The following is a 144,179-nucleotide window of genomic DNA, read 5'->3' on the forward strand; positions in this document are numbered from 1 at the left end:
TGTCTTACTCTGAAGTCACACTCTGGTTTTTGGAGTTACAGCTTCAATTTTTGATGGTGCCCCAGCCGTGTACTTAACAAACGGTGTCAATAGTATCGTTGTCTCAATTCAATCTTGGGATTGTCTTACTGAAAAATGGTCCTATATCATTGACGCTCTGGGGTCACAAACAGGAATACGAATTACTCTACCAACGCCTACTATTGAGCAGTATTCGGATTGCTGTTACAACCATTACTTTCGCGTAACGTCGACAGGCGGAGAGTTTAATTGGATTCTGCAACCATTTAGTCAAAAGTATTTGCTAGATGAAATGTGTTTAACTGGGAGTTTGACGCTTAGCGTACCCCAGGTAATTGTGAGTTGAATTTACAGGGTATTCCCCCAACGATATAAACGAATTAATTTTTCATTGTTTAAATGATGTCGCATACTTAAATTATGCCTTTTCACAATCAATGTAATTTAAATAAAGTTATTGAAAGATTGAAGCATTTTTTGTATACTTAGATGGAATCATATATTACCTACTTTATCAAGTCAAAGTTATTGAAGTTTAGTAAATTATACCCAGGATATAAGTTATCATGTTGACTTATAACCCTAACTTAATAATTTAAGCAATTCTTTTATCTCTCTCTTAAAGAAATCTTATTGTAATAAGCTTAAAAATTTAGGAATAAACTTATATTATAGGATGAAGAAAAGTCAATAGACATTTATTTCTAAATTATTCGCTATTTTATTAATTTATTTATTTATAAAACGAACTACAGTTCGGTCTCTGGGAGGCTTAGGGTAATGACAGCATCCCATGAAATCGAACGCTGAGCACTCCTCCCGTCGACGGCTTCTCTTCGACCCTCTTCTTCCACAGTACGTACAACGGAGATGGGGCGGGAACTCCTTTATCAGATGCCCGGGGATGTGTTTGGTATAGACATTACCATGTCGAAAAATTACACCCATTTGATAATGCGCGCACTCTCGACCCCAGCAAAAGAACAGTCCTCCACCTCTTACAGCCAATTCTTCCGTACATTCGCCGCAGTGAAAGCAAATCATAGATTCGGTTGTCGTACCGACGTACTCATTTCCCGAGGCCAAAGTTATGGAAATAGGATCCATTACTATAAAATTAGTAAGAATGAATGATTGAATATAATATATATACAAAGTTTAGAATTTACAATTGACGTATTTCTACGTACTTAGTCCCTCGAGCCGATTCCGAAACAATTCGAATTGGCTGTTTTCTTAATGCTATCTCTCAATTTTTCTGTTTACCCTTTTTATACTCGAAAAAAACAATTTACAACTGACATCATAATTATAAACTGGGGGCGGGGGGTGAGGGGGGTGGAAGAGAAAACCTTTCGAAAACCAATCAAATTTAGTTATATCAAAATCAAAACAGTAGTCCTCCAAATTGGTAGTCAACCCAAAAATAAGTAATTAAAAATTTAAACTATATTCAAATTTTCCTAATGAATCATTATCGAACATAGGGCTCTAGAAATCGTTATCACACTGGTATCTTAATAAACGGTACAGATATTTGTGAAAAAATTTTGGTCAGGGACACTTTACGTGTTTCACTTTATCGATTTAAAATCATAGTTTTAAGCAAAATCGTAAAACTAAGTACTTACTTTCTTAATTACAAGTACGCTAGGACGTCGCTCGTAAATTGCTTAGCTTAATCAACTAATCTTCACTATAACAAGATCTGTTTACAAGAATACTTCATAGATTATCTTAAGTAGCGTATCTAAAGAATTTTTTAAATCGAGTTAAACGCTATAAAAGGAATTTTTTCGTAAAACTTGTCATTTGTGTTTGAAACTTCTTTACTCGTTAGAATATTTTTTTAATATTTGTCTTTAATATTTATCCATAATGGAAATTCCTCAGCAAATTCTGAAATTCGTAAGCTTAACGAAATATGCATGCGCGCCTACTCGAGAAACACCTGGCTCTGCAGGTCTTGATTTATGTAGTGCATATAACCATGTTGTAGCCCCCATATATATATATATATATATATATATATATATATATATATATATATAAATATATATATTTAACGAATACCATGTTTTATATTTATTTATTTATTTCTACCCCCTCGTTCGGGTCTTTCCGTAAAACATGGTATTGATGTTTTAGCAGGTGTGATAGATAAAGATTACACTGGTACAATAGGGGTTGTCTTGATTAATCACGGGAAAAACGCATTTAAAATCTTCAGAGGCGAACGAATAGCTCATCTTATCTGCGAATGTATTTCGATGCCAGTTCCTATGGAATGCCTTGTGAGTTAAATTGATATGTTCCACCCTCCAAAATTATTATTATTATTATTTCAATTTTCCTGTTTTGGTTTGTATTAGCAAATTGAAGAAGATACAGAAAGGGGATCGAGAGGCTTCGGTTCTACAGATATTTGAAATAAATATTTAATGTGTGTTTTTTTTTCATCCATATTCCTAATAATAATAAAACATGAAAATGGTTCGCATTTTGTTTATTGTTTAGAAAATTACAGTATGTCTCCCAACAGTAATTGTAAATGTTTTATATCGTTCAAACAATAATTCATTAGAGAATATATTTCAAAGGGGCAATTCCCACAGAATTTTTCTAAAAAGAGGTTTTCCAAAGGCTTAGAATAGTCGTTTTAGAGACGGAATCCACTGTATAGTTCTAAAAAGTCACAGGGATTCTCTCTTTTGTTCGAGAACTTCATACATTGTGGTGATGGATGATTGATTTTGCCGAAGTACGGAAAGTTGCTCATCAATTCTGGGTTTGCACTGATCGAACGCAATTACCTGGGGTACGCTAAGCGTCAGACTCCCAGTTAAACACATTTCATCTAGCAAATACTTTTGACTAAATGGTTGCAGAATCCAATTAAACTCTCCGCCTGTCGACGTTACGCGAAAGTAATGGTTGTAACAGCAATCCGAATACTGCTCAATAGTAGGCGTTGGTAGAGTAATTCGTATTCCTGTTTGTGACCCCAGAGCGTCAATGACATAGGACCATTTTTCAGTAAGACAATCCCAAGATTGAATTGAGACAACGATACTATTGACACCGTTTGTTAAGTACACGGCTGGGTCACCATCAAAAATTGAAGCTGTAACTCCAAAACCAGAGTGTGACTTCAGAGTAAGACATACTTTTTTAAAAAATAAAAAAAATCATTAAATAATGAAACGAAATGTAAGAAATTAAATATAATACACACCTTTCGCGAACTTATAATCCATAAGGAATATATTTATTTATTTATTTGATTAAAGCTATATATATAAATATATATATATATATATATATATATGTTTGTTTTTTATCCCTTTGCAGATTTTCCTGTAGTGGATTTCAGGAATGGAATGGTTTTATAGTACAAAAATGACCCTCTTTTATACGAGATGAGAAGTATGTGGGCACTTAAAAAAATTAGATACCACTAATGATTATTTCGCTGTATACTTAAGTTATTTCTAAAAAAAATATTAAAATCAACTTAAGTACCCCTGTACTACCTTCTTTGTTTTCGAATTTCAGATAGCAAAACAACACTTAAGTTGAATTCCTTTTATTAAAATTGATACTTTAATATGGTTAGAAGTATATAAATTAAACAAGAAATGTACCCACTTAGCTTAATTTGAGCCCTTCCAATGCATCCATAAAGTTTACGAAGCAAACGATGGTAAAAATAGAGGTCACCATTGAGAATAGAGGATTGAAAAAGTAGAGTGCTAAGCTCAGTAAACATGTATTTGGGTTTTGTCCTATATGAATTTTCACGTTTTCAGAGGGATTAAACATTTTATACTAATTTTAAAAGTCGCATTACTTCATTTTCTTCGCAATTTATATTTTAAAGGTTATTTTTTATTGTCATGGTCTTTTATTTTGAATTGAATTTAACCCTGTATTTAGCGTTATTTCTAAGTAATATCTATAAAGAAGTTGAAGCCTTGGTTGTTAATGTGGAAGTTGAAACTAATTGATAGTCATCATGAAAATTGAGTCATATTTACACAAACTTCCAGAGAAAAATATATTTCACCAAACATATTGATTAAGTCTTCTTATTTTCAGCCTTTAACCGAACTTTAAACCGAAAGTCTACAGAAAATGTTGATTGGTCTAGGTCTGTAACTCTTGTAGAGGTCAACAAAGCATATGCGTATCTAAGCGAAGCGAAGCGTATAAATAGTCTTTGCTCTCCCTCTAACCTCTTAAACGCACCGTGTAATGTAGCGAAACGCAGTTTTTTCTAACACTCAAAACCTATAATCAAACTAACTTGCAAACCCTCAATTGGCAATATTTTATAAATTAGATTTATCTGTAAAAGTTTTATTTTAACATTTCTAATATCAAATGGTTGACAATATTTTATTAATTAGCTTTATCGGTTCGCTGTAGTCGCGTTACCATGTTATCTGCGTCCGTGCGAAACGGAAATCAAACGAAATTACCTGGCGAGCGAAAATAATAATTAGTGCACTTCTTGTATTATTTATATACTTTTGCTATGGTACATTTGATTATAAAAATTTATAAATTACCAAACCCCTCCTCCCACCTCTCCCCGTTTTTAAGTACCAAATGAAGTTATTATTTCAAGTGATTTCTGATTTGGCATAAATATAGGAGCGAGCATTCTACATTTTTACATTCTTCGTAATTACGAGCAAGTTTAAGGGCTAAATATTAGCTATGGAAAATAACGTGGATATGCGTGTAACTAAAGCAGTTCTTAGGTTTTCTTTTAAGCCGGATATGCCAACCGAAAAACAATTTTCGTTTAGAACGTTAGAAATAATGTTAAGAAAATATAAAAACTGGTATTTACATGAATTGAACCTGCAAGAGGACGAAGGTTACATCGACGTCCATCTAGCTACCCATGTCGTCATTGAGAAGATTTTTCAAAGATTGGGCCCTCACTCAAGGGAATACATTAACGTAAGCTTGAAATTTGTTTTGATCTAATTATTATTATTATTATTATTATTATTCGATTCAAAACTTTGATTATACAACATAAAAACTTGCGGAGACTAAAGCGTTAGTAAGTTAGTGGATATATGAGACAGTGATAAATTGAACTAGTGAATAGAAGGTATGGATTATCGTTTAGCTTATTATTTTGATTTCTTTACTTTATAGATCGAGAGACGTATTGTAGGGGTCTCGGACGAGGAGGAGGAAAAAGTTAATGCAATGCTAGATGTTTTTTTACACGGCGATTTACCCAACGCTGAATAAAACGAAGCATCTTCATCTTCGGTGAAACGGGTACCGACTCCCAAAATTGAAATTAAGGCAAAAAAAATTAAAACAAATCTGTATAAAAATAAAATAAATAAATTTATTTTGATCCGAATATAGTGAAATATTTATTCGTTGAAGGATCTAGCGACATCTGGCCTGTACAAAGATACACAGGGCAGCATGGATCTGATAACAAACGCCGGATTCATAAAACGTCAGGCTCTAGCAGCTGAATCAAAAGAAATTGAACTTTACGGAAACATTTTTGCGATATTTTTTTGATTAACGGTGTACAACTTAAAGTTTCTCTAACTAGAAAAAAACAATGATTTAACCCTATTTAGCGACACTCTTGACGCGTAAAGTTGAAATTATGCCTAAATTTTACTACCCCCTCAACAAGGTTTATTACATAGTAATTCCAAATATCCCTTTACCCGTACCGAGATTAAAATAACTTTTAGGACTTGAAGTTTCGATTATCTCAAGTGTTATTTAATCTCTAGATATACGACCCAGCGTTCTTTTAGTTCCTGGACCCCCTCGAGGAGAGACATGTAGCACGATTCTTTTATTTCCTATCCAACAATAATCATTTCAGTATATATCTGCAATTGCTAAAATAGTGTATTCTACCGAGTTAATAGTCTCTAAGATTTCCTCTAGTGGGAACCCCGAAACAGGATTAATTTTTATCAAAGCTGTATCAGAAGTAAGCGCAATGTATTTTCAGCTATTCTAATTTGCCTAATTTAACACGTGACGATTTTTTAGCGCCAACCAATGAGCAGTAACCAGGTAAATTAACGATAGGATGCGAACAGATTTGATATTCTCTAAGATAATCTCGTACCATTGTCATTTCTTTTAAACGTTCCAATTGCGAATCAGTTACTGTAGTTAAGGAAAGGGTAGGGTCTTGGGTATCAGTTAAATCTATTATTTCCATTTCTGGAGAATCGGGTAAAGTTACTATGGGTACTTCTGGGAGCTCGTTATCAGTTATATCAATCAATTAAGGGGAGTCGATTATAATCATTTCAGGGGTATTAACTAAATTAATTTCTGGGTATTGTACACCTTTCATTTCATTTTAATGCCAATTTACTTTGAAAATTGTCAACGTGGTATTTCCAAAACTCTCCGTCGAGTAGCAAAGGGTTTTTTTTCCAAATACTCAAGTGGGTTAATATCTGCCGTCAATCATTAGGGGCAGTTTAAACTGTCAGAGAGAGAGAGAGAGACAGCCAATAGAATTTGAGGGTTATTTGAAGTTTAGATCACGTGATGAATTATTCTCAACAAGATAGGAATAAATTAATCTTACACGCGTCATTTCTCTTCGGCACATTGACGAGTAAAGACCTGCTGACGGATCGCTCAGTCTTTTCTACAGCTCGACAAAGGATTTCTACCCGTAAAGTAAGTAACTATTTTTTCTTGGTAATAGACTATATTTTTAGACATATTTAAAACAATTTGCATATTGAAAAAAGCGTTTATATTGAGAATTTTAGCGTAGAAATTTAACCATATTGATAAAATTAGGTTTAGTAGACTTAGGGGTAAATGTAGACTTAGAGAATGTATCATTTGAAACTATAGAACGTATTTGGTCTAGATCAGCTATGGACATTGAAGTGTATCGACTTGAAACGTTTCGTCACTGGAAAAATCCGCACGTCACTAAGGAGCAACTAGCGAAGGCTGGATTCTACTATATTCAGCGGGGCGATGAAGTACGATGTTACAAATGCCATGGCGTATTAGAAGGATGGAAATCAGGAGACGTACCAGAACTTGAACATGCTAGATTCTTTCCAAACTGTCCGGCTAGGGATAATTCACCATCGGAAAAAAAGTACCTTTCGCTAGAATGGGACATTCCCCCGACGCCAAAAGCAACTACGGTCTCTGACAAAAGCTTCTCACCTGTACCTGAAGAAGAAGAAGACGTTTGTGACTGTCCCTCGGATGTCAGACGATACTGCTGCTAAACACTACAAATACGTGAGTTAGAACTTTTAATTAAATTAAGTTGCAGGAGATCGTTTCACCCCATTTAAATGCCTGTAAACTTAACTACTTTAATTTGTTTTAATAGTGTAATGTACAAGATAACCATCTAATGGAATATCTGATAGTACCTACTAACATGTAAAACAAAGTTCTAAAATAAAAAAATAAATGTAAATAACTTGTTTTTATTGCCTAGAGATTAGAAATTAAGGGGTTCGGAAGCGATAAGCAAACGGGTAAAAATCTAATCTCCAGCTATCTGCGCGAGGAAATCTAATTTTGGAGAATGGGGATGGGGGAAAGCAACCGGTGAACGAGAGTGAGAGAAAGTATCCAGTGAATGGGGGTGGGGGAAAGCAGCTGGTGAACGGGAGAGAGAATCTGGTGATTAGAAATTCTGGTGATTAAGGAAGGAACGCAATGGGGGAAAGGAGCGGGTGAACGAGAGAGAGAATCTCGTGATTAGAAATTCTGGTGATTAAGGGAGGAACGCAATGGGGGAAAGGAGCGGGTGAACGAGAGAGAGAATCTGGTGATTAGAAATTCTGGTGATTAAGGGAGGAACGGGAGAGGCGCGGGTGAACGGCGGGAGCCAAGCAACAGCTTTGTGTCCTTCTGGTGAATGAGAATGAAATTCTCATTCACCAGCGGGTCATTCCTTTCTCTTTTGTATTATAACAAGCGGCACCTTGATGTTGAATTGGAGATTGACTAGTTGGTCTTAAAGTGTACCCACTGCCTCTCGAACGCCGGGGTTCGTTTCTCCGCTAAGCTAGCTCCCCGTTTCGATTGCCGCTTTCAGGTTGCTGAAAAGCTTTCTAAACAAACCTATCGGCTTAAGCTGATCAAATTGGGTACTTTGCTTAAGGGTACATTCCATATACGGCATTTATAAGTGTTCCACAAACGAGGTAGTATATCTAATGACGACGAACATGATTTCGTTAATCCTGCTAGTAAGGTAACTGAGGTTAGTTCACAGACCCCGGTCGCGCGGTATGCCGATAGTGATTTAGTTAAAAAAACACACTTAGTCGAGCGGGATGCCGACAGTGCTTTCATTCCAGAGAAAATATTCGTCGAGCGTGCTGCCGACAATATATTTTCGAAGGGGTTTGATTCCAATGCTTCGCTACCTCTTCATGTGAGGCCTCATAGCGCGATTAGCCAGAATAGCGAGTTTTCGTCGCATAGTTTTCTTCTAGTGATACTATTTATCGTATCTACCACCTCTGCATTTGTGTTTCATTATGACTGGTTTATTGGTACCAATTTATACCAATATTGTGTACGTATTATATTTTGGTTGGTTGTATTTCCCCACTTACCAACTGTTTCGCGTGGACGCTCAAGCTTCAGTGGGGGAGAGAATGTAACGTGTTTATTCGTTTTTAGTTATTGGTGACATATTTTTAGGCCTACAGGAAGGTTTTTGTAGGGAATGTAAATTGTTGTAAATCAATAGGCAATGGCTGGTTTCCAAAAAACATGGTTTTTATTATGTGGACACCTGTGGTGTGCGCGAAAATGAGAACCGCGTTAGTGGGTTTGTCCCTCGACATTCCCGAAGGGATTAAAGGCCGAGTTCAGCGATGGAACTAGTTCAATCTAGCTGGCGTCAAAAAATGATTTGGCGGGAAAACTTGGAGGAGCAAGGATTTTCTGTAATGAGTACGTCGTTTAAGTTTAATCCTATTTTGGAAACGTCGTAAAGAAGCTTCGAAGATGGCAGAATCCGCCCTTGTCGCCGTGCCTGATCGCAACAGCGAACCTCTAAGTTTACGAAAGCGGAAGATAATTCCTAACAAGAGACTTAATCATAGTGTCATTACGTGCCCAACAGGGAGTCGAGAAATGGAAGCCAAAATCTTTATCGATTAGATGAGTACTACTTACTCCGAGTTAATTGATAAATTTATATCAGACATGAAATCTAGAATTTTTGAAAGCACTGGCCTTTTCAAAGGAATCATCGCGTCTGATCGTCAGTCGCATACCTTCCTTGACGAAAATGACGTTATATTTCATTGTAAAACATACTAGCGGTTCAATTTTGATATACATGTTTTAAAAGGGCATATCGGAATAGCCAGAAATTTGATTGAATCCCTAAACCTGAGCACCGTTACCGACTGCTTTCTGTATTTAATAACATTGGAAAATTTAGTCAAGTACTATAAAACTGTCCTGTACAGTCCCCGTGGCAAATACAATTCCAGAAAGAAGTTTTAGTTCTCTCAACAGAATTAAAACGCGTCTACGGACAACAATGGGGAAGGACAGACATTCAAATCTGGCCATAATTTCGATTAATCGCGACTTATCTAACTGCATAAAGAAAACTCTGTTAGTGGTCGACGAGTTTGTAATAATAATAATAATCAGCTAGGCTAATACCCAAGGCACCACCTTAGGCCTAAGTCATCATGCGACTTTTGAGCCCTTAATTCAGGTGGCCGGGTTACAATGCGTAGGAGGGTGGTGGAGAATATCGTTTTTTGCCCAAGAATCTTTTAATACAAAAACGTTATTTTACTCTTGCTAATAAGAGTATAAAGAATGAAGACATAATATTTTGTTAGAAGGTAAAAATGAGGGGAGGTTAATTTATATGACACAAAATTTTATTTCCATATATATCATAACATTTAAAACCAGAAGTAGTAAGTATCCTATAATGATATGCGATTGCAAGAAAATAAATAAGTTAGATGGGGCCTCCAAAGTTTGACGTGCTTACTGCCGAAAAAATCCTGGTGGCGCTACTGCGGGTGTATAATAGTAAACGTCACTTATACGTCCCTGGTGGGTATTTTATCGATTAACCAACTCACGAGTCCATACCAACTGCGCTCTGGTTGCTATCATTTAAACATTTTTTGGGTATTTCTGTAATTCCTACGTCAACCTCATTGTCCTCATCTAGTAACAGTGTTATTTGGCCTGTTCGTTTACCAGTTGATAAAGCCTCCTCTTGAAATATGCAGTATTTTAGCTGCTCTATGTGCCACTTCCTAGCGTTATTCCCGGTCCGGATTTCCTCTAATTCGTATGTCAATGGACTGTGCTTACGAAAAAATTGGCCATAACACCTGCAACTGCGCAAGCCAATTTGTGCGTACTTTTCCAGACTAACTGCTCTTTCTCCATTTCCGATCCAGAGTAGTTCATATCATAATAATGTTTTACTTGGGCTAGTCTGGCAATCTGCTGAGCATCCTCCAGAGCTCGATGAAGTTATTTTAATGAACTTTTCTCATATTCTTGAAGGGTTGTTGTGTCTAGGTCGTCTTTTACAGTGTGCCAGAGTTTATAGTCCGGTGAACCTAGTTACAGAGACCATACCATATCGTCTGTTGCAGTGCGTTTATCTTTCTCCCATGATATTTACGTTCGTAAGTGAGGTTGAAAGGCGAAGAGAACAGTCGTATGATGAACGCTATTAATAGTAAATTTATGCAACGCCAATCCCAAATCCCAATTTCATTCGTTCTCATTAGTTCTCTTAGATCTCGGTTCACCTGGGCTGGTCTGGAGATGATATAGCGTAGTGAATTTAGGTGATATTTTCATCATTTGGCACATCTCCTGCCAAACTGCTGCTGTGAATTGTGTTCCATTATCTCAGAGGACTCGTTCGGGACAACCATGACGTGTGACGTTCTTCACGAAGATATACGCAACTTTAAAAGCTGTTACATATTGGAAAAACTTCAACGTATTAAGTAAAATAATCTACAACAACAACAACAATATAGCGATTGTTTCATGCCGTTGTTAATAGAGGTTCCATCATCAATACGTACTAGTTGATTTGTTCCATTTCTTGAAGTATTAATAATCATTTAACCGGGGGGTATTACAATTTCTCGGTTCATTTTGTTGAGAGGTATTTCCCCTTTTCAGCTAATCGTATATTGTTTATCTGAACCCAGGATATTAATATTTCCCAGTAATCTTTCTTTCTGTGACTAGTCTTTCTCGATGTCCTGCGGTAGGGTGATTATGATATTAATAAAAAGTCGTTCGTGTAGAAACTGAGGTTTTTAGTCATTCCGTCTGATACGTCATATGACCCTTTAAGAAACCAAATTTTTGTTAGAATAGTGTTTTATTGTGTACGTATGTGATCAGAATGGGTCGGACGCTTCTGGAAATAATGATTATAATATAATATTTTATTTTACAATGATTGGAAGCCTTCAATATGTTTTTCGAAATTTAATATGTTAACTCTAGCAGGTTGCCCAGAGAGTTGAAATGTCTGGCTCAACCGTTTCAGCGTTTTTTTATAGTGAACTAGCTGGGCTTCTCAGCTAGTTGAGTAAATTGCGGTTTCGAAAACGGAAACAACATGCACTATACTTTAAATATGCAAATTAAATTATTTTGAAATAGTAAATAGGAATTTATTTAAATTTCGAACGTTTAATAGTGCAAAATATCATTAATATTAACATATATTTGTTTTCTATGATTGTTTTAAGATGTAATTATTTTAAACCGTTTTTGTAAATAATATTTGTAGTTTTTCCGTTCGCATGGGTTTTCTAAATTAATTCCCGCAGTTTTAAGTGACGCTCACAACTTCAGTTTTTTTTTTATTTTAGCCCACGTCGTATTGAAGTTTCGGGGACGAGTTAATTATATTCTAATGCATTAATCAGTATAGTTTTATAATACAATGGCAGTTGCCTGAGGCTTTGGGAGTTGGAATCATAATCCTCGAAAGATTGAAGCTTTTTTTATAAATTTAAATTTATCTAAATATTATAAATTCTGAAATCTCTCAGTGTCGCTTTTTGTAAGGTGGTAGAAAGGGCAGTACAGGCGTTTGAATGTAATTGGTCGGATCACGAGGTTCATTTATTAAATTTAAAATAAAGTATGTTGGATAATCAAACGATTTAAATAATAATTTTTTTCACCAGCGTGTAAATTATGTACAGAATTGCAATCAACCTATATATTGATTATAGTACCATAATCACCCATAAGTACAATATCACAACTTCCCTCTTTTTTAAGTAAAATACCTCAGCTATACCTCTATTTTAAGTACAATTTCTGAAATATACCTCTATATTAAGTAAACTTTCTCGAAAATACCTCTTTATTAAGTACAATTTCTCAAATATACCTCTTTATTAAGTACAATTTCGAGAAAATACCTCTTTATTAAGTATAATTTCTCAAATATACCTCTTTATTAAGTACAATGCCTCGAAAATACCTCTTTATTAAGTACAATTTCAAGAAAATACCTCTTTATTAAGTACAATTTCTCAAATATACCTCTATATTAAGTACAATTTCTCGAAAATACCTCTTTATTAAGTATAATTTCTCAAATATACCTCTTTATTAAGTACAATGCCTCGAAAATACCTCTTTATTAAATACAATTTCTCAAATATACCTCTTTATTAAATACAATTTCTCAAATATACCTCTTTATTAAATACAATTTCTCAAATATACCTCTTTATTAAATACAAATTCTCAAATATACCTCTTTATTAAGTACAATGCCTCGAAAATACCTCTTTATTAAGTACAATTTCTCAAATATACCTCTTTATTAAATACAATTTCTCAAATATACCTCTTTATTCAGTACAATGCCTCGAAAATACCTCTTTATTAAATACAATTTCTCAAATATACCTCTTTATTAAATACAATTTCTCAAATATACCTCTTTATTAAATACAATTTCTCAAATATACCTCTTTATTAAATACAAATTCTCAAATATACCTCTTTATTAAGTACAATGCCTCGAAAATACCTCTTTATTAAGTACAATTTCTCAAATATACCTCTTTATTAAATACAATTTCTCAAATATACCTCTTTATTCAGTACAATGCCTCGAAAATACCTCTTTATTAAGTACAATTTCTCAAATGTACCTCTATATTAAGTACAATTTCTCAAATATACCTCTTTATTAAGTACAATTTCTCAAATATACCTCTATATTAAGTACAATTTCTCAAATATACCTCTTTATTGAGTACAATTTCTCAAATATACCTCTTAATTGAGTACAATTTCTCAAAAATACCTCTTTATTAAGTACAATTTCTCAAATATACCTTTATATTAAGTACAATTTCTAAAATATACCTCTATATTAAGTACAATTTCTCAATTACCCTAACATTAAACCAATATCTCATTCTATATAGAGGATATTGAGTACTTCTCAATCACCATCTATAATTATGTAAAAAATCTCGATCACCTGTCCTTTTATTAATAAAGTTTACTAAGAATTAACAACCTAAGGGTTCCTTTAGTTCCCAATTCACTGGTCTTCAACATTTAGAAAATAGCTCTAATTATACTCACCGTCACGTCGTTGGGCTTGAGAAAGTCATTCGCTTGCGCCAAGCGAGTGCATACGCTAGCCATCATAAGCGCCACTGCCTTCGCGAAAGACACCAGACCAATTTTTGAGCTAGATTTCTTTCGCACATTTGATGGAACCACTTGAGTTGCATTTATTTGAAAAACGTTTGAGCCCCTAGCCAGAAAATTTAATTTTCCCAAAAATCGGTAATCATACGTCGTTTCTCATTGGCTCTTATGAACCGAGAATTTGTTAAATTTTATGAAAAATATAAGTCAGCTTAGCAAAAGTGAATACAAGTATTGTGATTGATATATTGGATGTAACGGATACGTCTGTCCCAAACTTTAATTAAAAAATATTATACTACACGCACCCTGTAATTCTTCTTCGTCTCGGTAAGATTGAAACGTCGGAGTGTCCCTTGAATGAGATTTTGATAAATGAACACGTCAAAAATCTGGATTTCGAAACACGCGTCTCCAATTAAAAAATATTATACTACACGCAGTCTGCGATTTTCTGGATAAGAACTTTGCATACCAATAATTAAATCTAACCTAAATTCACTACGTGATGGATAAGTCATGGTAAAATGTCATTTCATTCGACAAATATAATAATTTTAATTTATATGATTAATTCTGATGGTAAATTAATTGCTCCATTGCCCGACTTACGTACAGCGTTTACCTCAACTACTCCTATAAAAATCGTTTGAACATAGAGAAAGGATCCACGTATTGGTCCGTGTCTTCAGCTGCGCAACTTAAACGAACCATTGAAAACCTGAAAAGAATTGAAAAAAAGTAAGTTTTAAAAAATTAGGTAGCTTCTTTTGAACATAATTGATGATTTCGCTTTGAGTTTATTCTAATTTGAACCTTGCGTAGATGATTGTTTTTTTTATATTTCGAAAAAAAAAATAGTTTTTCAGAATCTCATATTTTATGTTCGATTGTTCTGGGCAAAATACATTTTATTTCTTTATTTTAAATGGTTTCTAATATATTAATAGGGTTTGCCCCTTTTTCAGGCCGAAACTGAATGTAATTATAAACTACTATTAACAGGGTGTGAGGCTAGGTAGATTGTACAATTTTTAATTGCATATTAAATTTTATTTCTTAAATACTAAACTTAAGTTCAATTAAGTGCTCCTTGGTTTCATTTATGTAGAAGTCCTAATATCAAGATGGTTTTTAGGGTAACAACAGATGTCACTATTGCTATTGATAAGAAGTATCTAATAGGGATAGGAAATGTAATCACTATTTAGATGTCAAATACAATGAAAAATGTAAAGAGAATGGAATTCGGTTTTTATAAAGGGGTTTGAATCTGCACTCAAAAGGGGTAATCCTATCTAACGTATTGTAGGGGGTATGGGCTTAATTAGATGTAATAAATATAAATATATAATAATAATTAAATTAAACCTCTTAGTTGGAAGGTAATTGTACTTTAATTATACTAATTAGATAACTGCCCCATCAGTAGATTATTGAGTATAGTAGTAGCCAAAATACATCCACGAAATGCCAGTATCAAGTTGAAGCTTCAAATCCAAAATGATGAAGACTTGAGAAATTAAGATTGTTACGGCGTATTAAGGAGTTAAGTAGTAGAGTCGATCCTACTATTACATGTAAGCCATGGAAACCTGTTGAGACAATATATTGTTCTGGGCAAAATAAAATTTCGGCCATTATTTGAAATGAGCAACTGTCTCAAATGCGCAAAACCAAATATTTAATAGGTTAGAAATAGCAACTAAAAGATTTAATATTAATCAGTCCGTCTAAGTTTCAACAAATGTAGTGATGACGGAAGAGCCTTTGAGGAATAATCACGGGCCTTTATTTTTTATTGTAATCTTACCTTGGGTCTCATTTTTCAAACGGTGCCTGGTCAATCAAAGGTGTTAGCTAATATTTTCCTCAATGTGGATAAGATAATTGAGAATTTATCGAATGTGCGACACGACCTTTCGGCCTATTTAATAAAAAATCTAAAAAAATCTATCCACTTCAGAGTACAAAGTTTTAAACCGCAAGCATACCTCACAGTTTTAAAACATAAACGATACTTAAATTTTTATATTCTTAAACATCTAATTCCAGTTTCACGATTATTTTCGGTATATATTTTACTTGTTGTGGCATAATGACAAGCTGTGAATAAACGAAATTCATCATAACAAACCAAAAAGCGTTTATGAAATGGTGTCTAGAAAATGGGCATTTTTCTTATTTAGAAATATATTTGACATATTTCCTTTAATTATGAACACTTTATGTATTTCATTTAATGTACGGAATTAAAAGAGACTACGGCTCAACATTATGGCTAAATTTTTTGATTTTGATATATCAAACTAAGTTTGTTCAAAGACCGTTTATTACTTCAAAAACAAGACGTATATTTTGAGAGCCCATATCACCGAAACGAAACACTCAAGGACCTATGTCCATTAGACATTTTCACGTCCCTGAGTTTTTGAAATACGTATTCGTTACATTCAATATATCAATCACAATTAGTTAGCTGACTTCCCTTTTTCATTAAGTTTAACTAATTCTTGTTTTGTAAGAGCCAATGAGAAACGACGAATGAATACCGAGTTTTAGGAAAATATTTTTTCTGGCTGAGAGCTTAAAGGTTTTTAATATTAATGCAACTCAAATGGTTTCATCGAAGGTTCGAAAGAAATTTGTTTCGACAGCAGCGATGAAAATTGGTCTGGTGTATTTCACGATGGCCGTGGCGCTGATGATGGCCAGCGTGGGCACTCGCTTGGCGCGAGCGAATGACTTTCTCAAACCCAACGACGGTGAGTATAATTAGAGTTATTTCCTAATGTTGAAGACCAGTGAATTGGAACCTAAAGAAATTCGCAAGTTGTAAATTCTTAGTGTGCTTATTTAGGATAATTATTTAAATCGTTTAATTTTACGACAAACATAATTTTTAATTTAATAAATGTAACTCTTGATTTGACCAATCATATTCCAATTCCGGTACTGCCCGTACTACCACATCACAATAAGCGACACAGAGAATTTTCAAAAATTACAATACATAGATAATTTTTAAATTTATTTAATAGCTTAAACCACTCGCGGATTAGGATTCCAACCCTAAAAGCCTTAGGCAAGTGTCTATGTAATATAAATCTATAATGGTTTTTGCTGATGTAAAGAATCTACTAAACTCGACCGCGAAACGTGAACCATCACGAATATAACGAAGATAATAAATGTGTCGAGCCATCAGTAATGGTAATTTAATAATTAAGCGCGGGCCAAATAAAATTGTTTGCGAGATAAAAATTATACTTCAAAATGCTACTTATGGGTAAGTTGGGAGCTTCATTTATTTGAGCATTAATGATATTTCTCCAAAATCAACGGTGGTTCAACATAACATGAAATACGACACTGATTGGTTTGGGTTATTGATAGTCTGTTATTGCGTAATTGGAAATGTCGGAAGCGGAAACTCGTCACATTTACTTTCTTGGTTAACAAAATTGAAGCCAGGTTAGTGTGAAGGCGTCAAATACGCACGGACACGTTTTTCTCTCAAATTTGCAAATTGCTAACATCACAAACGAAAGGGACTTTTTAATGGCCAATGACATGTTCAGATTTAATCATTTAAAACTTTTACCGTTTACTCTAAATGAGACAACATCGAAGATATTTAGATAAAATAGTTACTGCTCATGGAGGGTTCTCAATACCGAGCCTCATTAATTTTAAATGAGCTTCGGTAAACAGACTATCATTTAACAATTATACTACAAATGAACTTAACCGCCGATCCAGTGAAATTTTCATTCTTTAATTTCCAGTATGCATATTCCACCAGGACAAGTGCCCAGATGCTTATCACTGTAACTGTAAAATTTCAGGTGACAAGTGCAGGTGTCAACCAGAATCGTTATGGTCAAATAGTCCCGCAAATATTTACTAGCCTTTTAAATTCCTGCTCAACCCCATATGATAATATAACGTCAATGATTTAATATAATTATTTAAAAAAACTTTAAATAAATTTAGATTTGACTAAATCCTTTATTGATTATTTCTAAGTTTGGGGTACGATAAAGCATGTACATAATGGTTTAAAGGTATCTAATTAGTTCATGATCCACAATTAATAAAAACAATAACTTTCATTATAATAATAACAATCAGCCCAAGTCATTTAGCGACTTATAATGCCTTAAACAGGTGGCCGGGTTACAATGCGTAGGAGGGTGGTGGCTCATTATATATTGAGCGGCAATAGGCTTCATTTGGAAATGACCCACGATTGTGAGTAATATTTTTTGATAATTTTTGTTAACGGTGCTATAAAACTTGAAAAGTCATATTTATCATTTTTAGAACGATTCGTTTGTTGGCAGCAAATTTCCAGAGTAACATTGTATTTGACACCTGTAGAAATAGGCTGGATGGGGTCTTGGCCTTATCTCTAGTTCTAGCTGGGAGAGCTTAATTAACTTGAGAGCACGGACTGAAACATGTTAGCTAGCTTGTTAAAATAACACTAAATATCAACGATAACAAGAAAAACAAATTTATTTGGACTTAGTAAAACTGGACTTGTGGTTACAAATTTTAACCTTTCTTGGTTGCGGACGAGAAGAAGAGTGACTATGTTTTCATGAAGGTAGGAAATGCGGATTTGAGGAAATCCCGATTTTGTTCTTAGCGGGGAGCTTTTTAAGAAACTCGTATTTGGACTTTTTCATGGAAGTCCACTCTCGACTTGCAAACGGGTTTCACACCCCAGAAACCTCTACACTTGGAATGTTTTTACTACTCTCTCGACTTCTTTCGGATAAGGGCAGCTGGCCGGTCGTTTAATTTCGCAGTAGCGCGTGATTACTGTAAACTCCAAGCAAATCGATCCCAGTTTAATGCTAAAAACTGCTTTAGATTTATTAATTTCCCAATTTATTAGCTTAGGGAAATTAATATGTCAACGAACACAAAACTCAATCCTAAGAAGGAGAGGCATTCTTTCGTGGGCCATTACTAAAATTAAGCTATATTCAGAATTAGGTTCCACTAAGCACTAACTTCTTCAACTGAGCCCAATCCTACTTTCGAGTGGCTCAGTTAACTTGCCCCCCCCCCCAAACGCGGTGTTAAAAAATTAACAAGTTGATTGAAAGGCACCCATTTTGCACCATCTGTAAACCATTACGCACCCATGGTGTTCAGTAAGAAATTGCAATTTCAAAGGGGGGGGGAACTTTATCCGAGCCCCCCTCCCACTTCCACTTTTCCCTAAAACTTGTTAAGCAATCAAACGCACCATTATGCACCACAGTCAAATTAAAAAGTGGGGGCTACGTTAACCCCAGCCCCCCCATTCACCATTGGCATCGATAATGGTGCCATTCAAACGCACCCATTACGCACCATTATGCACCACAGTCGAATCGTTACGGACCATACTAGTTAAGGAAATATCTTAATTTTTAAATTTTGGACTTTCAAATTTTCGAATTAAAAAAGTGGGGGCTAGGTTAACCCCAGCCCCCCCATTCACCATTGGCATCGAGAATGGTTCCATTATAACGCACCCATTACGCACCATTATGCACCACAGTCGAATCATTACGGACCATACTAGTTAAGGAAATAACTCAATTTTTACATTTTGATCTATCCTAAATGTTAGAAAACAGACGGTGAAAGGGGGTGGATGGGGTTAACCTAGCCCCCCCCCCAATTAATATTTGATGTAATGCTATAGGGATAAGGGTGCGTAATGATTCGGCTGTGGTGCATAATGGTGCGTTTGATTGGTTAACATGTTTTAGGATAAAGTTGCCCACCCCCCTTTGAAATTGCAATTTCTTACTGAACACCATGGGGGTGCGTAATGGGATACTGATGGTGCAAAATGGTGTATAATGGGGGGGGGGTAAGTTAACTGAGCCCTTTCGAGTTCTTATCTGTAGTTTACGTCACTGGGAATTTACCAGGTTACCGCCCCTTTTCCGCGACTTATTTTAAATAAAAATTAAAAAAGTAAACATTGAAATGTTCGCGGACGATTACAAAAACTTATTCGCAAAATTGCGATATTTTTTTCCTCATCGTATTGAAGAAATAAACTTGTTATGTAACCAACGATTTCGTTAATCTACTACTCATTCTACTTATTCAAATAAATAATTGTTTTTATTAAGTTTTAGGTGTATCCACTTTCTTTTATTCGGCTATTTCATCTTGAAATATTACTATTTAAATTAAGGCTAAAAGTATTTATTTGTGAATAAAAAAAAAAGTCCGAGCACTACCAGAAATACATGAACCGAAATTATCAGCGTCCTATTCCTCTAACACGGGAGGCAAGTTCCCCGTTTTCCCCCACCTTAGTGGCCACGTGCTACCTTCCCCTCCTCGAAAAGAGAACCTCCCCACCTCCGCGGCGAAGGTTTGAATACGCTAACTGGCGACGGCCGAGCGAAACTTTCACGAAAAACAAATAAATAAATAAAATATGCTGCTGGGGAAAAATTACAAGTGCATCATGTGTCACAGTGTCAGTGGAAGAAAGGCTGTCACCATTAGAAGCAACGTCCAAGGAAAGAATAGATCAAACAAATATCATCGTAATCAGTTGTTATTAATTAATGAAGCCCAGTTAACGACTAATAAAAACTAGACTAACTTGACTACGTTAAGAATTATAAACAATAAATATTTGTATTATTTTGTTAAAATAATTGTACTTGTTTTATTTGAAATATAAAACTGAATAGCAACGTAAAGGTAGCCTTACTCGTAAACGAAATCAACATTTTTATTTCTTATTTCTACTAGCTCATTTATCGTGGTTTATTTCAGTTTCTTCTTCTTCCGTAGCCTTCTGTTTCTTTGGTCTATCTGGGTTTCATATATCTTAAGTAGCTCCATTAAGTAATTGGTATATTTTCTAATTCTAATAAAACTAAGTATTTCTATGATCTTTCAGACATAAATGGTCTGGTAAGAATAATTAAAAAGGTTTTAATTTATCTACTTTTAGCTGCAGCTACCGCGTTCCACAGTTCCACTGACCTCTATCAAAAACAAAACACGGCTAAGCCTAGGTTTGCAGACCACGTTTCTCACGGTTTTCTTCGATGAAATAATTTATCTTAGCCTCACTAGATGGCGGTCTAGTTACCCGTGGTGCATTCGAAATTTTCTCTGGAGTCGCGGGAGGCGGAAAATTAACAAGGCCTCCCTATTTAACCCTCCCCTGTCGCACGGGGAAATTGCCGCCCGAGAAAAATTTGTTCGCTGATAATTTCGGTTCATGTATTTCTGGCACTACTTATTAGTAACTACATTTCCAACTAAATAAACCCCCAGTGTATCAAACACGTGTTCGAGCGTTTTCATTCGAAGAAAATCCAGATTTACCAAGGAAATACGGGTGCGTTTCCCGTATTTCAGAAAATACGTGTTTTCTCAAATACGAGGGTTTTCATTCAGCGTAGCACGGATTTAGAAATACGGATTTAGGAAATCCGTATTTCCTACCTCCATGAAAACATAGTCAGTGCCCGTTAGATTTGGGTCTAACTCTTAAGAAAACGTCGCGTCGGTCCGCGGGGGGTATAATCCCGTGGCCGAGCCTGCGAGGGCTGAGTTGTTGGGAAACCACGCGCGATGTGAACGTGGTATTTCCAACTACGTCACGCTCGTTTCCTCAACTCGGCCCTAGCAGGCAATACACTACAAAACATTACAAAAAATTCCCACCACCGGCACTGGAAAAACCCTACAATATTTACAATAACTTCATACAACGAAAATTTCCTACAAGTAGCATTTTTAAATACATGAAATTTACAGATAATTATTTTTAAGGTACAAATTATTTGCATCGAAAAATGGTCATAGTTTTTACAACACCAACTACTATTTTCTTTCGTTTCAAATTTAATAATTTCATAATAGTTTAAAAACTCATACGAAGCAAGCAACGACGCAAAAAGAAGATATGACTTAGTTGTCACTAACCAGACTACCAGCATTTTTCGATTCCTTTTTAATACTGTACACCCGTTTTAGAAATGTTGCCATGCTTTCTCTAAGTTGTATTTTGTGGAATGAAATTGCTCCAATAGCATTCCAATCGTGGCGCGAGATTTCAGTTCGTATAAATCCATCATTGTATTCCAGATTTTCACAGCCGTCGTTGCGTAATTCTGCACTGATTGCCAACGTCAACATAGCATACGCCTTAGATTTTCTCAACTGGAACTTATGTCTGACTTCCTCAGATGCTTCACTTGGCATTTGTTCAGTTTCCCATAATCCTTTATCTTGTTATTCCATTTGCATATCAAACTTCCAAGTCTTCTAGTTATCAACTTTGTAATTGGTCCAGAAACTAATGCGACTCCCACTGCCATGTTGATGTGCCGTGATTAAACCTTACGAGGCGGGCCTTGTCACAATGACTTTAACTCGTCTTCGATTCCCAGCAGATATGCCATGTTGATGTATTTATGTTATAATTGTAAAAGCAGCTGCTTTTTGTAGCCAAAAATAACTAAAACCGTTTATTAAATTATTAGATTAAGGTTAATAACAAAATAGATCAATATGGTGTAGCATCACCGGTTAAAGACTCTGTACAACTAACATAAACTCTAGGCGTTATAACATGTTTTCCCAACGATTTACCAATTGTATAAACATGTTTTCCAGACTAGTACATAACCTCCAAAACACCAAAGACCATATAATACACTTAATACTATTATATATTCCCATACCTTTACTTAGAATTTAGCAGGGTAGGGTGGCTTAACCCGTAGTTTAAACGTTTGTTTTTGTTTTCAAAAATTTTGTTTTATTGAAAGCATGTTTCTCCTTAACCCTGTTTGATTGCTATTTTTAGGGAGTCAATAGGCTAAATATTTTTCCAAAAACCTGAATTATAAGTGTTTTATCTTGTTTTATTTATTTTTTAAAAGACAGAGTAGAAAATGGAATGCATTTTGGGTAATACACCATTGTCTTCATGAATTGTTTCAATTATTAAACCTTATTGTAGAGGGGATCGCACTGAGATAGTTGCTCTGTATTATGGTTATCGGCTGAAGAAATCTAACCAGGGTATTTGAGATTTTTGCAGAACGGCAACCAAATAGGAGGCTATCGGTTAGCACAGTAGATGAGCGGTGATTGGATTTCAGCGTTATGGTTATGTGTAAGCTAGGTTTCGTTGTGTGGGACAACGTGATTTTGAGAACACTGTACTTGCATATTTTGCTGCATACCCTCGCAGTAGCTGTTCCGCAACGAGTGATGCTTTGGGTTGTAGCAAATCTCGAAATATAAAAAAATTTACTCAAAAATCATTAGCACTCTTACAGAGCTACCAAAAGTACGAGAGCTGATTTGCTCCGGAAAAGTCGGACTTAGATTTCTACGCCGCTTAGAAGGTATTTAGAAACGTTGAAACGGTCGGCGTTTATCGCCTCGACTTAAGACAGTTCTTTCGATTCTTCCACGGCCGCTTGACGAATCTTGCTCCCGGAGTTATTAATTACGTCGTCAAACTTCCCGACGACGTCTTTGGCGTAAAGTAAGATGAGAATGTTTCACCTCCCTCGAATAGTTCAAAATCAATTCGAGTTGAGCCCTGTAAGAGTACCGACTCGCGGAGGGCGTGTTCAAATTATTATTCAGATAAATTTCGATTAAGACAAAGAGACTATGCATCAAATTATTACAAGTTGATAATTTAACGTCGGGGTTTATATTAGCCCCGTTCTCTCGCGTCACTTTACATTTAACGCGAAGAAGACTCATCGCGAGATCAGTGTACTTCCGGCTTTTCTTTTCGGAATACAAAAGTTGATTTGGGAATCATCTTTAAGCGTAGAAATCGGCCGGTAGAAAGTCGGAGTTGTTGCTTTCCACGCTTGTTTGTACGAGAGTTACCGGAAAACTTCTTACCGATCTGAGAAAGTTTCATTCAAATAAAAGACCCGTGAGTTTAAAGCAACTGTCGGCTCTATCATTGCCACCTGTATTATGAAAAGGCCCCGGTTATTAGAGATGGCCATGAATCTATCCGAATCTTCGAAAAAAATTACTTTCGTGGAGAGCGTGGAGCCATCTATTAATGGGAACGGAAGCTAAAATTCAAAATAGCGAAACAATAACGTCGTCAGAGAGCCATTATAGAGTATTATATTTAGACCACTTTTACTCAACTTACGACGTTAGTGAACTTTAACCTAAATTATATATCCCATATAAAATATATTGTAAACAATTACTATAATTGAAGTTATTGACAAATTTACAAACGAGCCAATCAACGAGAAGCATACTTTTATGTCCCGCCTTTTGGGTCAAAATGAAGCTTCAGCATCTTGCTTTGATTTCGACGCTAGCGACATCTGTTGAAAAAAGAGCTACTTCAGCTAGAGCCGACACTTGCTTTAGATGTTAATAAGGTCGGCGTATATCACCCCGACTAAAGACAGTTCTTTCGATTCTTTAACGGCAACTTGAAGAATCTTGCTCCCGGAATTGTTAGTTAATTTATTTAGCGAGCCAAATGATTTTCCCCCGCACGCTAGCGTTAACTCCAACACAAACCGGAGTCGATACTTAAGAGGGGGCTTCCTTTATAAATCAGGACTCTTTCACCCCTGATTACCAATTTCAAGAGCCCCGATTAATATCTAGACTACCCTCATCAGTTTTTCGCGAGGAAGATAGTGAAATACAATTTTTAGAATGTACTGAAAATGAAATAGCCAGATTTAGAAATTAACAACCTTTCCACCCCTAATGATAAGTATCGCGATGCCGATAGAAACTTGAAATTGCAAATAAAACCACTTCTCCCTTCCATCACAATATTCCCAGCACGAAAAGACGACCCCATCACTGTCATTCGCTAAATAAGGTTGTGCGCGTTTGTGTTTTATGATATCGAAAGCATTGTAAATAAACGTCACGCCTATAAACAAGCTACTTTCGAACACGAGATTACAAGTTAAATTATTTGAGCAGATGTTTCACAGACATTAAAACATCCGGGATCAAACGACGAAGCCAAAACCTAGAGAACAAACCGATCATACCGAATCATTTTAGGGCAAGTACGAAAGAATTAACTGCCTGATTAGTTTAGTTTCTTGGTCGGCACAAGGCGAATTGTTTATCGAATAGACGCGTTTTCCCGGGTCGGACATCAATTCAATTTGTCCAAAAATTTTTCGTAAAAAATTAAGGTGAGTGAAGGAGCCAATTCATCTTGCGAATATTCATTCATTTTATTCTGAAGTTATAATGGTTTAAATGGGAAACGATTAAAAAACGATTTTAGAATGTTTAAAAAGTACTTTTATTTATTTTACCTTTAAACGTTTGCAAACTGATATGCAAAATTATGAATTCGAAATACACGCATTTAAAATCCTTTAGTGCAGAGGCTTCATTATCGATTTATTTTGATCCTCTGCTGGTTATTTATTTAGAACATCCATTAGTCAAATATGAAAACCATTAGTATAATTATTCTCCATGTTTAACAATGAAAATAAAAGGTTGTTTTAAAGGGTTAGTATCTAAAGCAATATTGATCCTTTCTGATAACGGAGCTCTTTAAATTGCACTTCTCAGGCGATGGAAAACGACGCTCCTTTGTTCTTCTGTTTACTCCTTTTAAAATAATTGTTTCAACTGCAAAAACAGTAAGTTAATTTATATTATATTTTCGGATATCAGAAACTTCCTTGATACGACGGTAAACGTCTTTGTATTTTTAGGCGTCTCATATGATCCTGTTTGATTTTAACTGTTAATTTCTTACAAATATTTATGGTGAAGGTTTTTAAAATAATTTCTATGATTTTAGAAATGATAAGCGGTATTTATTTCAGAAGTTCTCAAAACGCTTTATGAAAATAAACGCTTCCATGTGTTCTAACTTTCAGTGAATACCAAATATAATAATTTATCACAGATGTGTAGCTAATTCCAAGGTGAGTTAAAGAATTTATTTTCAGGGTATGAATCGTGTACAAAGCCCTTACCTTTTCAATCATGATTTAGGATTTTCCGATTAAATGTATTTTATTTTCATTATTATTACCTTTTATTAATTACATTTTCGCCAAAATCTTAAATGAAATTGAAATATTTCAACTTTTTGTAGTCTTAACAAATATCGTTATCTTCTTGTGGAAAAAGTATAATTCAAATTAGATTAGTATTTTATACTGTACCTTGCAATTCTCCAAACCTATTGCATAGCGTTTCAATTTTTGTCAAACATTCAATATCGGTTGTCAGTGGTTCGGATAAGTATACCGAAGTTAGAAAGTATAACTTTGCGTTCTTAAATACCAACTCTGTTATTGAACTGGGTTTCCCTTAGCTTTGTTTATTGGGATGGCGATTACTGCACTTAAAGGGAATGATGGCTATTTCAAACACTTCGATTTTATATTACCTATCATTCATTTCCACAAACAAGAATTTTATTGTTTAACGTGTAAAATGTATATAAACTTATTAAACAAAGCAATATGCAAGGATATTAAAAAATATATCAATTAAATTGTATGATAATGATGTTATTTTGAATATATTTTAGTGCATCTAGGATTTTGAAATAACTCTAAACGTAAAAGCTACCAATATTGAAAACAACGTGCTTATTTGAGCTCGACAACATGAACGCATTGGGTCCCACTGAAATGAAACACGATGATCGAGGGCTAGATTATGTATATAAGGTAGGTCAAAATCAGCGATTCTTTATAATCCTAATTATTTTTGCACGTGAACCAGAAATAAACGATACGTTGAATAGACCTAATGAAAGGTTTGATTTTCATGTTTTTTAATTTTAAGAAAAACGTTTCTCTTTATGCGGTCTCTATGACGAGCAAGCCCATATTCTCAATATTGGCTTTCGTGTTCCAGAATTTGGCTAACGTGAAGTAAGCCATCTATTTGAATGTTTTTGAATACAAAAAGTTTGTGTTCTTCATTCACTTCCATTTTCATAAACCACAATGTTTTATAAAAACCTTTGATTCTGAACTGTAACTGAAAGTAAAATAATTTTGCATTTCAGATTAGTTTTCAAGCAACAGCACAGTATTTTTTCCAGCACGGATCCGAGGAAAGTCATCGAAGGTGTAAGTACAAGTTCATTCAACCGCACAGATTTGACTAGTAATGTCCGTGTTACATTTTGAATACGCCTTTATATTTCTACGTAGGTTTCAGACTTTCAGGTCCTGATGATTACGACTAGCAGGCTCGAGAAAGCGTTAAAAGAAGACGGAATTACCATTACTCAATCTTTTGATACTCACGCCTACCATATCTACAGTTGTTTGGACGGGCAATTAGAAGAAAGCGTTCACGTTCATCTGCCGCATCAAGCTCTGGATCGGGCCAATTGGAATTTACTATTGCTCAGTATCGCTTTGATTTCCATGATCACGACCTTCCTCTTCGGAGGACCAAGATCAAAACCTGGTTGCAAAACCAAATGGATCAACTCCATCGCGGAAAACGTCTTCTTCTTCTTCTCACATCTGCTCTTTAATCCTTGCACAAGTAACAAATTATTTCGAAACCATTAGAATCTTACACTTTACAATTAAACGCTTTTATTTCACAGCCGTGTACGTGGTGGTCTAGGAATACGCGACATAAAACCTACTTTATTGGAGTGGGTACTTGGAGGCTAAATGCTTGATCTTTTCAAACATTGGCACTGGCAAAAAAATTAATGGTTTTTCCAGGTTTTGACCTAGTTATAGTTAAAACATAAATGGACACATTTTTTAACTAAAATAACCTTAAAGAAGTGTCCTTTTTAGGTTATTTGCGATTTGTTAGTTGTAAGCAACGTAACTTAACATATAAAGCAAATAGAATTATAAGCTTCCAATTGGATAAACATTTCATTATCTTATTGTATGGACTTTTTATTTACAATGTTAGTTGCGGTTGGAGCGCTGCACTGTCGCAGCACCTCTTGGAGACTGCTTCTGTCGGGTTGGCTCTTGGGTGCTACTCTTATTTTCCCGAAATGTTACTTATGCAATATGAAGGGCGATTTGGCTACAAAAAAATTTAAATACATAGACAACGTGGAAGATGTCTTTAACAGACCCAATATCAAAGAGTACTATGCATCGGATCATCTGGTCGATAATGAACTGAAGGTAATTAATTATTATTATTAAAAATATAGCTAAGATATGATCAAAATAGGATGTTCATTGGAAGCAAAAGATTATTCAGGCCATAGTCATAAGTAGTAGGTCTGAGGAATATCATCCAACATATTCGCTACTTGGTTCTGTAAAAGCTCCAAGTAGTGATGATTTTTCAGACGATTGACGATTAAAGTGGCTGATAAGTCGCTTTCCGATGAGACTTGGACTTGATGTTGGTGGTATGGGTCCAATTGCGCAGTTTTCATTTGCGCACTTCCCTTCTGCCCAGTTTCCGTGTACGCACTTGTTGTGTTAACTTAACTTAGATTAATGATTCGATTGATAAAATATTAAACATAAACTTTATTAAACTATGATCTAGCTGCCTCTAGTATGCTGTGTTTTTCTCTCATCCGTTTGTCTCGTTCTTCACAGAATATAACAATAGGGTCAGATATAAGGACGATTTACGTTATTGGTGTCTATGGCTTAGGGGATAGAAAAGAGAAACACAATACAGAACACGACATCTCCCTTATCTTTGAGAAATGACATTGGTGTGGTTAAAATTACATTTCATCTATGAGTCGTCTTGGTTTTACACGAGTGTCTCTTAAGTTATAACGACTCTGCGCGGGTGGTGGTTCTTGTGGCGTAGAAGGTGACATAGGAGATGAAGACTGGTGACCATACTGGAGATTATTCGAGTCTGGTTTCATGGGCGTAGCAGCCGGAAGTTCGGGTTCCATTACTGGTTTATAGAAAGATGAATTTCGAGTAATGGAATGCCCATCTCGTTCAGCGGTAATTGTTGGCCCTTTTATCGTTGTGATTTTATATGGAAGAGGACTAAAATAGGGCGAAAGTTTATTTGTACGTTGGGTTTTGACTAGAACGGTATAACCAATGTTTAACGAATGAGGCTTGGCATGATTACGTTTATCTTGATAGGCTTTCATTTGTGCCTTTGCACGGGTGTCTTGTTGTGCCACTTCTTCGAAGGCCGGTGGTAGTGTCCGTCCACTAGAAGGAAGTTTGTCTCGAACGGATCGTCCAAACATAAGCGTCGATGGAGAAAAGTTGGTAGTGCAATGCGGAGTATTGCGATAATTGCGGAGGAAATTCTGCACTTCGAACTTCCAGTCGGTTCCACTTATTTCCGCGGCACGGATAGCTTTGTTAAGCGAGGCCATAAATTTTTCGGCGGTGCCATTTGCTCGAGGCCATCGAGGCGTGATCTTGCGGTGCTTAATACCCAGGTGAGTTAAATGGGCGGTGAACACGGAAGAATTAAATGGTGGTCCATTGTCTGACTTTAACACGTCAGGCAAGCCAAAAAGTGCAAAGATCCGATCCAAAATTTGGAGGTTTGGCTCAACCGATGTAGAAGAAACTATTTCCGCTACAGGAAAGCGCGAGTATTCATCCATCATTACGAATAGATAGTTGCCATTCCGAAAAGGACCCAAGTGATCAACCGCAATTTCCAACCAAGGGTTCTTTGGTAGGGGGGTCATTCGTAGCGGTTCTCTGTTTGAATGTGGTGTGACGGCCAAGCAAGGAATGCAAGACTTGATTAGTTGGTCCACATGGGCGTCCATCTTTGGGAACCAGACTTTAGTGCGTAAAAGTTGCTTCGTTTTCACTAAGCCTAAATGTCCTTCGTGCGCGATTGCAAGTACACGGTCTTGAAGAACCGGTGGTATATAAATGCGATGTTGTCTAAGAATAACTCCGTCAATTACCGAGAGTTCATTCTTAAGCACTGCGAAAGCTTTAATTGTCTCATGGTCGACATCAATTGGACTTACTTGCCAGCGGTTGGTGAGATAACACTCAATAAGGCGTTTAACAGTTGGATCATTCTTCGAGGTTTGGACAATTTCTTCATAAGTAATGGCTTTAGGTGTAGTGTGTCGTAGAATCATACGTACATGAGATTCAGTTGCAGGTGTTATGCCAAGGGTTGAAATGTTAGGATCAAGAAGTTTACGTGATAGATAGTCAGCTGGATTAGACTTCCCAGGTTCATATTCTAGAGATAAATCATAAGGTGCGAGTCGCAAATTCCATCTTTCAATCCGAGCGGAGGTCTTAGCTTTGGGGTTTCCAAGAAGCGTAAGGAGGGGCAAATGGTCCGTAACGACTGTGAATATGGAGCCATATAGATAAAGGTGATAATGTTCACAACTCCAGACAACGGCGAGTGCTTCGCGTTCTGTTTGCGAGTAGCGAGATTCGACCTCAGTGAGGGCCTTACTTGCAAATGATATGATCGCCACATTGTTCTGGGAATCCACTTCGGATAAGATAGCGCCCAGTCCTGTGGGACTAGCATACACGAAGACTTTAGTTTTCTTGTTACAGTCAAAGTAAGAGAGAATGGTTTCGGTAGAAAGATGTGTTTTCAAGGTTGACATAGCGGTCTCTTGTTCCTCACCCCAATGCCATGGGGTATCTTTCCGGGTTAAAACTCGAAGTGGAAAAGTAACATCAGAAAAGCGTGGTATAAACCGTGAGCAGTATGTGGCTAGCCCTAAAAGATTTCTGACTTCATCAGGTGTAGACGGTTTATTGATGGTTTGCATAGCCTTGAGTTTGTCCTTGGTAATTGACAACCCAGATTTACTAAACGTGTGGCCAAAGAAGGTAAGCTGCGATTGACGAAATAAACATTTGTCCGGATTGAGGGTGATGTTGTTTTCTTGAAGGCGGGTTAAGACTTTCTCTAGTGCGATATCATGAGCTTGAACGTCGGAGCCAAAGATTAATATATCATCCGAGATGTTAAGGCTCTGTGCAATATCTTGTATTAGGCAGTAAATAGTATGGTGAAAGATTTCTGCCGCTGAGCTTACTCCAAAACTCAACCGTTTGTATCGATAAAGACCTCTATGTGTACTGAAAGTGGTTATTGGTCTGGAACTTTCATTTAATTCCAATTGGTGATAACCTTTGTTCAGGTCCAATTTGGAAAACACTGTAGCGCCATTAAGTTTATGTATGATGTCCTCGATGGTAGGCATCACGTGCCTTACTCGAATAATGGCTTTGTTTGCTATCCGCATGTCTACGCAAACACGAATCTTGGTGCCCTCCATTACAAGAACGAGGGGTGATGCCCAAAGGGTTGGACCGGATACAGGTTCGATAATGTCGGAGGCAAGTAGACGATCCAGTTCTTCTTCTAAAACGTTTCTCAGATGGAAAGGTACCCGTCGGTGAGGTTGAATAACAGGTGTAACAGACTCATCTATAGCAAGATTAATTTGAAGATTTTTTACTTTGCCGATGCCACGAAAGAGGTCTTGATATCTGTCAGTGATTTCTGGATGACGTACAAGGTTAAAGGTGTGATTGAGTTCTTCAGGTGATGGTAATATATTTAACTCTCTGAGTGTTGGATACCCAAGTAAAGACGGCGTTATTTGACCTTCGTCACTCGTTACATAAAATGTTCCATTGGTGCTATGATTCTTAACCCCAATTTGTTCTGTGAAGACACCAATGATATTGAGAGGTGCACGAGCTCCATATGCAAATATTTCTCGAATATGTGATGTCGGTTGTAGCTGTGGTTTGTGAGGCAAAGAGTGATAAGTAGAGCTGTTTAAGATATTGACGTCGGATCCGGAATCCATAAGGAGTTTCACTACGCTTTGTCCAATGCGAATGCTTACATGAGGTTTATTAGCAGTCGATTTCTTCGTGCTTGCCAACGCAAAAAGAAATTCTGATTCATCTTCATCTTCGTCTACTTCTTGTACGGTACGTACATTTGATTTTGTAGAGTTATTCTTAGGGAAATGGTTGGCCCTTTTCTTGGACGATTGTGACGAAGTAGATGAAGAGCGACAAACACTGCTGAAATGATTGAGCTTTCCGCAGTTATGACATTTTTTCCATTAGCTGGACATGGATACTGGGTTGGATGTAGATAGGTGCCTCCACACAACCCACACTTGGTTTTAGGAACACCCTTATTTCTTTGGTGCGGACTACGATGCGACGAGGTACGCTGTGGGGTTGGTTGGAATAAAGGTCGAGACTTAGGTTTCGTCAGATAAGAGATAGACGCTTTGGTATGTGGTATTTGGTTAGTTTGTTCGATGGTACAAGCCTGTGTTTCAGACATTTCCAGTAGGCTAGCCATTTGTAAAAGTTTCTCCAGGTTTAGAGATGGATATTGTAAAGCATTACGTCTCAACTTCTTCAGTAAATAGGTTTGCACGATGTGTCGTTTGATCTATAAGTCCACGTCATCAAAATCGCAAAATTTAGACAGAGTACAAAGACGAATGTTTTCTTGGTCAAGTTGTTTCGCCTCTCTAAATTTGAAAATCTCATAGTCAACGTTTTGTTTTGGAACGAAATGATCAGTTAGTAATGCTTGAGCATCCGAATAATCACGAGTAGATTCATTCCCAGGAAGAGCGTAAAATACGTCTTGTACTGGTTCGCCAACGCAATGAAGGAAAACCGCTTTTTTCCGACCCACTTCTTTTATTCCAGAACCAACAAGATAGTTCTCAAATTTAACGCACCATCTGGTCCAGGCAGCGTGAAGATTTTCATTATTGCTGGTGATATCGAAAGGCAATATCGGCGGTAATGATAATGCCATGCTTGAGAGAAACGACAAAATATCCGGAGAAAATTATGATGGCGGTAAACAAAGCAAAATCTAAGCCTTAGGTGGTTGGACAAACGCAGAGATTGGGTAGATACGATTTACGGATGTAAATTCCTATTAGTTATTCCCACACGGAAACGAAAACATCTCCGTCGCCAAATGTTGTGTTAACTTAACTTAGATTAATGATTGATAAAATATTAAACAGAAACTTTATTAAACTATGATCTAGCTGCCTCTAGTATGCTGTGTTTTTCTCTCTGATCCGTTTGTCCCGTTCTTCACAGAATATAACAATAGGGTCAGATATAAGGACGATTTACGTTATTGGTGTCTATGACTTAGGGGATAGAAAAGAGAAACACAATACAGAACACGACAGCACTTTTCCATTTGCGCATTTCCCATTTGCGGAATTGCCATTTGCGCAGCTCCCCATTTCCGCAGTTTGTCAATTGCGCAAATTACCATCTGCGTGGTTTTTCCGTTAGCGCAGTTTTCCGTTAGCGTGATTTTCCCGCTAGGGCGGATTTCTCATTTTCGCGGGTTTCCGTTTGCGCAGTTTCTTATTTGCGCGGATTTCCCATTTTCGAGGATTTTCATGATTAAATATTCATTGTTAAGCCTTTTTTAATTGACAAAAGGGTTATTTCTGGCAAAACTGCGGATATGAAAAAGGCGCAAATGATAACGCGTTAATGTAAAACTGCAGAAATGGGATACTGCGAAATTGCATACGCGGTAACAGGAACTGCGCAGTTGGCCCATTGCCATGTTGGTGACTGAACCGCTGTTAGGATTACCATCGCCTCAAATGTAATTATTCTGGTGGTTAAAAGGGGCATCACTGGGAAATCCACACCTAGAGCAGATTAAACAAAATACTGATTTTCTTCAGATATGATCTTAAAGTCGTTCTGTATCTCCTTCGCGTTTTTGGATTTTGTTTTTGATCAAATAAAAATAAACTTTCGGTATATTTGTGTTATGCGCTTAACATGTGTTTTATTAAGGGGCGACTAAAAGCTAATGCCTCCTATGACGAACTTTTATTTATTATGACTTGTTATCTTGTAGAAAATTCTGTATTTTTCTACTTAATTAACTTTATTTGTACGTTTTTAAGTATGCCTTACAACTTTCTCTTTGTAGTTGTTGTCTATCCCCTACTGATTAAAAAAAAAACATTAAAATATTTTTTAATTATTTTAAAAATTAGATTAGAAATTAGATCTAAAATAACATGGAAATACTTTTAAATTGTGTTCAAATTTGGAAAATTTGGAAATTAAATCTAATTAAACTATATTACAATTTTTAAGAAAAATACCCTGTCAGAGCAAATTCAGATGCCCTATGTGTAAAATAATGTTGAAATTACACTACGAAGAGACAATAACTTATTTACTTTACGTAGAAAAATAGTATAATAACTCATTAGCCCTGTGCTATTTAGAAAAAGCAGTTGCATCTGGGTTGTTATTTCAATTATATTAAAAACTTTTCAATATATAACACAAAGTGGGTCTGGTATTACTTTTGCTTCTTATTCAAATTTCCATAGGATACGAAGATGACGGACACTCAAAGATATCTGATAAAAGCAAAGAAAAGTAATTACTTGGGAGTTGTACATCGCAGCTCAGCACTACTCGCAGATTTTTCGGTGGAACACGTGGTCCGCAGGAATAGCAGAGATTGCCAAAATGTGTACCGAGGAAAGAAAGAATACTTTCCAACGATTGCGTTCCTGTTTTTATCAGACAAACTGCCGCCAATGGTTAAGGAGACAATACAATACCGGTGAGGAAATATAATTACCAATATTAACATGCTACAAAAATTGGAGCCAAAAACGACCACATTGATATAAGATAGTTTATGATATTATTTTCAAAGTGGAAATTTAGCAAACCGCAAGACAACTCAGTTTTAAATCTTTTAATTTTGAAGAACATATAGGTATCACAGATTTTACCATTTGTAACATAATCACAAAGCATTTTCTTTAATGAAGCATAATTCACGGCGAATGACGTAAATTGCGGTAATTCCAACTCCTGGACAAAAACGCGTCACCAACTTTTTAAAGCGAAACGGAAATTAGTGAATCGGATTTAAAAAAACACAGAATTCATATGTTACAAATGGATTAACATAAAGTCAATAAGTATATACAGGGTGTGGGTTTTTGCTCGGACTGGGCATTTGTCTCAAAAACTACAAAAATTAGAGTTACGAAATTTTAAAGTTTAAAAGCGAAATTTTCGGAAAGGATAAGCATTAATTACTTGGCCTGAAGGTGTTAGGCAAAAACTTGAAATGTCCCAAAAGTAAAAGTTTCGACGGGCTTTAGATTTGCCATGACAACCAAAATTCTACTACTTCCCAGGGAAAATAACATGGAGAAATGGAAGATTTTTAGAGTCCCCCATTTGAACAATTCTAAAATATTAAAAATAAATTATGTTAAAATTCGATTCTACGTCCTTTAGCCTGAACTGGGTTTTATTACGTAGAATTATAAAGACATTATTTGGTGAGTCGCGCAGATCTTACAAGATAAGTGTGTTTTTCCTATGTAGTTACAACACCAATCATTTCCAGCTTTCATTCAAGTCTCTGAGCGGCTGTTCGAATACAGCTCAAAATTGCTCAATGGTGGTTTCTGTATCATGAAATTGCCTTTTCCATGATTTAATTATTTTTCAGCGTGACTAGATTTGTCGAAACCAAACAAAGAGTACTGTCCGATATATTTTTTGAATATTTTTGGTGCCGGGTGTATCAGATGCAATCGAATATTGCTCCGAAAGCGATCACAATGTCCTTCTTGATGTCCATTTTCCACGTTTGGGTCACCGGAATTGTCATCTCTGTCATCGCCATCTGCTTCGAAGTTGCCCGAGGCTTTCCGAGAAAAAAGAGAAAGCAATATAAAATCAATATTGTAATCTAAATGAATGAGTAATATTACCTTCACCCATCTGTATGTTTTTAAATTAAATGTTCCATTTAAATGAATTTTCACCTCGAGAAACAATTCCTCAGTTAGAAGGCAAAATAAGTAAAACAATAGTTGAAAGTTAATTTGAATTTAGGTTTTAGTAATATTTTGATTGGGCTCCAATTCACCAAGCTCACTTAAATGCTAGAGTCCTCACGACACGAAAACGCAGCACTTTTTATTGGGGATTCGTAATGCGGGGAAAGAAAAATGAACCTCGTATGGAAATTCTGTTGTTAGTTTCTATATGATTTCAAAGCGATTTGTAATTTATTTATTTATTTATTTATTTAAAAAATATTAAATATTTAATTAGTTATTTAAACCCACTAGATGGTGAAAGCGTTTCAAGCTAGATAGTAATTTTTTCTTTACTTCACTCTGTACAGACTTTACTTAACTAATTGATTATTATTAAATCTGAGGTGAATAATATTCTGAACAGTACCAAAAATCAAATTTTAATTTTTTCTTTTTATCACCGCAAAATTAGTAAATTAAATCTGTTAAACCACGTTTAGATGTGTTCACAGCTTGAAAGGAGTGTAAGAACCTAATTTATTTGGCGATATAAGCATAGGGTATCATGTGATTTTAAACCCAGATTTAAATAATTGTTTATATAATAAGAAAGGGTATAAATTGGAAATTAACCCCGAACAGATTTAAGTTAAGAACTATTTTATGGAACAAAACCAACCCCATCCAGTTATATTCAGCCATTCTCGGATAAAGTAGTACAAAAGATATGGTAGATTTGTGTTTTTGAGTTGGTTTGACAAGTTGAGGTATTTTTTAAAAACTAACTAAAAAGTTAATCAAAATATTACGCCGAACAGATTTGAGATTTTATATCAAAGTTTAAGTTACAAAAATAGAATTATTCTAGCATAGCCCAAACGGTCAGAAAATGGTACCAAAAATGACGTAAATCCTCACATTCATAGTGCTTCCCATTAATTGTATATATAAAACTAATTTTTATTTGCCTTAAAACCTTTCTCAGAGTGAAGAACTCCTTTAAGCGAAATGAGACATTTCCTATTCATAATTTTCATTATTCACAGCGTCACAATTACGCTTTTAAAAGTACTTTTTGGAGAAAAATCAATTAAGTTTTTAGTATAAACGACTTTGTTAATTAATATTTGCAAACAAATATGATTTGGTTATGTAAATTTACACGACTTAAACTAACAATTGTAAGTAGAAGATGTTTATAAAAATAGCATAGCTACGTTGACGAAAAAAGTGCTATCAATAGCCAGCCGTGAGATATTTCGTGCAGGCCAGATTTATTAGAAAGCAGAATTTAAAGGAATGGTAATCAGATTTCTAAGAGTAATCATTTTTGATTTATGCTATTTTAGTAAGACAATTATGTTTCGTATTAAGTTCCCAAACCAACGTAGAAAATTATTCCTATAATAAACACACTTTTATATTTCATTAAGTGTGATACTGCAAAATCAATCTCAATTAAGAGCTGTTTATCTTTAAAATTATACCGTGTATTACTTGTGAAAAACTGTTCAGTACATTTGCACTTCTTAAAAAAGACCAAAAATAGTCATCCTACTGACACTGAGAGGCCGAGTTAAAGTAGACTCAATTTTAACTGGATTTCCATGTTTATTCCATTCTTATTTATTTATTTTACTTCAAATTTACCAAAAACCATGTAAAAACCTTACATAAGGAACCAAAAATGATTTTTATACGTTAATTCTCATTTTTATTTATCATTCCGAAACTTGGCGAAAAGTTCATAAATTGCACACATGTTTTTATTTGTGTCTGCTTAATCAATTGTTCTTTATAAGCTTTTAAATGTATGAACTGTGAATGTTTGCATAACACGACCCGATACTAATTTTATTTGTTTTATCGAGCTTAAAATTAGTTTTTCAAATTTATCAAACTTGTAGAGGTTAATGGAATTAGTGAGTGTAGGGAGTTGTTGGCTCGCTCGGCACGAAAGACTTGCCGCCACCTTCCTACGGTGTTTAACCCGGCCACCTGGATTAAGGATAAAGGCCGCTGGACGACTTGAGCCTAAGGTATTTCATAGAGTATTAACCTAGCTGATTATTTCAAAATAAGTCAACGGTTAAAAGGCGAAATGTGTTAAAAATACACTGAATTGGATAATTTCAGCTGCATTTCAATGATTGAGTTTAATCGTTTGCTATTAACTCGCCAGATCCGCCAATGCTAGAAGTTGTGGCCACGAAATTGTTAAGTAAATAGCTTAAGCAAAAGATTAATGCGAACAATTCCCTATTTGTAAAGATTATCGAGTCAAATTAGGGTCGGGCTTTGGTCTAAAAGTCATTTTTGGGTCATGGCCCAAATGCCGACTCTAAAAGTTTTAAATGTTTTGGAGAAAATTCCACGTAAGTATGTTTTTGATCCATATAATTGTCGGTATGGTGACTTAGCAAAAATAATTGATTCGTTTGTCGACTAAGGTACAGCTCTTACCTCTACTATTTCTTTGAAAACCGTTTGGACATAAAGAGAGGGTTCGTGTAATTGTTCGTATCTTCAGCCGCGCAACTAAAAGGAACCACAAGAACCTCAAAAGGATTGAAACAAGTAAGTTTTTTAAAAGATAGGGTAGCTTCTTGAGAACAGAATATTTCGAGAGAAAATAGATTTTCAGAATCTGATATATTAAGTTCGATTGTTCTGGGTTAAATTAATTTTATTTGTTCCTTTATTTTAAATGCGCTGCTGTCTCATATGTGCCAAACTAAATATTTACTTAAAGAAATCGCAAATAAGATACACTGTATGGTGTATATATCCGTCCGATTAAGTTTCAACAATTCTAGGGAAGAGCCTTTGATGGAAAATCACTGGCTTTCTCAAATTCTCATGTTTCAATCGGTGTCCGGTCGGTCGAAGGTGTAGGCTAATATTTTTCTGAAATGTGGATAATCTAAAATGGATATAATCTGATCTACGATAATATATTTCCAAAAATCCAAAAACCCATTTTAAATCCCAATCAAATTTTAAAATATAAAATTTTAATTTATTTTAGATTGTTTTATGCATCTCAGCATATGGAACATTCAAATGCTGGGATCCTGCATTGGTTGGGCTGGTCTACGGCAGCAATCGCGTTGGATATCGGTTGTTGCCATAAAACTGTTCAAAAATGGATCGACAGGTAAAATTGTTACTGGTTATTCGCCCTTACTTTTTAAACATACTGAACTATAGGCAAGGTTTGAAGCCGAAGGACACACTAACCATCAAGAAGGTTCTGGTCTCCCTAAATCAACCACACTAGAAGAAGATGACGCTATTGTTGAGCTCACCAAAGAAGGTCCGCTTAAGAGTGTTCGAAGTATAAAAGACAACCTTCGGTTAGCGGTGGGTATAAACTTACTCTATGAAACATCTCTATGACTTTCAAGAGGAATGTTTTCTCGCGGCCACTGAAGAACAGCCTACCAATGATCATACGCGAGAACGTTTCCAGTTGAAGACTGGAGAAATGTCATTTTCACTGACGAATCTGTCATTCAAGTCAGTAAGAACTACTCTGTAAGGGTCCTTAGACCGAAAGGAAGACGTTTTGGCAGGGAGTTCGCCTCTGAATTTAGGCGTAGTGGAAGATTTTCCGTTCTAGTCCACGGTATCATTTTAGGCGACGCGCCTTGGAGCTCTGAACAAAGTTGATGGCTACCTCCATGGTCAACAATACTGTGACCTCTTGGAACACGTAGTTCTCAACGACGTTTCATTTTTCAGCAGGATAATCCACCAATTCACACTTCAAGAGTCATCCATCTCCGAACGGACATCGAGTTAATGAACTGGTCACGTCGAGGACCCGACATGAGCCCAATTGAAAACAAATAGGCGGTGTTGAAGAAAACTGTTGATGTTCGACATGTTCGTAACCAAGACGAACTGTCGGGGGTAATGCAACCTGCTTGGTACTTTGTCAATTTTCTAGTTTATACATACCAGGCATAATATTAAACATATTTTGTGCTTTCGACATTCTGAAATATCTTCATTTCAATTAAATTTTTTTAGTTTAGGAAAAGTTTACAATGATGTTAGAGAGCTTATTCATAAGGCGACTTGTAAGCCCTCTTTTTAATTTAAACAAGAAAGAAATATCCTAAAAAAACATTTATAAAACCAATTTTTTACCGAAAAATAAAATAGAAAGGCATTTTTTGCATATAGGCCTTTTTATTTTATAATAATTTTTATATTTTTAAATTTTATTCTAGTAGGGGCATTTTGTATTTCTGGTTTTAAAGAATTATATACTTTGGCAAAGTGGTAAATGCTCAAGTTTAGTTTCTACTGGTTTTTGGGAATTTTTTAAATTTGAGAAGAGCGCGAATTTACATTAGAAATGTTAGGTTTGGTTAATTTAAACCCATTTGAATATCGTTATATACAATAAAATTAGGCTCGAAAAAGTAATTTGTTATTTTACATTTACAATATTACTATTTAAGAAAATGATTTTTTGTGTGAGCAAGATAGGGAACGTTAGGAATGAACTCAATCTAGGTTTTTATTAGTTGTATCACCCCATATACTTATTCCATATGGCAAAACAGAGTGAAATAAATAATGATATACTTCGAGAAGAGCTTTTTGTGTTATTGTATTTTTACAAATATAGAAAAGGCTGCAAATCCTTGATAGTTTTTACAGAGCTAATTTACGTGATTGTTCCAATACATGTTGTTATTAAAAATATGGTCTAGGTATTTATACTGATTTATTCGTCTTATAGTGTAATTATTTATATCTATAGCTTTTTGTTGTAATTAATATTTTTACCTATGTTACTTAAAATTATATATTTCGATTTGTCTAAGTTCAATTGGAGACTATTTATATCTTACCAAGATTGAATCTAAGAGAGTCAGAAATGAAACTTATTGCTAATAGTGCCAATACCTTTACCTCCTACTAAAAGGAAGGTATCGTCAGCGTTGCAATACAAAAGTCCTTTCCGAATCAAGTTTGTTAAATCGTTACTGTAAATAATAAAACGGATAGGGAGAAATGTAGAACCCTGCGGGACACCCATTTTTAAACTAATTGGTTAAGGAAATGTATTACCTTCTCGCGCGTAGCATTGTCCATCGGATTCATAGCCTTGCTTTGTCTCTTACACCTTATTTATAGAGTTTATTTATTAAACTCCCATTTGCGCACAGGGTCGAACGCTTTGCGCGAGTCTAAGTATACCCCTAAGCGAAATCGTCTATGTATAAAGTGTCCCCAGTTAGAGCATTCTCAGTTCCTCGGTCGGATCAGAATCCAAATTGATAATCTGATAGTAATTTATATTTTTAGCGAATGAGTTAAGTCTATTGAAAAATTCTTTAGTTTGTAGGGTTATTAGAATATCGTTTTTTTAGAATTAGGAGAATAACAGTGTTATGTAGCTTTTCTGGGGACTTCCATTAAAAGATCACTGCTATTTTAATCATTAATCTCTCAATTTTGGAATCCCAAATATAACGAAACTTCAAATTAAGTATGATCTAAGGACGCTTATTGCTTTTCAAAAACTTAGTAAAAGGAAAGTACTAATAAAATCTTCCTAAAGAATTTCGAGTGTATTTCATAACCACAGTGGCCTGTACGTATCTCACACAAAAGAACTTTTATTCAAAGGAATATATCTTTCTAGCTTTCGTATTTTTGAAAACCAAATTCTATAATATTTAGAATAAAATATGCCCTACTAATAATTTTATTTGCTTGGCGTCCTACATGATTTTCAAAGAATTATTATCCGTTAGATTCTATGACACTTGTACGAATACTATAAAAGGTATCTTGGATGAATGTTTAAGGAAAAAGACTCAACTGATATTGAAAATTAACACATTTTTCAAAAAAAAATTTATAGAAGTTTGGATAATTGGTTTTAATTAGAAAATAACATTATATAAAACATTCAATTATTAACTATTTGGCTATAGCGTTTAATATATTTAAAATATTATTTTCAGAATGATACAGTTTTATTGACTTTTCCATTTAGCTATTGCTTTGAAGTTCCGCATATTTAGATAGTTCCGAAAACCGTGACTTGCTATCTCTTTTAAGATCACGAGGAGCACCATATTCTGCGATTTTCCCCTGAGAGAGTACCAATACCCTAAAATAAATTCATATTTAATTCAAAGTTTAAAATGTAGAATAGATAAAAATGTCTTTTCCCCCAACTGTACCTCTAACAGAAAGTAAAAATTTAATATTTTCAAACAAAAGTGGAAGCTAGTTTAAAAATAATATTTAAATTCTAAAAAAGCAAGATTCAACTTTAAAATGAATTTCTAACAGTTAAATAGTCAGATTTTATATTGGCCTACGATTAACGGATTGAGCGGGTGAAACTATTTCACTTGGAAATATCATGTCACCTCTATAGCCGCCCAACCAGACTTTTTGTATTTTATATATATTTATTTTGGCCTTTAATTAGTAATCTTTGAGATGGTAATTCTTGAAATAAATTGTCTGTCTTCGAAGATCATATTAATAAGTCAAATGCGTGTATTTTTACCTGTCGTAGTCCATGATAGTGTTTATTCTATGCGCAATGGTGATTATTGTGCAAGATTGAAATTGTTCCCGAATTGTGGCTTGAATGAGATCGTCCGTTTCCATGTCGACCGAAGCCGTCGCTTCGTCCATCACCAAAATCTTCGTCTTCCTGATAAGCGCTCTGGCCAAACAGACCAGTTGGCGCTGACCAAGACTAAACAAATATATAAAGCTATCCTTATTAAGAATTACTATTTTATTGTTCACAATATAACTAAGACATTCAATCATACAAGTAATTATTATTTCATGACGTTATGCACCATGTGACAAACGATTTCATTAAATGAGAGACAGAAGATTTTAGCATGATTTTTATAATAGAAAATTTAAAACAACTGTGTATCATCATGGACTATAGACGACTTTAGGCCTAGCCACACTAACTAAGCATCTAGAGGCAAATTATATTTTTATAATTTTCTTAAGATAAAATAAATTGATGAGTGTTAGGTATAAACTTTGTATTTGAAATAAAATAATATATTTATTTTAATTAATAATTATAGGAATATTAATATTAAGTTCGCGAACACCAAATTTGCATAGCCTGTACATTGCGGTTGCCAGGATGAAACAAATCAATAAAAGAATTAAATAGATACAGATAATTAAACAAATTAAATCCAAAAACAAAATTAAATTTGGTCAAATAGGCGAAACTATAAAGTTCTTTTAGTCTTGCCCAACCTGTTAAAATGGGATAGAAAAACCATGTGAGATCGCTACTCTACGCGCATTTTTGAACGAGCCGTTCCCAGAACTAACAAGACGGAGAGGTAAAAATGTCCACGCGAAGAAACTAACACAATCACCGTATTTTACAGAAATACCTATTCAACAGTTAACGACGTAAATTAGTCACGTGAGTCCCTTTTTTCATTCCCGATCGACTTTATAGCTTCGCCTATTGATCCAGGTTCAGGAGATTTTAAAGAAAAATAAGTTTTTAAATGCGGACCATCCTGTGTACTTCAGTTAGTATGTAGCGCAAGTCTGCCGGGTACTTAAGTCTGACTTAAGAGTTTTAAAAGCGTTAAAAGATTACTATCAAATAGTATACGGCTAAAGATGAAAAGTTTGAAGCCGTTTGTCACGCGGAGTATAAGCAAATAAATATGGTCCAAAAGATTTCTGGTAAGAACTGGTGATATTTCGCGGGATTAGTTCCAACGCCGTAATATCCTTTTAATCAAAATCGGTATTCACACAATTTATAAATTCGAATAAAATCTGACCTTAAATTCTGTCCACCTTCCATCATTTCGTGATTTAAGCCATTTTTGTACGTCTTCACGAGAGTTTTCAAATGAGCTAATTCTAGAGCTGTCCAGAGTTCGTCGTCACTGTTTAAGTTGAAAGGGTCCAAGTTGAATCTCAGGGTTCCGGAGTAGAGAACTGGATCCTGTGGAATGATGGTGATTCTGGATCTCAGATCGTGTAGACCCAGTTGGCTGATGTCTTGTCCGTCGATAATGATTACTCCGTTTGCCGGCTCAATCATTCGAAACAGAGCCAATGCCAAAGAAGATTTTCCAGCGCCTGTTCTTCCTACCACACCAACCTATTTAATTAAAATAGAAATTGCTTTGACTGTCTTGAAAATACTTACAATCTTTGTAATTTATACAACAAAGGCCACAACAAAGTAAAAAATAAATGTTAAATTATATTGCAAAATCAACAATCCTGTGTGGCTAAGGGCGATATGAATATCGGAATTTCAAAACATATTTGGTCTACGTTAAATCACTCTATTAAATGGGATGATTACAAAATTTTAAAACGTGAACCCAATTCGTAAAAAAGAAAATTCTATGAAGGATTGTATATTCGTAAACTAGGTAATTTAAATTTAGATAAAGGATGTCAGGAAGTAACTAATTGGGGTAATATTGTGATTTAAAAAATTTTAATTTATATTTCTATTTTAATAATTCACACTGCCTTACATATACTTTGGATTTATCGGTTACATTGATTTTATTACACACGTAAATTGTTATAATCAGAAAAACTTTTGTTTATTATTTAACACGTTGACCTTCTGCTCACGTGATATTAGAACTTGAATATGGCGCGTGGTAAAATTTTAAATCAAATTAAAACTAACGAACGACTGAAGAAGATCGAAACGTCTTGTTTAAAATAAAGTTTTATCTTCTAATACCATGCCATTTTCTCTGAATTAAACATAATTTCTACTTATTTTTCACCATGGTAAATTTTAAGTTTAATATATACAACCATTTATATTTCCAAATTATTTTGAGTTAACTTTTATTTTATATTTATAATTGTGTTTGGTTATGATTAGCAATAACTTAATAAAATGACCGAAGACAGGTATTTTTTAAGGTTTCTAGTTCTAAGGTTGACGGAAAATGTAAAGTATTTGTTTCAACCAAAAAGAATTCCAACATTTTCGGCTTTCAGTGGTACTGTAGATCATGAATCTTATTTCTTAATAATATTTTTAAAACTACCAAATATCTTACTTTTTCCATTGGATTTACAACGAATGAAATGTTATTTAAAACCAGGTCCAATCCTTCGCGGTAGCGAGTTGAATAATTCCGAAATATTATTTGACCTTGCTCAGGCCATTGCTTCGGTAGATGCGCTTCTGGTTTATTCCAATCTGCCTGTTTGGGACAAAAACGTTCATGAAATGATACAGGCATTAATACACTTTGTGACGCTTGTGCACAAGACTAATTCTTTGTTGAGTACTAAACTTATTGTTTTTTAAGACACATTTTGCCTTCAAAAACACGCGCATTTTTAAAATGTGCCAATTCTTTATTTACTAGTACGAAATATTTTCCAGGCCGTTCATGTGATCTTAATAGAGCTTAACATTGAAATAAGACCAATTCGAAAGATAATACCCTGAATCGTATTCGCTTTAAATATAAAAGAAATGGAGTGCTTAAGTATTTGTTCACTGTTCAAGAGTTCGATTACCTTATCCAAAGATGAAAATTGTGTCGCTTTTTCAATTTGAGAGACAAATTATACGGATTAATAAAGCAGAATTGCCCTTTATCCGGATAAAAGTCGATTATTTTATTGAAGACGATGACCACCTTTTCACAAATCCAAATAATGTAGAGGAAAAATTGCCGATTAAAGTTTATCTTGTCTGTATTAATTTTATGGAATAAAAATAAATGATAAAGGGACCGCAATTGCTATTTTCAATCAGATGCCTTATTTAGTTAAATAACAATTAACTTCGTTACAGACCCTAGTTCTCATTCGGTGTTGTTACCCGTTCTATTAATTATCTAGCACCATTACGAACACTAGAAATCTAATTCCGTTGAGGGCCCGCGAGTAATCATAAAATTTGGTCTCGGGCTCTAGACATGCGATATAATTTTGTTAGGGACCCTGAATAAAAATTAGCCTATCAAAGGGCCATTCAAATTATATAACATCGTTCCGGGACCTTGACATGATTTAATTCTGTTACGGAGCTAAAATTTAATCAAATCCTCTCACGTGCTCTAGACAACATGTAACTCGGAACGTCGCGGGTGTCTGAACCACCGTGAAGGCTACTTGGTCATTCTTGTTCGTTACAATGTAATCAAAAATTTAGGGCCCATCGAAAGCCATGAAGCCAAGTCTTTTTTTCTGGAGAGTGAATTAATTTTCAATTAATAAGATTGAATGTTTTAATGAAACCAAAACTACTAGATTTATATGTTAAACTTGTTTTTTCAAATTCAGTTCATAAAATTATTAAATTCGCCTTTCTTAACAACCATTTTCAAACTTAAAAAATATTTTATCCGCATTGCTTGATTAACAGCTGGTTTCAGAAACTGCTTCACTATGAGATATTTTTTAAGAGTGCTTGCTTTGTTAGCAACGTTTTTTGAAGTATTAGTAATCGAGCTAAATTTGTAAATTGAAATAAACACAAAATACGTAAATTGAAATAAAAACAAAATATGTAAATTGAAATAAAAACCAAATATGTAAACATAAAAATTTCATAGCATTAAATTAACTTTCAATAATTCACTTACATAGATATTCATATAGCATTCGTTTCAGTATAGGAGCACAATATAACTTAATAACCTTGTATTATAATTTAACAAAAAAATTGCGTCGACATAAATTAAGCTTACTTCGGGATTTAATTTGAAATATTCAAATATCCTCTCCAGACTAACAAAAGAAGCCTCAACTAGTGTTCCATGAAATAATATCATCCACACTAAAGGTACAATCTGCAAAAGTTGGAAAATTGAACGATAACAAAAAATAACATTGTGAGATTAACATTAATAGTCTTTGGGAACTTAAATTACAGGATGATCGATATCAAACCCGCGAAAAACGACCAATGACGCAGAAAAACAGATAATTTTTATTGTTATATTTAATTATATTCGTGATATTTTATTATAATCGTGATATTTTATTATAATCATGATATTTATTTTAATCGTGTTATTTAATAATAATCGTGAAATTTAACTATAATTGTGTAATCAAATTACAATCATCTAATCTAATATTTCATTCAAATCGTGATATTTCATTATAATTGTGGTATTTTGACACCATTTGGCACAATTTTCTGCCGAAACTAGTTGGTTAGTAAACCTTTGTTTTTACTTACGCAATAACATCATGGTTTAAAATATTTATTGTAATGATTTCAATTAATAATAAAAAATGTGGTGCTTTGGGTATGAGTCTGGCTGATTTTTACCTTTATTTTTAACTAACTGGCCAAATATAAAATTCTTTAAATGCTTTTGGTTCTAATAATAAAATATGGCGAACTTTTAAGCTCATTGCGCTATCTCGAAATTTTGTTTAATTTATCCCAAATGTTTTATGAATAATGTTTTCATACATTGGCACAAATTTAGATTTTTTTACTTCAACATTTAGGAAATAATTAAAATAAGGACCACCTTCATTACTATAGTCTATTTTTTAATTTGATAGACCTCACATTTCCCTGGCTCAGACAATTTTAGAACCAAACATCTGTTTAAAAAATTACGGGCTTTTTCGGGTACCCGCAATACCCACCTAACCACAAAACCTACCCTAGATTTTAAACCCCCCCCCCCCCACCGCCACAACACCTTGATGTTACTTAATAATATCCACTGTTGTACTTACACCGAATAATGTATATATCACGTTGAAAAGTTTTGCTTGGATGTAAATTCATTTTTTCATATTTCTTTATTTACTATTTTTATTTATCACGTAAAGAACATAGTATCTGTAATTGGTATGTCTGAACTAAAGCTTTTCTGCGTAGTTGAAGTCCAAAAATATATTTCATGTACTAAGGCACTTTCTATGTGGTCATGTTCATAAATGTATTCAATACTTAAGCTCAATTTCAAGATTATTTTTTCCATTTAATTAGTGAAATAAATTTTCCATAGGCACCAGGTGAAAATGAATATGAATCGTGATCATTAAATAACACAAACCGTGTTCACGTTGTTAAATATATATCCAACTATTCCAGGTGAGAGGAATTCTTTGGACAGTATTGCCCATAGTAAAAAATTTACCCGGAAGGACATCCAACTGAAAATAAAGTTATTGTAGTTTCGGAGTTGTTATTAAAACAAATTAATCATTATCTCTAAAACGTATGTGGGATACTTGTAGTAAAGTAGACGAAGATAAATGGTGAACGATCTACATGTAGGTAAGACATTCGCCAGGGATATTATGAATTACCCTTATATTTAGTTTCATATTATGTTACTTTTAAAATATTTCTATATAACTAGTGTATCAACTTACTGATACTTACAAAAATATTTTAACATTTTATCTATAATAAAATTTTTGTAAGTTCCTTATGCAGGGCCGTGCTTATGGGGGGGGGGGGGGGGCGAGCAGGGCGGTCGCCCAGGGCCGCTAAAATTTTACCATAGGGATGTATATACCGGAAGGCCGCTACACTTAGCTTCGCCCATGCATTTCGCCCGGGGCCGCGAGACCTGTAAGCACGGCCCTGCCCTTATTTTTAACATATTTTTCAGATTTTAAACAGGCTATTTGAAATTTCCCGTATTTTTTCACTACATGTACTCTTCTACCAAAAGGGTGACTTTTCATGTAAACTATTTCGGCCCTAATAATACGTTTGGTTTCAAAGAGGAAATATTTTTAAAAGCGAAATTGCAAAATATAGGCCAAAGAGAAGGATAAACTAAGTTTTTTAGGAAAAGTAACTTTACATCCAATTAATTTAATTGGAATTTTGGATAGTCCGGCTTTTGTAATCATTCAATATATAACGGATTTCCATTGAAATACAAAATATATTTGAGGTATTAGGAAATATTCTAATGCTACATTTATTTATAGCGAGGAAAAAGTTAGTGAGAAGATTATAAGTACGTCCACGGCCTCTTGTCTCGAAAAAAGTATATTAGTGTTTTGAAATGTACCGGATTTCATAAACAATGACATCAACATGGATATAATGTCTTGAAAACATTTACTATCTGTTTTTCCTGGTTGAGTAAGTGCAGAAAAGAACACCAATATTATCGGTACCGTTAAAACATAATTTGAAACACACTCACCAAGATTATTTATGATAAAAACCGTAAAGCGGTTTTAAGTGAAATAAAAATTATTTAAATAAAATAAATAAAACAAATTATACACTATACGTGGTTGCACTTTGTTCAATTGGAATATATGTAAGTTTCTAACCTCACACTCATTATCCAGGAATAATATTTAGCCTCGTTATCCTCAATGAGTGAAAATGCTTTCTCGGTGAATATGTCGGTAGCTTTCAGAGATCTGATGATGCTGGTACCGGCCAAAGTGTCAGAAAAATGGGTGAACAGAGGAGAATTTGAGTTGACGTAAAGGTTCTTCAAATGTCGATGAGCTTTCGAGTAATAGACCTGAAAGCATTGTTTCCTTAAAGTTTAGATTTACCATGAAATATATTTTAAAATAAGAATGCTTTTGACAAGATTCAGATAATTTGTCTAAGAAATATTCGTATTCTTATTTTTTATAATTCTACAATGTATCAAAAATAAAATAAAAATTAGCTAGGCTTATACCAAGAATGTATTTATTTATACTCAGGGAGAATGAATATGTCAAGATTATTTATAGCGTTTCTCAAATTCCAGCCGTTGGGGCCCCCGGTATGCTCCTCCGCTTTCATAAAATCTAATAATACTGCAATCTCATTGGTTCTTAAAAATTACGTTTTTCGACGCGATTAACACTGCTGCGAGGACGCAAAAAATAAGACCACCTCCTATTTTCCTCTCCCCCCCCCCTTAGCGTGACGGGGTTAGGGGCTCAACGTGTCCGTCGATAGTCTCGACATATTCATCTAGTGACTTTCAATGCCTTTATCCCAGGTGGCCGCGAGGGAGGTGGAAACACCGAAAAGTTCTGACGCACTGCTTAGTTTTATGTAGCGTTTTTGATAATTTTGCATTTTGAAATTTATAGACGATAAAACTTTTATCCCAAATATATTTTTGTTGAAGTATATTCTTTATACGTTATGATATCCTACATAAATATCATCTAGAATAGCACCAAACTAGCCATTTTTGATTCAGGCTTTCAATACTTAAACTCGAAAAACATTTTCTTCTCGGAGTCTTATTGGTCCGATAATTTCGTCAGATTTATCATTACTTTAAATTTGTTATTGTTTAGCTTCTTTTGCCCCCTTTTTATTTTGACCTTTTCTACCTTTTCACGTAATTTAACACAGAAAGGGTTGATTTAGTTTACCGCCGGAAAACAAAATTCAAGTAACTTGAACTTTTTTGTGGCTAAAAAAATTTAATTAAATTGACCAAAGAGTTCTGATATCAGTGGTAGAAACGACCAAAGAATTCAATTATCAGTGGTAGAAACGACCAAAGAATTCAATTATCAGTGGTAGAAACGACCAAAGAACTCTGATATCAGTGGCAGAAACGACCAAAGGATTCAATTACCAGTGGTAGAAACGACCAAAGAATTCAATTATCAGTGGTAGAAACGACCAAAGAACTCTGATATCAGTGGCAGAAACGACCAAAGAATTCAATTATCAGTGGTAGAAACGACCAAAGAATTCAATTATCAGTGGTAGAAACGACCAAAGAATTCAATTATCAGTGGTAGAAACGACCAAAGAATTCTGATATCAGTGGCAGAACGACCAAAGAATTCAATTATCAGTGGTAGAAACGACCAAATAATTCTGATATCAGTGGTAGAAACGAACAACGAATTCTGATATAAGTGGTGAAAACACAAGTCTGTTATCATAAACATTCGGAAAGATATCGATTTTCTATAAGTCAAGTTTCTATACTATCCCATACTCTTTTAATTACTAAAATCAATATTTCTCAATATATCCACAAAAATGTTACATGGTTTTAGTTCATTGACGATATCGAATAGTTGTTTCTATAAAAGAAAACAATACCAAATTAAAAGAAAAAAAATTCTTTTTCGCGACACGAGCGCAAGTAATTTAAATGCTTTACTTGCACGTGAGTTTGGCCCGCTGGTTTCAGATTCCGAAGCGTCGGGCGACTGTAAAATTTGAGTGTCGTTTAACAGCAGGGGCTGCGGAAGCTCGAGTTCTAATCTGACTATTCCTTGGTTTGGACTTAACTAAAATATTATCTTTTCCGTGATCCCATCTGAAATCTTACTTACAAGTTAGTTTGCAGTTTCTTGACGAAATTTTGGTTAAACGCTATACTGATCAAATTTATTCTTTGGTTTTACGAAGCTGAGGGAAATAGACTCGTTAATGGCTAAACATCTTTTCAGAAGAGAATCACCAAGAACTATGGTTTATAAATTCAACTTTATTTTACAGATATATCTCATAAGGAAAATAAAACTTTGGTTTCCTTCAGTAGGCCTGTTTTAAAAGTATAAAACTAAAAAATATACATATATATATAAATGCAGAAAAATGGGGTTTGGGAGACAACGACGAAGAAATTATAATACAGTTAATTGACCATTCCATCATTTTAAATAAGTGTCAACCATAATAATAATCGTATAGAAGTGTTTATTTAAAATCCCACGATAAAACATTTAGAATTAAAAATAAATGTAAATTGTAAAAAAGCCAAATCTTAAAAATAGTTTTTTTTTTTCATTTTTAACTCCGAAACGGAAAAATAAGCTTCATTTTGTATTCTTAAAACAAATGACATCATACAAAGAGATATCTCGGGGTGTTTCTCACAGATTCGATTTCAACTCAAAGATTGAGTAGACCTTAATGTATATTCCACTGCTAAGCTCCAAATAAACTGAAATTTTTCGATGATACTCTCAAGTAGCTCCTGAAATTGGATACATTTTTAACAAAGGGTAGCAAGCACTGTGTCTTCATTTTCTTCAGCAAGATTTACGTTTTAAACTCTCACCAGGAAGTCTCACAACAGCTATGGGGAGTCTCGGGTTTAAAACTAAAGCCGGCTGCACACTTCAAGCTAGGAGCAACAAACACAGCACTGCCCACATAAGGAGAACGCAACCCGTCAAAAGTCGTGGATTTTCTTGTGTACATTTTTCATTGGCTAGATGCTTTAGCGCCTGCGGCCGTCGGAAGGGGAAAATTCGGAAATTGGCTTCCCCCCGCCCGTAAAACATTCAGCGTAAAAGCTCGTGGCGCTCGTCCAATGAAATTCGAACACAACCCTTCATTAGCGTGTTTAAAGGCTAGCTGCGTTCTCCTTGTGTTTGTTGCTCCTAGCTTAAAGCTACCTCCACGTCCCACGTGTGCAGCCGGCTCCAAGGCCGATAAAATAATAAAAAATTTAAGTTTAAAATGTTTTCATAAAAAAATTATCCCGTTTTACTGTTTAAAAAATATTCAATAGAGTCACCCTTCCTTAGTTTTATTTACTCTTCCTTAAAATAACTAAATTTAAATAATTTTATTCAAATAAAACATTTTTTAATTTTAAGAAATATAATGGAATTTGCCTAGTTTATAACCCTTTACCTAATTACCTTAATGAACTAGCAACTGTTATAAATTAACCTAATTTTGTTTTATTAAACACACGTTAACTCAAACAAATTAACTTTAAAAACTTCTGCACCAAACGAGTGAAACGACTTTAACTAGATTATTGAATTTTAAACTAATTAAATTCGCAGTAACTCAAGTGCAATGCATAAACCTAAAATACATTTGCAATAACCAAATTTACTTGCCTGTTACCGTACCAAAATCGAAGCTGTATTTTTTTGTATAAAAACAGACTTCTTTTAAGCTGCCACAGTCCCAAATTCATCCTGATTTTAGAGTTAATTAATTGTTATTTAGAGGGAAAATCGAGACTTAGTTAAGGTTGCTATATTTTGGTTTAAGTTCAAAAATAATTGGTCAAAATAAAACTTATCTAAGACTTTATTGAAACTGCCACAGTCCCAGATACATCCTTAGTTTAGATTTATTTATTTGGTGTCCCCTGGTATTCTAAGTTTCTGCCAATAAGATATTCCAATAAAAAAACTAAAGAAACTGATTGGCGAACACAAACCGACCCTGATGAAGAGGGCACGTGACCCTCGAGTAAAAACTCGGTGTCTGCGTTTTTGGAAGGCAGAATTAAAATCTTTACGAAGTCTACTTCGTAAAGTTTAAGAGTCTCCCGTGCTTTTTAAGAAGTTACATTTAAATGATCTTCCCCACCGCGACCGTAATTAACATTTTTCTATTAAAAATAAACAATTTAACATTAATTATATTAAATCAAAATAGCTCATTATTGAAAATAGAGATAAAGTAAGTGAAACTATCAAACGATCTTGCAGCAACTTACGTGTTAAGGAAACGCGTGGTAAGTTTAACTACCCTTTCACTGGAAATTAATTTAAACAATATCTAATACACTATTTTGCTATTAAAAATAAACTAAAATAAACTGAAAGAGTTTGTTCTGAAATTGATACTAGTGTTTAACTAAAAGAAATAGCGTTTAACAAAAAAATTGTCTTATATATGTTAAAAATAATAGCATGTTTCTTAAATATTTTTATTATTAGTAAAAAATATATGCTAGATTTACAGGTATAGCGATTCACGATTAGAATTTTATTATCAATGATCTTTATCTAGTTATCTAATCCAATTGTATGCCATTTCTTATCTTGATTAGTTTACGTTTCACGGATATTCAAAATATCAATCTGTCAAAACCCGTATAATACATTGGAACGTAGAATTTCTTAGTGCCGAAAATTCTCGATAGGGGTAGCCATTATCACGTTACAACGTGGTTCTTGTTATGGAACTAATGATAATAAGCTATAAACTTGGCTTATCTTTGATAAAAACGTCTCTTATTCCAAAGAACTTGTGCTTGGGTGGAACAAATGAAAACCCCTAAACGAATAAACAAAGATATAGAACTTAGACCATGACAGAAACGTTTATTGGAACATTTAATTCTCTCAGACCGAAAAATAATATTTGTAATAGGAAAAGATGGAAATGAAGGAAAATCGTGGATGTTAAATTACTTGAAATCCCGTAAGCCCAATTTTACACATTGTCAGCAAGTGACAGTTTCGGGGAGTGAAATGCTTTTTCAATTGAAAAAGGTTTGCTCTGGTGTGAACCACTTTTTCTTTAACACCTTGAGAAGTACAAAAATATGCGACGAACACTTGGCAGTATTTGAAAGTTTAAAAGATGGTGAAATTGTTAGTACGAAATATAATTGTGTGAGTATTAATATTAGCACACCAAATGTAGTTTGTGTATTTGGAAATTATATGCCTGAATCTTCCGGTTTAAGTTCTGATAGAATTGTACGATTTTATATAAAAAATAATTATTTATGTAAATATTAATTATGAAATATGTATAGTAGAAATGTTAATATAAAATTTGCATAATTGAGGACGTGTGAATATAAAAATAGTAAATTTAAGGTTGTTTTTGTTTAATTCCCGATTGTTTTTTAGGTATATGTTCGTATTATAGCCGTCCTCAGGTTATCTATAGTGCCTAAAATTCTCGATAGGAGTAGCCATTATCACGTTACAACGTGGTTTTTGTTATGGAACCAATGACAATAAGCTATAAACTTGGCTTATCTTTGATAAGAAAACGTCTCTTATTCCAGAAGAACTTGTATATTTATCGAGAATGTACTAGCGCTATTAGATATTTTGGAGGAAGGGCGAACTAAAATTTATGCTTGTTTACGAAATTAATTAGCGTATTATAAGTAAAATTTTAGTCTTAACAAAGTCCACCAGTTAGGAAATGGTTTATGGATAGTAAATTATTTATAAATACTAAAGAGATAAGCAGAAACTAGGAGATCAGATGAAAAAGAGCCAACGCGATCGAAAATAATAATAATAATAATAATAATAAAGCCTTTAAATACGTTTTGCGTTCTTTATTGCATACTATTACCATATTTTAGTTAGGGCTTACTGTATTGAGAACCATCCAAATTAATTAATATTCTCATGTCTTTTTGTTGAAACACTTCTACAGGCGCACATAGGACCAAAATAGGCAGACGTTTTGTCAAGAAAAATATTAAACATAACTGCTATCGGGAATGTCTATTTACGCAACGATTAACGTTAGCGAATACAAATAAAATAAAATAAAATTCGAATTAAATCGCGTTAGGCCCTTTTGATAGTAAGAGATATGTTATAGATGGAATTGAAACACTAGCATTTGGAAATTATCGTATTGCATCATTCAATAATAAAGCTTAAATAAAGTCATTACACATTTAGTAACATAAATTATAATTTGAATATCTAGTTAAATTGGTTTGTATTAAAATAATTGCATGGTATTAATAAAGAATAATACTAAAAACCGATTTTTTTAATTTAATTTTAAGCTTATTTATCCCATAGCCAACAAACGAATTGTCAACCCTGAACTAGGTAAGAAAAAAATCTAAATGACTGCCAACTAAAGCCTAGATACCTTTGAACAAAAAACCAAATGCCCTCTAGAGGACTAAACATGTTAGAAAACAAAATGGTCGCCAACCAAAGCCTAAATCATTAATAAAAAAACAAATGCCCTCTAATCATAAGTTCACGGGAAAATACAATAATAACATGGCATCCAAATTTCGCGCTTTCATTGTTATCATGTTAGCTGCCAGAAGCGGCAATATTTCACTACTGACGTTTTTAAGAATCGCTAAATAGCGATTCCTCGCTAAATTAACAGAAAGGGGGCGTGGTTTCGACAAGTCACGAGCTTCGCGCCAAATCGGTGTGCAGAGACATCGCGATCGCAAAATAAACAGGAAAGCGTTCTGTTTGTTTTGCGAGAGGTCTACGGCAGTCGCTAGCCGCCGAAAAGCTCACAAAAACAATGGCTGATTGTGGTACGCAAAGAGTTCGGGAAATAAATTGAGAAGTAAACGCTTTTTACCTACTTTAATAAGATAAATATTTCAACACGATAGGCCACAATCTTTTACATTATTAAAATTTGAGTTTCTAGCTCATTATCGCTTTCCGAAAAATGTTTTTGTCAAATTATTGTCAGAGCCAAGGCCTAACCACAATCACGATTTACGAAACACTAATAGCGTTTTCCATTTGATTGCTCAATATTGGCTCTGAATATGTCTCTGACGTCATAGATCTCGACCCAATCGACTAGAGTAAAACCGCAAATGGAACATTCCATGAACATATTTTAATTGCTATCAGCTAAGTTTTTAAATAAATATTTTTCCAAAACCAAAATGATAAGGCTCATTTTCTAATAGAGAATACTTTTCGGAAAATGTTGCATTAGAATGGTAATTAATCGTATTTTTATTCATTATTTAAAAGGTGTATAAAAATATATTTTTAAAATAACAAAACCATTAAACTGTGAAATAAATGCAACCAATCTAATAAATAATAAGATAAAGAAAATTATATAATAAAAAGAAACTAATTTTCATGCACTATTTTATTGATTTAAAAAAGATTTTGAATAACCTATCATTCTTCAGAAACTGATTTGCTGCCTTTCATGGCTATATTATATAAATATATTTTAATAAAATTACGGATTTAACTATAAAATTTCTAAAACCTAATAATAAAATTAGAGTCAGAAAATTAATAATTAAAAGAACCAGGCTTTCATCGTCAAAATGCAAGCCATACATAACCACGTGATAGCGTTTTGCGTCAAAAATCGAGCTTTCCTATTGGTCATTGACTTGGGTATAAAAATTCGGAAAAATAACAGCGTCGCCGATGAACAAGAATCGCTGAAACATCTCTGCACCAGTCCCTAAGCCTAAACATTAACGAGTTGCGTAGCAACGGAAAACCGACAGGGGGGGAGAGAGTGGTGGTGAATAGTACATACGAAATGGAACCACGGCTATGGACTGCATTGTAAAGGATGAAAAAATTAGCGAATAAGTAGATAAGTAGCTAAACCCTAAACAAATTTCTTCAAATTTGTTTTTTATCCCTTTTCCTAATTTTTGTAATTTACCCTTATTTGCTCGCCTTAACCAATAATTCGGGGAATACACACAGAAATAGTCTAACCTTCGAAAGAAATACTTCAATTGTTTTTTTTAGGTTCAAATTTTTTTCCGTTGAAGTCGATGATTGTCTGTTTCATAAATATTGTCCGTTTCACTGGAAAAACTATAGCCCATTTGAATGCTCTCATTTGGGCGTTTTAGAATAGTATTAAGATCTACTGAATCCTTGAGTTTTTATCAAATCAGTGAAAAAAACCCCGGCTGGTCATATTCTTTGCGATTCGCATTTAAAATTAAAAAAAGTTCTCCAAAATTCAGTCTTGCGTCAGGAGAGAAGTAACATTGATGTTGAGCACAATAAGGTAGACAAATTACTACATTCAACATTAACTCTCATTAAAATTAATCCTTAATGTTAGTAAACGCAACCTGATAAGAACCAAAGAACTGGTTTAAAATATTTACTTTTATGTAACTAGTACGGTCCTACTTTTCTTGTAATCTCCATTGCAAACAATTACTCTTTTAATTACTCTCAAATGTTTTTTACTAAATGAGAATTAAATTGGTTCTTACTTTAATAAATATGAAAGGCACTAGGCAAAGCACAATCGCCAACGCAAAGAATGGAATTTCAACCATTACAGCTATTAATAAAGATACCGTTTGAAATGCCACTGTGATGCTCATCAGCAAATAAAGGTTCATTCCTTGATCGGCTTCCTGGATGTCAGATGTAAAGCGATTGAGGATACGTCCTACTGGAGTTGTGTCGAAGAAGGCTAACGGTGATCGAAGAACTGACTCTAGTAGTTTTTGATTTATTTTAACGGCGGCGTTTAACTTAAAAATCAATAAAATGATTCCTGATACTAAGGTCATAATAATATGCCCCAGATTAATTGCTCCGAATATTGAGAGTCTCTTAATTTTCGACATAGTGGCATTGCTCTGCTCCACGTAAGAAGGCTGAACATCTGCAGTCCAAAGCACCAACCAGTAATTGGAAAACACAGATAAAGCATAAGCGCCAGAAAAGCCAAAGAAAATTGCCAAACAGCTCTTTAAACCAATTAGGTTGATATATTGCCATGCCACTGAAACAAATCCCTGAAAAACAAACGAAAAAAATTGTTTATACCTGAAAACGTTGAGATAAAGTGATTCTATTCGGGTTTTTAAACATAGGACACATTTGATATCTGTAAGATGAAAAGAAAAAGCACTGTTGCACAGTTGAAAACGGTCTTAAGAACGCTGCGTACGTTTTCACAGATCACCCGTTTGAGTTGAAACGTTCAAACTCTTGTAAATAACGATTTAACTTTGCAACGGTGGTCTAACTTCCATCTAATTTATTTATATGCAAAATATAAATCTTCTAAAAATATAAAATATTTTAATGGTAGTTTAACAAAAATAATACTACAAAATGATTGTATAGGAAAGGTTGAAATATCTTACGAAAATAAACAGAGATTCGAACAAATTAATGACATATTGAAAGATCACTTACGAGGAGACTACTCGAGGTGATAATCACCGATTTTGTTGAAACTAGGTGGGTACGTAGACCTTATGGCAACAAGAAATTTCATGGGAATCTGAGCACTTCTAAAAATTAATAATAATAATTCTAATTAAAATTATTAATTTTGATCAAATTCAAACAACTAAATTATATTTTATTAATTTTGATAAAATTCATTTATTACCGTCGATTTAGCGATTAGTTGGTAAATACAACTTTTTATTTGTATAATTCGCTTTTCTCAATTTTTACCGATTCTGATCAATTTTGATCAAATTAACCAAAATTCATCAAAATATCATAAAATTAATTTCACTTGTCAATTTTGATCTATTTTTTTTGTTTGGAAAATTTTCACGGGGGGGGGGGGACTCTTAGAAGCGCTCAGATTCCCATTTTCGGTTGCCATGGCAAAACTAATGCCCATTGCAACTTTTCCCTTGGTGAAATTTCATGTTACCATAAGGTCTACATAACCATCTAACAAAATCGGTGATTTTCACCTCGGGTAGTCTACTCGTTAGTTTTTGTAATGCTGAATTCCAAAGCAACAAGCTTTGTCACTCACACATCAATCGTTTTTGTTATCAAAAATGTGCATACGCTACTTTCAGTGCGTTATTCACAACCCTAGAACAATAAAATATATTCTTGCGCAATGTCGAACCTCATTTAATACAAGTCATGTGTAGAATACGATACATTTTACTATGGAATATTAGTATTTTTTCCGAGTTATCAGTCTAGTAGATGTAATAAAAAAAATCTCGTTGAGCCAAAATAAAAATTAAATTCCCTTCTATATTTCTCGAAGTAAGGCATAGCCTTTAGGAGACTCAGATACAAAAACACGATAAATTATTAGTTTATACTCGAAAGCTCCGAAAATATGCCATAAATCAAAGGTATTATAGACATCGTACCCTTAATTTGAAATTACTGCCCTGAGCGAAGTCAACAGCATTTATCCACTTCCAGCCGGAATTCCGAAAACTTTAGCTTCATAGTTACAATTGTAAGCAACTTTTGAAAGCGCACTACAGCAACCGAGTAAGACCGGTTTTTCAGAGGTCTCATGACGGAAGTGGATAATTACTTTGTTACAAAACCGTAAGTAAGAAAACTTTGATGAAAGATTGACGAATTGATCTGCACTATAAGAAGACTCTCAACTTTGTTTTTCGAACGATTGCCTTCCAGCAAAAATGTCTACCAACTAACCAAATTGATTCGTCTACATTAGAAAGGCATTCTGCTCAAATATGTTTCCAGATTATTTAAATGAAGTGACGGTTGTCAAAAATTTTTAAGAAATTAATGATGGGTTACAAATGTTTACAAAATACTTACTCTACTTTGAATATTATTTTCCTCTGAAAATATCTTTTTTCCAACGATTTCCTCACTATTTCCTTCAAAATTTTGGTCCCTGAATTTGCAAAGAATTTTTTTAATCAGGTTAGAATAAAATAAATTTAAAGCAATTATAATTATATGTCAGAGTGGACATCAGCGTGTGGCGGTCTACGGATCAAAGTCTTTGATAAATCCTATTTATTACCTGACCAGTTATTTTGTAACAATGGCGACTAATTATCCAGTTCATATGCACACAAATCATTGAAATTGCGCTGTAAGGAAAACTGAGCAAATATCTGCCAAATGAATTTCAAAGGATTTTAGGAATCTAAAATGAATATTTGTCTTAACAAAATGGTCAATTAAGACAAGAGATTATCAAAATATTTCAAAGTTGTGATACATAACAAAAATTGTATGGCTTAAACATAACTAAAAACAGCGACATCTCCCATAATTCTGTTCTGTTTCGGATTGTAGAGTAAAAACTGGAAATCATTAAGTAAAAATAGTAATGCCAAAAAGTTTAAACATGAGGTGTGGAATCTCACTCTTTGCCTCGCGGAACTTAGTTCAGCATTTGAAAAAGAACTATCGCATTAAACAAATATATTTGTAAATACCATTATTGTAGAAGAATTAATATGTTTGAGAAAAATCTGGGCAAAATGGTTTAGAGTTGAAACACCCCAATCAACGTCATTGTGGAAATAACGGCCTCGGTCTTCGTTATCTTGCCATAATAGCAATTAACAGAAAACAATTTAAGTCGCAATCGTTCATAGGTAGTTTTTGAGGTCGGAATATAAAGAATTTTGCATTGAATACAGCCAGCAGCCGGCTGGTATTTTACCTTATATTTGCCCTTTAAAGATAATTTTTTTTTAAATAATTTCTGATATAAATTATACTGTTATGAAAAAGCTCAAATATTCAATCCCAAATTATTTATTTTTTAAAAAGCGCTTGATTAGAGTAGGTAACAATTATTCAGTTACATTGGTTACGAAGCGACAAATAATGAAAATTCTGAAGGCTATTTACTTCGGGTTGAAGATTAATGCGTGATATCAGTTCAAAGTCTGTCATACACTGGCGACTTGAGAGTCGCTCCATCAGAAATTTACGATGGCAAAATTTATTTCTATAAGCGTCTCATTGTGACAAAACGAAGTAAGATTTCGTTCCTTTTTAAGTTTTAAATTTAGTTAAGACATGAAATTCGGCTCAACGACAAGTAAAAGTGAGGTCAAGGTTCGTTGGACATTTACAATCGGTCGACAGAATAATTCACTTAATTATATTTATAAATAAGAAAATGCGATAAATGGATAACAAAGTAATATTATCAGTTTTTGAACTTCTTTTTTCACCTGCAAACCACAAAAATACCATTATTCTAGCTTTCATTAGACGTACCGAGTTAGGTTCATCGTCTGTTCCGAACCAAAGAAATGCTTCGATACAACCCTGTTCTAGTGCGGGCATTAAAGCTGACTTTTATCACATTAAACCTTTAAATAGCATGACAATCGTCCTTCTGGTACCACCTCTGAATTTGAATCGTTTACATGTTAAAGAGTATTTGATTTAAAATGTTTTATACTTTTAACTATTTTCTATCGGTTATTTAATTTCTAGGATTAATTTCAGGGTCTAACCGAAATATTTACGCGAGTTAAATTTAGTGTCAACATATTTAAACATTAAACAGCATTAATATTTTATTCGTTTGTTTTTATTTAATTAACATTAAAAAAATTTGTTTGAATTGGACTGATCAGCTACCAATCAAATTATAACAAGTATGAATGCTTTGTCTAGTTATCTTATAATTTGTAAGAATTAAAAATCTTCTTGCGTACTAGCATTAAAGCGCTTAAAGAGGTTCAACACTGTACTAGTTTTTATTTGCTATAGCGTAGTATTTCATACCCATTGATATAGGGTAAATAAGTTTCGAAGTATCATTTAAATCAAGGAATACCTCTGCGGGTGGTGCCATACCAGAGTGAATGAGAAAAATCATATCACCTCGGGCAGGAATCGAACCTACTACCATTGGACTTCGAATTATTTTAATTATTGTGTAATAATAAAAATAAATTATCTATAAATAAGTTTCTTGATAATCTAAGCTTTGTTCAGTGTTTCTAACTGCAAAGAAGAAAATAAATCCTTGAAAAATGTAGCAAAACGCCTTCTTTAAAGGGAGTTGCTGGAAATCGTTGAATATCACCGCAGTCTTTTAACTTCAGAATAGAACATTGGAATTACCTTTTTGAAGTATATTTCGTTATGTTTGCTATCGATTTTTCTGTCTGAACCATCCCTTTGTTGTTAATTCCTTCTTTGTTTAACTCATTTAAGAGATCTTTGAAAGGACCCTCTTTCTCGAGCAATTCTTCGTATGTCCCTTTGCCTTCTATTTTACCATTATCCATCACGTACACAACATCGAAATGCGGAAGAAGAGACAAATTGTGGGTTACCACTATTCTCGTCTGAAACAAGTTTTAAAATTAAGTTATTCCATGTAAGTCTAAACACTCGTGTTATTTTTGATAAATTAACCATAATGAAATTTTGTCACAAAACGTTGTCGATTTACTTAGGTTCTGATTATCTAAAAGCTAAATTAAAAAAATTCTTACTTTAGGAAGTGGGTACTTTGAAAATACATATCTCGTAAGAGAAATTTGACTATAGGCATTATTCTTATTTATTAGTAACTTCAGCTAGTTAAGTAAATTGGGGTTTAGAAAACGGAAACAACATGCACTATACTTTCAATATACAAATTAAATTATTTTTAAATAGTAAATGGGCATTTTTTTAAATTGCTAACGTTTAATAGTGCAAAATATCATATCTTGCGTGACACAGATAGAGAGGGAGGGGGTGCTGAGAAAAAAGAACGAACGCAAGCGAAAAGGGTTGAAGGTCGTGCCATGCAGCAGCTACATGTAAGTGAGGCAAAACAGAGAGAGATAAACAGTAACTCCCGTGTCTCTTTCTTGACAGCGCATGAATGCCAGCGTCTCTTGACAGCGTGAGGTCAGAGGTTTCGGTCTTGTGGTCACCGGTTATTGGTACTGTGGTCAATAACAATCTCAAGACGCCCCTAAAACCTGGCGGTAGGGGCCACAATGCCACAGGCCAAATGTCGTGCAAATCGGACATTTATCTTGGGCGTGCATAGAAGGTAACACATATATATACAAACATCAGTTTTTATATATATATACAAACATCAGTTTATATATATATATATATATATATATATATATATATATATATACAAACATCAGTTTTTATTTATATAGATTTCCTGGGCTAGGGCTAATTTGTTGAAAATTTAATTTGTAAAAGTTGACAAAAACCGTGAGTGTCGACTCCACTCTGAAAAATATTTATATTAGAGCTTGCAAAGTTTAATCATTACGGAATTTCAGATTAAATATTATTTTTTTCTCCGATGTATCCGGGATCAAAAGTTATTGAATGGGTGAGCAGTGTTTGCAATATAAAAAAGTGTAGCTTACTTTATTTTGAAGTAGTCCATTAGGGCCAATCACCCTCTCGAATAAATGGTTAGCGGTGTGAGTGTCTACCGCGCCCAAAGGATCGTCCAACAAGTAGATGTCTCGATCCAAGTAAACGGCTCTGGCTAAGCTCACTCGTTGCTTTTGTCCCCCACTAAGGTTAATTCCCTGCAAAAATATTATACGGTTAACAATCATTTCAAGAGATTTCTGTACAGTTTGGCTGTTGGATTTTGAACATTGATATTATAGAGATAATACTAAAACAAATACCTTAAATTAAATACATTCTGCCGATATTCTTAGTGCAGTTAATTATATAATTGATTTTGAAAAGCTACAATTGCATTTATATTGACAGAATATTATAATTGCAATACTAAATTTACATAAAATATTTTCTGCACTAAATTTTAAATGATTTGGTGGTCGCTGTACGTTTTATCATCATCATCAAGTTTCATATATAATTTTACAGGATAAATAAAGCTTGTTAGCCCTTTTTAGATAAAATATTTCATCTATTTAAAATAATACTGAATTTACATAACACAAAAATAACAACAATTAACCCAAAAAGGTTAAATGTTGTTAATTGTAAATAAATGGCTAGTTCAAGAAAACATTAATCAAATGAAATTTAAAGTTTTGTAATGATGGAGCAAATTGTCTATTTTTATGGGGAAGGTTAAAGTTTTTTACGTCTTTGTAATAAAATGACGCAAAGTTTTTGCTTGTTTTACATTTTTCTCTTCTAAAATCTTATTGTTTCTATTTGTTATTGTTGAGATTAATTTTTAAAATATTTTCAAATCAGAATTTATGTCATTATATAAAAAATTTAAACTGACACAATTATAGGCTTCAAAAGTCGCATGTTGACTTAGGCCTAAGGTGGTGCCTTGGGTATTAGCCTAGCTGATTATTATTATTATTATTATTATTATTATATAACATGCTTACATTTTGGATCTTTTTCTCAAGAACAAACCTTTTTGTGTGCGCAAGATAGAGGTTTTATATAATGTACATATTATCCCTTTTTAGAGTTTTCAAATTGTATCAATGTTTTTGAATTAATGTTCAACTTATTAGATTTTTTTTTGGTTTCAAAGATACATATTTATACATATACGATTCCATTTGAACCTACCAGCTCCAAATTCAAAGCCTATATTGATTGAAATTCGCATATTTCAACTACAATATAAGCTAATTACTTTTTATATCAGAGGCGTATGATCAAAGTTTAATAACGCACTGCTATAAAAATGAACTTTGTATGAAATAATTGGTTAGCTCATTTAAATTTTTTATTGTTGGACAAAAAAGCTATACACAAATATGTGTTGTCTTTAGACAGATATAGTTTTTCTGTTATTAATTTGACTGACCGCCAACTGTCAAGTTAACTCCGTACAAATGAGTGGAGCGCACTTAAAGAATATAAAGAAATTGTTAATGTTAAACGGTTCTGTTCAAAAGCCGCGGTCAGATCTGCTTGAGCGTTATTTCAACTCTCCCAAAATTTCAATTTCTTTAATTTCTCTTGTTCACTTTAAAGAATTCAGTAAGGTCAAAAATTGACTTCGAGCTTTTTGTATTTTCGAAATATTATCCATTAATGTATAAAATTTGCCTAAACATAACACGATCAAATCATTTACAATAATAGAATATTTTAAATAATCTCTGAAATCTAAAACTTAATGGTATTTTAAAACAATTTTTCCCACTACATTTAAGTCATAAGGAATAATTAATGCATATCTATTTTTTAATCACAATTTAATGTACGCTAACAAAATGTATTCTTTGTTATTTTACATTATTATTATTATTATGGTTAAATAAAATCGCTCAATGCAATGTTGAAAGAATTATAAATGAACCCAAATGGAATTAAATTACTTTTTCGCCAATTTCTGTTTCGTCGAAAGCAAGAAGAATGTCAATATCTTCTTCTAAAGCGCACGCCTCCAGAATCCTCTCATACTTTTCTCGGTCCATATCGTGATGAAACAAAATGTTGTTCTTCAAAGATTCATTCTGAATCCAAGCTTGTTGAGGACAATAAGCCACAGTTCCCTTCGGTGATTAAATTTAGCCAGTAAGTGTACAATGGAAATTGAAACCAGGTATACAATAAAGTTTTCACTATTTTAAAGCATTTCTACGCTATTTTATAAATTAATAGGGTGACAGGAAACTCCACGTGATGAGCTAAAGGAGTAATTTTACGGTTGGACTGATTTAAAATGTCCTATGGATTTACCATTTAACTGTACCCGTTCAGGAGCTCCACACAAAGCGGTTTAACTTAAATAGCTCAATAACCGGCATATGAACCTTAAATTTATTTAACTCGAGTTCAACTCTATTTTATATTGCAAAGATTGAAATGGTTTAAGAGACATCAGGCATTACTTAGCAATCAAAGACGGTCTAACGTGCGTAACATAGCTACATGTAATATCATAACCTATGTTATTAGCACGATGGTTGTGTTAATTACGACGCTAATTGATTTGCCACAGGTTTTTTTGATAGGTTGCGTTTTACCCAAGGACTTATTTTATTCAACTAGGCTCACTTCATAAGGAATGGAATGAATCACAACTAAAACCACATTAGTGACCGGTTATACCAAAACATTCACGCTACCCACCAATGTTATTTTAACAACGATTTTCCGTCAACGTTTTGGCTTGTATTTGTTATAATAATTTTTGTCCTTCTCGACGGAAACAGACAATTCAGAACTCTTAAACCGATTGAAGGCGGGCATTACCGAAAGAGAGTTTATAATTGGGCAACAAAATTAGACTTAGTGATGGTGCCAAAAATGTAAGTTATCTTTTTAGGACATCTTGCGTATTCACCCTTGTAGACTTACTCTAATTCCATTAAAGGTAAATTGCCTTGTGGTCGCACAAATTTTGAAACTCTTTTGTGAGCTTTCCAAGGAAAACGAAACGAAGAAATGTTGAATTAGTTAGGTACCGAAACCATAGCATGTATATTCCGTTTAACTGGTTTTAAGACTTGTTTATCGTTGTAAAGGACAACTTATTAAGGAACTGCAACATCGTTTAAATTTTACAAAAGAAAGTTTAATAGTGATAACATGAAAGGAACTTGGGCCGTTTGCGACTATCCATCGTGAACGTCGAAAGAACAAGACGTACGACGGTCGGAATACACACAATCCTCCTGATGTGTTAAGTTTGTTTGAGCTATTTACAGCAACCTGCAACGCCGGTGACATAACCAATATATATCCACGGCCATACTTATTTGGACTTTTACTTATTTGTTACTTCTGTGGTCACACTTATTTGTTAATTCTGGTCAGACGTTGAGTATCAAATTTATTTGTTACTAATAGTCACACGTTGTGTGTCCCTCTTATTGTTTAATTCTGGTCACACGTTGCAAGCATCGCGTACTGCTCCGATAAGTGTCACACTTATTTGTTACATTTGGTCATATTTGAACAGCCACCAATAAGTGTCACACTTATTTGTTACTTCAGGTCATACGTTGTAAGCATCGCGTATTACTCCGATAAGTGTCACACCGAAAAATAAATTGTCGAGATCAAATTGTGCTGTTGATAGAAGCAGGCCAAGTCAAAGAATGAAATTATTCTGAATAAAATCTAATGAGATTGGGGTGACACTGTGCACCATTCAGTCAGGGAATGGCCATGAAGTAAATAAAAATCGAATTTCTTATCTTACATTCACACAGATCTCTCCGCGGCATTTTTCCGTTTCACCAAGAACAGACGACAACAGAGATGTTTTCCCAGATCCGACTTTACCCACAACAGCAGCCAAAATCCCCTTTTCAAATTCCAGACTTATTCCATGGACAACGGGCTCGTACGAAGAATCCCAAGTGAAATATCCGTCAATAAATTCGATTGCTTCAAAAGAAAACAGTAATTAACTCATAAACAATTCATATTAAATAAAACCCATATACTCAGTTGCATCCTAACAAAAGGAAAATCTGTATATAAAAACGCTTTGAAATAATAGGCAGTTCACTTCAATTCCTCGAATTAAGGTAAAACTAGCCAGTTAAATTATCATCACAATTTTGAAACTAATCATTTTCGAAATAGAGCAAATAGGCAGTACTTTAAAATAATCTGAAAAATTAATTTCAAGTTAACTTAAGGTTAAGGAATAATTACACTTCATTAGGAAAAAATTTAGCTCCTTTTAGCCAGCATAAAAATTTCAGAATCTCACTTATTTTTGTATAAACCGTGAAAAATTAAATCTCTGTGAGATAAACTGTGTGTTATTTTTGGTTTGGGTCTTTTTTGTATAGGACCATCTAGAAATCTGAATGACCCGTATCCTGGAATGGAAAACTGTATTCCCGCAATACGGGCTCCCTGTCACACCTATGGTAACGTAGCTCGAGCTAAAACTTTAACCTAAGCCTGTAGCGCCATCTTACGATAGTCAGTGTTACTAGATTAACATATATGCGTGTACATATAATTTCGTCTGCTAGACGTCCGAAATAAGAATAAATAATGGGTTTTTCTTAGGATTAGTAGTGGAAACTGATTTTAATTAGTCGAGGAAACTTAATGTTTGGTTTAAGTAGCAAAATAGGGTATATAATAAACAATATATATCTACTATTTGTCTCCACCATTGGAAGTTACCTATATGGTTCGTGCCATTGAAATGTATAAATGCACTCCCTCCCCCTTGGCTGCCAGAATAGAGCTAAAACTAATTATGCTGTGAGGTACTTTAATTTCTATTTTTTAAATTTAAGGCTTTGAAGGTCTGATAGATCTATGGCTAAGTCACGTTGAACATCCATTACGTTGGCTTTGATTTAATTGGCTGCAACCAAAGTATAATTTGTTTATAGTTACTATCATACCTAACGTTATAACTATAACTATGACATTTCATATCGCTAATTTTTTATTACATCTTTTTTTTGATAATTAGCAAACTCGATATGCAGGGCAAATTTTCGGTATAAATATTTGATAAAATGTCAGAAACACAATATATATTAAAATCACGACATAATAGCGTAAGTAAAAAGTGTATTGAAGAACCGACTAGATTCCTAATTGTTACAAATACAATTTTGTTTTCCAAAATTTAGGCACACTTTCTTCCATCCATATTCTATGGATCATTAGATTTCCGTTTATAACCTTGTTGATTAATTTCCGATTTTTGTCCGTTCTATTTCGATTTTGTTATATCTCATTTTTGGGGTTTTGTGGCTGTTTTTGGTTTTTCTTGTCAGTTAATTTTCTATAATTCTCGACTTTTTTGTTTCACTCGAAGATATTGCTATTCTCGTTGTTTCGGGATTTTGTGACTTTTTCGGATTTTTTTACTCCCACGTAGAAACTTTCAGCCTCACGTAATCCAATTGAGCGTGGGAAACGACAAATAATTATTAATTAATTTCTTTATTTGTTTGAGCTCACTTTCCACTTCCATACCGCGAGGGGTCCAAATTACAAAGTCGAAATAATCTATACGCGCATTGTGAAGTTGTCCTTGGATTTGAATATAATAGTCGTGGGTTTTTTTAATTGAAGTTTTCCATTTACCAGCTTTGAGCAGAATGTTGGTAATTTGGATGGCGCGTCACGTGGATCAGTGTTTCTTTCAGAAAATTTTCTTCGGGGGGGTTTCCCAGACATCCGGGGGTGCCGGTATCCAGTGGTGAGCGTAGCACTTCATGCACGGAAAAAGGGGAATCTCCGGGGAGGCGATAGACGTTTACCGGGGGGGGGGGGGCTTCGCACCCCCGGAGAGATGCCTGAAAGAAACACTGACGTGGATGGATATGTCGAGCGGAGTATGGGCATATTACTTCAATAATCCCATTTTTTACAGTTAGACAAGCTGGAGAAGCGGCTATATAACAATTTTTTTATATCTATAAACAATACGCTTGGATTTACTGACAAGTGTTAGAGATAAGTGAGTGTGTGTACCGATAGGGGCCCCTGCGGGCGGGGGAAACGGGGGTGAAACAGGCCCCTGTGGGGTAGGCATTCCCCCCATTTTGCGTACATTTTCGGTAGGTCAAAAGGTCAATAGCTGGAGGCACCCCATTTTAGGGTCAATAGGCTAGATGATTTACGATGTTACCCTCATAAAACCTGGGCCAATAGGTTATCTGCCCTGGACTGACACGATGTTATGCAAACAGCTATAAACCGTTAAATGGGCCCGTCAAAACCGGTGAATGTCTGACCCCTGTCTTTCGAGTTGGTAATAAATAGGGTTTCCGCCGACAAACACTTTCAAACACTTTCAAACACTTTCGGACCCCTAAGGGTTGTAAAAGGGTACCGTAAAATAGCGGGTGGTCATCGGTAAAAGTGTTTTGGAAAAAAAAAGAGCAGAGTGTATACAAATTATAAGGTTTTATTTATATATTCAAAGTTACAGTACATTAAGCGGATGAAAAAAAACGCTTAAAGATAAAACAATTTATTTTTAATATATTTATGGTTTGTAGATACCATAGTGAACAAATTGTAAAAGTTAAATACACAAAACATATTTTGGTTGGCCACTGTTTCTTTAAAATCTTCAATAATTTTAAATGCTGTTACGTAATTGGACGCGTAGAACGGTATCAAACCTTTCATGTTCATCCGATAGAAATAAATTGTTGGGTGTGCATGGTTCTTTATACAATATTTCGTAAATTTTACGATAATTATCGCTTATAACGTAACCCATTAATTCGAAGAGTTTTTGGTTCACTTTAAGGAGTTGAATGTGCGAATTAATGAAATATTTGAGTCTGTCCAATTCTCGAGTTTCAGGCGCTTTGATTACGACCGACGCTTCGGATATCGTACTTTGCAAAGTTAATTCTTTTTGGTCAGACATGGCGGCGGTCACTAGCGCATCAGATAGCGGGAACGGTGATCGAAAGGGCAACCGTTTGGGATCATTTATTTGTTCCCAGTACCCGTATAAATCATCCCAGGCGCGCGAAGACATCTCAAAGACCTGGTGTGTGATTTTATTACATAGAGCTACAGATATATCGAGTTCAGACGTGAACCCCGTAGTAACGAAAAGCTCGGATGAAAGTGAATACCGAGGGTTAACTTTCCGCTGAGTCGGGTCAAATTTAGACATTTTAGTAGGCCCTGGAACGTTATCTACACAGCTTCGTTTAGACATGATGCTCGAGAAACGGGTTGTAATGTACTGCCGATGGATGACAGGGGTGAATGTCTTATATATAGACCTCATTTGCGTTCATTTTCGGTAGATCAATAGGGTCATATGATTTATCGATAGTTGGAGGATCTCACCTTTAGCGTCCCTATTCGGTGGGGGTCGTGGAATCATCTGACATGATGTTATGCAAACAGCCAGTAGCTATAAACCCGAGTAATGGGCCTATTTACCCATAGGTCAATAGGTGCATCATTATTTCTCAACCACTTGTCAAAAACCTATCCGTCTTAGGGAATGTCCCCCTACGGCATCTGTCAAACACTTTACTCCACGTGCGAGTGGTGTTATGTAATAAATCCAAATAGTTCAATGGGTCGAGCCTATTGTGTTTTCGCCGACAAACACTTTCCCCGTGTAACATTATTTTCAAACAATTTGACGATGCGTAAAGCTATCCGTCTTACGGAAGAAGATAAATGGCAGTGTAGATGGTTGTATTGGAACATTTGCGATCTCCGTTGGGACGACGGACGGGAAGACTACAACAGCCTAGGAGCCATCGCAAATTATATAAAAGAACAAGGGTTCACGTTTTTTTTGTAAAGGTTTAGTAAAGGCCAAAGTTTTATCGGATTTCATAGGAGCTAACGTCAAGAACGTCGAGGATTTAGACTGTCCTAAATTATCTACCATTCTTTGTATAAGTGCTCCTAAACATTGTCATTTTCACCGTGACCCTAATAATTGCGCCGTTGTGAAATCTCACAAAATCGCTGTGTGGTACCGAAAAATCGTGTGTAAGAAAATATAAGTCGTTTTAATATTATTTTTGTTTCATCACATTGGTTTTACGTTATGTCTGTTTTCTAAAATTACGTTTCTTAAATAGCGTAACGTATTAATGTTGAATAAAGAGTTTTTCATTTAATTTTAATTTTAGTGTTTTTATAATATCTTTCTGACTATATGTGTATTGTTTAACTTCTTTCATTTTTAAAAATGTAATTGCTTGACTTAAATAAAGCGTAAAATTATTAGTTTCGAAATGATATTTACAAATCTTATCCACTCTAAAGTCCATCTTTCGGGTATTAGTATGTATTTTTAGAAGTGAAGAGAAACACATTGTGAAAAACCAAATGAAAAGAGACTTTAAACGGTTTTAAAATTCATAATTTATTTATTTAAAAATCCAACGTTTAAGAGGAACTGTTCCTCCTTCTTTCATCCCAGCATGTATCCCCTTTTATCCTGGTTTCTCTCCAAAAACTAGCCAAAAATCTTAAATCAGTAGGTCTCGATCCTATTTATCTCCCACCATCCCAAATTGTCAGCTTTATTATGTAATAACAAAGAACCAACTGCCCTCCTCGACAAGGCCATCATTTATAAAATCTCCCATGATTGTGGTGATTATTACATTGGGCAATGCCCTCGACCATTTCATCAAAGAGCACAAAAATATAAACAACCCGTCCAATAATTCTCCCCTTAGCGAACACCTTCGTGTTTTTGGGGCCATAATGCTAGGTGGGACTCAATAGACATACTAGCTCGACCCAAAATTATATAAAACTCATTTTAATGTACGCGAATCCATCGAAATTTAAAAAAATAAATCTGCGCAATGTTTAAACCATGACGATGGTCCCTTTAACTTATACACGTTTTCTCCACTTTTTAAAACTTGTTTATGGTCCTCACCCTCTCACACACACACCACAAACCAATTCTTCCTCTCGCAGAATACCCCCATTCCGACAATAGTAGCCTCGAGCGCGAACGAAGATATCGAGCCCGTTGCTCATATAACACTTCGACGGGGGTCGACTCGCCTTTGAGAAAAAACGCTCGCGGCTAAAGAACAGTAGCCCCACTATATGTATGCATAATAATTTTTTCGTCCCAAAGTTTTACCATTGTACTGTCAGACTTTTAATAATCCCTGAAGAAGGAGGAACAGTTCCTCCGAAACGATCGATTTTTTAAATAAATATATTGCTAATTTTAAAAACGGTTAAAGTCTCTTTTCACTAAGTATTTTTAAATATTTGAATATCGGAATTGTATTTTGCCGCGTTAAAAGTAGAGTTTAGATGTAAAGTCGTTTTAAGAAATTCTCGTGATATAGGTTCAAGTGCCAAGCATATTTAAGTACTACAATGATATTAAAATAAAGTTTAAAAATATTTCCATTCGACGTTACTTTAACAACGAATATTCTATGACGTCAAAACACTCAAATCCATGTTTCAAATTCAAATTAACCGCGCAAAACACTTAAATCTATGTTTTCATTTGATTTTTAAATTAACCGCGACGCGCCCCCAGACCGCCCCCCCCCCCCGAGAAATCAGCGCCCCAGACCGCGTCCCCCCAGGGGAAATCAGCGCACGCGCAACAGAGATAAATATTTCTTGGTTCAGTTAATGTGATGATTCGAGTGAACAATTTGCATATGTTAAAGTTATTGGATTGAAGGAAACTTCAGTGTTTTCAGGGTGATAATTAAGGGAAGTTACCTTACATTATAGTTGAAAATTATCTTTTTAAGTCTGTGATCACCTATAGAATATGTTAGGAAGTGAAAAAATTTCATTTAGCAAGCTTTTCTTCAATTTTGGTATCCACCCTGTATCATTTAAAAGCTCAAGCATTGTTTTTATCAAGTTAATTTTAAACATATCTTAAAACAAGCTTACCTAAGTCTGAATAGCTTTGTAGGGTAATAATAAAATAGCTAAATATTTTTTGGGTTTAATAATTGTGATTCTTAGTGAAACATTTGCATATATTACAGTATTAGGTTGGCTTATTATTTTTTTCACCTGCTCACCCCTTGAATAGGTTAGGAAGTGCAAAAATTTCATTTAGCAAGCTTTTCTTAAATTTGGGTATCCACCCTGGATCTTTTAAAAGCTCAAGCATTGTTTTTATCAAGTTAATTTTAAACATATCTTAAAACAAGATTCCCTAAGTCTGACTAGCTTTGTAAGGTAATAATAAAATAGCTAAATATTTTGTGGGTTTAATAATAGTGTTTTTTAGTGAAAATTTTGCATATATTACATTATTAGGTTGGCTAATTATTTCATCACCTGCTACCATTCTCACAAAGTGAACATAGAATAACAAAGATAATTTAAATCCAACTTTCCTTACATTTCACTATGAAAACACTTTATTATGTGCAATTTTTTCACCCCAGAATTACAATTATTGAATCGAAAAAAAATATGTAACCACCGAGGTGGGGAGGGCTTCGTATATCAACATATTGTGTTCAGGCCAACTTGTTCACTATGCTATATTGTTTTACTAGTCACTATAATTTTCTTTTAAATTGAACACTACAAATGTAGTTTTCGCATTTTAACTCTAAATATAGACTATTTTACCATTCTCGAGTATCTTGCATATTGAAATTGTTACGCATTTAATTTTGGAATAGATCACCAAGCTAAAAATATAAAAATTGATAAAAACTTACATGGCTACGTCCTCATCCGAGAACAGCGGAGATGGATTTCTAGTGGACTTGGTTGGATACAAAAAGAACAGAGTTGTGATGTCTTAGGGACCAAATCCCTGGGTTTTTATACCCAAAAGGACCCCCCCCCATACACACTTTGAGGGGCACCCCCATACGTAGGGGCCATTTGGTATGTAAAAACAAAAATCTATGAGAATCCCTCGTAGTTTAAACTGAAATAGTTAAGAGGTTCTATTCCCGCTACTAGTTTATGGGCCTCCATAAAATTCTACGCGCAAAAAAAACATTTTTGGTGGGAACACTCGTTTGTTATAACCCTTTTAGCGCTAAGAATCCACACCTGATGTTACAGGGTGGATACCAAAATTGAAGAAAAGCTTGCTAAATGAAATTTTTTCACTTCCTAACATATTCTATAGGTTATCACAGACTTAAAAAGGTAATTTTCAACTATAATGTAAGGTATCTTCCCTTAATTATCACCCTGAAAACACTGAAGTTTCCTTCAATCCAATAACTTTAACATATGCAAATTGTTCACTCGAATCATCACATTAACTGAACCAAGAAATATTTATCTCTGTTGCGCGTGCGCTGATTTCCCCTGGGGGGACGCGGTCTGGGGCGCTGATTTCTCGGGGGGGGGGGGGCGGTCTGGGGGCGCGTCGCGGTTAATTTAAAAATCAAATGAAAACATAGATTTAAGTGTTTTGCGCGGTTAATTTGAATTTGAAACATGGATTTGAGTGTTTTGACGTCATAGAATATTCGTTGTTAAAGTAACGTCGAATGGAAATATTTTTAAACTTTATTTTAATATCATTGTAGTACTTAAATATGCTTGGCACTTGAACCTATATCACGAGAATTTCTTAAAACGACTTTACATCTAAACTCTACTTTTAACGCGGCAAAATACAATTCCGATATTCAAATATTTAAAAATACTTAGTGAAAAGAGACTTTAACCGTTTTTAAAATTAGCAATATATTTATTTAAAAAATCGATCGTTTCGGAGGAACTGTTCCTCCTTCTTCAGGGATTATTAAAAGTCTGACAGTACAATGGTAAAACTTTGGGACGAAAAAATTATTATGCATACATATAGTGGGGCTACTGTTCTTTAGCCGCGAGCGTTTTTTCTCAAAGGCGAGTCGACCCCCGTCGAAGTGTTATATGAGCAACGGGCTCGATATCTTCGTTCGCGCTCGAGGCTACTATTGTCGGAATGGGGGTATTCTGCGAGAGGAAGAATTGGTTTGTGGTGTGTGTGTGAGAGGGTGAGGACCATAAACAAGTTTTAAAAAGTGGAGAAAACGTGTATAAGTTAAAGGGACCATCGTCATGGTTTAAACATTGCGCAGATTTATTTTTTTAAATTTCGATGGATTCGCGTACATTAAAATGAGTTTTATATAATTTTGGGTCGAGCTAGTATGTCTATTGAGTCCCACCTAGCATTATGGCCCCAAAAACACGAAGGTGTTCGCTAAGGGGAGAATTATTGGACGGGTTGTTTATATTTTTGTGCTCTTTGATGAAATGGTCGAGGGCATTGCCCAATGTAATAATCACCACAATCATGGGAGATTTTATAAATGATGGCCTTGTCGAGGAGGGCAGTTGGTTCTTTGTTATTACATAATAAAGCTGACAATTTGGGATGGTGGGAGATAAATAGGATCGAGACCTACTGATTTAAGATTTTTGGCTAGTTTTTGGAGAGAAACCAGGATAAAAGGGGATACATGCTGGGATGAAAGAAGGAGGAACAGTTCCTCTTAAACGTTGGATTTTTAAATAAATAAATTATGAATTTTAAAACCGTTTAAAGTCTCTTTTCATTTGGTTTTTCACAATGTGTTTCTCTTCACTTCTAAAAATACATACTAATACCCGAAAGATGGACTTTAGAGTGGATAAGATTTGTAAATATCATTTCGAAACTAATAATTTTACGCTTTATTTAAGTCAAGCAATTACATTTTTAAAAATGAAAGAAGTTAAACAATACACATATAGTCAGAAAGATATTATAAAAACACTAAAATTAAAATTAAATGAAAAACTCTTTATTCAACATTAATACGTTACGCTATTTAAGAAACGTAATTTTAGAAAACAGACATAACGTAAAACCAATGTGATGAAACAAAACTAATATTAAAACGACTTATATTTATTTACACACGATTTTTCGGTACCACACAGCGATTTTGTGAGATTTCACAACGGCGCAATTATTCGGGTCACGGTGAAAATGACAATTTTTAGGAGCACTTATACAAAGAATGGTAAATAATTTAGGACAGTCTAAATCCTCGACGTTCTTGACGTTAACTCCTATGAAATCCGATAAAACTTTGGCCTTTACTAAACCTTTACAAAAAAAAACGTGAACCCTTGTTCTTTTATATAATTTGCGATGGCTCCTAGGCTGTTGTAGTCTTCCCGTCCGTCGTCCCAACGGAGATCGCAAATGTTCCAATACAACCATCTACACTGCCATTTATCTTCTTCCGTAAGACTGGAATATGGATATGGTGGTTTAAAGGTCCAGACGTTATGCTTCTCCGTTTCCGTATCGTAAATAGCTAACTCTTTAATTATCATTTCTCCATTCACACGGAAAAAGTTTGCCTCGATAAAACATGTCCTTTTCATTTCTAGAAATAAACTTGTTTTTAAAAAAAAACTTAGAACATGTAATTAAGACTTCGCACTGAAGCTTCCATCAGTCCAGTAACTTTACCCTATGAAATTGTTTCATCATGTCAATTGAACCCAAAACATTTTCTACGTTATTATGGACCCAATGAACTATTAATTACGTAATATTTAGCTATTTTATTATTAACCCACAGAGCTAGTCAGACTTAGGGAAGCTTGTTTTAAGATAAGTTAAAAATGAATTTGGAAAAAAAATTGCTTGAGCTTTTAAATTTACGATACAGAGTGGATCACATTTAATGTGATGATTCTGAGTGAAAAATCTTCAAAAGTCAAAGTTATTGGATTGCATGAAACTTTAGTGTTTTCAAGGTGAAATTAAAGGGAAGTTACCGTTAACTATAGTTGAAAATTATCTTTTTAAGTCTGTGTTCACCTATTGAATTTGTTAGGAAGTGAAAAAATTTCATTTAGCAAGCTTTTTATTAAATTTTATTTTGAAATTTTGGTATCCACCCTGTATCATATATTTAAAAAGCTCAAGTTTTTTTCCAAATTAATTTTAAACTTATCTTCAAACAAGCTTCCCTACACATAACTGAACCAATAAATATTTATCTACGTTATTAGTACTCTACACAAAAAAAGGACCCCCCATACACACTTTGAGGGGCACCCACATACGTAGGGGCCTTTTGTTATGTAAAAACAAAAATCTCCCGTAATTTAAACTGAAATAGTTAAGAGGTTCTATTCCCGTTACTAGTTTATGGGCCTCCATAAAATTCTACGCGCAAAAAAAAATGTTTTGGTGGGAACACTCGTTTGTTATAACCCTTTTAGCGCTAAGAATCCACACCTGATGTAAAAAGTTGGTGGCCACTTTTTCAATTTATTCGTCATGGTCTCTACAAATCATAGAATGTCGTAGAAAAATAAACCGTTTTTATAATACACTAGGCTCTTATTTACCGAAACGATACTTTTAGCTAGCAAGGGGGGACACCCGCTGTGTCTATTTTACGCGCTGGGGGGTAAGGGCCATTCTCTAGCTACCCTTTACCCCTTAGGGCCGATATTCCGTAAGACGGATAGCTTTACGCATCGTGAAATTGTTTGAAAATAATGTTACACGGGGAAAGTGTTTGTCGGCGAAAACACAAAAGGCTCGACCCATTGAACTATTTGGATTTATTACATAACACCACTCGCACGTGGAGTAAAGTGTTTGACAGATGCCGTAGGGGGACATTCCCTAAGACGGATAGGTTTTTGACAAGTGGTTGAGAAATAATGATGGACCTATTGACCTGTGGGTAAATAGGCCCATTACTCGGGTTTATAGCTACTGGCTGTTTGCATAACATCATGTCAGATGATTCCACGAACCCCCACCGAATAGGGACGCTAAAGGTGAGATCCTCCAACTATCGATAAATCATATGACCCTATTGACCTACCGAAAATGAACGCAAATGGGGTCTATATATAAGACATTCACACCTGTCATCCATCGGCAGTACACTACAACCCGTTTCTCGAGCATCATGTCTAAACGAAGCTGTGTAGATAACGTTTCAGGGCGTACTAAAATGTCTAAATTTGACCCGACTCAACGGAAAGTTAACCCTCGGTATTCACTTTCATCCGAGCTTTTCGTTACTACGGGGTTCACGTCTGAACTCGATATATCTGTCGCTCTATGTAATAAAATCACACACCAGGTCTTTGAGATGTCTTCGCGCGCCTGGGATGATTTATACGGGCACTGGGAACAAATAAATGATCCCCAACGGTTGCCCTTTCGATCACCATGTCTGACCAAAAAGAATTAACTTTGCAAAGTACGATATCCGAAGCGTCGGTCGTAATCAAAGCGCCTGAAACTCGAGAATTGGACAGACTCAAATATTTCATTAATTCGCACATTCAACTCCTTAAAGTGAACCAAAAACTCTTCGAATTAATGGGTTACGTTATAACCGATAATTATCGTAAAATTTACGAAATATTGTATAAAGAACCATGCACACCCAACAATTATTTCTATCGGATGAACATGAAAGGTTTGATACCGTTGTACGCTATGCGTCCAATTACGTAACAGCATTTAAAATTAATGAAGATTTTAAAGAAACAGTGGCCAACCAAAATATGTTCTGTGTATTTAACTTTTACAATTTGTTCACTATGGTATCTACAAACCATAAATATATTAAAAATAAATTGTTTTATCTTTAAGCGGTTTTTTTAATCCGCTTAATGTACTGTAACTTTGAATATATAAATAAAACCTTATAATTTGTATACACTCTGCTTTTTTTTTTCAAAACACTTTAACCGATGACCACCCCCTATTTTACGGTACCCTTTTACAACCCTTAGGGGCCCGAAAGTGTTTGAAAGAGTTTATCGGCGGAAACCCTATTTATTACCAACTCGAAAAACAGGGGTCAGACATTCACCGGTTTTGACGGGCCCATTTAACGGTTTATAGCTGTTTGCATAACATCGTGTCAGTCCACAGATAACCTATTGACCCAGGTTTTATGAGGGTAAGATCGTAAATCATCTAACCTATTGACCCTAAAATGGGGTGCCTCCAGCTATTGACCTTTTGACCTACCGAAAATGTACGCAAAATGGGGGGGAATGCTTACCCCCACAGGGGCCTTTTTCACCCCCGTTTCCCCCGCCCGCAGGGCCCCTATCGGTATACACACTCACTTATCTCTAGTGTTTCTTATTCTTGTACTCTTGTATGGCGTCCATTTCCTTAGATAATTCCCCATTCCAGGGCGTAGCTCGAAAATGTCTTCGGATGAAGTATTTATTGGACTAGCGTGCCGTTACTGGTTTCCGGCTTCCTCTTAGCCTCCTTTCAAAATTCAAAGCGGTCAGGCAATTCGATCTTTGCTTTACATTTCGATGGTCCTCCTTTCCATATTTTCCGGATCCATGTCTGGCTTCTCTGCATTTGGGCCGTAATTCTTTGGATAGTTAGTATTTGGTTTTCTCTGATATTCCACTTTTTTCAATTCTTTCAATAGAGACCTCTTCTTCAACTTCTTCTAGTTTTCATTTCTGGCAGCATTATTTTTACTCTTTTTTTGAAAAGGACTGTCATTAATAACGGCTTTTACATGCCACTTTCTTTCCAGATAAAATTGGAACGCTGCCGCCGTACATCTGGTAAAATACGAACCTCTTCTATTGAAACCAATTGGCTTTCCACCAACGGCCTTAGCAACGAGCGACATATAGTTTTCGGCTAAGTTGTCTGTTTCGTTGTCCAGCAGTGCTGAAGCAAGATCTTGAACCAGTTCGTACGCTTCTAATAACTTCATGTCCAGTGCTTTTGATTACTGTCCCGAGTTGTCCTTTCCAACATTTTTGCAATAGTATGCCCTAGACTGTGTGTGGCGTCCGAACACGTGGTTATGAACAATATTCCCATTCATTCTCAGCTGTCACGATTATTTTTCATTTTTGGTATCAAAGATGTCTTTTTTCAATTCTTTCGCCACGATAGCAATCGCGGTTCTGACACCCTTACCCATTTTCACTATTCTGACTTTTTTGCTTTGGCCACATTGTACAATTTCGAATGATAATTTCTTACCACGTGATTCGCGACTTCACTTTTCTTTATGATTGCACCGTAAGGAACGAAGTCTTCTAATTTCTTGTGGACAGAAAATTACCGTCGCCAATAATTGTTTGGTTTTCCACACCGTGCATTTCTATGCTTTTTTGAAATCCTTCGATCAAATTATCTGATTCCATTCCGGGAGAAGATCTCTCATTTTGTTTTACGGACACGTGTGGTGGTACTGTTGTACTGCCTTTGTACATTGAACCAATACCACTGTAGTTATTTCGCACACCTATAAATAAACGTTTTTTTTTTAGTTTAAGCGGCAATTACGTAAGCTTCTACACATTTTGCCGAATATCGATGTCCATGGCTTCGTTGCGACCAGCCACCACCAATTATTACTGTTACGAATGGAATTCCATTCGCTACATCTCCATTCTCGATAGCCAGTTGTCCCTTTATTATAACTATAAAATTGACAAAAAATAAACATTTTATCAGTTTCTCGAACGTAGGTATTATACGACGCACGGTTTCGAAAGGCAAACTCGGATTAGCGGGGCCAAAACTGGCGCGTCAAATTGGCTTCGTGTAAAAGACTTCGAAATCAAAGCTTTGTAGTTATAATTATTCCACGAAACTATTTATATAAACAATAATATTAATTTACCTGTCCAAGTTCCGCCCGTGGAGCAGGAGTATAATTCAGACACTTCATGTCGAATTTCCGCCGGGAGTGGCTTGCGTCGAGGGTAAGACCATCCGTCGTAGGGTACTACTACCCATGCTGGATTTGTCACTTGTTCAGCCTTGTAGACGCTGGCGTAGGGCATTATGATGAGACCACCAGTGTAGTAGGCTTTTTGAATCGCTTGGAGCACCGGTATATAAATTACTGACCAATGTCCAAGTTCCGCGGATTTTTTTTTAGGTAGGATGACTTAGACATTCGGAACGCCCATTAACTAAATAATCTCGTCCATATTTGAGTATTCACTACCAACAGACACGAAACTTAAAACTGATAAAGCGTTTAGAGACAGTTTCGTTTCACCGTTTGCCGCCGATTGCATATCACTATTACTATGATGGTGTATTTTAGGCCTTCGACCAATTGAGACGCTAATTTTTGTGGTTGTATTTAATTATATTTCCTCGCCTTTATTGCACTTGAAAGTTAGTTCAGACACAAGTCCGTTTCTCTTTTCTTGGGGAAAAACAAACGCCCCGTTTTTGCCGGTTTCATATCAGTGCACGTCTAAAGAGCGAACTGATACTACAAAATGCTTGATGTCCACCTAATTCGGTCAATGTTTTTGGATTTTCGGGAGAGAAAAATTTCCGTTTCAATTGTGAAAGTCTCCTTTCATTAATTCCAATTTGAGAATAAAAAATGTCCGAAATGGACGAAATTGGGAAAGCTAATGCTGTGGGCTCCATGTCGTTCACAAACGTGCGGAAAATCAAATGATCCATCGTGATCGAATCACCCTAATTTGGAATAACGCTTTTCCGCAATTCAACTACGCTGGCGATTGTAGAAGAAATCTCATTCTCCCGTAACGAATCCGCGGCATCCATCGTAATCGTCTCATCTGAAATATTTTCCGACAAATACTGGACGTCAGTAGAACTAAGCTAGTCAGAATTTATAACTAACCATACCGAGATTTCTTCAGTCATCAACTCCGATTTGCTAATTTGAATAAATCAATTTTTAAATTTATGTATCATATTAAATTTTAATTATTAATACCATAAACTATTCTTACGTTTGCTACTCCCGCTTCTTACTCAACTTTCAGCAACAAAGCGTACGGGAACGTTCTTTCCGACACGTCTTCCTAACTCTACTACCCATTTCATACCCTCAAAAATAATTATAATTAAAAAACACTTCCGCTACTAAAACAATCATAAGAAACTAGAATGAAAAATATCGAGCGTTCAGCTAAAAAGAAAAGCCGAACTCTTCCGTAGTTTAGGTTTGTGGCAATTCCTTTATTACAAAAATTTCGTAATACGCATCCCTCGCAAAAATAATAAAACGTTCGCTTTACCCCATTGACCAATAATAATCGCAGGGTTTTCAGCAAAGAGATTTCAAAGATTTTTCAAATTCAAATTGTTTTATTAGATTTGTAGTTGTCGTTCATACATATTTAAGGGCCAAGTCAACTAGCGACTTATGTTTCTTATAGCAAACGAGGGCTATATTTTAACATTTTCCTTTCTTTATATATTAAAGAAAAACAAAAAACACAGTAAATTGCAAAAGATAAACAACTTTGTAAAATAAAATTAATACAATAAAAAATGTTTTAGGATTTATACAATGGAAAATTAGGGTAAGTAGTCTACTCCATATTTTTAATTAAGTGTTTTATTACTCTTTTAACGGATTGAATCGACTTCAAGAGGCGGGTATAAAACCACCGTCCCTCTCAGAAAGAGGACAACTTGTCCTAGCGACTTAACCGAGTGTACAACGCGGCTGAATAAGCCAAGCTCCCAACGTTATAACTAAGAGGAGAGACACAGGTTGAAAAAACCTAGCCCCTCACTAGACAAATCCCTAGTCCGTAAAGTATAAACAATTCTGTATATATTCTGTATCACATTTTTGTATTAATACACCTCGTCAGTAAAATCATAAAACTAGTCTCGCTATTTTCACGCGTGATAACATTCATCAGCCAACTTTGGGCGACTTTTGGTATCGACGCACTTGCACAGTAAAACGGTGCGATCTTCTCGGAAAGAGGTGACAGAAAGCCGCTACTAACAAGTTATCTTGTCGTTTTAGCACGTTCGGCTTCATTTTAGCCAAGGTTCCTCAAAATGCTCACCGCACTATTTTAGCGTTTTAGCGACAACGTGCAATTATATGATATAGAATAAATGTAGTCCAGAAATATGCCCATTATTGACGAGAGCGGAACGGTCAACGCTCGTCCAGAGTGGAATAGACGGATTAGAATTGGTATAGGAAAAAGACGACACGAAGGTCTTCAAGATAAACCAAACGAAATAAAAACAAGTTGGCGAGCCAAATTAAACCCCTCCACGGAAGAATTGTCCCTAGTGGTATTAATTTCCCGAGATAACCCTTAAAGATATATCTCCGCAATTTAGAGTTATTTGTTAAAAATGTTATCCCAGTTCTATCCCGCCCGGTATAAAATTTTAATTAAAATTAAAATAATTGAGACGAAACGACCAATTATAATTTATTCAGAATATCATTAGTTAAGTAGTTACAACAGTGAGTTAGACGTACTATAACAATGAACAATTGAATTAAACCCTTTTTACAGTACAAGTTTGTCAGTTGAATATAATACAAAGTTAATGAAAGAAATATCTACAGAGGGTATTATAACGACCGTTCGCTTTTTGGTTTATAATTTTAACGGAATGGGGCCGATTTTAATTAACGGATAATTTATCGAAATTTTGTTAAAAGAATATTCTCTAAGGCCGCGCGATATATTTACGATAATAATTTCCCGTCGCCGTTATATCGAAAATTTAGTTGATTCGGGATTGCCAGAACTGTAATGTTGTGGGCGAGTGATTAGAAAATAAAATGGCAACCAGAATTATGCAAAATTATAAATGTTTATTTTTATTCAGAACAGTCTATGGAACGTTCTAGATTTAACTTTCATCAATAACCCAACAATATATATCCCTCCTACGTAATTGTACAGAACTGGTACTCAAGTGTCTAAGACTAGATTTGTCTTAGTTCATCGTGATTTAAAAATAAACCAAAACATACTTACACTTAAGTAAATATCATAAATTATACTGAGTAATTTTAACTAAATTCAAACTACCTTACTATAAACTCTTGCCTTAATTAACAGCTGAGAGCTATTCGCTACTAATTACTTCCAATCTACTTAATTAGCCTCACAGGTTGAGTTGATAATTTCAAGGGTAAAATTAAGTTATTCCAATTCAAAAATAAAAACAATCAATTTTATCTTACAGCTGACTTGAGTTAGTTCAGAATTACTTTAACACTTTCAGTCTTAAACACGCACTTTTCATACACTTAAGACCATTCACTCACGTTCCAAACGCGAAACACAATTTAACTCTTTTCTTGACCGAAGACCGAACATACTAATTAAAACCGCAAAGTTACCTCATAACTTTTGACCGACACCAGGACCCCGTCCTGTAGTAGTTAGTCTGACAGCCAAGAACTAAGAAAGACTAAATCTTCTTTATTGACGGCGTTTTTTAGACCCGTCAAGATTTGACTAAAGTTCGAAAAATTGAAGAGATTATATTTTTTACCCGGTTTGATTGATAGTTCTCCACACGGTGGCGCTATATTATTACTTTGATATAGTTTCCGCGGGAGTTTTGAATAATTATCATTCAATAAACAATATATACAGATATTGTATTAATCCGTTTAGTTCATAATCATAATTGTTCCTTTACTTGAATATTTTACCTAAGGAAGTCAATGGCTCGGCGGTGAACTATCCGCATTGTAACAATGCGACCCGAGTTCAATTCCTGATCGCGATCACATTTTACATTAAAATACTAAAATATTTAATTAAATATAAGATTAATATAATCTATAAATATTTAATTAAATATAAGATTAATATAATCTATAAATATTTAATTAAATATAAGATTAATATCATTTATATAAATATTTAATTGAATATAAGATTAAAATAATTTATAAATATTTAATTGAATATAAGATTAAAATAATTTATAAATATTTAATTAAATTTAAGATTTATATAATTTATAAATATTTAATTAAATATAAGATTAATTTAATTTATAAATATTTAAAATGATGTAGAATAAATTATAGTACCGTAACTTAACAAACGTTGGTGGCTGAGGGGTTAGCACTTTCGCCTCGCAGCAAGAGGAGCCGGGTTCGATACCAGCTTGTGGCACTGGGTGAAAACTCGGAACAACTCCTTCTGCGTAGAGTTTGCAAGTTCTCTCCCCACTGGTTTAAGGGGTTTTCCCCCGAGATCTTCGGTTTCCCCTTCCATAAAAACTTGTTGAGGTTAACGGTAATAGTTATTGTAGGGAGCTGTTGGCCCGAACGCATGGCATACAGGGCTTGTCACCACCCTCCTACGCTTTGTAACCTGGCCACCTGAACTAATGGCTTCAAAAGTCGCATGATGACTTAGGCCTAAGGTGGTGCCTTGGGTATTAGCTTAGCTGATGATTATCGATTCAGTACATCTCTTGCACGAGGCAGACCCGGGTTTGATTCCCGGCCGGCGTCAAAAATTCGCAAATTGATACTAAGACGAATACCGTGTACAACTTATGGAAACCCTGCCATTGGACCTTGAGAGGTAGCATTACATTCAGCACTCAACATCCACAACAATCATAGCACAAACTCAACACCCACAACAGTCACAACACGAAATCAACATTCAGGACCTACAACATAACAATAAGCGTTGACGAAAAAAGGCCGACCAAACCCAACCGCAAATCAATCCGTTAACGCTCACCGTCACACGGTGGTTTTGCCAACCCTTCGAGAAACTGCGTACGCAATGATTATACTTTGCTACACAAATGCGAACGATTGTATAACCCCTCCTAGGGGACTTTGTCCCCTCGGAGAGGTCATTAGTAAAATAGCGACTAGCTTTGAACTTTGGCGGAACTAGGTAAATTTTTATTTATTTATGATTAAAGAAAAAAAATAAGTTAAAACAATTCTAGATACTCGGTGGATAGATTTTTATATTACCTTTCCAATGCAGTTGATTTGGTAAAATTAGTTTTTTTGGTTGATGTACTTCAAATAAATATTTAAAACTAATTTAAAAATTATAGGAAAAAGCTCAGCTACGCTGAGGAAAAAGGAGATATATAGGTAACCCTGGGCATTTTACTGCGGCTAAGAAGGGACAGGTATTAGAGAAGATAGTATCAATTAAAAACGCCCTAACTGGCATCCCACCTAATGACATCTAATTTAGGGGCATCGTACCAAGGGACATTGCCCTAAGTAGAATCGTACCTAGTGGCATCGCCGTAAATGGTATAGTACCTAGTGACATCGCACTAAACGGAATCGTACCTAGTGGCATCGCCCTAAGTGGCATTGTAAATAATCTGGTACTGAAATCTGGTGTGTATTGAGAGGGGAGTTTTGCTTTTCAGCCTATATATAACGGCCTTTACATAATAAGTAGGCAAACTTTACCCGTATTTCAAAATTAAATTTTAGTTATGGTAGTGTTATTACTATTTACATGTTTCATTTAAATACAAAATATATACCCATAAAATAAATCGAGTTATTGAGCAACTTGCATATAGTAACTTATTTATCCATTTTATTTAATTCTATTCTATCTATAAATTAAAATGATTTTAAACTTAGTTATAACATTGTACCATATTTAATAAATATTTTTGTGCCACCTCGTTATTCAACAAACCCACTGACTTTCAGCCAGAATTAAAAGAAAATCCTGCATTAATACACTAAGGCCAGGCACTAGGCTCTATAATTCGCTAGTTGACATAAAGCATTAGCTAAGCTTTTTTTTATTCAAAGAAGAAAGGGCTGATTGAGTCTGAGAAGACCGCGAGCCCGGCGAAGACACCATCTGATTAATCAGGGCGAGAGACGTGTAACGGCCACGCCAACGGGGGGATACGTGAGGACAAGGGTGGGAACACCCGTGGCGGAAGTATTCCGCCCACCCGTTGGGTTTTTTAGCAGTTTAAAGGTTGGCAAAACTACCGTGTGATGGTAAGCGATAACGGATAAATTAGCGATTGCGTGGAGTTTGGTTGGTTGGTTTTTTTTTCGTTAACGTCGCGCTGGTTGTCATGGGTGTGATTTTTCTAACTGCTTCTTATTGACTTTTGGGACGGACCGAGTGCTGATTGTTACGGCTACCTCTCAACGTCCAATGGCAGGGTTTCCACCATTTGTTCACGGTATTCGTCTTAGTATCAATTCGCGATCGCATCGGGCGGGTTTCGAACCCGAGACCGCCTGCTTGACAGGCGGACGATCTACCACTGTACCACCGACACTCACTACGCTTCATCGAAAACTAGACCTTCAGCTTTAACGGAAGCGTATATAATAGAGTATGAAATTTTGGTTTAATTGATATAGAACAAGATTTCGTGTAAGATTTAAATTATTGCACCGAATAAATTATAATTTAGCGATTTCTCTATTGATTAAAAACAAATGCGCCACCCAGGTTTTGAACCCGAGCCGTTCAGTTAGGCAGTTGAGCGCTCTACCACAGAACCAACGATAACTCCTCAGATATACTGCAAATAAGACACTCATCGTAAGCATAATAGTTAATAAAGTCTTGAATTTTTATACGAATAAATTTATGAAGGCCTAATCTGTTTTTTTTACGAATGAAATTATGAAGGCCTTATGTGGTTTTTTTTACGAATATAATGAAATTATGAAGACTTAATCTGGTCTTATCGACTTAGATATAGTTGTATTAATGTGGTGGCGTTGGTTTAACGTTTATTGATATACGAGCTGTCGTTTAGGTAAGGTTTTTGCTTCTTGTTTTGTTTTGCTTACTTAAAATAAATTACGAAGTCACGAGTTAAGTGTTTTCTTATCGGCTTTAAATGTGTGATACCAGGGCCGGACTGGCTAGTAGTTGGCCCCACCGGCTTTGCAATCGTGTTGGCCTCATTTCCCATTAATGCCAAATTTTTTCCCAATCGCCGGTCAGATCGGGGCCAGTCTGGGCCTGTGTGATACATTTTCATTAATGTGGTTACGTTGGTTTTATTTATTTTGAGGCAAATTATTCCGAGGAGAGGTATATTTTGGCAAGCTTGCCAACTTGTTTCATTAGAACAATTTTTAGAAATGAAACGAAAGGCACCTTGGAACTATTAATATAACCAAAGGAAGGCCTGTAACATTTTAAACGAACACTAAAATACATATATTTTGATTGTTGAAATCGCACAAATGTCCCAAAAAAGCCTCTGTTAAACTCCAATGCGAGAGTCTGTAAAATAAAAGACAACGCTGTTCATGTTGCGGTGTAATTAATAAATTTCTTTAGTTTGCTTCCCTGATGGTGGGAATTAGAAATTCAGACAGTCAAAAGACAAAACCAAGAATGTATTTATTTATATTTAGGAAGAATGATTATGTTGCGACAATCGCCGGGCACGTTGAACCCCTTTCGGGGGGAAAGACAAAACGTCACCGGCGTTTGATTTCCATCGCGTTAGGTGACGTAAATTTTAAGCAGCCAATGAAATACCGGGACTATTCGTTTTATTTTAAGCGGAGGAGCGTTCTGGGGGGACCAACGGGTGGATTGAGAGAAAGGCTAAAAACCGTCTCGACATAGACATTCTCCCTAGGTAAAAATAAATACATTCTGGACAAAACAAACAGTTGTAATAAGGAATTGTCACAAATTTTTCTAGAAAGGTTTTTCTCACACGAAATAGTGAACCAATTTTGTAAGGTCATAAGAATTCTAATTTCTGCAATCGTTCAATTCTATAAACCTTTTTTCTTTTGCATACGCAACTGGTGTATAGTAAACGAATATTTGGCCGAATTTGGACAGTGAATTATCGAAAACTGACCGACTTGAAATAAACTGGTCTCCAGCCACTTGATATCAAAGAAGTACGCCACAATTCCGACAAAGAGAATGTTTTTACAAGGGCTCTTATATTATCCGGTCCCCACAGTCACATAGGGTAGACGAATATAGGGCACTAGTCCAATGACAGCTGCTTTTCAATGTAAACCCATTATCGCGGTAAGAAACATTTTCTGTCTTGATTTTGACAAAAGTATGTAGTAGACGAATATTTGGCCGTATTTGGACAGTGAATTATCGAGAACTGACCGACTTGAAATAAACTGGTCTCCAGCCACTTGATATGAAAGAAGTACGCCACAACTCCGACCAAGAGAATGTTTTTACAAGGGCTCTTATATTCTCCGGTCTGCACAGTCACATAGGGTAGACGAATATAGGGCACTAGTCCAATGACAGCTGCTTTTCAATGTAAACCCATTAATATCGCAGTAAGAAAGCTCTTTCTGTCTTGATATTGACAAAAGTATATATTAGACGAATATTTGGCCGTATTTGGACAGTGAATTATCGAGAACTGACCGACTTGAAATAAACTGGTCTCCAGCCACTTGATATCAAAGAAGTACGGCACAACTCCGACCAAGAGAATATTTTTACAAGGGCTCTTATATTCTCCGGTCCCACAGTCACATGGGTTAGACAAATATATGGCACTAGTCCAATGACAGCTTCTTTTCAATGTAAACCCATTAATATCGCGGTAAGAAACATTTTCTATCTTGATTTTGACCAAAGTATATAGTAGACGAATATTTGGCCGTATTTGGACAGTGTATTATCGAGAACTGACTTACCTGAAATAAACTGGTCCCCAGCCACTTGATATCAAAGACGTACGCCACAACTCCGACCAAGAGAATGTTTTTACAAGGGCTCTTATATTCTTATTACTTTGGAATACTTTAACTTTCTGAATTAGCATTTTATCAATAAAATTTATTTCGCTAATTTCAATTGGTTACAGAATAACTCCGCCCAAAAAAACCACGTGCAGAGCGTGTTTAAAACCATTTCTAGTTCAAGCGCGCGCTGCACACGGATTTTAGGGTGGAGTAATTTTGAAACCGACTAAATCATGGCCAAAGCGATGCCTTTTGTTCAACGTTCTTATACATATATACGTTCTTGGTTATGGTAATGTCTTGTAACACGACTCGTGTTACAGCAACAAGATCGTTATTGCGTAATTCACCAACTGGAATTTCGAAAGATTTTTCTTTCAACGGGTAAAAAGATCGGAAATGATCATGAAGTTCCAACCAGTCGTACTCTGCTGGTTTCAACGTTGCAAACCATACTGAAAACATATACTTTTAGATTCGCCAAAACGTTTATACCCAATTCCTGGGTTACTTGGTACCTCGCATACTTTGCATGTAAGCAAACAAACTAGCTTCTAGTTCTTTGTCATTATCTTCCACTTGATTCACAAAAAATGAACAGGAATAGACTTACTGATTTACTCGCAGTCATAAGTAACATAACATTTATGCTATTCGACAAATCTTTGATTTCACTATCACAAAGAAGACGAAAAAGGTATTGTTCGTTTTTAGGAAACCTTCTATCCGAGTATTTTCCGAAATCACCAGTGGGGTATAGATTAAAGTTATTCTCCGGGGAAATATTTAATAAATCCAAAATCTTTTACATATTAACACTGAATTTAAATTTAAGTAATAAAGTAAGTTAATTTAGGTTCAATTATAACAATTACGTTATCGAAATGAAACCCGTACGAGCTAGATTTGAACCCACCTCGTTAGGACGTAAAGGCTATAGAATACTAACGCCTATAACCACTACACCACGCTTCACCACGCTGGCAAATATTATTATTCGACACATTTATTTTCTCGAATACCAAGGCTTAAGAAACTCGACCTAACGCATCGCATGGACGCCATTTTATTTCATTTTTCATGGACCAAAGTCATTTCAAAAGAGGCTAGCGCAACAACGTCAATTTTTTCTATCGCTACCTGGTGCAAATTGAAATCAGCAAAATTCTTGAAAACTTATTTATAACCTTTCTTTTCAAATTTAATAGAAATAATATGGCTAGGAAATTAATTTAAACTATAAACGAAAATCCCTTTAAAAAAGTTTCATCACAAACCAAGCCGTTTTACCTGTACAGGTGTCTAAAAGTTACTTAAACTTATGGGTACCTCAGCACCAAAATATCTACTTTTTAAGTTAACTTTCCCATAGCGTGAAGGCATCGAGTTTTATCGATTTTAATGTTAAAACGCTCCCCAAGGTATAATTACACAGCGTTCGTTCTTTGATAATCCAGTGATACGAAAGATTTCAAAGTAAATTTAGAAAAAAACCGCGTAGATCTATCTTTAATCAATCTTTTAAACTACTGACAAAACATTACCGTTTTCCAAGCTACAACCTTTAACTTCCTCCTTAAAATTATTGTTTTTTTTCTTCATTTTATCAAAACAATATAATAACCACGTTAGATTTTACAAAGAACATATGATGTAATTATTTTTTCCTCAACAAAGGACATCGCACTTCTTCTAAGGGATTTGGCTTTCGACCGAATTTTTTCAAACTGTAAAATGTTGTTAAGCTTGCTCAAAGGAGCAAAATTGTCCGTTGCCATTTTTCTCTAGCTCTTATAGTTTGTCCAGTATCAGCGGTCAAAAGTGGACGAATCTTAGTATAGTCTATTTGTTAAAAGAATTCACGGCCCATCGGTTAACGTTCTACGCTCGCGCGTCGGTAGTCCGGTCTCACTATCAATAGAGTTTTCTTGCCAAGATTCGGGATGCTTCCCAAAACAGAGCGTCGGATTTGGTTTCGTTCTGATCGCACGATGAACGAACAAAGTAAATAAATAGTTAAATATTGAGTTTTAACTGTCGTGTGACCGTGACTTTAACCGACTGTGTGACTATAATCGATAAATAAGTGTTTGATTGGTTATGGTGTGACTGTTTCTTTCCTATCAGCGAGTGTTGAATGTGGGATTGAACGAAACAGTTAATCATATATATTCTGATTTCTTAAGTATTTCTTTTATGGTATGTTTTATTTTATTATTGCTCATAAAATATTGAATAATAAGTAATTCCACGTACGAAAATTCATCGAATAATTATTTGCGAGAAAACAAATAATGAAGTAGAGGTGTAAAAATCTCTAGAAAACTCTATTTATAGTGAGCCCGGACTAGCGACGCGCGAACGTAGAACGCTAACCGATGGGCCGTGAATCCTTTTAAAAAATATACTATACTAAGTTTTGTCCACTTTTGACCAGTGATACTGGACAAGCTATAGGAGCTAGAGAAAAATGGCAATGGACAATTTCGCTCCTTTGATCAAGCTTAACAACATGTTTCAATTTGAGAAACATCTGTCGAAAGCCAAATCCCATAGAAGAAGTGCGATGTCCTTTCTGATTGAAATTTATTATGTATTTTAAATGGAGCAACCTCTTGGCTTTTTCAGGTATAATTCGAATTTATTTACATAGGGCCTATACGACTTGAATTACTTCACTCAACCAATTTACTAATTTTGACAAACCTCGCATCTAAAATTTTTATTTTTGGCGTTTAAAATGTTTTGCCATTGGGCAGCTGTAGGTAGTAAAAACGTTTGTAACATAACGTATTATCTTACTATTTTCAGTAACCATGCTAGAACCATTGGATAGAAAAGCAATTATTATTATTTAAAATAACCAGTGCTCTTTTTATGTTTTGAATGGCCAGTTTGAACGTATGATTTTATTTCGCTGCCGTTAAGAATTCCGTTAATCCGTTTAAATGAAACCCTTAACTAAAAAAGAAGCAACTAAAGAAACAAATAATTTAAACATAATAAAGTACTCTAGAATGAGGCTTACCATTGATAGTTCATTTATAAAATTTGGCAAAAGGTTAGAATTTGCGGTGATTACAGCTAATATTTGCAAAGTTGTAAACGCAATTGAAGGTGACAAGACATAATCATTATCTAACAAAACGAACATCGTGAAAGATAGAAACGTTCCCTGTAAAATAGGTTGTTTACAATTAGAGAAAAAGATAAATTTGTAAATAGTTTAATCGTTTTCATTGAAAGTTACTTAGGGACCTCGATAAACATTTATTTATGAATTTTAAGCTTAAACTCTCGATTTAAATGAGACTATAATACAAAATAAAAGCCGCTCGATAAAAGCCCACCGGGGGTTTCCTTTACAAACATGCTGTTTTCAAATATTGATCTAAAATTAACAATATTACCTTAAGCTTAAAATTCGCAAGGTCCTTCGCATTAAACAAAAATCTCCGCCCAATAACAACGTATTTATGTTTTAGCCCATGAATGCCAAGAAATCAAGGTCTAAATTTTTCCGCCCGTTTACGTTGTCAACTCAGAAATATGGACAAGTTAAAGAAGAATTTAGAGGCGCAATTGAGATTTTAATCGGGGCTAAAATGTTTTATTTTGAAACTGGCTCTTCTTACAAAAAATATGAAGGATATCTGAACGAATCTTGTCAACGGTATTAGTTAGTGGTATGAATGGCTTGCCACCACCCTCCTACGCATTGTAAAGACCTTTTCACACGAGCCAACTTTTCAAATCAAAATGCTGAGTCAGCAAAAAGGGATTAGTGATCCATTTTCTCCTCGCGTACATTTTTGGTGGATACACTCATCGAACTTTTATTCACACGAACCAACTAGTTGACTTAACTCATGTAGTTGGGTCAAAAAGGTGGCTCATGTGAAAAGACCTTAACAATGCCACCTGATTAAAACGGCTGGTGCTTCAGGTGTTAGCCTAATAGATTATTGTTATCTTTAGGTCAATTTCTACTTACCAAGTAGGGAGTAATAAAAAAAAGTCGTAGACTTATAGCCTCTAAAATGGCTGCTTTTTTCATGAGTATCACTTCTTGATCCCTGAGTTCATCAACTTTCGCCTGAAACGAGTTCTCCCAAGCGTACATCTTCAGAACACGAGCTCCGTTCAAAATCTCACTCATCAATTTTATTCGTGTGTCTTTGCAATTTATTGCTTGGCGCTAAATACAGAATAACCAAGGTTTTATGCATCTTTAATTATAACGTACTTTTCTAAGCCGTTCTAATAACTTCCTTATTTCATATCTGCTTGTTTTGGGCCTTAATAACAGCTAATTTGTTCTCACTTCTCTCACAATAGCTCAATTATAGTTATAACTCGTAATACATGAAATACATTTGGTCAATAAAACAAATTAATTGGAAAACTAAGGAAAATTAACCACAATTTTAATTGCTGATCAAAGTATTGTAGTGAAATTCCAAGCACAATTGATTACCTGGTATTCTTTGTAAGTTTTCGCTAGTAGTTGAAGGAATGGAACCGATAAAATGACAAGTATGATCCCAACTAACGCTGATACTCCCAATAACGTCCACAGAAGATAAGTTGCGATTACAATTGTAACGGGAAAACAGATAATTAGATGGTAAGAAATAGCCACAAACCGAAATCGTCCTGAGTCGACTGACATGCAGTTTAGTATGGTACCACTGGCAAAATCACTTCGACTTTTATGAGACAGTCGCAGGCACTATGAACAAAAAATTTCAACAGGTGTGCAGCCATTTGAAGTCAAGTGAAACTGTTTGCCGATTTCTCAAAACTTTCGTTCATTGTTACCGCATACAAATTAAATTTTAACTTTGCAAAGTTTTTGTTGATTAGTGTAATTGACTAGCGTCATTTAGGAAACAAATAACTATCGTTTTTTTGATAAGTAAGAGTTAAAAAAACGTAGATTTGACTTAACAATAAATTTGATTCTGCATGTTACAAAAATGTATCGTTTTCTTCAGCACAAAAATGGTTACAAAGATTTTTTAATCTGGGAGTTTTATCTTTTCCGAAGCATTTCCTATTATGTTGACCGATGTGGTGTTTGAAATTAAAAATAATTGAATAACTTTCTTCACACTTAACTCAATAATTAACCAAATATGGATTCTCATTGGTTAGCCGTAGAAGATTCAAACTAGATGATTATGAAATCGGAACTGATTACAATTTAATTTTGTTACCTTCTTGACTTTTTCAATAAGAAATTTAGGAATTAGAGATAAATTAGTAATTAGGGATGGTGATTACAGCTTCCCCAGGAAAAACACTAAAGGAGTGGATGGAATGGTATTCAATATTAAAAAAAATGAGACTATGGGCTTGGTTTGCTATTGGATATTCAAAAAGATCGAATCTAAGGCGTAAAATATAGGCATTTTAATAGATATAAAGCATCGTATTTGCGTAAGTACTAGCAGAACCAGCTTTGTTTTTTAATTTCTGCTAGGTTTTCTTATTTTCATGGTATTGACAGTTCTTTAGTTTAATGCTTCACATTATGTTACTTGTGCGGTAGATATCCAATTGAGTCGTGGTAAATAAGGTCTGCTGGATATTATCAACAATTAACGTCATCTTAGTGTAATCGGCTCGAATTTGTTTCACTCAAAGTAATTGAATAACCGCCAATGCGCCAGGCCAAAACATATTTCATGAAAATAGCCAAGCCATAGATAAAGCGGAAAAGTGTGGAAGAAACGTAATCAAAATACACTTGACGTTTCTAGTTTGTGTTTAGGCCAATTATTTTCCCTAAAAAACTGCCCATGAAATCAAAGCTTAAGAAAACGAATCTATCACAACGCCAGTTGGTTGGTTGCGATTGAAATTTCAACGCTGTTGGAAACGTTGCCCATCGTTGCGGCCAAATTTTGGTATCATCTTCTAAAATAGTTGAAGGTTGCGCTTACCTTCTTATATAAAGAACTGACAGTTGAAGATCGTAATGCGGATGCCATTGTATTAGCAAGTTTAAATCTATATTCGGTGATTATATTTCCAATTAAAGATATAATAGTAAGAAGAATTACGAATAATATCCCATGCCACATTGGTGAATCAGATGAGGCGAATTCAATGAGCCACCTAGAACGTAAAACAGTCCGATTATTTTCCAAACATTTGCTATTAAAACATCGACGTTGCCCAATTAAAAAAATGCAAAAACAAGCAAAATTGTACAGTGGTAGCTAGTGTATAGTTACGCCAAAGAAAAATATTTGGAATCATCTCGATAATTATAACCAATTGTAGTTTTAATATCATTTCATTCCATTACACTTTCGAAATTGTTCTTTTATAACAATTGATTACCGATATCAAGAGTGCAAGGGTAAATTTCCCACTTAAAATATCGGTGGTTTATATAATGTAAGTCAACCTATTCACTCAGCAACTGTAAATTATCTCAGTAATGTACGATGACGGTAGGACTATATAGGTTTGCAGTATAAAAACAGCATTTGTAATAACTTCTTCTCTCACCTACGAGTCTCACAAAACAAACAGTAATGGTTGCGCACAAGTGTTTACTTTGTAAATTATTTTCTTTTACTTTATCGAAAACTATTTCAACTCTAAAATGTTTAAGCAAGAATGTATTTATTTATACTCAGGGAAAATTAATATGTCGAGACTATCGACGGACACGTTGAGGCCCTAACCCCGTCACGCTAAGGGGGGGGGGGGGGGAGGAAAAAAGGAGGCGGTCTTATTTTTTGCTTATTCGTAGCAGCGTTAATCGCGTGGAAAAACGTAATTTTTAAGTACCAATGAGATTGCGGTATTATTTGATTTTATTAAAGCAGAGGAGCATACCGGGGGCCCCAACGGGTGGAATTAGAGAAACGCTAAAAATAATCTCGACATGTTCATTCTCCCTGAGTATCAATAAATACATTCTTGGTTTAAGTAGAGTTAGATAAATAAGATTATCTTAAAATATACAAAAGCAAATTCGCTTTGGTTCCATAAAACTACTACTATTAGTTGATTAAATAAAATTAAAAAAATACGGTTAATTAAATCCCGTTTTGGGTTAAGGCATAATGTCCCCACGATAAATGTACGTTATTTTATATTTATTCCGTTGAAAGTGTGATAGCATTATAAATTTCATTATAATGCTGAAACGTAGCATGAAAAATATATATAATAAAGTATCATGTAATTTAATACAATCAAAACCTACTTGATAATTAATGGTAAGATCAAAGACAGAATATCAGCGCTCATTTGTACAAAAGCAATTAATATCAAAGACGGCGCAAACGCCTTCAATAGAGCGCTTTCTATATTGAAAATTGATGTGTTCTTTTTCAATTCTTCTCTTTCATCTGCACTGTTAATATAATAAAATATTATCAGTCAAGCGTTGCTATTCCATGTAAGCGTCAACTCTATAAACCACGCTGAGATTTTGAAGCAGTTGTTAAGCTGTGGTAGGGTTAGCCCCAAAACTTCTACGCTGTTTTAATTCCCCTGTCCAGCTGTGAAAAACGCCTCCATCCTGTTGCAATTGCAGGTTTTAATGTATATCATTACACTTCAATGTATATATGCATTTGACTGTGACCAGTTACCTTAATATTAAAAGCGTTATTTTAAATACGTTATTCTTAGTTCAATAGAAATAAAATTTCTATTTAGGTGTGTCACAATAATCTGATTGCAACAGCGATTAGATTATACGAGACATAGACCCAGGAATAGGCCGGGGATTAAATACTTCCTGGTATTTTTAAACTATTTATCATTTGAAATTTCAATAGGATGGTTAAAGCGTATTAAACCGTCTAAAGCTAAGTTTAATAAACCCAAATTTAATTTTTAACTAGCTATTATAACTGTAGTTTCAAGGCTTAAAAAAACTAAATTCTACATATTTAATGACTTAAAAATTGCATGCAATGGCTGAATGCTTTATTTTTTTTAACTTCCCAAGAATTTCCGTCAAACAAGTTAAGACAGTTATCAGTATCCTCTATGCGAGACAAACGTATTCAATAAAAGTGCGTTTGTAAACTTGATGTCAACGCTGTTAATCCAAGCCACAAAGAGATTTCTTTTGTAAGCAACACTTTCAGTTTGTAGTTGCAAGCAAAGATGTGCTAGAGTTTAATGAGATTTATCGTAAAAACTTTTGAAAAACGCACCAGTCTATTAATATTTCCAAATCCTTTTGAGGCAATAACAACGCCAGCATGACCTTTTTCTAGTGACACCTGCCTCAAATATTTTTTTTAATTTTTAAATGAATTTCGGTCAGGGGAAAACAGTGGGTTATTTCGCTTTTCTGTCGGATCATTAGAAACAAACAAGATCACTTTGCTGTATCTTCGGATAAGAAATCGGGAAAAAGTCTTATTTTTATATCCATACGGAATAGGCGATACTATAAAGTCAAGGGGGGTGACAAAAAATGGTAATAACGTGACTTAGTGTGCACTAGCGCACCATCTATTATCAGAAATACATACGGCATCCACGCGTAATTTTCTAAATGGCTAGAGAAAATCTTGATCGTAGTCGAACATTCTTTTAAATAATATTTAAGCTATGCCTAATCAAACAATATATTAATTCAAGTAAAACATAATTTTCAAAGTATAAAACAGCATCCTTATACTTTTTGACCGTTAATTTTTGTGTACTTTTTTAGGAATTTTCATAATACTTTTTAAGTCTTGGTGAAAAAAGACCCTTCTTGACATTATTATCACACCACTATTTGGAAAAAAATTGATTGTACGTTATGTTTCGCCTATGCTTTGTAAATCTACACGTTTAAGAAATCCTTCCATAACATTTAGCCCTTTCCCATAGAGAAAAATACTTTAAGTATTGTTGAAGACGGTAAAAGAAGGCCTTGGAGTACTCCAGTTAGAAAACCACTAGGGCGTCAACATCGAAATGTGTGTGGAACTCACTTCAATATATCAGCCCGAAGAACCATTTTAGATAAAGTCCCAAGGTATTTTGTACAATTAGCGTTGTTCTATAATTATCCTGATTTATCCAATGAGTATGGTATAATCGAAGAAATGATTTCATCTTCGTCTGCACATGAAGTGGGGATTTCTTTGCAAAATAAATTGTATTAATACAAAAGATAACAGCTATGGTTCCGGTAAGAAACATTAAATGTATTAAATTCTAAAAATGTTTAAAAACCCAAAATGTATTGTATTATCTTTTAACAGATCATAGCTACTACCTAATTGAAAACGAGGGAACTCAAAGAAGGAAATTAACAAATCTTCGATCACAGTATCATAAATATCACACTGCCATGAAACAGCTGAAACAAGTGAATAAGATCTTAACGGATGAAAATGGGAAAATGAAAACTTCTATATTTATAAAATTTAAACGAGCTAGAAAGACAAAATTTGAATTTATAAGAACAAATCCAAGCCAATATAACCATTAATAACGAATGTAAAACCAGGATTAAACATTAAAAAACAGTTTAAAGAGTGTCGAGATTTCTTTATCAAAATTGAACTTTTATACGGGTTGTGAGACCATGGATGGATTCAATGACGTTTTTGGATCCTGAGGTTATTAATACTTGAGTAACTTAACTGGCCTTGAAAATACAGTACCCAAGAGTCAAGTGACTTTTGGAATTTAAGTTACGATGAATTGAAGTAATTCTAGATTCGTTAAAAGATGAAGGAACTATTTTTAACTGTTTACTCCAGTTTCCTTTTGACAATTTTTTTTTCGATTTAGTATTGATAGCTTTCGTTTTATGCTTCATGAAAGCCCTAAAGAAGTAAAATTAAAAATAATCATTCAGCATTTTTAAATACAAAATGTTCAAGGCTTAGCTACAATATATATTATTTTATTCTTACTTCTTAAATTGTTTAGCTAGTTCCAAATCTATGGTGCTGGTACATTATTAAGATACACTAATTTGATTAATTAATTCATTTAATTGAATATTTTAAGTTTAAATTGTTTCTTTAATCTTTACCACTAAGTAGCACTTTAGCAGACCACCCGGTCTTAAGGTTACGTTTTACTTTGCTGTCACACGGCCAAATCCATCAAATCAGTTGGCCGTACCTTGGATATCACGTGGAATTTTCCCATTTTAACAAGCTGGGCAATACCGTAAATACTTTATAGTATCGCATATTGTAACATTGTTAATTTCCGCTTCATGATTAAACAAGAAAATGTTTTTTACGTCACAAACTATATTTTGTTAAACTCATAGAAATTTCTACTATCAATGCAAGCCGTTACGCCAATACGATGAATAGGCCTATCGCAATCGTTTAAAAAGTAATAATCTCAGATGTGCATAAACAATAAATACTTTTCCGCATAAAAAATTGGAAAAAGGCATAAGTTGATCTTACCTTTTTGTTTCTTTGGATATTGGTGAATGCTTGGACATGTATTTTTCCAGTTGAAAATTTGTGTTCTTAACCTTTAGATTTCTTTGCAATTTAGGTATGTCGGAGCTTTTAATTTCTTTTCTATATCCGATAAATATTAACCTAATTGGGAAAATGATAATTTACTGATAAAGGGTTTCCCAAAGGACAATATCTTTTTTTATTTCAAAATTGAATATTTCGAATGAGGGGCGATAAAAACGAATTTCATGAATTTCGCCGAGATAAATTTATTATTTTACGGTAGGTTTAAATGGTATTTTTTGCCCTGGTTACGTTGATTTAATCATAACCAAGTTAAGATATATAACTTGTTAATCAATTTTAATTAAGAGTCAAGAGTCTACCTAAAGATATGACATTTTATATAACAATTTGGAGTGCAACACTAGCGATTATTTCAAAATGTCACCTGGTTTGTCAGCATTAAAGAGCTTTTTATCAGGCTTTTCTTGCTTTTCGGAATGTATAGAATTATATCTAAATTATCTCTAAAAGTGGTCATATCAAGCTCCTAACAGAAGTTTTAAGTCGGCTGTTGGTACAAGAAAGCCTACTAGATCTCTGCTAACTCAAAAACGGTACACATACTTGCTCATCCATGAATAGGAACACTGAGAAATGAACGAAGCGTGCTCTTCGGGAGATTCATTCTGTTCCAAATAAATGAACCATTGTTATGACCTTGCTTAGTATAAATTATTAATAAATTGAAACAACTAAACATGTCGAAGGGCAACCTTGTACATAATAAAATACATTAAACTAGTAAAAAACCACTATTGTACAATAAAAGTTTATTAAAAACTGCTACGGCCGTTTCGACGCCAATACTAGCGTCGTCGTCAGGCAAATTTACATTTTTTATTGTACAATAGTGGTTTTTTACTAGTTAAATGTATTAAATTGAAACAAAATACCTGTTTATTTATTAAAATATAAAGCGTTCCTTACGGAAATTAATGCGTATTCGAAGTTTATCAAATAGCTTTGACCGATATACGGATCGAAACTATGTGTGGATTATTTGTTGCGATTTTGGACCCTGAAGGCCTGGCCTACTTAAGACGGCTTGTTTTAAGCATTCTGTTCAATTTTAAAATATAACCTACTCAGGAACGGAAAAGGAAACCTTTGTTATCTTGGGTGGGAGCTTTGAAGACGATAAGCAACCAATAGCAAAAGAGAAAACAGCAGCTTCCATTTTTCGATTGTATATGTTTGAATTAGAAACCAACTTCAGAGGCAGGATGTTACTTTGTTCAGAAATGAAATATAAGCTCAATTATGGGCATAAGGGGCTTTAATGAATTTTAATTATCAAGACCACAGAGAAAATTTAAATGTAGGCATCTGTATACAGCTTAAATGAGAGGCAACTAGCGTGTGTTCTTTAAACTTATTTTTAAAATAATATTTGAATTTTTTCCCCTGTAGACTTCCCAAAACGTATATTTTTTAAACCTAATAGGCTTTACTAAAAATAAGGAAATATTATTATATTTATATAAATGGGATAGGTGATGTGTATTTTATACCCAGAACTAAACATTAAATGTTCAATGAAGTTACTGTTCATGCTTACAGAATTAAGACAAATGCCTATTAGGGCGCCAAAATACAGTGTGACCACTGCCCACAAAGCCCAAAAGACAGAGCTCTCGTAGAGATATACAATGAGAGAAACGCCACAATTTTAATACGTATTTGGAGTAAAACGATGGCAGTAATTGGTAAATGGAAACGCACACAACATGAGTCTATTACGAAGATTATTATAACGTACCTCATCAGGGAGAAAGTCGGTGTTTCGAGGTTTTTCGTATTGAGGTTTTGCATCTAACAATGAAGACAGAAAAAATAGCAACGCTACTGAAGAAAATTCGGCAATAAATAATGAAAATGTAACAACATTTTCTATTTGCCCCTAAAAATAAACCAAATTCAACATTAGTTATTTACTTGAATATACACATAATAAATAATTTTTTTATAATCTTTAATGAAATATAATTCTATCAGAAATGTATTTATAGTAGTTCTTGCTCTTTTAAAATTAGTTACTTCTTTAATTATATTTTAAACACCAATTTTCGTTAAATATTATCAGATTAGCAATATTTCCAGTTAAATGAAGGCCGTAAAATTGCCTATCCTCGGAAGAGTTTGTCCATGGAGAAATAACAGGAGGGCCGAGTAAGTTTATTTTGAAAGGAGATGATTGCGTCACCTGGCTGTCGTACTGCATTTAACAGCGTGGCAAATTTAAAATTCTTTGGTTATTCTTCCATAGTTTGACCAGTGGCAACATATGAAATCCTCTACGAAATAATTTAAATCGAACAGAAAATCCCGTTATATTTAAATAAGCACCAAATTGTAAAGCTCTTAACTTTTAATATAAGCGTCCGCTTAAGCTGAATTTCTAATATTCAATTATGCTTAAAGTGTTGGTTGCATGAAAAATCGATAGTAATAAAAACGAATGATTGCGGGTTTGTTTTGAAGCCCAGGACGTTCTCTTTCCAAAAATGTCATTGTCGAAACAAATTTCCAAGCCTAAGTGTATTAACTTTGAGTCCGAAACTGACCTTTTTCGCTCCCCAAAATCCTGAAATTTTCGGCGAATTTCTCTCCTCCGTAACACGAGCTATTTGGGGCAAATCAAAGCTGTAGTTTTATTCCTAAAATAGAAGGAACTGTAGTGTTTACTTGCAGCTAGGAGGATGAAAGTGAACCTGGAGTGGTAATTTGCGCGCACTATGTACTGCACATGCTTCTCGGCTTTGGCCCGGTTCATCGTAATGTGCTGCCATCTCTGAACGGCAAAATCTGAACTGTGACCTTAAAATAAGCTAAGCAGGTTCTAGGCATGGTTTTGAAAATGAAAGTCGTGTATTTCTATAGTTATAGATAATTAGAAAGATTTTGAAAGATAAAATGAATATTCTATCAGCAATTTTGAATGAGCACAGTTATAGTTGTGCATCTAATAAAAAAGACGCGGGTAAGAATAATTTGATATATTTTGTATGTTTAATATTTTGGCCATGTCACCAAGGCCTAGTAACCTATAACTTCAACTTGCATTACAAAACATTTAGGAAATAAGAAAAATCCAAATACTAAAAAAGGGAAAGTTGGAAATAGGAAAGCTGATAGTCAATTAATTACCATTACTTATCCATTATTAACGATATACGTTAAATGTTGAAAGATTGGTTAAGCCCACCTCATCAAGCTAAGCCTATTTCGCGATATAAAAAAAAGATTTTTTAATTTTTACTAATTAGAGCTGCGGCTAGAAGTCGTTACAATCGTATGAACCAAGGCGGACACGGAGCGCCTCCAGCGGATTTCGGTTCCACATATACGAACAACGGCCCCGTGCTAAAGGTATGGTAAATACCACTCCAGGTTCACTTCCATCCTCCTAGCTTGTAGAAGTTTTCAAATCAGAGGTTTTTAATCATAATATTAGGCTTATTATCGAAATAAAAGAAATATTTTACGCGCGCGCGACCCGACGTTTTCAGAAGAATTTACAAGGAGCCTTCGGTTTCATATCGTTTTTCTACTACGTAGGATTGTGTATGCCTATTTCAATTACTACTGCGTATGACTTTTTCCTGGGTGTTAAATCAACTTGCTTTTAATCCCAGATGTAAATAAATGTATTACAGACAATTAGCCAATGATACCCTTCGCATTTTCTGACGTCATGGGTGCCGAGAAGAATTTTAGAAGTCTGGAAATTCGCCGAAAAACTCGATTTCCACCATTTCGACTTCTTTTTATAATAATTCAAAGACCACTTAACCGATTTTGATGAAATTTTCTGTACTTGCTATAAAATGTTTGCACTTTCTAATGAATCATTAATTAGCCATAGCTAAAATTTCGTGCAACCAACACTTTAATATGTGTCGGTGGTTCTGTGGTAGAATACACGCCTGCCAAGCAGGAGAGAACTGGCTTCAAAACCTACACGACACTTTCCTTTCGCAAATTGATAATTAAGCTTGTTTTCCACTGGCGCGCGCAACGACGCGTTTCTCAGCTTTGAAACGTTCAAACGTTTTTACGCGCGTAAAGAAAATAACATTATGACGCGCGCTAGTGGAAAACAAGCTTAAAACGTATACCGTGAACATTTAGTGGAAACCCTGCCATTTGATTGCTAAGACGTTTATCGTAACTGCAAACGCTCAGGCCGTCCCAAAAGTCATCAACTAGTAGCCATACCTCGTTTAACGTTAAGGAAATGATTGATCTTAGTGAAATTATTCCGGTTAATGTTGAGAGGAACCAATATACAAATAGAATTCCTGAGCGTCGAATACCACGCGCACGCCCCGATAACATGAGAGAAAATGCTAAAGCCTAAAACGAAAAGAAAGTATAAGTGTCATAAAATTCAAGTTAATTAAAAGGTCGATGTCAGCTAAAAGAAAATGGCTGACCTCACACACCATCTGTAAGAACTTGTGGGTAAAAGACAAACATGGAAACAAGTCAACTACAGAACGACTCTTTTACATAAAATTTAAGAGAATAAAGATAAATTATCTTTATCTAATGATGAAACCGACTATCTAAAGATAAAAACTTCTCGAGGTTAACGGTAATAGTTAGTGTAGGGAGCTGTTGGCTCGATCGCGTGGCATGCAGGGCTTGCCACCACTCTCCTACGCATAGTAACCCAGCCACCTGAATTAAAGGCTTCAAAAGTCGCTTGATGACTTAGGCCTAAGGTGGTGCCTTGGGTATTAGCCTAGCTGATTATTAATTTTGTATTATTTGAAACAGTAAAATTGTAAAACTGTTAAAAACTAGGTATTATGTTCTGTAAAATGCCAGGAACTTAAGAATAGGAAATTTCGAAAAATTATTTAGACGAGCTAATCCCCTGCTCCATTGAACCATTGTTTTCTTATAACTTAATCATAATGGACGCTTCAATAAAAGATACTCGGTTTCTACTCCCCTCTCCAAATTCATCTGGGAAGGAGCTATTTCCGGTCGGTCGGTTAAACGGTTAGAATGGCTAGCCAAATGTCATATTGAAGCCAAACGGATACGCGTTTTTGCCCTCATGAAAATTTTGCGTCAGATAAGAAACGCGTCGGCTCACGTGTATAAGGAACATACTAATGTTAATTTTCGATAATATATTTGAAGGTAAAATATATAATGTTACTAAAACTAAGTATAAGAAGATAATATTGTTATTATTATCATCCTCTTATGGTATAAATAATTAAAATTATATGTATTATTTTTATAATACCGGGCAATTTTAAAGCTTCTCATGGAGGCAGAGTTAATTCATTTCGTATAAAATTATCTTTTGGAAAAAGATGAAAACTCATACATTTAGAACTAAACATATTACTTTTGCAGTGCGGTATGCAACAAGTGTTTCCTTTTAACCAGGTAACGTTTTGGCATGTTAAGTCTTAGCAAAAAACCGATGTTACGTCCGAGAAAGTTTCCAGCTTTCTAATATTTCAACAAGCACTATATAAATAATAACTTATGAGTCCTGGCTGTCGGAAATTTTACTTCTTGGCAATTTCTGGGAAGATGTTTTATTTAAGCACCTATTGTATGGAATTTAACTGACATTTTTGCTTATTCAGAACAAAAAATAACAACTTACTTCTGTTGAAAGTTTGAATAACGAAGGAAGACTATATATCAGGAAAGGTTGTTTCTTGTAAACGTGGTAGGCTACTTTTATAGCATTGACGACTAAAAGTGCAACATTTGCAATCTAAATTTAATTAAAAAAATTAAAATTACGAGAAAAATTACAAGAAATTTTTTAGAAAGTCGTTCAACGATTCCTTGTCAATTATAAATGTCATGAATAAAGGTCTTACCCACCTAATGAGTGCTTAGTGGTGTTTTTCGGGTAAGGTACCACGTATAATCTCAAATAAAGTTTTCTTTCCAAACAAAAGTTGTTGGTATTTTGACGTTTACACGTTGTTCAGGCCAACGGTGGCACTAATAGGAAGACCACTTCATATGGAGCTGTATGTAATCCGCAGTGAAGAACTTCAATAGCCAATCGTTAAAAATTCGTGTTGCATTAGGTTTCAGGGTGTGAGTTTCATTATATTTATTTTAAAATAGTGGCTGCTTGATATCGGTTGGTCGGCAATCTGATTATGTTTGGTTGGGTTAGGTGAGGTTAGGTTAGGTTAGGTAAGGTTGGGTGGATTTGGTTTGGGTTGAATTCATTTTATTTAACACTGAGAAAAAATTAAAACCGTGATCTGTCGTCCATCTGGGCTTTCAATATAAACCTTTAGATCATGTGGAATCTATTTTTCGGATGTCGATCAAATGCAAGTCGTTCAAAATGACCCCTTGTCTATCACTTAGAATTCGATCAAATGGACCAAATCCGGACCAATATGGTTAATCGGTATAATACTAAACAGGATTTTAAGTAATTCAATGTGAAGACATTATCAAATGAGCTATAAATAAAGTTTATTTGATAATTAGCACATGCAACCTATGTATACCACCTTTTCCCGTTGTTCTGGCGCACGGGAAAACGACTGTACACACGGACAAAATTTAATGCATTTTTCCGCCGTCAGCGCTGCCGGTAAACGAGAAAACGGAGAGCGTTTCGCTGTCACGTGATATAAGGAGCGATTTTGAAAGTCTTTAAAAGTAGGCTTAAGAATTTTTGCGTCTACCACGTGACGGCATAACGCTCGCTGACTGGTCAAGCTAAACGCCCCTCAAAAAAGGTTATCCGTTTTTTTGTTCCCCGGCAGCGCTCGCTGTGATAAAATCCGGCAAATTTTGTTCGTGTGTGTGTACAGTCGTGTTCCTGTGCGCCAGAAACACGGGAAAAGGCCGTAAAACTAGAAAATATAGAAAACCAGGAAAACACTGCCCGTGTGAACCAGGCTGTAGTCCGCATTTATTTCCACTTCTCTTACACTTGGTGGTCATAAAGACCTAATTTTGAAGTTAAGCATCACTTTAGTGAGCATAAGCGTGTTTCTCTTAAACATATATTTAGACTTTGAACGTCCTTGTCGTGAAAATGATAAGGCAGGCAATCAAATAACTTTTATCCAGAAGTTAGTGCTTTATTTGGGGGGCTGTTTTCACTTTTCAGCCAAAAGTTTTATGATGGAGGCGTTATCTCGGAAGTTTGTGTTATGCATTTTGTAGTTTAACTATGGGGCTGCCATAATTTATATTGTGATTTATCTGTTGGTCCTAGTGAGCGACAAACACATTTGTAACTGTAGCTGGATAAGTAAAAGGATTTCTATTATTGCTGCACTTTGTTATTAAATTGAACGGTCCTATCACCATTGTTTTATTTATTATTAGGAATGGCGAATCATAATACCCACTGATTGGCGAAGGTGTTGATGTCTATATTAACTTATTTTATTAAAGGAAGTAATAAGTTTCAATTGGTTGTATTCGACATTTTTGAAGAAATATTTTTAATTTTCCGAGGGTATGGTAAATTCGAACTATGGCCCCGCCTATAAAGGGCCTAACAACGCCACTGGAATTCATCTTCAGACAATTTTTTATTTGTATTTTCATTTGGCTTTCATGGCTTAAGGTAGATTGCTGAAATTGTGGGGAAACCCTTTAAGAAAAAACATCTTTTCTATGGAAATAACCTAACGACCATTATACAAAGTATATCAGTCTTTATCATGGAAAAGCTGATCGGTTGAAATTGCTACCAATCGTTTTTAGATACGCGCAAAACTTAAAAAACGAAACTATTTTATCGCAGTCCCCTAGATAATCATCGCACTTTCTCTGGATTATAGCGCAAAAGTGGATGTACATTTGATTCAAATTTACAAGCAGTTTTAACGAGTTCTATGCACCACTCTCTAATTAAATTCAATGAAAAAATGTTAAACTCTTAACATAAATCAGTACCTTTCACATCAGGAATTATCTGTAAAGCAGTTCCACCACCCTTAAAAAAAACGCACCACTTACCATTTTAGTAATATTTAGAAATGTCCATGGAATATGAGTTCTTTTCGATCGCCTGAACGTTTGAATTTCCGGGTGAAGGAAAATCCACAGAAAAGCGCAAGGAACCCAAACCAGAACGGTGCGTTGGAAACATGGCGTGAAATCCGGATTGGAAGTATACCAAGTCAAATTTGAGTCCTGAAAAAATTAATTAGCGTCACTTTTCCGTCTAGTTCAAACTTGATGAAACCATATAATACTATAATTAAAAAAACAAACTGTGATGGTGATATTCTCGGGGGAAAAACGTTCAGATTTTAAATTCAAAAATAACTACAGATTCAATACTTAGTCAGCATTTACCAACTAAACATTATTTTAAGCTTTAAGCGCGTTTCATTTTTCAACAGACATTTTTATTGTTCTATTTCGTAGGTTTAATTGCAATTTTGTACAATGTTTGCACAATTTGTTTTAGAGTGTAGAAAAATATTATCAAATTGAAAAAAGGTCGTTAAAATGTTTAAATTCCCTCTACGACAACTAGTATTTGTTAATTCTAAAAGCGTTGATTCATCATGTCATTTAGTCTGTTTCTTTTGTGATCCTTTCATTTAATTTTTGAATTGATCCAGGTTACCTTGATTTTGTACCTCATTTTCAATTAAAAAACCAAAGTTGATGACTTTCATTTACGTATTTGTTCACAGCTAAGTTATTTACGTCATCTCAAAAGATTTCATGAAAGATTATACCTTCATAGGAAACGCGGAGTGATTATGTTACTCATGACAATATGCTATACAGCTAAATGAATCGAAATATGATTAAGTGTAACTTAACGTCATAAGCAATCAACCAAGTTTAAAAATATAATAAAATATCAACATATAATCCGCAAACCATTATACAAAACTTTTAAGGAGTTGTAGGGGGTGAGTTAAGAAGTATGCCTGTTTTTCCTATTTTCCTACGGTGAGTTGAAAAAGCCCCAGAGAGCTTCTAAGTGTGATCTACTAGCCCCTGGAAGAAGGCTGCAACAAGCACAAAATATATCATTCAAGAATACCGTACAAACTAGTGGTTCCAATTTCTATCTGAACTCCTTCTTAGGACCCTACACAACCTTCCATAATACTTTATCAAATTACATAAAAAAACATGTGACAGCGTGAGTTGACTCACGAGTAGTCTACCCGAGGTGTTAATCACCGATTTTGATGAAACTCGGGGGAATGTAGACTTTGGAAACATGAATTTTCACCAAGGGAAAAGTTACGCGGGGCTTCCGTTTTGCTATGGCAACCAAAAATGTTTTTCCAACTTAAAATGAAAAAATCTACGTTTAAAAAAGCATGGGATTTTCTCGGTTTTACAGGGGGTACCCTGTGAAAACTTTTGAAAACTTAAAAAAAAATTAGAAATTTAAATTTAAATTTTGGGTGAAATTCATCAAGTTTGGGTAAACTTAAACCAAATTTGGGTAAAATTGAGAAAGGTTCATTGAATTTGATAAATAAAGGAATATTTGCAAATTTTACCTTATTAGGGTATTGTCAAATAATTTTTTTTAAATCGACAAAAATTGGGTAAAAAGACCAAAATTGGGTAAAATGACCTAAAATGTTTAAAATTGGATAAAATCCGGTTTAACCGACTAATATTGCCTTTTGAAAAGCATTTGTCAATTCCAAAATAAACTCGACTAGCTTGCTGACTAAATTGTTTATATCAATGACAGCTAATAAACAAGTATTTATATACTTTTTTAGTCCGAAGCAATATTTTTTGTCAAAGAAGTATCTTCGTTGAAGGATACGTAACGTTCTTATCTGATTGCTCGGATTTAAAAATCAGATTGTAAAGGCGGTTAAGTAAACCAGATATAGGTTAAATCGGATATTTCTATTCGTATAAGTGTCATCGGACCAACTGTTATCTGCGCATGATTAAAAAAGAGGGTTCATCTGATTAGGAAATCGATGAAAAAAACCGGGACTATTCAGATAAATAACAGATAGCAGTTGGAAGCACTAGTACAAACACACGACGCTACACGACGACGCGCGAACAAACACAACACACAATATCATACGCCATGATAACAAGTTGGCAAGCCAAATTATACCTCTCCTCGGAAGAATGGTCCCTAGTGGTATTAATTTCTCGACACGATCCCCAAAGATATCTCCGCAATTCAGAGTTATTTACGAAAAACGTTTTCTCGGTTCAAACCCTGCCTGGTATAAAATTTTAATTTTAATTTAAATAATTGAGACGAAACAATCGAGTTTAATTTATTCAGAATATTATAAATTAAGTAGTTACAACAGCGAGTTAGACTTACTAAAACAATGCACAATTGAATTTAACCCTTTTTACAGTACATGTTTATCAGTTGAATATAATACTAAGCAAATTTTAATGAAAGAAATATCTACAGATGGTATTTGTATTTTTCTCGCTTACGAAATACTTGCCGCATCTTTAACGCTCATTTTATTTCAACGCTCGTAGACTTCCAGTTGACGTAGTGACACATACCGCATGAAAAAGACCAATGCCGTCCAATTTCCAATATCATATAATGACTCGCACACCCAGGAAATCATTGACTGCGTTAGAAATCGTAGATATCCAAATATCCACACCAAATATATTTACAAGAAGCAAAAACCTTACCATCAACAAAGCACAGAGAGCCACTTGACTAACCACCAGCTCTTAAAGCAATTAACGTTAAATTATCTCCTTTGAATTAACACAACTATATATAGGTCGTTAAGAATACCCGTAAATAAATAACAAAAAAACTAACAAAGTGAACCACCCACAGGGTCTACCCTTTAACCCTCTAATCTCGGCTGACTGCGCTAAAACAAGATTTAACCTTTAAAATTTCATTCGTAAAAAAACCAGATTAGGCCTTCATAAATTCATTAATAAAAAAAGACTTTATTACCTATTATGCTTACGATGCGTGTCTTAATTTCAGTGAACCTAAGCAGCTATCGGTGGTTCTGTGGTAGAGCGCTCGACTGCCAAGCCGAATGGTCTGGGTTCGAAACCTGGGTGGCGCATTTGTTTTTAATCAATAGAGAAACGCTAAATTAGAATTTCTTCGATGCAATAATTTCAATTTCAATTCTATTTCAATTAAACCAAAATTTCGTACTCTATTAAATACGCTTCCGATAAAGCTGAAGGTCTAATTTTCAAGTGTCGGTGGTTCTGTGGTAGAACGTCCGCCTGTCAAGCAGGAGGTCCCGGGTTCAAATCCCGCCCGATGCGATCGCAAATTGATACTAAGACGAATACCGTGTACAACTGGTGGAAACCCTGTCATTGGACGTTGAGAGGTAGTATTACACTTAGCACTCGGTCCGTCCCAAAGTCATTAGGAAGAAGTTGGAGAGAAAACGCCCATACAAACACAACAGACTTAACATGCACAACCATCAGAACACAAACTCAACACTCACAACCTACGCATAAACATTACAAAAACTTAATACACCGAACCGTCACGACGGTGAGCGAAAAAACACATTCCAAACCAAACCGCAAATGATACCGTTAACGCTCACCGTCACACGGTAGTTTTGCCAACCCTTCGAGAAACTGCGAACGCAGAGATCTCGAGAAACTGCGCACGCAGTGATTACACTTTGCACCGAAAATGCGAACGCGTTCGCAGGCCTGACAGACAGACCAACAGACCCACAGACCCACACGGTGGTTGTATAAACCCTCCTAGGGGACTTTGTCCCCTCGGAGAGGTAAAACGCTATCGTATTTCCAAAACCACGTAACCGTATAACTATGTACGCCAACCGCAAAAAAAAAGATACGTGGTTTTGAAAATAACGGCGTTTTATTAAACGTTTTACCAATTCTCAAAAACTGCGAACGCGGTGATTGCACTTTGGGAACGCGTTTCCGCAGCGAATAACAGACAGACACACCCCCATGGTGATTGTAAAACCTCATTCCCTCGGAGAGGTAAAAATTAGAACTGTCAATTCGTTTATTAACTACACGGTGAAAAAAAATTACATCTACTTCTATTAAATTTGATTTAATTTAATCCGAGTTTAGATTGTTAAAAGATTCTTCGTTATTGTATTTATCGTAATTAGTATTTAAAATTTCAAAAAGGCACATAAATTTATTTTCCACTAATCCTAACCTTGAAAGACTAGACTAGCAAGCAGTAAGATATAGTTAGTGATCAGTAAAATATGGCCGGAAAAACGTAGGCACGGTACAGTGTCAAGAAACTTAAGGATGAATTTAATCGGCGAGAAATGCGGAAAGGCGATCCTTATAACCGATTAGTATTTAATTTAGATTGAACATTCTATGTGATTCGTAAAGAGAAGCTTACTGTCACAGAGAACAGGCCCACAAGGGGTAGGAGTGTGCAATAACTGGTGACTATACCGGGGAGTCGGGGTCCGGCTCTTGTAACCCACCACGGGCGGTAGCGCACTGGGGGATGTTAGCTCCGTCCAAATGGTCCTATCTCCACCTCCGACTTCGGTCCGGTGTGGGCTGGTAACTGGGCTTCGGCCCAGGCTAACGGAGATAGGCCGGGCAAACTGGCCGCTTCGGCGGATTGAGTGGCCTGCTGGGGGGCTGCGGGCCTCCGTATGAGGGCACGGCACCCATCTCCCGGCCTTTTGGAGTTCCACCGGGATATCAGGTGCCAGCTGTGCCGGGTTATGCGGGCTGCCGTGTGCCCGCCGTTCCCCTTTAGGAGCTCTTTCCAAAGGGCTTGGCTCTCTACCTTTCTAGGTGGGGTGTCGGCTGGCGTTTCCAGAGCATCCGCTCTCATTCCCACTGCTGTGTGCGAAGTGGCGCGTTGGTCGGCCCATTGCTGCACCTTCTGCTGGGTTGAGCGATGTTTACATTAATGACGTTAGATAAATAGTATACTTTCTTTTGAATTTTTTTTTAATTTTCTTAGATTAGTCTCGCACGTGCTACTGTAAATCACTGAACACTAAGTTATCACAGTTTTAATAAAGGATTAATAAAGAGTTAAGAACCATGGTATTGATTTTAATGGTTTTGATATTTTAAAGGAGCTTTGTTTTATATGTGAGGTAAAAAGCAATTTACTATCAAATGACACGTCCAAGTCTTTCACAAAGCCATTTTAATTTAGTGATACGACTTTAATTATTAAATTTAAAGATACAAATGTCATAAAAATTCTAAAGGAATGGTTTTAAAATTGTTTAATTCGTTCTGTAGCTAATATGGCACATTGGTCTAGGAACGCTTATTGCACGGACGGGCTCAAGAAAAATGGGTTAGAAGCTCCAAGATTCAACCAGCAGTAGATTCCTAAAAGACTGGTGTCAGATCGACACAAATTTTAAACATTGTTTTTTTTTGTGATTGGCATGTAACCTAAAGAGAGATACAATTAATATTTCGACTGGTTTTACCAAATAGACGAACGATTGAATCTTTGAACTTCTAACCCAATACGCGTTCTTTGACGTGCCGTATTAACCACAGAACGAATTAGACAAACTTAAAAGCATTCTTTTAGAAATCTTATGACATTTGTATCTTTAATTTTGATAATTAAAATCGTTCGTAACGACAAAATGTTTTTATTTTATTTGGAACCGTGTCAATAAAATTAAAATGGCTCTGTCTTCAGACTCATTGTACTTCTAAAAGAACATTAATGATTTTTTGCCACTTGCTATTAAAGTTTCTTGCCTCACGGATAAAAAACAATTGGTAGTTTAATGAAAACAATTTGGTTCAAGGAAGAATATTGTTTGCCAGATTTAAGGCTGTGTCCGGTTTGTGGTGTAGTTTTTTGCGAGCACATATCTCTGAAACGAAGCACTTTAGGACCCATGTTTAATAGACATTTTTTACTCATGGAGACCCATAGAATGCATATAGAAAGTTTCGCTTTAAGGGGGTTGTTCGGAGGGGGCAGAAATTAACGGCTCTGCGTGCCTGTCAAAGAGCTCTATCGAATAAGACCAACTTGTTTTTTTCGCTCATTTTCCCTTTAAGGGGGTTATTCGGAGGCGGCGGAAATTAACGGCACTGCATGCGCGTCAAAGAGCTCTATCGAATGAGACCAACTTGTTTTTTTTCGGTCACTTTCCCTTTAAGGGGGTTGTTCGAAGGCGGCGGAAATTAACGGCACTGCAAGCGCGTCAAAGAGCTCTATCGAATCAGACCAACTTGTTTTTTTCGCTCACTTTCCCTTTAAGGGGGTTGTTGGAAGGTGGCGGAAATTAACGGCACTGCGTGCGCGTCAAAGAGCTCTATCGAATGAGACCAACTTGTTTTTTCGGTCACTTTCCCTTTAAGAGGGTTGTTCGGAGGGGGCGGAAATTAACGGCACTGCGTGCGCGTCAAAGAGCTCTATCGAATGAGACCAACTTGTTTTTTCCGGTCACTTTCCCTTTAAGGGGGTTGTTCGGAGGGGGCGAAAATTAACGGCACTGCATGCGCGTCAAAGAGCTCTATCGAATGAGACCAACTTGTTTTTTTTTCGGTCACTTTCCCTTTAAGGGGGTTGTTCGGAGGGGGCGGAAATTAACGGAACTGCGTGCGCGTCAAAGAGCTCTATCGACTGAGACCAACTTGTTTTTTTCGGTCACTTTCCCTTTAAGGGGGTTGTTCGGAGGGTATGGAAATTAACGGCTCTGCGTGCGTGTCAAATAGCTCTATCGAATGAGACCAACTTGTTTTTTTCGGTCACTTTCCCTTTAAGGGGGTTGTTGGGAGGGGCGGAAATTAACGGCACTGCGTGCGCGTCAAAGAGCTCTATCGAATGAGACCAACTTGTTTTTTTTTCAGTCACTTTCCCTTTAAGGGGGTTGTTCGGAGGGGGCAGAAATTAACGGCACTGCATGCGCGTCAAAGAGCTCTATCGAAGGAGACCAACTTGTTTTTTCGGTCACTTTCCCTTTAAGGGGGTTGTTCGGAGGGGGCGGAAATTAATGCACTGCGTGCCCGTCAAAGTGCTCTATCAAATGAGACCAACTGGTTTTTTTTCGCTCACTTTCCCTTTAAGGGGGTTGTTTGGGGGCGGCGGAAATTAACGGCACTGCATGCGCGTCAAAGAGCTCTATCAAATGATACCAACTTTTTTTTTTGCTCACTTTCCCTTGAAGGGGGTTGTTGGGAGGGGGCGGAAATTAACGGCACTGCGTGCGCGTCAAAGAGCTCTATCGAATGAGAGCAACTTGTTTTTTTCGGTCACTTTCCCTTTAAGGGGGTTGTTCGGAGGGGGCGGAAATTAATGGCACTGCGTGCGCGTCAAAGAACTCTATCGAATGAGACCAACTTGTTTTTTTTCGGTCACTTTCCCTTTAAGGGGGTTGTTTGGAGGGGGCAGAAATTAACGGCACTGCATGCGCGTCAAAGAGCTCTATAGAATGAGAGCAACTTGTTTTTTTCGGTCACTTTCCCTTTAAGGGGGTTGTTCGGAGGGGGCAGAAATTAACGGCACTGCATGCGCGTCAAAGAGCTCTATCGAATGAGAGCAACTTGTTTTTTTCGGTCACTTTCCCTATAAGGGGGTTGTTCGGAGGGGGCGGAAATTAATGGCACTGCGTGCGCGTCAAAGAACTCTATCGAATGATACCAACTTGTTTTTTTTCGGTCACTTTCCCTTTAAGGGGGTTGTTTGGAGGGGGCAGAAATTAACGGCACTGCATGCGCGTCAAAGAGCTCTATCGAATGAGAGCAACTTGTTTTTTTCGGTCACTTTCCCTTTAAGGGGGTTGTTCGGAGGGGCAGAAATTAACGGCACTGCATGCGCGTCAAAGACCTCTATCGAATGAGACCAACTTGTTTTTTTCGGTCACTTTCCCTTTAAGGGGGTTGTTCGGAAGCGGCGGAAATTAACGGCACTGCATGCGCGTCAAAGAGCTCTATCGAATGAGACCAACTTGTTTTTTTTCGCTCACTTTCCCTTTAAGGGGGTTGTTCGGAGGGGGCGGAAATTAATGGCACTGCGTGCGCGTCAAAGAACTCTATCGAATGAGACCAACTTGTTTTTTTTCGGTCACTTTCCCTTTAAGGGGGTTGTTTGGAGGGGGCAGAAATTAACGGCACTGCATGCGCGTCAAAGAGCTCTATCGAATGAGAGCAACTTGTTTTTTTCGGTCACTTTCCCTTTAAGGGGGTTGTTCGGAGGGGGCGGAAATTAATGGCACTGCGTGCGCGTCAAAGAACTCTATCGAATGAGACCAACTTGTTTTTTTTCGGTCTTTTTCCCTTTAAGGGGGTTGTTTGGAGGGGGCAGAAATTAACGGCACTGCATGCGCGTCAAAGAGCTCTATCGAATGAGAGCAACTTGTTTTTTTCGGTCACTTTCCCTTTAAGGGGGTTGTTCGGAGGGGGCAGAAATTAACGGCACTGCATGCGGGTCAAAGACCTCTATCGAATGAGACCAACTTGTTTTTTTCGGTCACTTTCCCTTTAAGGGGGTTGTTCAGAGGGGGCGGAAATTAATGCACTGCGTGCGCGTCAAAGAGCTCTATCGAATGAGACCAACTTGTTTTTTTTCGCTCACTTTCCCTTTAAGGGGGTTGTTGGGAGGGGGCGGAAATTAACGGCACTGCGTGCGCGTCAAAGACCTCTATCGAATGAGACCAACTTGTTTTTTTCGGTCACTTTCCCTTTAAGGGGGTTGTTTGAAGGGGGCGGAAATTAATGCACTGCGTGCGCGTCAAAGAGCTCTATCGGATGAGACCAACTTGTTTTTTTAGCTTACTTTCCCTTTAAGGGGGTTGTTCGGAGGGGGCGGAAATTAACGGCACTGCGTGCGCGTCAAAGAGCTCTATCGAATGAGACCAACTTGTTTTTTTTCGGTCACCTTCCCTTTAAGGGGGTTGTTCGGAAGCGGCGGAAATTAACGGCACTGCATGCGCGTCCAAGAGCTCTATCGAATGAGACCAACTTGTTTTTTTCGGTCACTTTCCCTTTAAGGGGGTTGTTCGGAGGGGCAGAAATTAACGGCACTGCATGCGCGTCAAAGACCTCTATCGAATGAGACCAACTTGTTTTTTTTCGCTCACTTTCCCTTTAAGGGGGTTGTTGGGAGGGGGCGGAAATTAACGGCACTGCGTGCGCGTCAAAGAACTCTATCGCATGAGACCATCTTGTTTTTTTTCGGTCACTTTCCCTTTAAGGGGGTTGTTCGGAGGGGGCAGAAATTAACGGCACTGTATGCGCGTCAAAGACCTCTATCGAATGAGACCAACTTGTTTTTTTTCGGTCACTTTCCCTTTAAGGGGGTTGTTCGAAGGGGGCGAAAATTAACGGCACTGCGTGCGCGTCAAAGAGCTCTATCGAATGAGACCAACTTGTTTTTTTCGCTCACTTTCCCTGTAAGGCGGTTGTTCGGAAGCGGCGGAAACTAACGGCACTGCATGCGCGTCAAAGAGCTCTATCGAATGAGACCAACTTGTTTTTTTCGCTCACTTTCCCTTTAAGGGGGTTGTTCGGAGGGGCAGAAATTAACGGCACTGCATGCGCGTCAAAGACCTCTATCGAATGAGACCAACTTGTTTTTTTCGCTCACTTTCCCTTTAAGGGGGTTGTTGGGAGGGGGCGGAAATTAACGGCACTGCGTGCGCGTCAAAGAACTCTATCGAATGAGACCATCTTGTTTTTTTTTCGGTCACTTTCCCTTTAAGGGGGTTGTTCGGAGGGGGCAGAAATTAACGGCACTGCATGCGCGTCAAAGACCTCTATCGAATGAGACCAACTTGTTTTTTTCGCTCACTTTCCCTTTAAGGGGGTTGTTGGGAGGGGGCGGAAATTAACGGCACTGCGTGCGCGTCAAAGAACTCTATCGAATGAGACCATCTTGTTTTTTTTTCGGTCACTTTCCCTTTAAGGGGGTTGTTCGGAGGGGGCAGAAATTAACGGCACTGCATGCGCGTCAAAGACCTCTATCGAATGAGACCAACTTGTTTTTTTTCGGTCACTTTCCCTTTAAGGGGGTTGTTCGGAAGCGGCGGAAATTAACGGCACTGCATGCGCGTCAAAGACCTCTATCGAAGGAGACCAACTTGTTTTTTCGGTCACTTTCCCTTTAAGGGGGTTGTTCGGAGGGGGCGGAAATTAATGCACTGCGTGCCCGTCAAAGTGCTCTATCAAATGAGACCAACTGGTTTTTTTTCGGTCACTTTCCCTTGAAGGGGGTTGTTGGGAGGGGGCGGAAATTAACGGCACTGCGTGCGCGTCAAAGAGCTCTATCGAATGAGAGCAACTTGTTTTTTTCGGTCACTTTCCCTTTAAGGGGGTTGTTCGGAGGGGGCGGAAATTAATGGCACTGCGTGCGCGTCAAAGAACTCTATCGAATGAGACCAACTTGTTTTTTTTCGGTCACTTTCCCTTTAAGGGGGTTGTTTGGAGGGGGCAGAAATTAACGGCACTGCATGCGCGTCAAAGAGCTCTATCGAATGAGAGCAACTTGTTTTTTTCGGTCACTTTCCCTTTAAGGGGGTTGTTCGGAGGGGGCAGAAATTAACGGCACTGCATGCGCGTCAAAGAGCTCTATCGAATGAGAGCAACTTGTTTTTTTCGGTCACTTTCCCTTTAAGGGGGTTGTTCGGAGGGGGCAGAAATTAACGGCACTGCATGCGGGTCAAAGACCTCTATCGAATGAGACCAACTTGTTTTTTTCGGTCACTTTCCCTTTAAGGGGGTTGTTGGGAGGTGGCGGAAATTAACGGCACTGCGTGCGCGTCAAAGAGCTCTATCGAATGAGAGCAACTTGTTTTTTTCGGTCACTTTCCCTTTAAGGGGGTTGTTCGGAGGGGGCGGAAATTAATGGCACTGCGTGCGCGTCAAAGAACTCTATCGAATGAGACCAACTTGTTTTTTTTCGGTCACTTTCCCTTTAAGGGGGTTGTTTGGAGGGGGCAGAAATTAACGGCACTGCATGCGCGTCAAAGAGCTCTATCGAATGAGACCAACTTGTTTTTTTCGGTCACTTTCCCTTTAAGGGGGTTGTTCAGAGGGGGCGGAAATTAATGCACTGCGTGCGCGTCAAAGAGCTCTATCAAATGAGACCAACTTGTTTTTTTCGCTCACTTTCCCTTTAAGGGGGTTGTTCGGAGGCGGCGGAAATTAACGGCACTGCATGCGCGTCAAAGAGCTCTATCGAATGAGACCAACTTGTTTTTTTCGCTCACTTTCCCTTTAAGGGGGTTGTTGGGAGGTGGCGGAAATTAACGGCACTGCGTGCCCGTCAAAGAGCTCTATCGAATGAGAGCAACTTGTTTTTTTCGGTCACTTTCCCTATAAGGGGGTTGTTCGGAGGGGGCGGAAATTAATGGCACTGCGTGCGCGTCAAAGAACTCTATCGAATGATACCAACTTGTTTTTTTTCGGTCACTTTCCCTTTAAGGGGGTTGTTTGGAGGGGGCAGAAATTAACGGCACTGCATGCGCGTCAAAGAGCTCTATCGAATGAGAGCAACTTGTTTTTTTCGGTCACTTTCCCTTTAAGGGGGTTGTTCGGAGGGGCAGAAATTAACGGCACTGCATGCGCGTCAAAGACCTCTATCGAATGAGACCAACTTGTTTTTTTCGGTCACTTTCCCTTTAAGGGGGTTGTTCGGAAGCGGCGGAAATTAACGGCACTGCATGCGCGTCAAAGAGCTCTATCGAATGAGACCAACTTGTTTTTTTTCGCTCACTTTCCCTTTAAGGGGGTTGTTGGGAGGGGGCGGAAATTAACGGCACTGCGTGCGCGTCAAAGAACTCTATCGAATGAGACCATCTTGTTTTTTTTTCGGTCACTTTCTCTTTAAGGGGGTTGTTCGGAGGGGGCAGAAATTAACGGCACTGCATGCGCGTCAAAGACCTCTATCGAATGAGACCAACTTGTTTTTTTTTGGTCACTTTCCCTTTAAGAGGGTTGTTCGGAGGGGGCAGAAATTAAGGGCACTGCATGCGCGTCAAAGACCTCTATCGAATGAGACCAACTTGTTTTTTTCGGTCACTTTCCCTTTAAGGGGGTTGTTTGAAGGGGGCGGAAATTAATGCACTGCGTGCGCGTCAAAGAGCTCTATCGGATGAGACCAACTTGTTTTTTTAGCTTACTTTCCCTTTAAGGGGGTTGTTCGGAGGGGGCGGAAATTAACGGCACTGCGTGCGCGTCAAAGAGCTCTATCGAATGAGACCAACTTGTTTTTTTTCGGTCACCTTCCCTTTAAGGGGGTTGTTCGGAAGCGGCGGAAATTAACGGCACTGCATGCGCGTCCAAGAGCTCTATCGAATGAGACCAACTTGTTTTTTTCGGTCACTTTCCCTTTAAGGGGGTTGTTCGGAGGGGCAGAAATTAACGGCACTGCATGCGCGTCAAAGACCTCTATCGAATGAGACCAACTTGTTTTTTTTCGCTCACTTTCCCTTTAAGGGGGTTGTTGGGAGGGGGCGGAAATTAACGGCACTGCGTGCGCGTCAAAGAACTCTATCGCATGAGACCATCTTGTTTTTTTTTCGGTCACTTTCCCTTTAAGGGGGTTGTTCGGAGGGGGCAGAAATTAACGGCACTGCATGCGCGTCAAAGACCTCTATCGAATGAGACCAACTTGTTTTTTTTCGGTCACTTTCCCTTTAAGGGGGTTGTTCGAAGGGGGCGAAAATTAACGGCACTGCGTGCGCGTCAAAGAGCTCTATCGAATGAGACCAACTTGTTTTTTTCGCTCACTTTCCCTTTAAGGCGGTTGTTCGGAAGCGGCGGAAATTAACGGCACTGCATGCGCGTCAAAGAGCTCTATCGAATGAGACCAACTTGTTTTTTTCGCTCACTTTCCCTTTAAGGGGGTTGTTCGGAGGGGCAGAAATTAACGGCACTGCATGCGCGTCAAAGACCTCTATCGAATGAGACCAACTTGTTTTTTTTCGCTCACTTTCCCTTTAAGGGGGTTGTTGGGAGGGGGCGGAAATTAACGGCACTGCGTGCGCGTCAAAGAACTCTATCGAATGAGACCATCTTGTTTTTTTTTCGGTCACTTTCCCTTTAAGGGGGTTGTTCGGAGGGGGCAGAAATTAACGGCACTGCATGCGCGTCAAAGACCTCTATCGAATGAGACCAACTTGTTTTTTTTCGCTCACTTTCCCTTTAAGGGGGTTGTTGGGAGGGGGCGGAAATTAACGGCACTGCGTGCGCGTCAAAGAACTCTATCGAATGAGACCATCTTGTTTTTTTTTCGGTCACTTTCCCTTTAAGGGGGTTGTTCGGAGGGGGCAGAAATTAACGGCACTGCATGCGCGTCAAAGACCTCTATCGAATGAGACCAACTTGTTTTTTTTCGGTCACTTTCCCTTTAAGGGGGTTGTTCGGAAGCGGCGGAAATTAACGGCACTGCATGCGCGTCAAAGACCTCTATCGAATGAGACCAACTTGTTTTTTTCGGTCACTTTCCCTTTAAGGGGGTTGTTTGAAGGGGGCGGAAATTAATGCACTGCGTGCGCGTCAAAGAGCTCTATCGGATGAGACCAACTTGTTTTTTTAGCTTACTTTCCCTTTAAGGGGGTTGTTCGGAGGGGGCGGAAATTAACGGCACTGCGTGCGCGTCAAAGAGCTCTATCGAATGAGACCAACTTGTTTTTTTTCGGTCACCTTCCCTTTAAGGGGGTTGTTCGGAAGCGGCGGAAATTAACGGCACTGCATGCGCGTCCAAGAGCTCTATCGAATGAGACCAACTTGTTTTTTTCGGTCACTTTCCCTTTAAGGGGGTTGTTCGGAGGGGCAGAAATTAACGGCACTGCATGCGCGTCAAAGACCTCTATCGAATGAGACCAACTTGTTTTTTTTCGCTCACTTTCCCTTTAAGGGGGTTGTTGGGAGGGGGCGGAAATTAACGGCACTGCGTGCGCGTCAAAGAACTCTATCGCATGAGAACATCTTGTTTTTTTTTCGGTCACTTTCCCTTTAAGGGGGTTGTTCGGAGGGGGCAGAAATTAACGGCACTGCATGCGCGTCAAAGACCTCTATCGAATGAGACCAACTTGTTTTTTTTCGGTCACTTTCCCTTTAAGGGGGTTGTTCGAAGGGGGCGAAAATTAACGGCACTGCGTGCGCGTCAAAGAGCTCTATCGAATGAGACCAACTTGTTTTTTTCGCTCACTTTCCCTTTAAGGCGGTTGTTCGGAAGCGGCGGAAATTAACGGCACTGCATGCGCGTCAAAGAGCTCTATCGAATGAGACCAACTTGTTTTTTTCGCTCACTTTCCCTTTAAGGGGGTTGTTCGGAAGCGGCGGAAATTAACGGCACTGCATGCGCGTCAAAGACCTCTATCGAATGAGACCAACTTGTTTTTTTTCGCTCACTTTCCCTTTAAGGGGGTTGTTGGGAGGGGGCGGAAATTAACGGCACTGCGTGCGCGTCAAAGAACTCTATCGCATGAGACCATCTTGTTTTTTTTTCGGTCACTTTCCCTTTAAGGGGGTTGTTCGGAGGGGGCAGAAATTAACGGCACTGCATGCGCGTCAAAGACCTCTATCGAATGAGACCAACTTGTTTTTTTTCGGTCACTTTCCCTTTAAGGGGGTTGTTCGAAGGGGGCGAAAATTAACGGCACTGCGTGCGCGTCAAAGAGCTCTATCGAATGAGACCAACTTGTTTTTTTCGCTCACTTTCCCTTTAAGGCGGTTGTTCGGAAGCGGCGGAAATTAACGGCACTGCATGCGCGTCAAAGAGCTCTATCGAATGAGACCAACTTGTTTTTTTCGCTAACTTTCCCTTTAAGGGGGTTGTTCGGAGGGGCAGAAATTAACGGCACTGCGTGCGCGTCAAAGAACTCTATCGCATGAGACCATCTTGTTTTTTTTTCGGTCACTTTCCCTTTAAGGGGGTTGTTCGGAGGGGGCAGAAATTAACGGCACTGCATGCGCGTCAAAGACCTCTATCGAATGAGACCAACTTGTTTTTTTTCGGTCACTTTCCCTTTAAGGGGGTTGTTCGAAGGGGGCGAAAATTAACGGCACTGCGTGCGCGTCAAAGAGCTCTATCGAATGAGACCAACTTGTTTTTTTCGCTCACTTTCCCTTTAAGGCGGTTGTTCGGAAGCGGCGGAAATTAACGGCACTGCATGCGCGTCAAAGAGCTCTATCGAATGAGACCAACTTGTTTTTTCGCTCACTTTCCCTTTAAGGGGGTTGTTCGGAGGGGCAGAAATTAACGGCACTGCATGCGCGTCAAAGACCTCTATCGAATGAGACCAACTTGTTTTTTTTCGCTCACTTTCCCTTTAAGGGGGTTGTTGGGAGGGGGCGGAAATTAACGGCACTGCGTGCGCGTCAAAGAACTCTATCGAATGAGACCATCTTGTTTTTTTTTCGGTCACTTTCCCTTTAAGGCGGTTGTTCGGAGGGGGCAGAAATTAACGGCACTGCATGCGCATCAAAGACCTCTATCGAATGAGACCAACTTGTTTTTTTTCGCTCACTTTCCCTTTAAGGGGGTTGTTGGGAGGGGGCGGAAATTAACGGCACTGCGTGCGCGTCAAAGAACTCTATCGAATGAGACCATCTTGTTTTTTTTTCGGTCACTTTCCCTTTAAGGGGGTTGTTCGGAGGGGGCAGAAATTAACGGCACTGCATGCGCGTCAAAGACCTCTATCGAATGAGACCAACTTGTTTTTTTTCGGTCACTTTCCCTTTAAGGGGGTTGTTCGGAAGCGGCGGAAATTAACGGCACTGCATGCGCGTCAAAGACCTCTATCGAATGAGACCAACTTGTTTTTTTTCGCTCACTTTCCCTTTAAGGGGGTTGTTGGGAGGGGGCGGAAATTAACGGCACTGCGTGCGCGTCAAAGAACTCTATCGAATGAGACCATCTTGTTTTTTTTTCGGTCACTTTCCCTTTAAGGGGGTTGTTCGGAGGGGGCAGAAATTAACGGCACTGCATGCGCGTCAAAGACCTCTATCGAATGAGACCAACTTGTTTTTTTTCGCTCACTTTCCCTTTAAGGGGGTTGTTCGAAGGGGGCGGAAATTAACGGCACTGCGTGCGCGTCAAAGAGCTCTATCGAATGAGACCAACTTGTTTTTTTCGCTCACTTTCCCTTTAAGGGGGTTGTTCGGAAGCGGCGGAAATTAACGGCACTGCATGCGCGTCAAAGAGCTCTATCGAATGAGACCAACTTGTTTTTTTCGGTCACTTTCCCTTTAAGGGGGTTGTTCGGAGGGGCAGAAATTAACGGCACTGCATGCGCGTCAAAGACCTCTATCGAATGAGACCAATTTGTTTTTTTTCGCTCACTTTCCCTTTAAGGGGGTTGTTGGGAGGGGGCGGAAATTAACGGCACTGCGTGCGCGTCAAAGAACTCTATCGAATGAGACCATCTTGTTTTTTTTTCGGTCACTTTCCCTTTAAGGGGGTTGTTCGGAGGGGGCAGAAATTAACGGCACTGCATGCGCGTCAAAGACCTCTATCGAATGAGACCAACTTGTTTTTTTTCGCTCACTTTCCCTTTAAGGGGGTTGTTCGAAGGGGGCGGAAATTAACGGCACTGCGTGCGCGTCAAAGAGCTCTATCGAATGAGACCAACTTGTTTTTTTCGCTCACTTTCCCTTTAAGGGGGTTGTTCGGAAGCGGCGGAAATTAACGGCACTGCATGCGCGTCAAAGAGCTCTATCGAATGAGACCAACTTGTTTTTTTCGGTCACTTTCCCTTTAAGGGGGTTGTTCGGAGGGGCAGAAATTAACGGCACTGCATGCGCGTCAAAGACCTCTATCGAATGAGACCAACTTGTTTTTTTTCGCTCACTTTCCCTTTAAGGGGGTTGTTGGGAGGGGGCGGAAATTAACGGCACTGCGTGCGCGTCAAAGAACTCTATCGAATGAGACCATCTTGTTTTTTTTTCGGTCACTTTCCCTTTAAGGGGGTTGTTCGGAGGGGGCAGAAATTAACGGCACTGCATGCGCGTCAAAGACCTCTATCGAATGAGACCAACTTGTTTTTTTTCGCTCACTTTCCCTTTAAGGGGGTTGTTCGAAGGGGGCGGAAATTAACGGCACTGCATGCGCGTCAAAGAGCTCTATCGAATGAGACCAACTTGTTTTTTTCGCTCACTTTCCCTTTAAGGGGGTTGTTCGGAGGGGCAGAAATTAACGGCACTGCATGCGCGTCAAAGACCTCTATCGAATGAGACCAACTTGTTTTTTTTCGCTCACTTTCCCTTTAAGGGGGTTGTTGGGAGGGGGCAGAAATTAACGGCACTGCATGCGCGTCAAAGACCTCTATCGAATGAGACCAACTTGTTTTTTTTCGGTCACTTTCCCTTTAAGGGGGTTGTTCGGAAGCGGCTGAAATTAACGGCACTGCATGCGCGTCAAAGACCTCTATCGAATGAGACCAACTTGTTTTTTTTCGCTCACTTTCCCTTTAAGGGGGTTGTTGGGAGGGGGCGGAAATTAACGGCACTGCGTGCGCGTCAAAGAACTCTATCGAATGAGACCATCTTGTTTTTTTTTCGGTCACTTTCCCTTTAAGAGGGTTGTTCGGAGGGGGCAGAAATTAACGGCACTGCATGCGAGTCAAAGACCTCTATCGAATGAGACCAACTTGTTTTTTTCGGTCACTTTTCCTTTAAGGGGGTTGTTCGAAGGGGGCGGAAATTAATGCACTGCGTGCGCGTCAAAGAGCTCTATCGGATGAGACCAACTTGTTTTTTTAGCTTACTTTCCCTTTAAGGGGGTTGTTCGGAGGGGGCGGAAATTAACGGCACTGCGTGCCCGTCAAAGAGCTCTATCGAATGAGACCAACTTGTTTTTTTTCGGTCACCTTCCCTTTAAGGGGGTTGTTCGGAAGCGGCGGAAATTAACGGCACTGCATGCGCGTCAAAGAGCTCTATCGAATGAGACCAACTTGTTTTTTTCGGTCACTTATGGAAAAATTAGATGACTTATTGTTCCTAATTTGGAAAATTAGATGACTTGGTGTTCTAAAATGGAAATATTAAATAGGTTATTTTATAATACGTGAATCTTCAGTGCACTGTTTTGATTGCTTCTTTTCAACAGAAATTGTAATTTTTTATTTGTAGGGTACAAACAGGCGTGCAAACTTTGAAGGTCATTTTATAAAACGTGAATCTTTGGAGCAATGTGTAACGTGGAATTTTGGGACATTTTCAAAATTTATTCATTTCATTTCAATTAACTAATTATAATTTCCGAAGACTCTATGGTCATCTGGGTTAGGCCGAATTTAGTCGTCTCCAAGTGCGGGTCGCTTGGAGGCAGTAGCTTGGGTTTTAACTTAATCGGGTGATTGAGTATATCTGGCCAGATACGTCGATTCCTGTTCGACTATGGTACTTTCGGTAATTTGCCACGCTTTCTTAAATTTCTTGATTTTCCCCATTTTGACTTTAAATTCTCGACTGGAGGTTGCCAAGCATTTTTATGTGTTTGTTTTTAAAATAAAGCGTCCGCTCTTGAAACGCGAGATACTCGTGACTCGAAAGATGAGACTCGTGTCTCGTGAAATTTAAAAAAAGATAGTTCGTTTTGTTTCTTTTTAAAAATATACGAAGAAAAAGGCCCAGTTTTTATCGTTGGAATCGAAATCAGTCTTAATGTATAGACAGTTGATTCAAAGGAATAAATCAAAAACACACTGAAGTTGAACATCTGCAAGTTCAAACCATGTTCAGTTGCGTAAAGTTGTAGAGGTCCGATTCGCAAACGAAGACCCATCTCTTTTCGTCCGTACAACAAATTATTTTAAAGTTCCCTACGTCCACATTGATTGTTGAGGACCTTTTACCAACAATCCCAGTGATAAACCATCATCGTCAACTCTGCGGCAAAATCTCCGTCGGACGTTACCTTCGATATCTTCGAGTACCGCGCTCGCATCGATCGCGTTGAATGCGGTCAAACACTTAAATGGAGAATCATCGTACTCCGGTCAAGGAAAGACGCTAGAACTTCGAAGTTTATAAACGTATCACTATCGGTTCGTTCACAAATTGTTAATAGTTTTAAGTTATAGTTAACGTATGGATATTGTTTAATATTGTGTAGTTTTAGTTTGTTTTATTTTTAATTTTATTTCATTAGATCGTTTAAATAATTTTAACAGTTATCTTTAAAATTAAATATTTCATGGCAACCTTCACACTCCTTTATTATTTTATACCCCTAGACACCATTTTATATTTGCTTTAAAAATTATATAATCGCAGGCCCCAATAGTGAAAGCCCGGCGAAACCCGGAGTTTATTCTAGTTGGAGCGTGGAGTCGGATATTCAAAATTAGACAAACGTCAGCTATCTCTAATTGACATATTAAGTCCCATACTTACGCGCCACAAATGTTTTGATTTCAATTACTTACTGTCTTTCCTTCAGAAACTGTAAATTTGATCTTTTCCAAAATTTCAATGAAAAATATATTAAATGATTTTGGTTATTATAAAAATTTTGTTTCGACTAGAAATACTCTGAAATAATTTAAAAAGCATGCCGAAAAGTAACTTACATATCGACTCATGGTGTATTAATTTGATTAATCTCCATAGTTACTTTGTTTATCTCGCACTATTGACTTTTTGTTGGATTGTCTGAGTTGTTTTTCGCTTCACGACTTTTCTAATGTACAAACTAAGGTAATTAACGCTCTAGTTCATTGCATTCGTCACCTGGTAATGACTCTATGAACACGAACAAAAGTAAAACTTTGGTTTAAATAAAAAGGTTTATGACCAAAAGATCATTTTCAAAGCTTAAAAGCACGATCAATGTTTTTAATGACGAAACGAAAGATTTCTAGCGTGTTTCACATTGTGTCGCAGGCGTCAATTATGCATTAACGTAGGTATTCAACGTCTCGAACCAAGTTCTTGATATGGCCCTAAAGATAGAAATCAGATTAAGATTACATCCCCCGAAAAGTTAGCCTCGTCAGAAACTAGGAGCGTACTAAGCCAATTGAAGTCGTTCGTCTGTTCCTAAAACACTGCCAAAATTCGACTCGTCTTAGCTAATCGGCGTCATTTAAAGTTTGAACCTTTTGTAAATGGAATGAATGGTACTGGTGTCCTTGAATGATATGCCAGAGAAAATCATAGTCGACTCAAATTGACGTCCAACTTCCCTCGTAGTTGTCGTAGGATCATCTTCGAAGATAGTAAGTACTTGTTCCTCTACGTCTCTTTCTGCAGTATCAGGTCCCGTGGGTTGTATTTTTCCAGTTTTCTCTTAATTGCACAAGCCAACTATATTCAGTGTACTATAGCGTTCGGGGGAAAATTGAGATGAGCTAGATATGTTCCAAAACGCCTCACAAGGTGATTAATTTGTACTTACATATGGCATTATTTAAAAAACCCAATTTAATAACTACCTTTTTTAAAAAGCGTAGTCACTTCGAAACATCTTGTTACTGTTTAATCGTATTTCTACACTTAGCTTACTTCTTTCATTTTAACAACGCACTTATAATACTAGCTTCTTTTTATGGAAAATATAAGAAACCAATGCTCAGTAAAAGGAAACAATCGGGTCCAAGGAATAATAGAAACTGCACATTAGCGGATTTTTCTACATTTTGGAGGCCGATTTTTGACGGCCTATTACTCGGATACTATTGAAAACTCAAATATGTTATTTTTACCTCTCTGGAGGAGGGGTTTTACAATCACCGTGTCTGTCTGTCGCTCTTTCACTGTGTATGTCAGTCTGGGGGGGGGGGAGAAACATGTTCGCAGTATTCAAATTATTTAAGTTTGGCAAAACTTCCGTGACGGTGAGCGTTAACGGATGATATTTGCGAGTGTGTCTTTTAGTTTTTATTTTTTAATTGTGGAGTTTCACTGAATCAAACATGGACATTTTTTTAGCGGAGGAATAGGTTAAGAAACGAATGTTGCCTCAAAATTGAGTTGCTTTTAAAATATAAATTTACATCTAGCGAGAAAATTCGCGGTTATGGATCCCTTTATCGTGGGGCCCATTCTTAACATTACCCAATTTCTGGCTACAACACTATTAACACAAATTTTGGATGGTTGGTATATCGAAACCCACTTATAAGCATTTTGATTTCGAATAACCTTTTTAGAAACATGTCTTTTTTATCAAGAAAAATTAAAAGATTACGACAATTGAAACATTAGGATAGAGTTATCAATATCAACGCATCCTCCTTAGAATTACGATACGCTTCTGAAGCCCTGAACACTGATTAATGTAAAGTTTATCATTTTTGAACGCCCATTACTTCCCCCGTGGATATACTAGGAATTACGTTAAATAGGAGGCGCTTACAGGAATTTGAAGAGGCGCTTCATAAATGTTACAGACGCCGCTAAAACAGCATACAGACGCCGTTTAATTAATCATTCCTAGCAGTGCAAAAACTAATAATTCCGCCTATGAAACAAAGTGGCCAAAGGACCATACATGGGCAAACCTCCGGAGGGCTTTGTGGACCTCATTGAAATTAACGTTATGCCCTACAGCCAGCGCCGTCGCCAGCCCGAAATCTTTGGTAGGGCCATGGTAGGGCACAATTTTTCAATTATAATCGGAGTTTAAAATTATTTTGTTTGACTTTGCAAAACCTAGAATGTATTTATTAACATAAACTTAAGGAGAATAATGATATAATGAAGGGCCCTTCTCTTGTCTTGTGCGGGTGAGTGGGGGTCGTGGCGGAATAGTTAGAGCTTACGCCTTGCAGAAAGTGAAGCCGGGCTCGATCTAAGCTTGCTGTGAAAATCCGAAAGTAGTACTTCTGCTTATTTTGCAAGATCTCTCCTCACTGGTTAAAGGTGTTTTCTCCGAGATCTTCGAGTTTCTGTTCGCCGTAAACACTTTCTCAGGTTAACGGTAATAGCAAAAGCGACATAAGACCCAGAAGTGTGTCAACTCTACCTTGGCGCCCGTTTAAATATTTACTGAGACCTAGTCTCACTAAAGACTACATAACCTACTAGTTGGAATAGTACTAGTAACTGTATATTTAGTCTATGGTCTTACGCGATTTTCTCTCTTCGATTAACTCGCCCGTAGACATACGTTCTAAAACGCCTCACTTGGCGGCGCTGGAGTGGAGGAAATTTCAAATTTTGATGACGTACTTTCAACCCCCTCTCTCACTCCCTCTTTTTACTTCGCGACAAGCTCTAATTAAAGGAAAAGTCCAGGTTTGGTAAAACTTTGGTCTATTTGAAAGATCATGTTTAAATAAACTCAAAAATATCAGTCGCAAAATTGTATCTTTTTTTAATGACAGGAAATTAATTTTTAAATTAGCCAAATTTACCGCCAAGCGATCTGCCATTTTTTGTTTCGGGGTGACGTTTTAGGACTTTAATCACGCGCTGTTCGCGCTATAACAGGCTTTAACAGCGCTCTGTTCCCCGCGCGCGCTTGCTCCGCGTGTGGTCTGCGGAGGGAAGGCGAAAGAAAATGGCAGCTCGCTTGGCGGTAAATTTCACTCGTTTAAAAATTAATTTCTCGTCATTAAAAAAAGATACAATTTTGCGACTGATATTTTTTAGTATATTTAAACATGATCTTTCAAATAGACCCAAGTTTTACCCAACCTAGACTTTTCCTTTAAACATTATACGGTACGGACACACTTTTGGGTCTTATGTCACTTTTGGTATTAGTAATTGTAGGGAGCTGTCGGTTAGCTCGCGTGGCCTGAAGAGCCTACCACCACCCACCTACGTTATAAAGGGTGTTTTTTTGCTCGAAAAAGTGATTTTTTTTTTCAAAAACTATGTTTTATAGAAATTTGAAATTTGTACTTTACATTATAGGTGCCGGGGTACACCCTCTACCAAAATTGCATCTAAATCGAAAAATATTTTCACGTTTTTTAAAACTTTAAATTTTAACCTCTAGGTACTATAAGAAAATTGTCAATGAGAAAATTGTAGAGCGTCACCGAAAACGTACAAATAGCGTTGGCGCGAAAAAAATAGACGTCTTTTTCACTGAAAAAGTACGACTTGAAAAAGTGACTAATTGGGCAAGCTAAAATAGCTTTTTTGAATTCCATTGGGAGAGTAGTATAACTTTATGAAAGTTAAAAATTTGTTAATCTGGTGTTTAATGCAATACCAATTCATCTACCGAGAAGAAACCTTTCTTCAGGTAGACTAGGAGTTGCGATAAAATATGTATTGGAATATTCAAATTTATTTGACATGCATCAAGAGCTTACCGAGCCAATTTGATGTATTACCCGAGGGGTCGGACACTTGCCATTATTTTGTACAATAATTTTGTAGAGATTTTGGCGATTTTATCATTAAATTTTGAAGTGATTTTGGGATTTCAATGTTAATTTACCATAGAGAGTTAAAAGATTTTGCGATTTTAGACAAAGTACGGAATGTTGGTAAATGTCCGACCCCTCGGTATTACCTTAAAAGTGTTTGTCAGTTAATTCTAAAAGCTTATATCATTTGTTACAATTTATACCTGGACTAGGCTATGTAAATGCCAGATAATTAAAAAGCAACCAATATATATAGGATTTTTCGCTAGAAATTGCTTTAGACAATTACCAATTTTTGTACACTCGTGAAATTGCTGTTTTTTATTTATTGATGTATGTTATAACTAGATTTAAGTTAAGATAGACTAATCTACTTTTTCGCGTATTTTATCATAACTAGATTTATTTTAATTGCTAGCAGCTAAGTTTTGAAATAAATATTTTCCTAAAAACCAAATGATACGGCTCATTTTCTAGCAGAGAATCATTTTCGGAAAATGTTGGCTTATAATAGTAATGAATCTTATTTCCATTCTTTATTTTATTGGTGTATCAACCATATTATAAAAATATATTTTCAAAATGACAAACCATTAAACTGTGTAGTAAATACAACCAATCTAATAAATAATAAGAGTAAGAAAATTATATAATCAGAAGGAACCAATTTTCATGCAATATTTTATAACTTAAAAAAAAATTTGGATAACTTCTCATTCTTCAGAAACTGATTTGCTTTCCCTTCGTGGCTATATTATATAAATATATTTTATTAAAATAACGGATTTAACTATAAAAATTATAAAACCTAATAATATAATTAGAGTAAGAAAATTAATGATTAGAAGAGCCCGGATTTCATCGTCAAAATGCCAACCAAACATAACCACGTGATAGCTTTTTGCGTCAAACATCGAGCTCTCCTATTGGTCCGTGACTTGGGTAAAAAGATTCGTAAAAATAACAGCGTCGTCTATTAACAGGAATCGGTAAAACGTCTCTGCACCGCGATTTCAATTGCGAGGATCGCAAAATAAACAGCTCGCTAAATCTGAATCGCTAAATTGCGATCCTGTTAAAATTAACAGGAATAGCAAAACGTCTCTGCACCGGGCCCAGTCAATCAGTTCGGTAATAATCAGAGTGCGTTAATCAACGCTCAAAATCGGATAAGGGGGGATGTAGCGCCCCCTATTTATTTTACAGAGTTGAAACTTGCACACATTGTAGAGTTATAGCAGTAATATAGATTAAAAATAAAACGGAATTTTAAAGTCAATCATATCCAAAATTATAAGACTGCGTATTTTTAAAATAAGACTGCGTATTTTTAAAATAAGACTGCGTATTTTTAAAATAAGACTGCGTATTTTTTTAAATAGTGTCTAAGGGGGGTCAGATAGAAGGGGCTGGCAAATCGCCGCTAACTACTTTTAACGCGCGGAACTTGGTTGTGCATATAGTGGAAACCCTTTAAAGTATTCATGGAAAAAAACGGCCTGGTTATGTCACCCCGTTAAAAAGATATGAAAGGTGTTGCAAATGTGGACGACGACGACGCCGACACATCACAACATTCTAACGAAAACAATAGTTCCACTCGATATTATACACTTGGACGGTCGTCCAAGTGTACATATATAGCTAACAAGATTTTTAACATTAGATCTAGTCCTTCATGCTTTGGGAGAAAATTAAAATTTTTCGGGCGAGATTTTGGAGAGTGAAGAGCTCTGTGACGTCACTTAACGTTAAATTATTTAGCCAGGGCTAGAGGAAAAACGGTTGGTCCGTTAAGGTTCAAATTTTAAACCAACGTTCTTTATTGAATTGTTTAAGGACATTTTTAATTTTATTAATTTTAAATGAATTTAAGATATTTTAAATTAATTTTAAAGAAAATTATTGTGTATTATTAGAACCAGATGACGATAGCGCTACTATGTCCAAAAACGTTATCATTATTGAACAGACCTCTTATTATACGGTGTCTTTGCGCCATCGCGAAAAATAAAATGGCCGTTATTGATGCACAAGCTCGTATTCAGTTAAGCCTTGGACAAATGTTTAGTTATGGTAAAAGAAATAATCACAATCAGCGAGGTAGGCTAGCGTGGCCGAGGGGTTACGATCGTTGTTTGTGAAGTCTTCGACCTACGTATTGAATGTTCGACCCTCGTCATGTTAAGAAAATTATATATAATTAATATAGATAAATTTATAATATTCAATTATTATAATTGTTGAATTAAAAACTAACAGTTGTAATCTTAAATTAAATAAATATAATATAATCAATATATTAATAATAATATATTTTCAGTTTCTCTTCCCAAAATTTTCTAAATTTAAATAATTTTTTTTTCTAAATTTAAATAAAAAATATTTTTCGTCTAAAATTTCTAAATTTCAATAAAAATTATTTTTTCTTCTAAAATTTCTAAATTTAAACTAAAACTTATTATTTCTTATTAATTTTAAGTTGCAATATTATTACAGCAAGTGGCGTAGCGAAGCGCGTCGTCGTTGCGCAGTTAATTTGCCTCTTCCCTTAAGTGATAATGTGAATATGATACCAAAGAATTTACCTGCTGACCATGAACTAACAATTTTGGTGAATGGTTTGCCTACAAAACAAAAATCAGTATGGATATCCTTGGTGAACATGCAGTTAGTAAGACATGCTTTGCTCAAATTAAAAGAAATTAACCCGCTGTATAGAGATATAAATGTGTGTGACATTTATGAGGAATTTCTTTATGGAAGTACAACTGATAATGATATAAAAATTATCTCTAATGATAATGTCTTACTTCGAAGAATATCTTTATCTGAACAGAAAGAACTGTGCGACCACTACTTTATACACACAGAAAATTGCAAAAATCGTAACGATATTTTGGATGTATTTCAAGTGAAAAAAGTTGTAGGAAGTGGTTTAAGTATTTGGGATAAAAACCTCGATTTAATGTGCTTCCCCGATCTTTTCCCGAGTGGTGATTATGGAAAATATTCTGAACGACCATTTGCTCAGTTTTCTGAAGCTGATAAAGATAGGAGATTTTCTAAGAATGAGCAATACCTTTTTCACCTTCTTTATGACAGCGAAATCAAACGTCTGTCCAGCAGCATTCACCATATGTTACGTATGAGTGGGAACAAGAATCTTTCCGTAGATATGTTGGTTAATCAAATGGAAAGTAATTACAAGGAATTAGAAGCTTATTTGTCAGCGTACAAGCAAAATGTGCGGGGAACCCAAGAATATTGGTATAAGCGTTGTGGTGAAGTTAAATCAATGTTTTTTTATTACTCTTAACCCGGCAGAATATGATTGGCAAGAATTACTCGATCATTTAAAATCAATTTATCCATCAACTGAATTAGCTTCAAACATTAGGGTTGGTGAACGGTGCAATAATGATCCGGTGGCCGTTACAAGACATTTTCATAACCGATTTAAAGCTGTCTGGCCAAATCTTATTATAGATAGAAAAATCCGATTTTGGGAGAAGTGGCTTCTTTTGTTATGGAGAGTGGAATATCAGAGCCGTGGTGCACCTCATATCCATTTTATTTTGTGGATAAAAGATGCACCGGAAATTGGCAAGTCGTCAGATGACGATGTTTTAATCTTTATACAAAAACATATCACGTGTGCGTTGCCCGACAAGAATAAAAATCCAATTTTGTACGATTTAGTATTGAAGTACCAATGGCACAAGTGTAATCCAACTTGTTTGAGAAAAAGAAATTTGGAGATACCTTTATTACACGTTGCCGTTTCAAATTTCCCAGAGAAATTACAAGTGAAGCTAAACTGAATAAAGTTGATTCTACTGTAAGACACCATGTCTCTGGAAAATATTCAAAAAAGCTTTATTCACTACCTAGGACGAAGGTTCAAATGCAAATTAATGACTACAATCCTGTGTTGCTTTTGGCTTTCAAAGGCAATATGGACATTCAGTTTGTAGCTGATGAAAAGATGGCCATTGCAAGTTATATCACTTCTTATATTACTAAGAAAGAATAATCAGATAAAGAAAATTTATGGAATGAATTATCCAACAAAGATCTTCGTGGTCGTCTTAGGGCGTTAGGTTTAAAAGCTATTTTGCATAAAGAAATTGGAAGCATTTGTATGGGAAATCTGATTCGTTTGTATTTATCAATACTACCACTAAAGAGCATCGAAAACGCTTGCTAAAGCGACACAAAGATTTGCAAATTCTTAAAGAGAATGATCCCGAAAGGCAAAGCACAGATATATTTATGAAACAACTGGTTGATGATATTTATCCTAATCGTCCGGATAGTCGTGAAGACACATGTTTGTATGACTGGTCGAGGTTCTACTATCGTGTTCCAATAAAGTCTACCACAAAAAGACCGGCAGATGTACTAGAATTGAAAAACAATAATGGTTTTGTTAAAATGAGGTTAAAACCTTTTTTAATTCAGCACCCACACCATGATCCATACAAATCTGAAACAGAGGCTGAGAAATTTTACCATAGTATGTTAATGATATTCTAACCTTGGAGGGAAGAAACTTCTTTATTAAGTAATTATACATCTTTTAAAGACTCTTTTGAAGCTCATTTGCCAAAGTTGAAAGACATGATGAAGTATCATGAAAAGTTAAGGGCTTTACTAAAAGCTGAAAAATCTTTGGAAAAAGCGTTAGCTAAAAATACACCACATGTTGCTAAAAATAAATTTATGTAAGATGCTGCCGATAACCCTATTGAAGGCAGAGAAGTGATAGAAGCCGAAAATGCAATGGAAGAAATTAAAGCAGCTCTTAATGAAAATTTGATATTAACTCCCGGAAGTCTAGTCTGTGAGCTTATAGCTTTGCAAGAAGATCGAAGAGTTATACTTGAGAATGTATCGGCACACTTCTGTGGGACAAATCCTTCTGATGAAGGCTTATATGTGTTTGTAAGTGTATATGGTGGCACTGGAAAAAGTTATTTGCAGTCATTTTAAAAACAATTTAGCTGTAGCTTTAACAGCACCTACCGGGGTTGGCTGCGTGTAATAAAGTAGGTGTAACTCTGCACAGATTATTAATGTTACCCGTGCAACGAGGGAAAATAGCGAAATATCATAAGTTGGGTACTGAAAGTTTGCGAGTAATGCGAAACACATTCAGCCTTTTGAAATTGTTAATAACTGATGAAATATCAATGCTCTCTTCGGCTTTGTTGAGCTATATTCATTTGAGACTTTGTGAAGTAACGGGCGAAGAAAAACTATTTGGTGGTATTTCAGTCTTAGCTTTAGGTGACTTGTTACAATTACAGCCTGTCAAGGGTGACCCAGTTTTTTCTACGCTAAGTCACCAAGAGGCAAGAAAACCTATTGGTTCAGTTGGCGAATTTAATTTATTCAAACGATATTTTAAGTTTGATGAATTGACAATTAACAAGCGGCAAAAAAGTGACCACGCTTATCGAGAAATGCTTGCTAGAATACGCGTCGGTGAAGTTACAGAACCAGATGTCAAAGAGTTAAACACACGTTTAATTCCCAAAGCAAGTAATGTGGAAAATATTGTAAACTATTATGATAAGTTATGTCAAGAAAGAAAAAGACCGGTTTGTTTGTTACCAACCAATAAAAAGTGCGAAGCTATTAACAACATAATGCTTCAATAATGTAACAATCCTATTTTGGAAATACTGAGTGTTGATAAAGTCCATGGACACCAAGAAATTCAAAAACACGTTAAAGATCAGTTAAAGAAATTGGAGAAAAGTGTTTCTGCTACAGCAGCTGGTTTGGAGTTTAGACTTTTGCTTTGTATTGATGCTCGAATAATGTTAAGGATAAATCTAAATATAGAGAAAGGTCATGTTAATGGAACCATGGGTACGGTGAAAAGCTTTATGGAGAACGCAGATGGCGTTATTTCAGAGTTGATGGTTTTGTTCGATGGCCATGCTGTTCAAGAGAAAATTGAAAGAGTTAAGGTGAAGATTGAAATTGTCACAAACGTTTTTGTGCAAAGATTTCAATTTCCTGTGATTTTAGCGTATGGAGATACTTTACATAAGAGTCAAGGTATGAGCACAGATTGTGCTATGATAAACATAGGAACAAGTGTTTTCCAAAGTGGAACGGCTTATGTTGCTCTTTCTAGAATTACATCGTTAGATGATCTTCATTTACTTGATTTGGACCCTTTCAAAATATAATGATAAAATACGCGAAAAAGTAGATTAGTCCATAATTAAAAAGGATAATATATCTAAATCCTAAACAAATTTGAAGAAATTAAAAAACTTACTAATAACTCGTACCGATAGGTCTTCGAGTGAATCTCGGATCAAATAGATCTTCGAGTAATAAACTACATAAAAACTAAATAAAATAGCCAGAAATTCCAACGGTAGACCGGTTTCGTTCTATTTGGAACTCATCAGTACCGTGCGGGAAATCTGGCTGGCGACTGTTATATCGAAAAGAGAAACTAAGCCTAAACATTAAAAATTTCAAAACGCGTTGCATAGCAACGGAAAGCCGAAAAGGGAGAAGTGTGGTGGAGAATAGTATATACGATAAGTTAAGTTAGAAGAGACCACCTATGGACTGTGAGAAGGAAAATATTTTTAGGGTGTTTGGCCCTACCAAAATTAACCGTACCCTACGAATTAATTGCCTGATTCTCTCATAAACATTGTCTTAGTTATGGTTACGAGTATGAAATATATAACTACAGGGTGGAACCCTCAGCCGTGGTCCAGCCTCGGTACTTCTCCTAGTACACCCGAGTGCTGCGGGTGGAACACTTCTACAGGCGCTGGTATTCCACAAATAGACCAATCTTTATCCAATCGCCCGAAAAAGCATTTGGAGGATGCGTTTCTAATTCTCCCATTTTTCTATTTTTAGACTAGGAAAAGTACCGAGGCTGGACCACGACTGAGGCATCAAATTCTCCCATTGGTCTATTTTTGGCCTACCAGCGCCTGTAGAAGTGTTCCACCCGCAGCACTCGGGTGTACTAGGAGAAGTACCGAGGCTGAATTCCCTTGAAATTCATAGGGTGCCCCCCCCCCCTCCTGGCGACGGCCCTGCCTCCAGCCCTCCAACTTTCCCTCCGGAGGCTTGCCCACGTATGGTCTTTTCCAACCTTTTAGTATAGGTCTGGATATATTCCCTGAAATTTGAATATTAGGCCTACTACGCGCCGACGCTGGAATCGTGATGTTAATTTTTCAATCTCACGTAGTCAAGACTTTATTAATATTTATTAGAATTGTGACGTAGGAGCAATATTCGATATATATTTGTTTAAATAATTTTATTATACAAAACCAAAAAAATACCCATGAATTTATTTTGTGAAAATGGGAAATCAGTTGAAAACGCGTCAGTACGATATTGTACCATTCGGTGACTTTCCCTTTAAGAGGGTTGGTCAGAGGGGGCGGAAATTAACGGCACTGCGTGCGCGTCAAAGTGTTTTATTGCGCGCGATAAAGAGTTCTATCGATCGAGACCAACTGGTTTTTTCGGTCACTCTCCCTTTAAGGGGGTTGGTCGGTGGGCGCGGAAATTAACGGCACTGCGTGCGCGTCCAAGAGTTCTATCGAATGAGACCAACTTGTTTTTTTGGTCACTCTCCCTTTAAGGGGGTTGGTCGCAGGGGGCGGAAATTAACGGCACGCGTGATGGGGCGGAAAATCTCTGCACCAACTATACAAACTATAAAAGTGTTCAAGGCTAAAAGTTCAAGCATGATATTTAATAGTACGGCGTGGCTCTCTTGATAAAGGCGTCGATTTTGGAAACTACGAGGCCCGAGATCTGGGTTCGAATCCCGGTGTCGCCAATAAAATAAATTATTTTTCGCCGCTCCATCTACCGTGTAGTCGCTTTCCACGACGCCGACGCCAAACAACACTTAACGACATTCTGTCCATAGCAATAGTCCCACTTCGATATATACAGGGTGTTAAGGATAAGAGTACCGAAAATTTCTATGTGCATTCTATGGGTCTCTATGAGTAAAAAATGTCTAATAAACATGCGTCCTAAAGTGCTTCGTTTCAGAGATATGGGCTCCCAAAATTAACAGGCTTCGGTCGCTCAGTGGCTAAATTGAATCTCTTACACGCAGCAGACCCGGGTTCAATTCCTGGCCGGCGCCAATAAATCGCAAATAGACACTAGTAATAATAATAATCAACTAGGCACCACCTTAGACCTCAGTCATCGTGCGACTTTTGAAGCCATTAATTCAGGTGGCCGGGTTACAATTCGTAGGAGGGTGGTGGAAAGCCCTGCATGCCACGCGTTCGAGCCAACAGCTCCCTACACTAACTATTACCCTTAACCTCAACAAGTTTTTGTGGAAGGGGACGAATACCGTGAACAATTGGTGGAAACCCTGCCATTGGAAGTTGAGAGGTTGCCTTAACACTCAGCACTCGGTCCGTCACAAAAGTCAATAAGAAGAAGTTGAAGAGAAAACGCCCGTACACACACAAAAACAAACACAAACAGAACAGAACACACCCAACACCCACAACCGTCATAACACAACCTCAACATTCACACCTTACACATAAACATTACAATAACGAAATATCCAATCAAACTGAGTTAAAACTGTTGCGACGGTGAGAGTTAACAAAAAAAATTTCCAAACCAAACCCAACAGCAAATTAATCCGCTAACGCTCACCATCGCACGATAGTTTTGCCAACCCTTCGAATTCGTTTCCTAATTCCTAGCTACTGCAAACGCAAAGAGTTCTAGCAACTGCGAACGCAGTGATTTCGAGAAACTGCGTACGCAATGATTAAGCTTTGCACGGAAAATGCAAACGCGTTCGTAGGACAGACAGACAGACACACAGCCACGGTGATTGTTAAACCCCTCTTAGGGGTAAAAACGAGCGAACAACTGAGACAAAAACGAAAAAGAGGGCAAAATTCAAGGTCGATGTATAGGTGGGTGTTGGGTGAAGTTAATACTTTGGCGTAAATGTTTAAAACAAAACACTGTCATTATCCGTTGTTCCAGTGACTAAAGAACCCCCCCTAGAGGTTATATTTCTTTATATATTTTTAAAGCTTTCTAACTAAATATTAGAAAATGAGGACCACCGTTGGTCTAAAGGGAACATAGAACACAGTTGAAGAGGTAAAAAAGACCATCAACATTTGGGGAAACTAAAATATATTTATTTATTAAGTCGCGCTAATCGAAAATTTTACGATGCAGCCGGACACGCGACTAATGTAATACCGTCATCTTTCTGTTAAAAATGGGTTTCACAGATAAAATATAGAAGCTAAAGTACCTATATATTTGGTGACCCCCCCGACCCCATTTTCTACATTTGTCACTCTTTCTTATCTCTCCTATAGATGACCAAAATTGTCTAGTTTCCGCACTTATTTAATGGTATATTTAAAGTCTGTCTTTTGTACTTTTTTCTCTAATTTGATTTTTTGAGGTACTTGGAACTAAGTTAGATATTTATTTTAATAAGAGGTTAGCCTATTAAATGAAAGATTGGAGATTATAATAGCAGATTGTTAAAAGAAGAAATCTGGTAATTGTTACGAGACCCTCTGTGAAAATAAAACAATCATATTATTTTCAGACTAAACTTCTTCTGAAATTATGGCTATTTGCTTCTGCCAACAGACTTGATGTGAAATCTACGGTTTGATTGGTAAGTGAATGCATTATGAATGTGAAATCTACGGTTTGATTGGAAATTGAATGAATAATTAATGTTAAATCTACGGTTTGATTGGAAATTTAATGCATAATGAATGTGAAATCTACGGTTTGATTGGAAAGTTAATGCATAATGAATGTGAAATCTAAGGTTTGATTGGAAATTGAATGCATAATTATTGTGAAATCTACGGTTTGATTGGAAATTGAATGCATAATAAATGTGAATCTACAGTTTGATTGGAAAGTAAATGCATTATGAATGTGAAATCTACGGTTTGATTGGAAATTGAATGCATTATGAATGTGAAATGAACGGTTTGATTGGAAATTGAATGCATTGTGAATGTGAAATCTACGGTTTGATTGGAAATTGAATGCATTATGGATGTGAAATCTACGCTTTGATTGGAAATTAAATGCATTATGGATGTGAAATCTACGCTTTGATTGGAAATTGAATGCATTATGAATGTGAAATCTACGCTTTGATTGGAAATTGAATGGAAAATGAATGTGAAATCTACGGTTTTATTGGAAATTGAATGCATAATGAATGTGAAATCTACGGTTTGATTGGAAATTGAATGAATAATTAATGTTAAATCTACGGTTTGATTGGAAATTGAATGAATTTTAAATGTTAAATCTACGGTGTGATTGTCAATTGAATGCATTATGGATGTGAAATCTACGGTTTGATTAGAAAGTTAATGCATAATGAATGTGAAATCTACGGTTTGATTGGAAATTGAATGCATTTTAAATGTGAAATCTACGGTTTGATTGGAAAGTAAATGCATTATGAATGTGAAATCTACGGTTTTATTGGAAATTGAATGCATTATGAATGTGAAATGAACGGTTTGATTGGAAATTGAATGCATTTTAAATGTGAAATCTACGGTTTGATCGGAAATTGAATGCATTTTTAATGTGAAATCTACGGTTTGATTGGAAATTGGATGTGAAATCTGCGGTTTGTTTGGAAATTGAATGCATTCACTGGCAGCTAGCTACCAGTTATTTGACCGTTAAATTTACGGTAATTGCTTAAAGTGGAAGCAAAACGAAAAGGCATAAAAGCGCGTCATGGCCTCCAGCGGAGAATAGACAAAAAACTAACCATGGAGACCACCCAGGGGTTCTACCCAGGCCTTATCCCTCTTATCTCAGCCGACCACGCAAAAACCAGATTTGATCTTTATAAATTCATATGTAAAAATGTAAGACTTAATAAAATATTAATATACTCTTTCGCTAAAGCTGAGTTTCTAATTTTCAGTGAAGCGTAACATGTATCGATGGTTCTGTGGTTGAACGCTCACCTGTCATGCAGGATGGCTCGGTATCGAATCCCTCTCGATACTATATTTGGTGGAAGCCCTGCCGTTTGGACGTTGCGACGTTTACCGTAACCCTCAGCACGCGGTCCGTTCCAAAAGTCAATAAACAGTAGAAGTTGGAGAGTGGTATTTCCAAAACCTTTAGCTTTGGAAACAAGCGAATTTCCCTTCACAGTGTGACACTTACATTTTACTCCGTTAGGCGGAGTAGTACATCCGGTAAATTTTCAATCGCGATTCATGGTTTGGCGGGAAAAGTGCTTTGAAACTACGAAGGTACGTGTTTTATTTTCATAGCCTAGACGAATACTTTTCAATAAACGTACATTAGAATGCCAATAAAATCTTCCCTTTTAATGTTATTTCTTGTTAAATGGTTAAGTATTTTCATAAGAATATGTATATACCTTTAAATGAACAGAATAAACAAAAGTTGTAGCTCTATTCACTTTCCAAGGTTGGCGATACCAGCGACACAGACTAACTTTCCAACTATTGCACATAGCAGGCACTAGAAGAATGAAGAAAGCTAAAAGGTCAAAGCAGGGTTCGATAAATTGATTAGGCTTGCATGTCTCTAAGCATAGTTTAACTAAGAATGTATTTATCTTTACTTCGGGATAATTACTATGTCTAGTCGATTTTTAGCGTGCTCCCAATCCACCTCACACTCTAGCAGTAAGCTCCTACACCTATAAATGCACGTCAGTGACGTTTTCCCATCCCTTACTCGTGGGACAGTGACGTCTCTCTCGTGGGACAGTCTTTCTCGTTAAATATAATTGAATAAATAATCAGAACAACCTTAACAAACCGACGCTTTCAAGGGTACTAATGCTGGCAGAAGTCCATTTCAAAACCAGCACGAAAATGCTCAAGTCGCGGAATGTAATCCGCAGTGAAAGCTGGGTTTTCAATTTCTTCATAAAACTCTTAATGTCTCACGGATTGTTATGTCGAGTCACTGGCGAAAAGATGAAGCCTCGCGGCTACGTGGTGTTCTTTCTAGTAAATTTTTACGTTATTCGCAAAATAGTATTGTTGATATATTTCAGTTTTAGCAAAGGACGAAACATGGAGAAATTTCTTCTAGAACTGACTAATTCCTTTAAGTTTCTTGGTGTTGCCTATTTGATCAACGAAACTTTTCGGAAAGGAAAAATTATCAAACTTTGTTTGAAAGTTCTTATCGGTAATCAATTGATCAAACACGATAATTTGGTTCGTTATAAATATTACCAAATGTTAATAATTATCGCTGCCTGTGCCGGAATGCTATTCAAAACTCTAGAAGTGTTTACGAGCGACTTTGAAATCGTAAAAAAATACATAACGCGTTTTCTGTTCAATTTGGAATTGTTAAAAAGGCTCGTTGTTCTCGGATACATCGCTGTGGCGTTCAGTAAATTTTTCTACTACTATATTATTTACATTTTGAGTACTTTAATCGAATCCCTAGTTCTGTTTGCGGTGCAGATTCAACGGCTCAAAGTGTCGAAACTGGCAGATGAATTAATTAACGTTAACAACGACTTAGTGTACATTAGTAAACAGCATACTAAGTTGATGGAAACCGTCCACGAGATAAACTCCACGTTTAAGTATTTGCTTTGCTTCTTCTTATTCAACTGGGCAGGAAATGTATACTTTACAATAGCGTTACTGAAATACCTGACAAAATACGGTTATATGCTGCTGTTAATGGGCTTGTTATATTCTATTAAACTGTCGCTTCAAATCGCGGTCATGTGTCTTATGAACAATTCGAATTCGACGTTGTTACGAGCGTATCATTTGAGATGCGCCAATGGTGGCAGAGAGACTAGATGTAG

The 144,179-nt window shown here is 36.1% G+C and overlaps 2 protein-coding genes and 1 long non-coding RNA gene across 3 annotated transcripts; 2 read left to right on the plus strand and 1 right to left on the minus strand.

Annotated features, from left to right (window-relative positions):
• The first annotated feature begins 26,336 nt into the window (after window positions 1–26,336).
• Window positions 26,337–34,351, plus strand: LOC149962927 (uncharacterized). Its single transcript, XM_090155836.1, has 6 exons — window positions 26,337–26,468; window positions 26,587–26,675; window positions 26,813–26,876; window positions 26,961–27,303; window positions 27,694–27,917; window positions 34,109–34,351. The coding sequence occupies exons 1-6, from the start codon at window positions 26,406–26,408 to the stop codon at window positions 34,349–34,351; spliced, it is 1,026 nt and encodes a 341-aa protein (XP_090011962.1). The 5' UTR covers window positions 26,337–26,405.
• A 4,307-nt stretch (window positions 34,352–38,658) lies between these two features.
• On the plus strand, window positions 38,659–38,971 carry LOC149962928 (uncharacterized). Its single transcript, XR_016472835.1, has 2 exons — window positions 38,659–38,729; window positions 38,783–38,971. It is a non-coding gene; the product is annotated as an uncharacterized LOC149962928 (long non-coding RNA).
• Window positions 38,972–41,467: 2,496 nt separating this feature from the next.
• On the minus strand, window positions 41,468–108,204 carry LOC149962929 (ATP-binding cassette sub-family C member 3-like). Its single transcript, XM_090180257.1, has 25 exons — window positions 108,051–108,204; window positions 105,703–105,816; window positions 104,286–104,423; window positions 101,827–101,967; window positions 100,632–100,693; window positions 100,002–100,142; window positions 96,818–96,967; window positions 95,538–95,712; window positions 94,067–94,321; window positions 93,584–93,787; window positions 92,618–92,764; window positions 92,454–92,550; window positions 66,858–67,045; window positions 65,026–65,202; window positions 63,115–63,282; window positions 61,847–62,073; window positions 59,561–59,639; window positions 57,256–57,789; window positions 48,887–49,086; window positions 47,641–47,740; window positions 46,306–46,407; window positions 44,659–44,805; window positions 43,399–43,724; window positions 42,120–42,314; window positions 41,468–41,711 (listed from the first exon to the last, which is right to left on the minus strand). Exons 1-25 carry the CDS (start codon window positions 108,051–108,053, stop codon window positions 41,591–41,593), a joined length of 4,191 nt encoding a protein of 1,396 aa, XP_090036383.1. The 5' UTR covers window positions 108,054–108,204; the 3' UTR covers window positions 41,468–41,590.
• Window positions 108,205–144,179: the final 35,975 nt, after the last annotated feature.

Source organism: Leiobunum rupestre, chromosome 1 (assembly GCF_980474605.1).
Source record: "Leiobunum rupestre chromosome 1, qqLeiRupe1.1.hap1, whole genome shotgun sequence".
NCBI classification, from domain to species: Eukaryota; Metazoa; Arthropoda; class Arachnida; order Opiliones; family Sclerosomatidae; genus Leiobunum; species Leiobunum rupestre.

What these genes read in the sequence shown, in the direction of transcription:
- LOC149962927 (XM_090155836.1), top strand. Translation starts at nt 26,406, where the DNA reads ATGAACGCATTGGGTCCCACTGAAATGAAACACGATGATCGAGGGCTA. An exon ending in GGCTAGATTATGTATATAAG is followed by an intron (nt 26,469 to 26,586) that starts GTAGGTCAAAAT and finishes TTTAATTTTAAG; the next exon opens with AAAAACGTTTCTCTTTATGC. An exon ending in CAGAATTTGGCTAACGTGAA is followed by an intron (nt 26,676 to 26,812) that starts GTAAGCCATCTA and finishes TTTGCATTTCAG; the next exon opens with ATTAGTTTTCAAGCAACAGC.
- LOC149962929 (XM_090180257.1), bottom strand. An exon ending in AAACAGAAATTGGCGAAAAA is followed by an intron (nt 63,283 to 65,025) that starts GTAATTTAATTC and finishes ATATTTTTGCAG; the next exon opens with GGAATTAACCTTAGTGGGGG. An exon ending in ATTTCAAATTAAATCCCGAA is followed by an intron (nt 44,806 to 46,305) that starts GTAAGCTTAATT and finishes TGTCCCAAACAG; the next exon opens with GCAGATTGGAATAAACCAGA.